We start from the raw sequence: 144,179 nt of genomic DNA, 5'->3' as shown, positions 1-144,179 counted from the left end.
ATGATTCTAGCCTTCCTATCATCCCCTAAGAAGACATCACCACCATCATATTTCTCATACTCGCAAAACCACTCTCTATGGGGAGTGAAGTGAAAGGATACACCTAAGTTAATCAACCATGCCTCATGATCTACATGTGTACTTGAAGAAGCCAAGTACACATCCCCACCTTCATCTGAGGTGGTTTTCACCTCTGCAGAAGGAGCATCATCAGATCCATTTCCTTTGTCAGGAGATTTAGATTTACAGTCCCTTTTGTAGTGCCCTTCCTTTCCGCATTTCCAGCACACCACCTTTACAAGTTTTCTTGGAGATTTAGATCTCCCTCTAGATTTAGATCTCCCATTCGATGACTTATTTTTGTTTCTGTTCTAGGAATGTCCTTGTACAGACAAGGCATCACCATTCTAGCTCTCCATATTTTTCCGTCTCATCTCCTCCATCAGCAAGGCTAAGACTATTTCATCAAACTCCAAGGTAGTTGCATTGCTACCTATTGCAATAACCAGACTATCCCACAAATATGGTAGAGAACACAACAAACTGATGCACTTATCTTCATCTGAAATTTTAATATCAACAGATGCTAACTAACTTACCACAGTATTAAATGCGTTTAGATGCTTTGTCACCGAGTCTCCATCTTTCATCCTCAGGTTATACAGCTTTTTCCACAGGAATAGTTTGTTCACCAGAGACTTAGATTGTTACAAAGTCCCTAACTTGTCCCATAAAGCCTTCATCGTAGCTTCCCCTGATACATTCAGCAATACTGAATTTGAGACACACAATCGTATTGTGCTCTTTGCCTTCCAATCAAACTTCTTCCATTCTTCATCGGACACTCCCGTTGGTTTAGTACCCGGATCTACCACAATCCACCGATCTTTATCCACCAACAAATCCTCCATATTGAGTTTGCACAACTCAAAACTCTGACCATTAAATTTCTCGATCTCCATCTTTCCACTGCTCACCATCTTCTTTCACCACCAGAATCGATCTCGCAGATCTCTCACTGAACAGGGTCTACCACAGGCCCAAGTGAAACCCCTCAGCAACAAAGGCATCCCCTTGAAGCCAAAACAGCTCCGATACCAAATGTAGGTTTTAACCCCGTACAGAAATTACTTGCATAAGAATTCTAAAACACAGAAAATAAACAATGCGAGAGCATAACACATAAAACACATATACACAGAGATTTTCCCCTGGATCCCAAAACTAGGACTACTAGCTTGATTTTTCATTATGTTCCTTTCAATGTTATAATACATATTTATACATGCTGAAGCATCCAATACCATGGACCGAAGAACCATCGCATCCAAAACCATGGACCGAAAACCATCGCATCCAAAAACATGTGCGAAAATCATGCACAAAACCATAGGTGGGTCTGCCCAACCTAACATAGGGTCCAAAACCAAAATTTTCCAGGGCGCTGCCCCAGACCCCATAAGGTGGGTTACGAGTACCCCTCAAACCCCTTGTGACCTCCCCCCCTCTAACCCCCAATTAACTACGTGGGCTAGTCGTGGAAAGAATATAACACAACCCAAAAAGTGGGATGTACGGTAATTCCTTGACCATAGTTTTGCACAGAGGAAAGTAAGATGTCCTTGTTGGTAGGAAAGGTGTGACAGCTGTAGTAAGTCAAGGAAGGTGCATGAGAGGTTCTAACACACTGAGGGTGAGGTGAGTGTGCCCCTTAAAAACCATTAATAGTATGTGGCTTGGAAGGGAACACACGAGCGAAGATACATCACAAGCTGGAAAGAAAGTTAGCAAGCAATCCAAAGTGATGATTAAACCAACAACACATTTCAGAAAGATTCATACATACTTATATAGAATAGTCCATACATGTCTGCATAAGAAAACAAATACATATATCATTTAGAGAAAACCAGATAATATATAATACAATACAACATATGCATGAAACGTGTTGGCTCTGTTATATTAAGAACTGTAAGTTCCAATCATATAATACATCCATGTCCAACCACTACTTCTGATAGCGGAACATTATAGCTAAAACCGCCTACTCCTCCAAAGAGATATACTAGCTCTGCACAGTGGAGAAGCCAAGGTACATTACAATACTATCCAAGCTTTCTCTAAGATACTCCTATAGAAGCTTGGTTGAACAAAAGCCTATACAATGAGTTATGAGGTACTATCTATAGAAAAGGGTGGGGTGACCCTTGACATTCCCCTTTGATACAATTCATCTATCCTCATGACCCTTCAACTACTCTATGATTGTTACATTCAAATATTGACACTTGAGCTTGTTGGCTGGATAAATCAATCTTGTGAACAAGACCAATCTCCCTAGTATCAGAAGATAGTCTAGCAACAAAAAGCCAAACAAACCTATATTTGTCTAGACATATGCGATTCATAAGTAAATACTACAAGGGTGTTAAGATCCTACCTTAGATCCATTGCTTGTTCATAGTAGTCATCCTCTGGTCATTCAAAAGAGTTACCTTTGAGGACCTGCAATCACAATCAAGAAAAAATTAAATAGCAACTGCATATCAAATATTATAAATCATGTCTATTATGGTGATTAAGGAATCCATAAAATAAACCATAAATTAACAGCTTATTGACAAAAACAAATATAGTTGTATTAACTTTGAATAGTGGAAGAACCTTACAACCTTTTCAACCTTGATGTTAAACAAGCTCTTCCTGGGGTCTGAAACAGGAATTTCCTTTACTTTGACAAGTCTTGCACTCTTCCAAATGAGATCTTAGAGGTATGTAATCCCTCCTCATAAAAACTCAACTAAAGAGGACTAAGTTCCAGCAGCATTTCACCTCAAAAATACTAAGCTTCTCCTTTTTAAGTAATCAACCCAATGCTTCTTTTTATAGTGTAGAGGAGGAGGTTACAGGTCCATCTATGAAGGGATAGAATCCTCCTTCAAAGAAATAAGCTCCTCACATCAAGGGGTTAGCTCCTTAAGGTATGGGATACATGAACCTTAAAAGAGCGAACTTGCCACCTCAAGATACCTTCCAGAAGATTCTAGAAATAATTGAAAGTGAGTTTTTCAGAGTATACTCGCACCTTTTTAACTTTTACAGGGGTCTGCACCTTTAACACAGAGACAGTGCGGTCAGGTGTGTAGGAGACATGACCATTAGGTGCGGGACCACAGGTAAGACAAAGATAAAGTGCGGAACCAGAGTTTTAAATACTTTTGAGAGCTTTTCTCTTATTTTCTAGACTTCATATGAGGAACTGATGCTTTATACTTGCAGAGGAGGATAGTATGAGTGGTAATGAACTCACACAGATAGCAGAATGTCAAGGTGACAATTTAGTACAACATATTGCCCCCTAAAGTGAGAAGTCTATAATAGATGAAGATAGAGTCAGTCATTTATGAAGAGTGAAGTACTTTATCATTTCAAGGATCATCTTGTGGACACCCCAGTTGGAACCTGTAAAAAAATTCAATGCAAAATATATATATGTAGACATATCATCGCTGAGGTAGGCATTGCCATACTCATATCAAAACTGACTAGAAAACTGACTAAACTGTTCTGATATAGGAATGATTTTGTAATACATCAAGAGTATAGACATGTGTAGACACAATATGGACATAGCCATCTGTTTATGAATAGTCCATTGTATAATGAATAACAAAATTCCTCGTAGTCTGGATGGTAGAAACTAGATCCAGGGTCTTGATTTCTGCCTCCCGAACTAGTACAATTCTATCCATGTGAATGAATGTGTCGAAGTCGAACATGGTAGAAACCACTTGATTACCAGTCAACAATGTGGACTATTAACAAGTGTGAGAGAAACCACCAGTAATGTCAATGGCTGTCAAAGTACTCAGTACAATCCACGAAATGTGAATAAATGAGCTGAAGTCGAACATGTCATAGAATCATTCGATCGAAGGTCAATGATGCAACCTATCATCGAGGGTGAGAAAATTGCCATTAGGGCATGCAATTTTCAAGGTACTGATGATTTCTAGATCAACTTCCTAGATAATGAGCTGAAGTCGATAGAAAACGATCCGTCATAGACAAGCCCACAACACGGATTCATAGATTAAGTTTTGAATAAATATATTGGCAAGTACTAACTCAGGGATGGTCAAAATGGATGACAAATATCTTGTAGATGAATTGTTTGTTTGAACTATTCTCTTGAACACATAACGACACTGCAAATGGCTTGGTGATAATTGACCCAAAGCTAATACCCAGAAACTGGGTGAAGACTTTCAATGTGGTTTGATTAACTGTTAGGCAAAGGATTTTCCCAACCCAGGTGAACAAGATGTGTCGTGCTCAAGAGAGTTTGATGGCTTTTTTAATAAACAAAGTGTAACAAACAGGTTCATTTTTCTCTCTTTTCCCCCACCATTTCTGGCAAGTACATCTTTATTTTTGACAAGCCTCAGGAAGATAACATTTTCTTGTTTATAAGCTCATCCTTCAGATGAGTCCAGCTTAGTTAAAAATTTGAACCCTAACAAGGAGTGGTTCGTTCCTGTTTAAAATTGAACAGGTCCTTTACTATTAAATTTTAATGAGTCCAGTATAGGAAAAACTCAGTGTTTTTAAATTTTAGGGAGTCAGAAGAAAAACTTAAGAAAACTCCATGGGGGTACTTTTTCATAAAATATTCCCTTAGGTCCGAAAAAGGATAAAATAATACAGGAGGGATGACATTTCCAATACTTTAACGGGCTGGAAAAGACAAGTGCTTAACAATCTTTTCATATTTAACGAGTTCGAACAATCAAGTGCTCGACAATCTTTTCAATTTTTGAGAGTTTGAAAAGAGCTTAAAGAGTACTCCAATGTTTTTCTTTTTCATAAAAATTTTAAAGAGTTCAAAAAAGTGATAAAAGTATGCTCTTTGTTGAAAAATGATTAATTTTCCCGAAAAATCCAATATTCTGCACAAAAACTCAAAACATTACACATACTTGTTTAAGATAAATAAAAATGTTTTAAAAATTTACCTTTTTAAAGTGAAAAATAAATAAATTAAAAATTCATTTATTCAAGAAAACTTATAAAAAGGGCTTTTCTAACTTCATTTTTACCATTTGAGTTTAGAGTGAGAAGTGAGAGCTTTTGGGTAAAAAAGTTCCTGTGAAGATTGTAGAAAATCAGTCCGTCAGAATCGAAAACTGTCAGCTCCAGGTAATCCACGCCCTCCTTAACTTGTATTTCATCCATTTACATTTCATTTTTAGGCTTTAATTTGATTTTTAAAGGAAAAATAGGTTTAAAAACTCACTCGCGGGGATCCACAAGTGCAACACGCGGGCCCTGCGGACCCTGACTTTTTTTATAAAGAAAAAGGTCGTGGGTCCACACCTATTGCTCACAACACGTGCGGACCTACGCATTATTTGTAAGCAGCGGGTGCAGACCCCGTGCAACGAATTTTAAAATTTAAATTTCTCCATTTTTGCCCAAAATTTTTCGAACAAGCTTGTTCTAATATGTCTTTTTATGCATTGTAGGACATTCAAAATGCTTATTTGGCAAGAACGCGAGCATGAGGATGTAGATTATGCCGCAATGAATGATATGCCCACATTGCAGGCATTGAGAGCATGCAGATTGTATAAGTTCTGGGCCATACAAGGCATGAGGGCCCAAGTAGACCTCCTAACATGGCTGGTAGATAGATGGAACACACAGGACCAGTGCTTTGTGATTGGTGGCCACTGGCTCGAAATCGAGCTGGAGGACATATATTTTTTTACTAGTTTGTCCAAGAGGGGCAAACAATTATCTCTTTTCGGGACTAGGCCAGGTGGCCAGTCTGTCGCTAGGATCCGATTGGAGTTTTGCAATGATCAAGCAGACTCCAAGGACAAACGGATTGATATTAAAACTATCATTCATCTCGAGCTTAAAGTTATTGCATTCACTATTACCAGACTATGCGGGAGTGCAGCATTGCATGTGGCTACTAGATCCCAGATGTAGATGGCTGTAGACTGTTTTTGAGACACCATATACAACTGGTGCGAGGCTGTGTTGGCAAATGTGAAAGGCCAACTAACCAGAGCAAAGAATGGACAACTAAAAAACTTTGGATATGGATTTATCACAGTCAGCTTTGCTCTAGAGAGTATCCCCGTGTTTGCCCCACAACATATTCCTGTTGATGTTGGTCTTCCTCAAGAGCCTAGAATGGTTTGCTGGGTTGCTTTGATGGCCCGTCACCCTGAGGAGGGCACACAGGTTGTTCTATTTCCACCTGAATATTTTTGTTGGTTGAACAAACAACTTTTTGTGATTCAGGACTTTCCATATGCTGGGATGGATTACCGTGGCGACCCAAACATGATTCTTCCACCAGGAGAGCAATGGGATGATTCAGGTAAAAACCATTTTCAACACTTGCTAAATTTTAATTTTTTTTATTTTAAATAGTCCAAAACTAATAATCAAAAGTTTAAATGTAGATGTGGGTCCACGATGACTAGCTACTCTCCAACCTTACGAGAGGAGACAACCAGCTACAATAGCACCAACCCCACAGGACCAATCAACAGAGATCCTAACTGACTTGGAGCAACATCTAGAGCATTTGACACTAGATATTCTAGAGACTGATATAGATGATATTCCACTTAAGTTACAAAGATATGTGATTGGGGTCCCAGGACCTTTTAGGAGGTCCATATGTAGGGTGGCCTGAGCAGTAGTTTTTTATCATGATCATCACCAGGGATAGGATGATCGATTTTGCAGACTCACGACATTTTTGACTTTTTGTATTATCATTTTTGTCAATCATAAGGTGTTTTTAAACCTATGATCGAAGACAATGTATATTTTGAAACGAACTTCTATGCTATGATGTATCATTATTACCAGCTATCTCGTGTAACATGTTATCAAATGTTATTAAATTTACTATTTTGATTATTGCAAATGTCTATTTATCATACTAGAAGCAACTGCATCTGCTAATGTATTTAAATGTCTTGGAATATGCTGATATTCAATGTAGTCAAATTCACATTCCAAGAGACGAACTCTCAAAAATAACCTTAATAACACTGGATTTCTAATGGCATAAACCCTGTTAAGTTGTAATACAATGAGTTCAGAATCCAACCTAACAATCAAACTCTGAATCCCAAATGAGATGGATTCAGATAATAACTCAATCACTGCACTATACTCTGCAATGTTATTCGTTGTTTGACCGAGGCTTACCCCATGCATAGACACTAACTCATCAGAGGGTGAATAGATAACCCAAGCTGCAGAAGAAATGTTCCGTGTACTATGACAAGCACCATCAGCAAAACCAACGCATGTTTGAAGAGATGTCGACATCTGCAATATCAAGAGTAAAATCAAGATAAGCAGGAATAATGATAAGAGAACTCTCTAAACTAGGCACACTTTTCTAATCTAAAACACACCAGCTGTAAAGAAACTAATCTAACAAAAAATCTCCACACAGAATTTAAGCATAATATCTCTTCAGATAAAGTCCATTTCTGGGTTTACTCAAAGAGACACTGTCAAAATCTATCAATTCATAAGCCCCTTTTGCCAGCTTTCGCTTAACAATGTAAGGACCATGCCACATAGGTACAAATTTTCCATCCCCTAGCTTATCGTTCACATGATCATATACTAAAACTAGGTCTCCCTCTGAAAAATTACGAGGTGTAACACTTCTGTCATACTGAGATTTTATTCGTTTCGCATGAGTCTCATTGCTATTGTAGCAGTGCGTCGATTCTCAGCTAGCTGAGCTAAGTACAAAAAATGTTTCTCTTCTTTAGAAGTAGTTGGGAGTAATTCTATGGCTAATTGTAATGACGGAATTTCGCATTCAATAGGTAACACTACTTCCAAACAATAGACCAGTTGAAAAGGAGTGAAACTATTCGATGTTTTTAGTGAGGTATGGTATGCCCAAAGTGCTGAAAATAGCATGGTATACCAATTTGACTTATAAATGCCAATGATTCATTTGATCATAGTGACTAAAACTTTATTGATAGCTTCAACTAGACCATTAGCCTGTGGATAATACGGAGAAGAACTGTCGTGGCACAGGCCAAGTTGATCTGTGAGTTCAGTCATCATGATATTTCGAAAGTGACTTCCATGATCAGTAATAATAGCTTGAGGAACACCGAATCTAGCAATTATATGATTGAATACGAAAGTTTCAGCAGTCTTGCCATCTGCTGAAAATGTAGGCATTGCGTCGGTCCACTTAGTAAAATAATCTACCACTAGGATAATATACGCATGCCCCCCAGTCGAGTGAGGGTTACATGTAATAAAGTCAATACCCCACTTTGCGAAAGTACCAATAGCAATTATAGGGTGAAGATCAGTCGAAATTTATTCCCCATGGACCACATTCATTGGATCAGGTTTGGTTGAATAGGAATCAGAAAACGACTGTACAGCCTGATATGCAATTTCAAAGGGACTCAAAGGCAACGCGCCATCAAATGAATCCACCTCAAAATCAGAAGGTACGATCCAAGGATCATCAAAAGTAACAGTATTCGATGAACTCATATCAATGTTTGCAATAGAAGTCGATATGTTAGGAGGAGGGAAGGAAAAAGTTCCCAGTAAACAAGAATCTTTAATCAAACCTACACCAACATCCTTGTAAGGGATATTCATTTTACCGATGTGCTGAATACTATCTGTAGAGGCTGGGTCGGATGAGAAATAAGTCAGCTGGTCTATCATAATGATCTTTCCATTATGAGGAAACTTGATAAGCCGAAAAGCCGATGAAACAATAGCAATCATAGCATAAGACCAATTGCGACCTAGGAGAAGGTTGTAATCTAGAGGGGCATCAACCACTTCCACATATAAATTTATGGTTTTGCCTGCGACCCTTATAGGTAAATCCTGCAAAATACCAAAATGATGGAACCCTCGGCCATAAAAAGCCTTTAGAATTGTCAAAGACTGATTGAGTGTGGGAGAACCAAGTGATTTCTAACACTAGATGGACATAATACATGTAGAAGCCCCTTCATCAATCACAGTCTGAAAGCAAGGTCTGTTTTTGGCTAAAATTGGAATTTGGAAAGCCATTTGATGAGGTAGGCGGGGTGTACTATTCTCTAAATTGAAGATTATTAGGTTCGAATCCTGAATATCGACAGCTCCTATAGTAGACATTAGTAATTTACGCTGTGCTGGGCATGATTGCAGCACTTCCAAAGTTGACATTACTGAAGGAGAAATAGCTAAATCTTCAACAATGTTGTAATTCTGAGCAGCTCTCGCATGTGGATTGAAAGCTGATTTACGAAGTACACCTTTAGCAAGTGGTTTGATTACTAAGTCAGGGTTTGGTTTCTCGATCTGTAGTGGATCAGAACTAGGAGGAGGTGTAGTTGATGTGTTTGAATTAGAAGATTCTGCTTCTTTAGCACCAATAGGATTTTTACTACCATAATCTTGCGAGAACGTCGAAATCCTGACATGAGACATCATCATAATGGGTTCTTTTGAGGCATTCGAGGAAGAACCAATCATCTTACTATCTTGAGTAGGAAAAGGATCCCTCAAGATAGCAAGTGTTTGAGAACCTTTAACGAATTTCAAAACCTCTGCTCGATGTGGGAATTCTTTGGTAAAATGATCCTCGTTGCAAATGAAACAAGGATAGAAAGGTTTCCGTTTTTCATCAGTAGATTCATTTTTATCTGTTTTATCTTTTGAATTTTGTTTGTTTTTCTTCTTCCCCTTCTTTTTACTACCGGATTTTGGTTTGGTCGTAGATGATTCTATGGCATGGATGTCGGCAGAAATTTCAGTGGAAGAATCTCCTGTCGGGGAATCAAGTAAAGTTATTATAGGAGAAGAATTCTTTGAAGATTTCTTCTTACTTTTAGTACTAACTGAACCAATCATACCATCAGCGGCATGAGACCTTGAAGGAGCTACAGTTATTTGACCGTGTTTTGGAAGATCAGGGATTTTTTCATGTAAAGTACCTGACTGCGTATAGACAAAGTCAAGGTACTGAGCCTAAGCAATGACTTTCTCTTCAGTGACAACTCCTCCCTTAGCTACATCCTTAGTGATTTTGGGTAACAATGATTTAATGAACCATTCCACCAAAATTTGATCCGGAATGAAAACTTTCACCATTCATGAATATGATCAGAAATATATGTGGACGTGGATTATTTCAGTGAATTTAACAGTTCTGTTCCATTGTCATATCTGACAGGCAGCTGAAAATGAGTTAAGATAGCAGTGGCTAACTGATTGAAATTATTAAAAGAGCCTCGTGGTAACTCAATGTACCATTTGGTGGCAAGACCAATAAGAGTTCGTTGAAAAAGACACAATTGACTTGAATCATCAATGATTGAATTAGATGCACACTAGAGGTGATAAGTCATAATGTGATTTGACAGATCCTCTCCTAACTTATCCTCAAATTTCGGGATATCACTGGCAACTTACTAGGCATTGGCGGCCAATACGAAAGATAGTAAATCAGATCGTTCGTAAGGCACGACAAATCAGGTAAATCCAAAGTTGCAATAAATGGTAACTAATGGTTAGGGTCGCGAAAACCTTGAGTAATGAGACCAATTCTAGGAGGAGGATATCCAGGATAACCCGGAATCAGATTTTCATTAGGAATATTATAACCTCCTGGAAAACCATGATTAGCCGGACCAAACTGGGGTTGTTGAGGTTGTTGATAAGTATAGCTAGGATACGGTTGATACTGATAAACTGGGTTTTTTACAGTAGGACCGAATTGATACTATCCCTGGTACAATTGATAGATGAATTGTTGTTGACTTGTGGCAATCATACTTGTACCAGCTTGTCCTGTAGGCATATGGACCGAACTCTGAACTGTACGACCTAACTGTGGGACAGAGACTTGAAGAATTTGCACTGATGTAGGGATAGTAGAAAGTGGAGCTATAGATACTCCAGAAACAGGTGTTGTAGGTTGAATAGAAGTTGTAGTAGTTGCAGCAGTTTGAGGCGGAGTATGAGGTGTGCTAGGCCCAAGCTACTGAACTAAACTAGGTGTAGGGATTTGAACAGTAGGCTAGACAGGTTGCTGGGTTGAACCAGAAACCAAAACCTGTCCAGGTTGATTAGGTCACTACACATTAGGTTGCATAGTCTATTGAGTTTGAGACGGATCCCACACCATGTTCATTCCGGAGTATGGACCCATAAAAGGCTGTGCATATGAAGGACCATAACCGGGTTGAACGTAGGGCTGATAATTAAGCGGTTCATTTCCAGCTCCTTGTAAAAATGATTGACTAGAAGGCGGTCGGAAACCTTGAGTTGGGTACTGACCTTGAGGTTGATAACCCTGAGGCATGTACTGAATCTAGGGTTGACCTTGGGGTATGTACTGAGTCTGGGGTTGACCTTGGGGTATGTACTGAGTCTGGGGTTGACCTTGGGGTATGTACTCTCCTAAAGGTTGAAAACCTTGAGGCAGCTTTCCAGGCGGTAACTGACTACCTTGGGTTTGCCCCTGAAGCGATAACTGACTACCTTGCGGTTGCCCCCCAGGCGGTAACTGACTACTTTTGGGTTGCCCCCCAGGCGGTAACTAACTACCTTGGGGTTGCCCCCCAGGCGGTAACTGACTAACTTGAGATTGAGGATTTGGAATACTACCAGACATCATAAGGATTTGCTCTGCGTTCAATGTTTCAATTCCATTACTATTAGATGATAACTCTTGTTCAGTTGGTCGAGGAGTTGTTCTTGAAAAAGTACCAGAAAGTGACTGGTACCCCGAAGGAACAGAAGGACTGTCGGATAAAAATGTTTCCGGTGATTGGGAAAACATAGATGACTATCCTGACATGATCGATGGAGGATAATAACTTCTTGGTATAGGATGAAAAGGAATTCGAGGTGGTGAAAAACTAAGACCTGGGTTTCTAAAAAAAATTTCAATGATAAATACCAAGCATCACTCCTAAAAGGACTGTAGAATATTGATTCACGCTCCCTAAGATTTAAAATCTGTTGGTTTTTGAGAAGAGTTACATCTTCATCTAGACTAACAAGTTCTTTAATAGAAATGAGGCCAGATGGAAGATTTTGAGTAATGATATTTCTTACCCTAGGTGAACCAGGATCACTAGAAGTTGGAGTAACAAATCCTGAAGTTGGAGTAACAAATCTTGAAGATGGTTCCAAAATAGCAGGTTCACTGTCAAGCTTAGAAATTTCAGGTTCTTCAGCTAATTCACTGGAAGGAGAAATACTACCAGTAACTTTGGAAAATGAAATTGGCTCTTGAATATACTCTGTTGTTTGTATTTGATAATCAAGATGAACAATTAAATATGACTCTCTAGCTTCTGGTGATCCAACTCTACTGTCACTAGGTGATACGAGAGCTCGTAGCCCTTCAAGTTGGCTTGGTGTATACTCAAGAGGTTTCCCCTGAAGTCTACAAGATTGTCTCGGTAATTTGGCCACGATTAAATATTAATTAATCACATGCAAACAAAGAAAATTTCAATAAAAACACCTAAAGTCTATAAAGAAACAAAAAGTTGAATAAAAAGCCTAAAAAATCTAAGAGTTCAAACCACGCACAAACAATAACTTCTTGTACTAAAAACACTAGTTGGTGATGAAATCCAACTTAGTAGAAGTTTAATACAGAAAGGGTGGTTGGAACAGTTACCCTGACAACCTGCTTAATGAAACAAACTGGCACAAGTTTCTTCACAAAACCATCTCGAGTGAAGAGAACCCCCCAGAGAGTCCAAGTGAGTCTAGTCGACGTCTACTCTAGGTACAGTGAGATCTTTCCTTCACCATCACCTTAGGAAATAATCTTAAGTTTATGGACATTAAGGTTACCAATAATAAAAAATACAATTGGGGGGACAGTCCACGATCCGATCTATGCGCAAGGGCATAGTAACAAAGCTCAATCCCCTTGAGGGCTCCTCGACATGGTCAATCCGAGGTTTACCAACAAGTGACCCCAGGCTCCTCGACAATGGTTAATCCGAGGTTTACCATTTATAATACACGCAAATATTCTATCTTTCCCAATGAAACATAATTGATTGTCTCAAAGGTTTGAACATGATCTCGTGATTGACTCCTTTAAGAGAAGCTTCCCAGAATGTATCAATTACAATTGGATTTATTTCCTACCGCAAGATGTAGAAATTTTGAATAATATGCGACTTATTCAACAGAGATTATCCCGATTATACACTATTGCGGAATACATGCATAATACATAACCTCCTCTACGTTGATCATCAATTTAGCAGCATCAAAAACAATGAAACATCAATCGCATGCACACATTAACACAGTATGTAACCCGGGGAAAGCTTACAGCTGAAAACCCCACACTATCTGTATATTAATGATTGAGAACATGTAACATTACATAGTACAATACTCCTCACAAGTATCCAGCACTATCTCCACCTGTTACACACAATACAGCTCAGATATGATCTCCAAATCTCCCTCGCTACTTTGCCTGCCTCCACTGCACAATCCTGCAAGAGAATGAATGCTGAATGGCTGATCCAAACTCCTATTTACCTTGTGAAAATCACTCACACTGGGAATCACATGAGCACAGGCTATTCTACTGGGCATATGTTGTGCAATTATCATGGGCATACTCAATACATTGCTTGTGCAAGATCTCATGCACAACTATAGTCACAACTGATAGCAATCTCAACCTCTAACACTTGTCTCCACTGAACTGTACATGCACTGAGTTAACTGATGTATTATTCAGTTGCATTATGAGTTAATAATTAGTAAATTAATTAATAAATAATTCACACAACTCATCACTTAGTCTATTGGCCAGTTAGACTAAATACAACTAGTTCAACTAAGTCAAAATGAACGCAACTCCATTAACTCCACATCCAACTCCACAGAACTCAACCACATGAGTTCTAACTGATGTCCTGCATGCAATAGCTCAACTGACCCACAAAGAAAATGTATTTCCTTCTGACAGCTGCATGTGCCACATCTGTAGCTCAAACTGAAGTGCTCCAAGAGGATAAGATAAAGTTTATAGTCTAAATATTATTATGAGACAATAATATTTGACTTTTCTATTTTTGACTAGTAGTCTAAAAATAGACTCTGATCACTCCTGCTGTGATCCAAAAATGGAAGTCCATCTATTTTTCCCAACATGACCAATCATCCATAAACAACAAACTGCAACTCATAGACCGTGATCCATATGTCTAAAATTAGACATAGTCTAAAAATAGACTTTGTGCCATAATTTGCCTGTGGGCCCACTTAGTGAAGGTGACTCCTTTCCACTAAGCTCCATCATCTTGTTGCATTCTCAACAAGCATTTCTTGTTGCACAATTTTCAACACAAGATGTATCTACTTGTTTGTTTTAACTATCTTGGAGAGTTAATTACTCCCTACTCCAAGATACTAGCCTAAGCTATATTGGTGATAAGAGCCCTAGAAATAGAAAAGATTACTAGATCAATTTTAATTAAGCGTTTCTTTTATGGGTTGTTCTTTAAGTCAATAGGTATGGAAATGAAACTTTGATGGTGTGAAGACTTGACTCCAAACACACTAAAAAATGCACCTAAAATGATAAGCAATTCGTTTTTCTTTCAATGAAATTCTAGCTAAAAGAAAGAGTTCAAGAATGCAATTCTTTAAGAAACAATTCTTTCTTTCAACATGGAAATGGAAAGAAAATCTTTTTGTCTTTTTAATAAGAACTCAAAACGAGACAAATAATTAATGCTCACAATAAATCCCTTTCCCTTTTCAAAACTCGAAACTACAAAAAAAACAATTTGCTTCAAAAGAGATCTACAAGTTCTAGAAAAACACTCAAAACTACAAAAACTAATTTTGAGATCTAAAAACTTTAAAAATATAATTGAATAAAAGCTTCAATTCTTTTTGAAGATGTTTTACTTAGTTGTTCAATAAACTAAGTATTCATTTGCACAGAATAACAAACCAATCAAGAACATCTAGCTATGTTTTATTTTTGTAAAAATGAAATTCAGAACTTATAACAAAGTTTGTTCAAAGATTTGCAACGAGAAAACTAAATCTATGTCTCACAAGGGATAGATTTCACAACCAAGTCAAACTCATCAAGAATACAAAAAGACACCAGGGTGATCTAAAGTTTCTCAAGCTTCTGATCTTTGAGTCACTACAGAGACAAAGTGAAAACAAGTCCAAGGATCAAAACTTATAGAAAATCATTCAAAACAAAAATACTATAAAAAATCACTCATAAGAGATTTTTTGACAGGAAAAATACAGATCTGGGTAGACACTAAAAATCCTAAATCAAACCTAAACTTAACTGGAAGAAGATATCTTAAGTTTTTCAAAAAATTTTAACAGGGTCTGTAGGGTCCAGAAGCAACAGGTGCGGTTCCGCACTGGTTACTAAAGGAAAAATGCAGAGATGTCCGCACTGTCTGTAAAGAGAAAGTGTGGTCCCCCGAAAACTTAAAAAAAAAAGCCAAAAAAACTTCCAGATTTTGAAAGCTTCCCAAGCCAATATACATCAATTAAAAACCAGAAAACAAAACAATTTTCTCAAGTCAAAACAAAGGAAAACCAAAAATCAAATACCCTCCCCAGTGGAGTCGCCAATTTGTTGGCTAGATAAATCAATCTTGCGGACAAGACTGATCTCCCTAGTATCAGAATATAGTCTAGCAACAAACGGACAAACAAACCTATCTTTCTCTAAACATATGCGATTCATAAGTAAATACTACAAAGGTGTTAAGATCCTACCTTAGATCCAGTGGTTGTTCATAGTAGTCATCCTCTAGTCGTTCGAAAGAGTTACCTTTGAGGACCTGCAATCACAAACAAGCAAACATTAAATAGCACCTGCATAGCAAATATTATAAATCATGTCTATTATGGTGATCAAGGAATCCATAAAATAAACCATAAATTAAAATCTTATTGAGAAAAACAAATATATTTGTATTAACTTTGAATAGCAAAAGAACCTTACAACCTTTTCAGCCTTGATGTTGAACAAGCTCTTCCTCGGGTCCGAAACACGAATTTCCTTTACTTTGACAAGTCTTGTAGTCTTCCAAATGAGATCTTAGAGGTATGTAATCCCTCCTCATAAAAACTCAACTAAAGAAGACTAAGTTCCAGTAGCATTTCACCTCAAAAATACTAAACTTCGCCTTCTTAAGTAACTAGCTCAATGCTTCTTTTTATAGTGCAGAGGAGGAGGTTACAGGTCCATCTATGAAGGGATAGAATCCTCCGTCAAAGGGATAAGCTCCTCACATCAAGGGGTTAGCTCCTTAAGGTATGGGATACATGAACCTTAAAAGAGCGAACTTGCCACCTCAAGATTCCTTCCAAAAGCTTCTAGAAATAACTAAAAGTGATTTTTTCAAAGTATACTCCCTCCTTTTTTACTTTTACATGGGTCCGCACATTTAACACAGAGACAATGTGGTCAGGTGCGCAGGAGACATGACCATTAGGTGCGGGACTGCAGGTAAGACAAAGATAAAGTGTGGAACCAGAGTTTTAAAGACTTTTGAGAGCTTTTATCTTATTTTCCAAACTTGAGATGAGGAACTGATGCTTTAGACTTACAGAGGAGGATAGTATGAGTGGTAATGAACTTACATAGATAGCAGAATGTCAAGGTGACAATTTTTAGTGCAACAGAGCTTCCACATGAAAAGATGTTGCATTACAATGCACATGTGCCCATGTGAGACAAAATGGCTTGAGAAAGCCATACAAGACATCACTAACACTCAGACCATTGTGGTGATACCAACTCTTTCACATGCTTGTGATGGTCGAAGGTTGTCACTTGATGCCAAGCTTGATTGTCCGTGATGGTGTATGTGCACTCAATGGTGACATCTTGCTGAAGAGAGCTCTTGCCTTCATTGCATCCGAGTGCACTGATATGGCTCCCCTATCCAACTCATCTGATAGCATGCACATGGTCATCCTCGTGCCACTGGACTGGCCACATGTTGATCCATAGTGTCTATGCTGCTCTCCAAGCATGTGTTGTTGGTGGTGTGCATCAAGTTGTTGAAGTAAATGTTTATCTCCAGTTGGAGTTGATTCTTGTCTTTGCCTCAGTGAGTGTGCTAAATGGGCAGGATCACATGCACTTGCACGATGACATGCATGCTACTTAATTCCCTTGCATGCAATCAATAACACCACTCACCATGTCTGCTCCATGTGAGCTGTTGGGATGAATCTATAACTTATACAGGGGCAGTTTCATCTGTCTATGCATGTTGCGCCCATATTGTACCTGTTCCTGCTGGAACTCATTCTCTCATCTATGCAACCCTTGTTCTTCCTTGCGTTATTGGTTCAATACATGCAACTCCTTCTATGTCTGTTTCTCTTCCTTTGCATGATCTTCATGTCACACTGTAAACTGACAACTTGAGTGTCCAAAGTTTCTTTCATGACAAGTTGATCTGCTTGAGCTTGCAACTTTGTTCCGCCTTTGTGTTGTCCACAACCTTCCTCTTGTATTCATTGCATGCAGGTGTGTTGCCCTCTGCTGTTGCTGATGGTGTTGCTAGATGTAATGTTGCTTCCATATTGTCTTGATGTCATTGTCTACGAAGGACTTGATGTCTCAATAGGTAGGCAAGCTCATAGACACTTGCTTGGCTGCAAACCACATTGGGCTCTCAACGGTGTCCTTTGACTCTGCTCTCTTGAAGGCCATTGTACTTGTGTAGCTGAGAGATAGATGAACACTTGTGATGCTTAGAGACATAACAACACTCATGGCAAGCAATCTGTCAATTGAAAACCAAAACAAACTTGAGGAATGACTTACAACAAACATGTGTGATTGATCGTGAAGGTTGCGTAATTTCCACTAGGAGGTGAGGACACTGACTGCCAAAATTGTGCATGGCATAGTCTGGGTTATCACAAGGGTGACTGACTACTAGGACTACATAATGCACAGTCCTGCCTAGCTTGCTAAGGACTAAAACTGCATAATGTGCAATTTCAGTCAGCAGTGACATGCAACCAACAAATTGCATTGCGCAGTTTCTGGGGCTAGCAGGACACTGATTGCAAGAATTGTGCAATGCAAACCTGGAGGTCAGTGTTGGGCCATACTTGCACAATTTATGGAGGGAAGGCAGAGCCTTCGCTTCTGGAAATGCATAATGCTAGCCGGGCAAGGCACAATCCGAGCCAAGGCAGACCAGACTGGCCGATGAGTGAATGAAAACATGAGAAGTCTAAATGCATGGCAAGACGAGTGAAAACAAGAGTGAATGATCATTCATGCAAATAACAAGTGCAGGATTCAGAAAATGGGAAAGCATGTATGTCTATGAAGCGAGTTGTTGCAACGACGATCATCTGTGCAAAAACAGTGTCATGCATGCGACATTAGTGAGATGTGAATGAAAACTGAAATGGTGCTTCTACAAGCTAATATAGATCAAAAAAGTAGAAAGCACTCACTAAAATCAATCAGACAACATTCACATGAAGTGAAACACAAAAAGCGACAGAAATGCAGCACAAGTAATGAAAAGAGGGCTCACCCAAAAGTGCTGAGCTGAATGTGTCGATGACTTCTAGATGCAATGTGGGATGTCAGAGTTGCAAGGTCGATGTGAGGAATGAGATTTGCAGCATTTGGTTGATGAGTTTTTATAGAGTCGAGGTTCTGATGCACATGCCACAAATATAGGAAAAGCGACACTTGGTGGGAGGCTTCTGAAATCAGTTTTTCTTGGTCCTAGAGGGATCCGGTCATCCCAACTGCACATGCAACAATCTACTCAGCTGAGAGAAAAAAATGCACATTTCTAGGAGGGATATGGGCTGGCTGCCCCGAGGGATTGCGTAATTTCTGAGTAGAGCAGCTGACTGCTGCTCAGATTTGCACAATTTTTGGGTTGAGCAGTCCTACTGGGAGGAATTGCACAATTTTTCTAGTGAACAGTGATAGGAAGATTTTCACAATTCTGGATCCCAACAAGCTGCCAGGAAGAATTGCGCAATTTCTGGAATGAAGGCTCGTTTCCCTCTAGAATTGCACAATTTCTTGAGGGAGTTGTTCAGTCTGTAGCAATACCAAGTCCAAAGAAACAACCTGTGAGGGGGATGCAACAAGCTTTGATGGACAGGCTATCATTCTGCAAGAAAATCACTGAAGATTGTGTACTTGATAAGGAATGACATGTTGTTGTGAAAGGTTGGTAGGGAGACTCCAAAATGAAGCTAAGGAAAAATATTGGAGGGTGTTTGTAGCCGCTACAACACTTGGCGACACACTAGTAGAACTCCAGCTCTCTGAATGGACCTTGTTCGTGAAAAGCAAGTCTAATACCTCCAGAAGTGTTTTTTAGTTCTCAGTTTGTCTTGGTTTTCACACTTACATGATTGTAAGATATAGCATATGCCAAGCTCTTGGTTGATTGACACACATTCCAAGATAAGTCAACACAGTTGTTTCATTTGGGGTTGAGGGGCATATTGGTGCACAAGAAATATAGTCATTAGAGTCTTAGTTTCATCTATGGTGTTGCTCAGCTTCCAATAGGGTTAGATAGTACCCCATCAGAGTCACGCAAGAAGAAAAGCATCAATCCATTGCCAGTGAGCCTGGTCAATACCTCGGCGAAGTTACTTCATCATCTCTCTATGCAGAAAGCCTTTCCTTTCTTTTGCCTTATTCATTTTTTATTTTTTTCATTTTTCACTTTTCATTTTTTAATTTTTTCATAACTATGCATAACACTTATTCATTTCATAGGTGGAAGAGGAATCCTGACTTATTGAGAGAAGACAAGGTTGTTCCTTCAAAGAAATAGTTTATTATATATCTCTGACATGTTTGTTAATGTTTTCCCCCTTACCTTACTCTACTCAACTAAGCTGACAAGGGTTAACCCAAAAACAACTGACTAGAGTAGGTGACACTAGTTAGCATGCAAGCATTGTGTTTTCACCAAGGTTCACTTCAAACAGTACGTATTTTCCATTAATGTATCATGGAATTAAAGTAACAAGTTCTTCATGAGAGAGTAGACAATAGATAACCAAATTTTAATAGATATACAAGTCCTCTTTTACTTTACCCACCTTGTTTCAAGAGTCGCACATGGTCCATGTGAAACTAACCTAGGGACAATAACAAGCAAACAAACCAAAAGAAAAGCAGCGAGGAGAAGCAAATGTGAAAGAAAAGCAAGTAATAAAACAAGCAAGCAAGCAAACAAAGACATAAAGAGAGAAGAAAACATGCATGAAAGCAAACAATTCAAAAATAAAACACTACACCTACTCCTAAGCTAACAATGCATGGGCCTAATCACATGAAGTGATACTTACAATGCAGCCACCGATGCATTGGTTGACTGATGTTTGTGAAGGCATGCTTTGTGAACAACATAGTTACATGAACCAGCATACATGAAAGATATAACAATGAACACTGACACACTCCAAGCTTACAAGTTTCCACGAAACAAAAATGAGTGAAAGAGCATGACATGTAGTCTGTGGACATACCATGATGTTGTGTGACACTACGTGCTGATGTTAAGCATACAACCACTCTTGACTGTGACATACAAGCACACATGAGGAATGTTGTTCCAATGCAAGCATTCTTGACATGGGATCGTGTAGTTTGAATTGCGCAAGTGTTCGTGCTGAGTAAGATTCCTCTAATGCATGATCGATGGGATCGTGTAGTTTGAGAGGAGGAAGTGAAATCTCTATGTTAGATTGATCTTCAATGCATATAGATGAGTGGTGAGGAGCTGTGCATGTTTGAACAATTTCCTGATCAGAAGTGAAATCCAACCTGGGGGCCTGATATAACCATCAGCTCGGGTTGGAATGCCTCAATAGTCTCTAGGGTTTCGACTTCATTGATAGATGGATCATCGTAGACCAGTGGCTTAGATGGATTAAAAACGAGTGAATCAACATCAAGATCGGATGATGAGGTAAAGAGATTATGAAAACCAAGATCAGGAAACTTAGGATGTTGGTCGGCATCCTCATGATTTGATGAATCACACAGAGGGGTAGACGAGAAGCAAGAATGTTCATCCTCTGCATTTTCAAAAAGGATAGATGAAAAATCAAGTGGATGTTCAAAGAATGATTGGTCCTCTCCATTGTCAGATGATGGACTGACATTCGGTGTGTCCTACGAATGATAAACAATGGGTGCTTCCAAGGACAAAGATACATGTGAAAAATCTGGGATGGCAGGATCACCAAGGAGGTTAGGAAAAAATGGAGGAGGTAATGATAGCCAGGGATGTTCCTCTACTGCCAGTGGATGTTCAAGCTCCCAGTCATACTCTTCATGAATGATAATGCATTTTTCGTTGTGCAACACCAACTCCATCGATAGATTGATCCTCATTCAAAATAGGTGTAGAGTCCGGAACGAAAGAACACAAGACAATGCAATCCATAGGTTGATCAGAATACGAGGACGAAGTTTGAGGTATGAAATACATGTGATAACCCATGGGATTCCCAATAAATCTTAAGTGAAAAATGGAAGGAGCGATTTCGGGAGGATGTGATGATTGAACAGATGTGTGTTCATGCTCTCCCACATCACTCTGCAATGGTGAAGTTGTTTGGCGAGGGGATGGTGGACAATCACTTTTGACAGTGATTGTATCCATCTGTGATTGCACAACTCCATCATCAAAGTATGTTGAGTGTGGTTTGAGCTTGAACTTGTTCTTGGGATTGACAGATTGGATAAGGCAATATTCAAATCTGTCCATGAGATACTGAAATTAAATCTAACTTTTCGAGGCTTCAAACATGAATAGACGGAAGTGCTCTGAAAACTCCATATGTGATTCTTGTGGGGCCTTCCATTGTTTTAACAATTTTTTATCAAGTAATTCAGGATAAAAATGGTGGAAAATAGATTCAATTAGATCCGTGAACTTCTTGAATGAGTACATGGAGTTATGAGGTAGTGTTCCACACCACTGTGATGGGTGGTCATGAAGTGTGTGTGTGAGTAGTAAACAAACCTTTGTTTCATTAAAAACTTCCATGTCCTTCATGAGAGCATGGAAGTCATCTAAGTGCTCAGGCTAGGCCACTTCGTCATCACCATCATATGTGATTTGTGACAAGTGATCCTAGAACTCCCTCTCGATATGAAAGATATGTTCGTTGGACAGACATTTCAGAGGGAAAATTATAAGAAAACTCCATGATAGATGTGCAAACACTAAAAACAGATGATGAGGACTCAGCTTGTCATCTGGCCCTCCTTCTAGCACCAAAAATGTTTATGGCGCTCTACCCACCAACATGTCAGGGGATCTCCCCGGTAAGAAGTTCCAATTAGACCTCAGATCATTTGGTGTAGGAGTCCTAGTAGTGGGTTGTACGGTAACTCCTTGACCACGGTTTTTCACAAAGGCAAGTAATATGTCCCTATTGGTAGCAAGGGTGTGACAGCTGTAGTAAGTCATGGAAGGTGCATGAGAAGTTTTAACACACTAAGGGTGAGGTGAGTACACCCCTTGGAAATCTATAATAATATGCAGCCTGGAAGGGAACACACGAGTGAAGATGCATCACAAGCTGGAAAACAGGTTAGCGAGAAATCCAAAGTGATGGTCAAACCAGCAACACATTTCAAGAAGATTCATACATACTTATATAGAATAGTCCATACATGCATGCGTAAGAAAACAAATACATATATTATTTAGAGTAAACTAGATAGCATAGAATACAATACAACATATGCATGAAACATGTTGGCTCTATTATATTAAGAAGTGTAACTTCCAGTCATAAAATACATCCATATCCAACCACTAGTTCTGATAGCGAAACGTTACAGCCAAAACCACCTACTCCTCCAAAGAGATATACTAGCTTTATGCAGCGTAGAAGCTAAGGCGTGTGACAATACTATCCAAGCTTTCTCTAAGATACTCCTATTGAAGCTTTGCTGACCAAAAGCCTATACAATGAGTTATGAGGTATTATTTATAGCAAAGGGTGGGGTGACCCTTGACATTCCCCTTTGAGACCGTTCATCTATCCTCATGACCCTTCAAGTACTCTATGACTGTTACATTCAACTATCGACACTTGAACTTCCACTTGACAAGACGTTACATTACAATGCACATGTACCCATGTGAGACAAAATGGCTTGAGGAAGCCATGAAAGACATCATTGACACTCAGACTGTTGTGGTGAGACCAACTCTTTGGCATGCTTATGATGGTCGAAGTTGGCGAGCTGATGCCAAGCTTTTTTTTCCGTGATGGTGTCCATGTGCTCAATGGTGACATCTTGCTGAAGCGAACTCTTGCCTTTGTTGCATCCAGGTGCACTGATATGGCTCCTTTGTCCAACTCTTCTAATAGCATATACATGGTCATCCTGGTGTGACTGGATCGACAACATGTTGATGCATAGTTTCCATGCTGATCTCCAACCATGTGCAGGTGGTCGTGCACATCAACTTGCTGACGTACATGTTCAGCTCCAATTGGACTTGCTTCTTCGTCTTCACCTCGGTGAGTGTTCCAAATGGGTGGGATCACATGTGCGCTCACAATGACATGCATGCTACTAAATTCCCTTGCATGCGATCAACAACACCACTCACCATGTTTGCTCCATGCGAGCGGCTGGGATGAATCTATAACTTGTAGGCATGAATTTTCATCCATCTATGAATGTTGCGCCCTTTGATGTACATGTTCCTGCTGCAACTCCTTCTCTGTTATGTTCTCTGCCTTCATATGATATTCATGTCATGCCATCACCTCATACCCTGAATCTCCAAAGTTTCTTTCATCACAAGTGGATCTGCTTGAGCTTGCAACTTTGTTCCACCTTTGTGTTGTGCACAACCTTCCTCTTGTATTCATTGTGTGTAGGTGTGTTGCCTTCTGTTGCTGATGATGGTGTTGCTAGCTGTAATGCTGTTGCGATATTGTCTTTGTGTACTTGTCTATGAATGACTTGATGTCTTCATAGGTAGGTGAGCTCATAAACACTTGCTTGGCTGCAAACCCCATTGGACTCTCAACGGTGTCCTTTGAATCTGCTCTCATGAAGGCCATTGTATTTGTGCTACTAAGAGACAGACGAACACTTGTGATGCCTAAAGACATAGCAACACTCATGGCATGAGATCTGTTAGTCAAAAACCAAAGAAAACTTGACGATTGACTTGCAACAGACCTATGTGATTGATCGTGAAGGTTGCGCAATTTCCATCGGGAGATCGGGAGACTGATTGCCAAAACTGTGTAAGGAATAGTCAGGGCTATCAAGATGCTGGTTGACTACTGGAACTATGCAATGCATATTCCAGCCTCACCTATTGAGGACTGAAACTATTCAATGCACAATTTTAGTCAGCAGTGACATGTAACTAGCAAACTACATTGCGCAGTTTCTGGGGCCACTAGGACACTTCCTCCAAGAATTGTGCAATGCGAGCCTGGTCAGTGTTGAGCTAGAGTTGTGCAATTTTTGGAGGGAAGGCAAAGCCTTTTCTTCCGGAAATGCGTAGTACTAGCCGGGCAAGGCACGGTCTGGGCCAGGCAGCCCAGACCAGCTGATGGACAACTGAAAACATGAGAAGTCTAAATACATGGTGATACAATTGCAAACAAGAGTGAATGATCATTCATGCAAACAAAAAGTGCATGATTTAGAAAATGAGAAAGCATGCACGTGTGTGAAGCGAGTCACCGCAACGACGACCATCTGTGCAAAAAAAATGTCATGCATGCGACAACAGTGAAATGCTAATAAAAACTGAAATGGTGCTTCTGTAAGCTAATATACATCAAAATGACAACAAGCACTCACTAAAATCAAGTAGATAGCATTCACATGAAGCGAAACACAAAAAGTGATAGAAATGCAGCGCAAGTCATGAAAAGCGGGCTTACCCCAAAACAACTGAGTTGAATGTGCTGATGACTCCTAGATGCAATGTGGGATGTCAAAGCTTCAAGGTCAATGTGAGGAATGAGCTTTGCAGTGTTTGGTTGATGAGTTTCAATAGAGTCGAGGTTGTGATGCGCATGCCACAAATATAGGAAAAGCGACACTTGGCGGGATGCTTCAAAAATGATCCTTGCATGTAACCTCCACCTTCTAAAAATAGATCCCTGAATCAAGGGATGCCTTTAGATGTTGCCTTGGGAGGAGCAGTCCAAGCATGCAAATCATTTTTTCTTGGTCCTGAAGGGAACCGGTCAACCCAACTACACATGCAATAGTTTTCTGAGTTGAGGGGAAAAATGCACACTTATGTGAGGGAGATGGGTTGGCTACCTAGAGGGATTGCACAATTTCTTAGTAGAGCAGTTGAATTCTTCCTAGAATTGCACAATTTTTGGGCTGAGTAGCCTTGCTAGGAGGAATTGCACAAATTTTCCAGTGAAGAGTGATAGGAAAATTTGTGCAATTCTATAGCCTAGCAGGCTGCTAGATAGGATTATGCAATTTCTGAAGGGAATGATAGTTTCCCTCCAGAATTGCGTAAATTATTGAGGGAGTTGTTCAGCCTATAGCTAGACCAAGTCCAAAGAAATAGCGTGTGAGGGGGATGCAACAAGGTTTGATGGATAGGCTGTCATTTTGTAAGAAAATCACTGAAGCTTGTGTACTTGACAAGGCAAGACATGCTGCTGCGAAAGGTTGGTAGGGAGGCTCCAAAATGAAGCTAAGGCAAAATTTTGGAGGGTGGTTGTAGTCGCTACAACAAGTGCTTCTAGCAACAACCGTTCTAGACAACGAAGACAGGTTTATGAGCTATGTAGTTACAACCATTCTTTCTATGAAGCCTGATCTTCCATGGGTTTCCCCTAAAACAGGTATTTATTTCTAGATTTTTTTTTGTTTTCTTAAAAATGAGCTCTTTGAATAAATTATTATCTCCAGTAGGTGAATAAGGAAAAAACAATTGTGGTCTCTCTTTAATTACAACTTTTCCCTGTAGAAAAGATAGGTTGATAGATTTTAGAAACTGTAGGGCACTTCAATCCACAAATTTTCCTATATGTCAGCTTTAGCTTTAGTATCCTCTCCAGTGCCAGTAGTAGAGCCAGTCCTAGACCTAGAAACTACCATTTCACCCTGCCAGTTGTTCCACACCTTGCAGTATTGTATCTTTGGATTCAACACCAAATCTAATATCTTTTGTAGCATAGTTTCTCGTCCAACCGACTCTACTGGAATTTTGTCTGTAGCTTTACCCTTTCAAGGGTTGTCTATATGGTGCATAATTTCTAAAGAAAACACTTCAATGTCCATTCCCAATGGGCTTCTATGAAAAAATATAACTGTTGAGCAACAAGTGTTGTTCCTCTCATTTATATAAGTGGAGCTCTCACTATTAGTGAATTATATTGCTTACCTAAGTCTTCTATGTGACTACTTTCATTTGTTTCATGTTGATTATAATAATGTGTGTTTTTCACTATTTTTGTGGAACACTTTTTGTGATGGGAGGTGACTAAGAAAAAATTTACAATTACATTTGTCCAACTGAGCCTAACAATACTATGCATAAATATGATTTCTGCAAGAATAAGACCATTGGGATTTTACCACTTACCTTCGTCTTGGGAAAAAATTATCGATTGGGAAAGACACTTTTGAAGATCTCGACGAGGTCATTGATAGATATGTGGACACGCCTATGAGAAATCTGAAGGCAATCCTTGCTTACATGAAATTTAAAAGGGGCACAAAAGCAGAGGTTAATGATGTGTTTCCGAAAGAAAAATTTGAAAATCCAACAAGAATACCATATTATTTATCTTTTTAACCTAAACATCCTGGTGCATTTATTCTCCCTTATATGGGGGGCTATATCCTAAGGGTTTCAAATTTGAAAAAAGGATGTTTGACAATCATGAGAAACTTATTGCTCATTTCTAGAAGAACATCAATGGTCTTGTTCAAGATTCTATTCCTCTAATAAGGTTTGTTGCTACAATGGTTCCCCTGAAGACCTCGAGGATCTGCAAGAGGACATGGTTCTGGTGTTTTTGTTGGTAGTGGCTAGGGAGGTTTTGTGACAAATAGTGGTGCGGGAGGGGACGATGGATAGGAGGGCCTCTCAGGTACAGAGTGGGAGAGATCTTCAACACCAAGTTCAAGGATAGGTGGGAATAATTTCAATAATAATAATGCTAGTGGTGGAGCTCCAAGTGGTTTTCCTAGGCCACCACATGGTCATGATAGGGGAGGTGGAGGAAGAGGGGGTGGTGGTCGGTTTGGTGATTGCTATGAAGGAAGAGGAGGTGGTTTTGGTAGGGGCAGCAATGATGGTAGGGTGGAAGTATGAGAGGTAGATGGAGTGATGATGGATGAAATAAAAAGGAATAATTTCATGGAGGAAATAGAATGTATTCTTGTTCTTTCCATCCATGAAACTTTGATAATTTTGGGGAAGAATGATAAGGTCTTTCTACTTGAGTTTAGAAATAGATTGAAGAGGTTTGCACACATTTACTATAATTTTCTGGCTTCATAATATTAGTTATTTTCGTTTGTTGCATCTTATTAACCTCGTTTGAGTTTTGAGTGTGGCAGGCATTGTTCAAGGACATAAGGTAGGGTGGGCACTTAGAGAAGTCAAGCAAGTTTAACAATCAGCCAAAGAATGTTTTTATGGGCTTAGCTTTGGCAAATTAATATCGGTCTGAATATTGCCAAATATGTTCACTTACTAGAACATATATTCACATGTTCGGGTGGAATTAGGAATTTTTATTTATGTCCTATTTCATGTAAATTTCGCATAACTTCTTCAATGTCATATTATTATGATTGCGTCTGCTACTGGACATATATGAAAGGAATCAAAGGAAATGTTTTGAATGTACGTGAAATACACAGTTGATTGTTGCAAAAATTAGGGCTATGATTGAGTAGAGTGTATTTTCTCAACCTGTAATGCATTGAAAAACAGACACATTTTCGAATTGAAGGGGAGATACCCTGCTATAATGGGCTCATGCTTTCAATGATCAAGTTGGCGTTGTTTAGTGAGACCAACAATTGCAGCAGAGGTTGAAGCAGCAGCAACAACTAATGCAGCAGACCATGCTTCAACAACAACAATATTCTCTATCATGTTGCCTTGTTGGCGCCATTGAGCCAATTCCAGGTGGATATCTACCACCCGAGTTTGATTCAAGTGCATGTCGCAGTGTATATGTGGGTAACATAAGCGTACATGTCACAGAACGCCTTCTTATAGAGGTGTTCGCTGGTATTGGCCCACTGGAGGGATGCACGCATATCAAGGAAGAAAATTCATCCTATGGGTTTGTGGACTACTATGACCATAGATTGGCAGCCAAATCCATTTTGACTCTTAATGGAAGACCTTTTTTTAATATCTAAAAAAAGTGGATCACTGCAAATTGCAAATACTTACAGCGCAGGATGGACAAATTCTATGTAAAATTCTTTTCCATTAACAGAAAAATAAGAAAATAGGTAGGGAAAAGGACATGAGATTGTAAGAGAATATTAAAAGGAAATGGCATAAACTATTTTTAAAAAGTTCAGGAGGTAATCAAAATTTCATTAGGAAAAAACTTGTATTTTGAATAAACTCTGGAAATTCCAAAAGAGAAGAATCTGAAACAAAAAATTGTGTTACGTGTCGTGTAAATTTGAAGATTTGTTCTTGTCCAAATCAGACAAAATCGTGCTTGTGAATTTGTAAAAGTGATGTGAATGAAAAATCTAAAATTTAAAAAAATTGTGTGTAATTTCTATTTAAGAAAAAATTGGTGTTTGGAATGGATTTGTAAGTAATATATTCATGCGCATGGATTGAAAAATCTAAATTTCTATTCATTTATTTATTTCAAATAAAGAAATTATTAATTATTTAAAAAATTAAAAGTAGAGTTTTTTCCTTATTTCAAATAAGGAATTTATTAATTAATAAAAAAATTAAAAGTAGAGATTTTGAGAATTTATTAGCTTAAAAATTTAAATAGTAAATATTTTGGTTTTATATTTAATTCCTTTTTGTTGATCCTTATGTTTTCATTTTTTAAATGTCAAGATAATATTGAACATATTGTGTCATTTTATGATCTAATCACCTATTGAATTGGTCTTGTTTCTTAAGGTGTTCACTTCAAGCAAGGAAGTAGCAAGATATTGAGCCTAAAAGGTAGACTACTAGAATATTACCTTCCAAAGCAACACCAATGTCCATACCAATCTTCTTGTCAAACACGTGGCAACCCTTTGCCCATATGTCACCATTATAAAATGGCTTATCAACTTCCACAATAGCCTACCTAGTCAATTGGCTATTATATCCACTATCGACTTCTTAGCAAATACCACATAATTTAGTTTAAAACTTGCTTACTTGGTCTTCACATAACCAAACAATGGGTCATTAATTAACATAGTTAAATTTCCATCATCTACCTTATCCATCTACCAGATCAATGAGCCCCTATCCCATTAGGACACTTAATGCTCTATACCTACTTATTGTGTCGATACTTGACATATAACATATGGATGAGCTTGTCGATTGAAGCCCTAATATCTCAATACCCAATATCTCGAATGGCTAATGGTTGGGCTACCAAGCCATGGGGCCCTTAGGAAGAGGCTAAAGAGTGTCATTGATACTAATTATTTGATATATTAATATCGAAAAGCCCAACATCCATGTCCTCACTATGAGGTTGCCACCTAGCCATCACCTTGGTGCGAAGTCAACCCTCCATTACCATGTTAACATGCCACATCACTTGCCACATTGGTATGCCATGTCAGTTAGAACCACATTGGTGCCACATCATAATGAGGCGTTAGCATGTCAAATCAACTACCACACAATTGACATGAGGCATCCCCGGGTCCACATCAACTCACCACATCATTACTCTATCGATATTGAGGTTTCTTATTGGTGACTAGTGTCCTACATACTCATGTTTACTATCCAATATTATGACATTTTGATAAGTCAATGTTCCAACAAATAATACATTGAATTAGTCTTGGTTGACCTTGAGGTGTCCTTAATATTGTTAGCCCAACATCTGACCTTTCGATGGAATCTAGTCTCCAATCATCAAGTGACAGTCTTTGCACCCTCTATCTCCATGAGCTAATGGATAATGTAGGATCTACTAATATCAAGGACATGTTTGACATGGAATCTAGGTTAGTTGGGGCTTCTTGCATAATTAAGTGATGGGGAGCACTATTTTCCATCATTATAAACCAAATGTGTATAGATGTTGCATGGCTGCCAATGTGAGGATTTGCCCAGTAAGGATGGATTTTGTACCATCCTAGCAACTATAAGTGGTTTTTAACACATAGTAATAATATAGACTATGCACATGGTACAAATCCACCACCTGGTGCCTCTAAGCTGAATAGTTGGTCTAGTCGTGCTCATGGAGACCATCTAAGGGATGGTTCTTAGGGCCTTGAGAAGTTTTCAAGGATGAAAACTAGTCCCTAAGGGCCCAAAAGAGGTGTAACATAATGTTCATGGTCCATGTATGAGTTCCCAGGCCACCTCAATACAATCCCTACAAAGAAAATATTTCCCCACATATTTCGTATGGACAATGTTTAATATTTTCCTTTAGTGGCTAATTCTAATTGACTGCTACTATAGATTTTGAAATATCTAGCATAAAAAAATGTTCGAAAAATTTCATTTTATATGTTCATGCCTATTGCTACACTTTTTATCTTTCAACCTCTATTCTTCTAGAAATATATAGTTGTCTCATATAAAACCTCAAGCTATATGCTTGGTAACACCTTTCAAATAATATTTACTCATTTATTAAATAATTTGTATTTCCACTTTCAACTTCAATCACAAAGAAATAATAAATCTAGTTAACAATGAGTGAAATCAATAGAAAGTGCTACCTAAAGTTGTGGTTATTTTATCTATTAGAGATGATGAAGATATTTAAAAAATTAAAGATAGCAATATGTGACAGAGTAATCATGATAATTTATGGGAATTATTACCTATAACTATTCATCTGATACATAAGTGTGGTTCAATTACAAGAAATATTGAATAATGAAGCCATATTAATTTTACCAATGATATAAAAAATAAGATGAGATCCTAGTTTCTTCTTTAGACATTCTCATTTGAAATAGTCTGAAAAAAAATATTTTATTTCAGCTTTCGTATTATTTAAATTTATATTGTAACTTCTCTCCTATACATATTTAGTTCTTCTAAAACTACATATTTAGTTCTCCTAAAATTGAAAAGAGGATCTTTTGTAATTATTACATAAATCAAATTAATGAAGAGCCATTTTTCCAACATTGATCTGGCACTTTTCAAACATTTTTGTGGGAAATTTTAAAATTTCAAGCAATTCTCTAACAATTTGGTGTTCAAGCATTTTGGGAAACTTTTGAGAAGACATATAATCCATTCTTTGAGGAGCATTAGCCAGTGCACACATTAACTCCACTATGATTAGGGAGTATTGTGGAGCATTAACAGGTGAGGTGCTTCTAGCAATAGCAATTGCAAACTGCCAAGACAGGTTTATGAGCTATGTAGTTACAATCATTCTTTCCGTGAGGCCTGATCTTCCATGGTTTTTCCCTAAAATAGGTATTTGTTTTTGGATTTCTTTCTGTTTTCATAAAAATGAGCTCTTTGAATAAATTATTATCTCCAGTAGGTGAATAAGGAAAAAAAATTGTGGTCTCTCTTTGATTACACTTTTTCCCTATAGAAAGATAGGTTGATAGATTGTAGAAACTGTAGGGCACTTCAATCGACAAATTTTCCTATATGTTACTTTTAGTTTCAACATCCTCTCCAATGCTAGTAGTAAAGCTAGTCCAAGACCTAGAAACTACCATTTCACCTTGCCAGTTGCTCCACGCCTTGCAGCATTGTAGTTCTGCATTCAACACCAAATATGATATCTTTTGCAGCATAGTTTCCCCTCCAACCAACTCTACTAAAAAATTATGTCTGTAGATTTTCCCTTTCAAGGGTTGTCTATATGGTGCATAATTTCTAAAGAAAAAACATCAATGTCCATGCCTGATGGGACTCTAAGCAGAAATATAACTGTTGAGCAACAAGTGTTGTTCTTATCATTTATATAAGTGGAGCTCTGATTATTAGTGAATTATCTTTCTTACCTATGTCTTCTATGTGACTACTTTAATTTGTTTCATGTTGATTATAATAATGTGTGTTTGTAACTATTTTCAGTGATTCCTCTATTGTTTGAAGGTCCTATATCTCTTAGTTTCAGTTTTTGAATTTATTTTAAGTAAAATTATTGGCTCTTTATTGGTTCATTTGACAAGATGCTTCCTTTTATATCTTTGCTGCAATTGTACCTTTCTTCATTCCAATTTTACTATAATAGAATGTGATAAGATCCCCTTGGTTGAGGAACCATGGCTGGGGTATCTATTCTCCCAAATTATGTAGGATTTCACCTGGTTTCATTCACGCAAAACAGCTAGCCTTAGTGGGTTATAAGAAATGTGTCTTCTTTACAAACTAATAAAGTCTGGTCACTAGTAGTTTTTTATTTCCTATTTTTATCGGCTATTCCTGATTCTCTCCAGTCTTTTCATAGGCCTAAAATTATGTCACTCTTATGCCAGTCAAAGTTTGGGTTCTAATTTAAAGCTTAGATATCTAGCATGGCCATAATATTGTGATAAATTAGTTTAAAGTGGTAGTTGGATATGGCTCGTGGTACATGGATGTATCTTGTAACAATTGCATTTTTCACAATATAATATCAATTTTACTACCTCTTGTGAAGAATCTGAAAACAATTATGATGTGATTTGATTTTGCAGCACTATATCTTAGAAGAGAACATGTTGAAGGTTGATTTCCCATGTGTCACTAGCACTTGCATTAGCCCCTATTTTTGTTGCAAGTGTTAGCGATCCAACCAAACTGACCACTATTTAATATTTTTTTGGGCAAGCATTGATCCATGTGAAATACTTCTAAAATCAAATTTTCATTTTTGAGTCTCATGTCAAAAACTGAGTAATTTTAGAGTAGAAAGACATTATTTTCATCTATTGGGCTATTTTAAGATGGTTTCTGCATCATAATTAACTCTTGGTCGGTCACCCTTCCGTTCTGTGGTAAAAGTTAAAACTTTGAATCTTTTACACTTAAAATTCTTTCCATTCTTTCCAGTATTTCATTATGGACAAGGAACTCATAGTCATGGAGGGGATATGGTTCCCATTGTTCCTCTAGATATAAAATATCATGCGACTTAGCCATCCTTATAGTAGCATGAAGAGAACTCTTCAAAAATATTTCACATTGATCAACTCTGCCCATTCTTGTATCTTTTTTAATTATATTAGAGCTAGTCTTGTCCCCCAGAGCATGCAAAAGAGTGGGTATGACTTCATTTTTCATTTGTGTTCCTGGATATTTATACAGAGTGGTCAGGGAAAAATCTACAACTACAACTATCTGTGGGATCATGTCATGTAAGTTTCACTTAAAATTTTTGATAAATATGTTAGTTTCTTGACTGGGTTGTACATGGCTTCTCGCACTAGATTGCACATCAAAATGTTTTCCTTTAGCTATATTTGCATGGTGCTCAATAAGCCTATAGTTGTGAACCACTGGTTGCTTGGTTCCAACATGGTTGATTTAAATATTCAACTTGGCACCAACCCTTTCACTTGTAGCATTGACACCAATGTAATAATAGAGTTTAGTAGATATGTACCCTTTCATTAAGATGTTTCCCTTGGGAAAGCTAGAGACCTTTCTCCTCCTCTAAAGAAATGTGATGATATGGACATAATAGAAGGTAATTTCGTATTGAAATATGAGAAGGAAATTGTTGATGATCCCATGGATCCTATGGACCCCTTGGACTCTCCTCTGAGTGATCCTCCTGCCAATAAAAGACCAATATATTTTCATGATACTTTATAGGATGCTAAGAGATATGTTACTGCGAAAATAACTTTTCTAGAAAGTAAGACCCTTGTAGGTACTAAGGGTACATTGTAGCTATGAGAACTACGATATGGGTTGAGCCTTACACATTCAAAGAAGTAATGAAATAACAAGTCTAGAAGGATGTTATGGCTGAAGAATATGAATCCATTATGAAGAATGTTGCATGGAATTTTCATTTGATACCTAAAGGAAATTCCATTGTAACCTCAAAGTGGATATATAAGATAAAACATATATCTATTAGAAGCATTGAAAAGCACAAGGCAAGGTTCATGGCTAGAGGATTCTCCCAGAAAGAGAGAGAAGATTATGATGACATATTCACATCAGTTTTTTCTACACCACTATTAGATTGATTGTTTCCCTTATTGTTAGTCAAGGATGGACCCTTCATCATGTGGATGTAAAAATGGAATTTCTTCATGGCATGCTATAGGAATAATTATATGTTGAGAAACCTTAGGGATTTGAAGTACAAAATAGGAAGACTTGTGTTTGCAAGTTGAAGAAAGCATTATATGGTTTGAAATAGTCTCCCCAATCCTGGTATGCCCAAATTGATAGTTACCTGGTGAAGCTAGGATTCACAAGAAGCGGTGTTGACTCCAACCTCTACCTTAAGGTGGTTCAAGGTATGCCTATGATTTTGGTTATATATGTTTACAATCTATCCTTAATAGATAGTGAGACTCTAATGATTAAGTATAACAGGGACCTGACCTATGAATTTGAAATGAAAGATCTTGGAATGATGCATTAATTTCTAGGATTAGAAGTTTGGCAGAGACCTGGAGAAATTTTCCTTTCTCAAGGAAAATAAGTGGTCAAGTTATCGAAGAGATTTGGAATGACAAACTGCAAATCCTTGGACACACCAAAGGAGATGAATTTCAAGAAGTTATGTGTAGATGCAGTTCGACCTGATTTGGCTAACCCTTTATAATATCGTAAATTTATTAGAGCATTGATGTTTCTTGTGAAGACCCATCCAGACATATGTTTTCCATTAAACACCTCAAGTCAAATCATGACTGAGCCACTTCATGCACATAGGGTTTCCACTAAGACCATTCTGAGATATTTTCATGGAATGATTAATATTGGTCTAAGATATTCTACATGAGATCTATGATTAAATGGATACACCAATGCTAACTAGGATGGAAACATTATTGATAGGAAGAGCACATCTAAGTGCTTATTTAGCTTGGTATCTCCCATGATATATTGGATGAGGAGGAAACATAAGTCCGTGGTTTTAAGTACGACATAGGTAGAGTACATTTTACATTACTGCTAGCATGGTTGGTTCTGAGGCATTTTGGTTGAGAAAGCTCTTTGAAGAGATGTTTAAGCAGGTCTTGGATATAATAGTGATATATTGCAACAACAAGAGTGTGATCCAATTTTCATAGAATATCATATTTAATTACAAGTCCAACAATATTTAGATGAGATATCATTACATATGTGACATGTTGTAGAGTGGAACCGTGAGACTAAGTTATATTTTCCCGACGAGAATATTGCAAACATACTCACCAAGGATTTACCAAAAAGGGAAGTTCTCAGTCTTCAGAGAGTAGCTTGGATTGATGGATGTCACCATCCCAAGTAACGGTCTCGCTTCGTCAAGGACACTGAGCCATGTTATTCCCCCTATCTAAACTCCTAGGGCAAGGAATTGAGCTGAAGAGCTCCTAAGGTTGAGGAAACTCATGGACAATAGGTGTGTTTGATCATTATCTGACCGTAAGTTTGTATCTATCCTATTTTCATCTTAGGGTGTGCCTGATACTTACCTCATGGTAAGTGTGTATATCCCCCTACTAAGCATACCCTAGTATGAATCCTACCCACAAGTTGGGCTTTTCTGGATTGTTCCTCCCCATCTGGACAATGATTTGAGATGATGAATTAGGCGTGTCTGACCCTTACCTTGTAGGGTAAGTGTGTATCTCCCCCAACTGATCATCCATCTTCTACAATAGAGTTTAGCATGGATGTGAAAGACATAACTCCGAGTGGAATTCCCCCAACTTGATATAAGTTCTCAACCCTGAATCCAAGAATAAATGCTTCTTTGAAATTTCTGTTCCAAAAATGTACCTTTCCATCAATGAATTCCACCTTCAATCCTTTGTCTTCCATCGTTGAGATAGATACCCAGTTCTTCTTTAGATCGGGTACATATAGTACTTCTTGTAGATGAATGGTGCTACCTTGATTCAATTGAAGAGTAACATTCCCAACTCCTTTCATGGGATAGGTGGCATTGTCTCTAAGAATGATTTCCAAAGTTGTATCCTTTTTTATCAGATTTGAAAGAACTTCCTTATACCCAATGAAGTGCCTTGAGGGACCACTATCAATCAACCAATTTCCCAAGGTATCCAAAGGAGAGGCAATAGAGAGGGAATATTGATCTAGGTGGATGTTGGTGGCCACCCACCTATCCCACTTGGACCCCCACAATTGTCTCTTTCAGTTTTTCAATTTCCTAAATTGTAGCACAATTTACTATTTTTAGCAGTTTTTCAGGTCGTGAACTTCTTGGAGCTGTTTTGAGGCCCTAAACAACGTTTTTTTGTAAATCTGGGAGCAACATCGGTCCATAGATGGATGGTGCTCTTCCCAAAGTTGTCGTGCTCAGATAGATCTTTCTAACAAGCTATTGTACACATCAAATAGAGATCGGGTGCCAAAGTTACGACCCTGGGAAGTTGATGTACCAATTTACCCAAATGAGGCCCACAATTTGGCGTTTCATCTTCTAGGGTTAGTTTTTTGGATGTTTAGGGTTTTCCATTATTTCTAAACAATAAATAGGCCTTCGAGCCTCATTGTAACTTAGTTCAGAGGCATGTAGCCGCCACATCTCTTCTCAGAGATAAGCTACCATCGCCCTAGCTGGTTTATTTCCATTTCTGTTTGTAAGTATATTTTAGTATTTTACAGTAATGAAATGAAGTATTATTTCTACTACATCTCTATATGTATGGTTATATCGATAATTTGTTGTGTTCCTATTTAAATTTAGATCAGTGGTATCAAAGCGGTCTACCTTTTCTCTGTTTTTCTTTACATGTCCCCAATGAGGTCAGGATATAAGGAGTTAGGGCTTGATCTGGTCGAACCTTTGCAGGACCAGCCTCGGAAATCCCGATGACCTCCCATGGTAGACGAAAAGAAAGATGAGGGGGTAGGAGATCCTATCAAAATCTTGCTCAGAGAAGCCCTCGAGCAACAAAGGAACGCGATGATGGATAAGTTTGCCCAAATCCTTCAACGGCTACCCAGAGGCAGCGCATTAGCTTCCAACAGTTACTCTGGAAACGCCACACCATTTAAGGTACAAGTTAATTTTGAAATCCCCATATTCATGGGTCAGATAGATGCAAATGTCGTAGATTAATGGTTGAATCTGCTAGAGGGTTATTTTTTTGTTCATGAATTTTCCAGTCGGGAAAAGATTATTTTTTATCTTCTTAAAGTAGCCCCCCACGTCAAGGACTGGTGGGAAACCTACTGCGAGCGAAAGTATGAAAGTATGGGCTCACTATTTTCAGCCGCACCCACTTGGAATTCGTTCCGGGATGCTGAGAAGGGGTAGTACTACCCCGTCAAAAGCTATGAGGACAAATACATAAAGTGGACCACGCTGCGGCAGGGAAGGGACCAAGATGTGCTAGAGTTCACCAACTTTTTTGATACCCTTCGCAAACAGTTTGGTATCAAAGATTATGAGCTACATCTGGTACTCAAATACCGTGACTGCCTACATAGATACATCAAAGAAGAGATGGAGTTCCTGAACATCTCCTCGCTTAGCATAGCATACCAATACGCTGCCAAGATCAAGCAGAAGTTTAAATAGAAGAAGCGAGACTTTGGATCTGCGAATTCAAAGACCAAAGGCCAAAGCCAAGGCAAGGTGATCCAAGACAACCCGTCGAAGCCGCAAGAAAGGAACAACACCACGAAGTCGAAGAAGGACACAGGAAAGTGGTGTGAGTTCCATAAGAGCCCCACTCATAACACAAGTAAGTGTCAGACCAAGCAGTCACTCGTGGCCGAGTTGAAGGCTTAAAAATCAGATGCATGTTTTGACCCTGAGTCAGAACTTGACAAAGGGAATGGTAAAGGGAAGGAGATCATTGATGCAGAGCCCAGCATGACTGTTGCCATTGCCAAGATCCAGAAAAATGAGCCCAAAGATCCAGAGGAGGGGCAACGACTTTTCCACTCACAAATGTGGGTGAAGGGTTTGCTACTACAATTCATTGTTAACAGTGGGAGCCAAAGGAACCTCATTTTAGTAGAGGTCATGAAGTGGTTAGGCCTCCTGACTACACCACACCTGCAGCCGTACAGTATCGGGTGGCTTCACCAAGGACGAGATGTCTGAGTTCGCCAGTAGTGCCGCCTTCCCTACAGCATCAAACCCTTCACAGACGAGGTATTGTGTGATGTTGCACCTCTGGATGTTTGTGATGTATTATTAGGCTAGCCATACTTGTGGAGGTGACATGATGTGTATGAGTCAAGGCCTCGTGTTGTCATTAATTCTTTGTGTAATTCATTATACAAGATACCGGAGGTAGCCCCACCTACTGCCACCTCTTTGATCACTACTAATAAATGTAGCAAACTCATCTCCCATACTAGGAAATTCATTTTCTGTTTGGTTCGCTCCCAAAGTAAGGGGAAGAATGTCGCCACATTCATGACCCCCGTGAAGGGTCCCTCCATGCAGCAGCCGCAACAGAGGGATACGATCATGAAAGAACACAGGAATAGCTTCTCCTCACCCACAGGGGTACAACAAAAGCTTCAGGCGGGCAACAAATTCTGGTTGCATCTACAGAGAGAACACCTTACAAGAGCCCATCAGAAGCTCCTACCACTCCGACATGGTCCTTACACCATTACCAAGGCTGTGGGAAACAATGCTTTGGAGCATAACATCCCCCCATTCCTTCACTTGCACCGAGTCTTCAATGTGGACCATCGTCGACCATGCTTCCCACCATTACTAGACACATCAGAGATTACAGAATAGCTCAGCAAGGACCAAGTTTAGCAGATGGAGGAACTCAACGCAATGGGAACCATTGCTTCCTAAGGGGGGAGGAATGATCCAAGTGGATGTTGGTGGCCACCCACCTATCCCACTTGGACCCCCACAACTGTCTCTTTTAGTTTTTTAGTTTCCTAAATTGTAGCGCAGTTTACTATTTTTAGCAATTTTTCAAGCCCTGAACTTCCAGAGCCGTTTTGAGGCCCTAAACAACATTTTTTGGGAAATCTGGGAGTAACATGGGTCCCTCGGCCTATGTTTCTCTTCCTAAATTTGTAATGCTCAGATAGATCTTTCTAATGAGCTATTGCATGTGTCAAACAAAGATTGAGTGCAAAAGTTACGACCCCAGGAAATTGGTGTACCAATTTACCCAAATGGGGCCCACAGTTTAGCGTTTCATCTTCTAGGGTTAGGTTTTTGGATGTTAATGGTTTTCCATTGTTTCTCAACAATAAATAGACCTTTGAGCCTCATTGTAACTCAGTTCAGAGACATGCATTCACCACATCTCTTCTCAGAGATAAGCTACCATCACCCTAGCTGATTTATTTCCATTTCTATTTGTAATCATATTTCAGTATCTTACAGTAATGAAATGAAGTATTATTTCTGCTGCATCTCTGTATGTATGGTTGTATTTATAATTTGTTTCGTTCCTGTTTAAATTTGGATCACATATATAAGGTAAAATCCTTTTTGTTTGTTATCTACAACATTAGATTCATCATACCTGGAGTTCCTTGATCTTTTGGGAGGTCGACCATTTCCATGTTGAGTAGCAGAAGAAATCCTTTTTCCTTTGTTGTTGAACCTGTCATTCCTTTGGTTGTTGTTGCCCCTAAAATTGTTGTGGTAGTTGTTGTCATCATCCCGAGGTGTATCCCTTATATTCTGACACTTCCTTGCATAGTGGCCAAACTTGTTACAAATGAAGCATCTTCTTTGAACCTATATTGTCTACAAGATCTCCAAATTTTCCCTGCATTCAATTTCAATCATTACATAAAAATGAATCACAACAAAAATATTTCTCGGAGAAAACATGAAGAAGAAATTCTTCATTCAATGTCTCCTCTAGATGACCTACTTCAATCCACATGTTAACATTTCCAAAACGTTTCCCATAATTGTGAACCTCAATCTATTTTTAATGCATACATTTTCTATCTATTAACAATAGGTAAATTTACTCATTATTAATACATAGTTGCAAATATTACATTGTTATTATATTTTTTAACTACTTGATTTTAACATTATTTATCTTCTGAAACAGGATGTATGGACTCATAGATATCACAACTCTATAGCTACTGCAAGGAAATATAGGAATCAATAATTACATTACAAAATATAGAAACAAGATTTCTACCAGTGCCAAATCCAAATATACTGCTATAATGCCTTTGGCCAACTATACAATTACTACTAAAAATAGAATCTACTCTAAAACGTATAGTCCATATACATGAATGCGAGAAAATACAAAAAATATGAATGAAACAAAAATTAAGAAATATGCATCTTCAATTATGCATAAACCTTCAATGGTGTCCAATATGCCATCATTCCCCTTGAATTTTCGACTAGAAGTATTGAAATCCCCATGACAAAGGTAAGTTCAATTTTGTTCACTCTTGTTTCATTATAACACAATTCACATGCAAACTCATTATAGTTAATTCTAATAGTTAATTTCCATATTTAAAATAATAATAATTCTTCCATATATTTTGAATCAAATATTAATTTTGTAGGTTGCTTATTTCTTCTTTGACTCTCTTATGTCTTCAACAAGTTGTTATGCAAATTTAAACGTGGAACGATAACCATCTTGTTTCTCATGATTTAATTTTTTTTTTTTTTCAAGAGGCAATGTATGTTAGAAACATTACACATTCTGTAAATTTCACATAATATAAATGATTTACCTTCATATTCTACCTTCGCTTGGAATCTTGTTTACTAAATCTTAGCTTCAATAATAATTTACATGTCAACATTCTTCTTCAATTTGTGCCTTACGACGTTTCCTTTGCAACATCTAGTGAAATTGATAGTGGAATCAAATGAGAGAGGTACTTCTAGTTGTCATTCAATTTTATAACTATAATGTGATCAATGCTTGTTCGATTTGAGTCCAAATTGTAAATTTAATGTGTGTTGTAACTCACTTATTGAAGCCCTATAGGGAAATAATAAGAATTTTGTTCAGGGGCATAAAATCCAAACTGAGCAACATAATTGTTTTGTAGGTTGCTGCAAGTTTGTTTGGCCAAGGACCACATGAGCATGATACCCACAATTTCTAAAATTATTGTCTTATAAAATAGAACGTTTGACAAAAATTACATTGTCTCTCATTGAACAAAACCCTAGTTCTTCATATTATCAAAGAAAACATTTTTTATCTAGTGGAATCAAATAAGAGAGGTTTTCCCTAGCTGTAATGAGATTATATTTTTATCAATGAATTTATCCATGGAAGCCTTTAGGAATTTATTTCTTGGACAATGTTAGGGAACCTTTTATATAGATATAGGCCTTAGGATTAGGACATCTATAAATGATTATTATGACGAGACTTTGGGGCTTCCTCATCAAGAACAAGGATATCATATAGTTGGGGTTTCATTAGGGAAAGAATTTAAGGGAATCATAAGAATCTTCAACAAGGCTAGAATATCATATTGTGATTATTATGCATTCATGTGCTTATGAGGGTTTCTACGGCTTCGATATTCATTATTAGGTTATGCATCATGTTCATGCTTAGGGTTAGGGCATCATCTTTAGGACATGTACAACAAGAATATTTTCCATCAAAAACAATGCCATATTGACATCAATGACAACCTTGACCAACAAAGTCATGTTTGCAATGATAGACGTGACTTTCTATATTTAGAATGTTACTCTAGAATAGTGAGAAATGAAATTTTATTCAAGGAAATTCATCCCTTAGCTGTCAATTTTCAACACAACTTCTCATACACTCACTACATTAGGTGAATTGGCTAGGGTATTAAGTTATTCAACATGACACATCTACCATGAGCATTAGCCATTACTCATAATCACTAATTTCTCATTTGTTGCATCAAGGGAATTGGATAGAATATTAGATCATTTAGCAAGACCCATCTTCCATGTGCATTAGTCATAATGGTCAATTTCTCGTACACTCTCATCTCTAATCAACATTAATCATAAGAACAAATTTCTCATTTATTCATTGTATTAGGTCGCAATGAGCTTGCAAGAGTATTAAGTCATTCAGAACGACCCACCTCCCATGAGTATTAGTCATAATGAACAATTTTTCATGCACTCATTGAATCAAGGGAATTTTCTAGAATATAAATCTATTCAAAGTGACTCATCTCACATCAGCATTGATCATAATGACCAATTCCTCATGTTCCCATTCCATGAGCTGATAGGATGAAGAAGTGGCATTGAATACAGTGAAATGAAATCACATTGCATCAATTGTCACTTATGGGACTTATACCTAGTAACAAGGACTCCACAGGAAGTTCACATCACCATTTTAAGGCTTCTTTGCTCAAAGGAAACTGAACCATGAATTTTTTCACCATAATCAAGAATATTTAGCTTTCTATCCTAGCCTATTCAAAGCTCCCTTCTCTTTAAATTAATGTTTTTTTATTGCTAAGAATCAACGGGTGGCAATAATAGTAGTATCCAGTAGGCACTAACAAGTGCACTTAGTTTCAAGTGTTTAGAAGTCAGATAATTTGGGGAATCATTATTTTCCAAATCATATCTTCCTCTAAACATCGGAAAAGAATGCTCGTTCAGAACATGTCCATCAAGTTATCAACACCCTCTTATTCATGTATGCAGCAAAGTCAGCCAATCATACTACTTCTTAAGTAACAAGAGTCATCAGACATCATATTATAACTTCACATCTCCCTCTCAATGTTTGAAAGGTAATCTTACTTGAAACATAAGCATTGTGCTATATGCAACCTACTTTTAATCCTATGGTCCATGTACTGGAATTATCCAATCACAATCATGCAACTTATATCAAATTCAGTTATCAAGTCATGCCTTTCATCAAGAATCATTGGAAAAGAACAGTCATCGAATATTTTATGGCTCCCTCTTAAGCCTTTCTTTAAGTCAGATGAGGCAACAACTTTAGAAAAGGTCCGAGTCACCATAGTCCTAGTTGTCTCATCCTTCATTGTGTCAAATTACCAAATTCATGATGGTAAGAAGGCTTTCTCATCAGGAATTCATATTTGTAGAACCATTCTTCATGAAATCCTGATAAAATGCAATCAAGATATTAAGTTATTTTGTTTATTGTGCTTGTATACTTGCTTCTGGTTTTCACAAGGATTGATAGAGAACTGGTGAGGGTGTTATGCAATTATTCTAGATTATCTTTAGGATTGAATGCTTTAGGTGAAGTGTACTTATGATCAAAGGTGATGCAATTTCCTTTATCGATAGATCCTTTAGAGGTTATATTTTAGCCTACAATTGTTGTTCCTTTCTTGTTTCTTTTTTCCACTTGTAGCTACAAGCTCATAGTAATTAACAATTTGTAGTCTTCACTAGGATGTCATGTTGATCATGCTTCTTTCTACAATATTAATGTCAGGCGAATCAATGTAGGATCACAACCAAGTTCAATCATAGGTCATAATTTCAGAAGGCCACTTCCTTTATTACAAAAATTTTCACTGTCTCATTTGTTCAAAGAATCATTTTACTAAAGGTCTTTGATTTACTGACACAATGTGCTTTAAACAAAATCATTGTCTTTAGATGATTGCAAGAACTGTTAATTGTTTCCTTTTGATAATGGGAGTTGTAAAGATCCATACGATATTTATTATAGCTCAGGGTAGGCAAAATAACTATGCTACTTAGATAAGATGCTAATGATTTTGATGATCTCAAGGGCCAAAATTGAACATAAATTAAGAATTTCTATGATATAGTGAATATGAGCTTGAAACTAAAGGTGAATCAAATGAGATTGAAACATAGCTTAATCATTGTAGTGTTGAAAACATAGTTAAATCAATGTGGGTGGAGGGTCGAGCCTTCTCTTTTAATATTGATGCATCACCATGAATTTTGAACTGTCTTAGAGGGTTGAAATGTTACAAATGGAGTATAACCCTTGACTACTTTAGAGTCCAAAATTTACAACATATGGAGAACCACTTGGAAATGAGCTCAACCCTTAAAATAATAAAATAAGCTATCAACCCATAAGCCCTTTCAAAGTTTGTTTTCTTACAAAATCGTTTAAATTTCCTTAAGGCCATACTTGATTTCAGAGAGAACAATGAATTCTTATTTTGGTGTTGACTATTAATGCCAATATTGATCAGTCTACTAAAGATATATATGCTAAGAAAAATTGTAATGAGAGAAGGATCTGTAAAGAACAGAGCTTAACTTCAATTGGTCCTTCTTGCACCCTATCCTTGCTCTTCTTCAATTAGTTCTCATCAAAAGTTAATCAGTAAAAGATACATAGATACAAAATCTCATGAATCAAGTTATCCAATATCTAAATCAGGCTTGTTCACAACTTCATTTGTGAACAAACGAGATGTAAGATAACTATCATCACTAGTTCAAGAATTTAACTATATATATTTGACAATTATCCAAACTTATCTATACATAATTACAAGTGCGGTGAGACTATATGCAATTCTAACTAATCAAATACTAAACCTAACAGTGATGACACCTTCAACAAGGTGTCTGAGTTTCCATGCCATCGTGATAATTGATTCAATGGGATGCTAATGTGGTGAAGTATGAATATCAATACTATAGTTTGCGATTACAATGATGGAATTGTCCTGAATAGAAAGCCACAAAAACATATATAGTGACAAAAATATTCTGAAGAAACAAGAAAGTGGATATGGAGAATCCATACATTAGATAATGTAGGGATGACAAATCATAGTATCGAAATCACTATCATAAAGTAGAGAATACTTGAAATGCATGGTAGAGAGACATTGCAATTATAGATCCTCAGGGTAGGAAAAATAAGTAGTAGATGAAAATCTGGTCCATAAAGAGTTAGTCTATCATATGCAATGATAATGATCCCAACGAATCTCTTCGAACTCGATAGAATATCCAATGCAATGTTTTTGATCTAGAATACCAATAATACCGACAAAATGTTGTTTCTCATTTAAAAATTGATCGCACCGTGATGGGAATTAGAAATATGGAATGTGATTGTTTTATAGTGCTCCACTATAAGTAATGTCTTAGAATTTGTTTATGAAATAAAGCCCAGAAATTGATACACAGACACAACACTTCATAACAATGCTTGTATCGCCATCAAACCCTAAACCCCATAAGTTGAGTGGTCAGAGCAACCAAATCTTGTTTATGACCACATGGAGAAAATGTACTCATATTCATTTCAAGATAATTTTGACCTATATCATTGATCATTCTAGATTCCACCTTTTGTAGGCCCCAAAACTGTCCCTCAGCGTTGACTTCATGTGGATTTGTCAGAGGTTCGTTGTCTACATTTCCTTTTAAAAATGTAGTGCATGAATGATTGTCCACATGTTCATGGAGAAGAGAAAATATTTGGATTTGATGTGGTTCAAAAAGAAAATTTTTATTTTCTCAAGCATGTATTCTTCATCAATGATTTTCGTGGCAACATTTTTATTCTCAACACTGTAGTTGTATATTGCATCTAGGGTTTCATTACAGGTTTCATCAATCTTTTGGGTTTATCCAACTTTGTTATTGCGAACAATAGAACCTTTTAGAGGTGGAAATGGATCTGTATGACTGAAAGATTCAATAATTGTGTGTTTATAGCATACCCTTTATTTGTCTACCAAGGAATATCCATCACATATGTCAATAAATTTGTCTTCTAGATGAGTTTTGGCAGTAAAAGGAAGAGACTTCCCTATCCCATCAGACTTGAGGAATAAATTTAGATCGTAGGCATAAAAAATAGTAGGACTTTCAAATTCCATGATATAGGATGTTTGAGGATTCAACTATAAATTTAATTGTTTCTTCACTCAGATAATCATAATGGTCACACTATTACTTTTCTGGATTTGAAAAACCTTTTGAGTTTATTGACCTCAAAGTGTAAGAAACCATGATTACTTCAATTTATTTCTTACACAATCATGATTAACATCAAACACCAACATGGGGGTTACATTACTCCTACTCAAACTCACGATGAAATATTGAGGTGCCAAGTATATTACCATGAAAGTCTATATGTCCCTTACTTTCAGTGTCTGTGGAAATAGGATTAGTGTGATTGAACTATATCATTGTGACCTCAAAAGTGTTTTCAAGATTTAAATTATCAACAAAGGAAGCATTATCTTCATCATATTTTCATATGGTTGATCTTTTGGGGTAGAAACATGGTTTCTACCTTCCTAGCATTGCATATGGGTTGTATCATTGGTGGAAATATTAAAAAATTCTTCACTCCCTTTGTTTATCACTTTATCATGTAGGAAATCATGACTCACAGCCTCACAATGGTGAAAATTATTATCATGCTCCTTGTTTGCTTGTAACTCTTTCATAGAATCTAGGACATATCCATCAACCCATAGTTATTCTTTAATGAGGATGGGGTTTAATGTGGGGCCACGTTGGTCATAAACTAGCTTGTCCATGAAGAACTAATCTTGTGAATTTAGAGTGTCCTTTTCAGTGATACTTTTATCATCTTCAAGAGGGACAGGAGCTTCTTATTCTTTTGTGTCTACCACAAGGTGTTTAAAGATGTTTTCATATCATTGAAAACTAGGGCCCCAATGCGCAAGAAATCCCTCAATTAGACTAGCAATAAAATATATTGCCTATGGACTTCCAGATCTAGCCCAAGACTTTTATTTCTCCTCAAGATAATATAGAATTAACTTGATGCATAATGTTGATATTTTTGGTGTGTTTTAAGAAATTTACAGTGTTCCATAGGGACACATCCTATAGGTTAGATGTGTGCTCCCCATGTTTCCCATGCACCTAGGATGAGTGTGTTAGCACTCATAATGAACCTCAAGGCTGAGAAGAGGCAATTATGAGGTAACCACAGACCAAGCTTTTGATCTGGCATCTAGCCCTGCCAGACCAGAGAGGGCTCTCTCTTTGCCAACTAAGGGTGGTTGAAATAAATGAATCTTAGGCTAGCTATGAAGAATGAGGATTTGGTTGAAAATTGTGGGTCGAAAACAACAAGAGAAGGGACCATTGGGCTATGGAATCGAGGCTAGTTTCTGCCGGCAAACTTGGGGCAAAGTAAGCACAATGTTCAGCCAGATTAAAGATATAATGAGAGAAGAAAAGAGGAAAAAGACTGCTACCCTGCAGGCATCAATGAGGGGATGGATCTATAGTGGCAACTTTAGAAGAAAGAGAAGCACAAGGTTACTCAATAGAGCATCTAACAGAGGATGGATTCCAAAAAGATAACCACTACATTAAACAACATAATCATTGTGAAAGGAGCATTGTGCGTGGATGGATTCCTAACACTTTCCTTAGAGAATGTTGTAATGATATTAGTAGGAAAAAAAAGCATGGAAATAAATTTACATGAAAAACATGTTGCACATTAAACACCGCGATGGATCCCAAATCTAAAGGGCAAAAAATGCTCCATTAAAAATAATATTCAGAAACGTTTAAGCTTTACACTGTCCAATAACAACTTTCCTCTGCTAAAAAATTCGAACCCTTTCCACTCTAAAATTCATAAAATATATACAATTAGCTCATCCATGTACTAAGGGAGTTGAGCTCCACCATCTCCCTAAAGATAGAAACAATTACATTAAATTTGGATCGAATTTCTGAAAATAGGGGTTAAAGATGAACTCTTATCTCTTGAACCATAACACCTGTTACAAAACGGAAATAGGTTTTTGTAGATAAGGTCATATTTAAGAAAAAAATCTCTCAAATTTTGGAAATTCATTTTCAGTTGCTCGGAATCTGTGCCACAAAATAATCTCTAAACATGAAATCATTAAATATTTAAATCTGTAAAAATAAGTTGTAAAGATCTCATTAAATATTCCAATTAACGACACCTGTGAATAAACTGAAAGAGGATTTTGTTATATGGCTCGTTTTTTGACAAAAACCTCCTTGGGTTTCTCAAAATTACTTTCCATCTGTTGCAAAATGGTGTTGCACTACAATACCTAAAACAGTCAAACAAACGCAAAATTTGTTTTGTTTTAAAGTAGGCTTCAAATATCACTGCATATCTCCCACATAGTAACACCTGTGCTTAAACTGAAGGAGGTTTTTGTTATTTGGTATATGACTGACAAAAAATTCTTTCACATTTGTAAAAGTCATGTCCATTACTTTAGAAACTAATTTTGTAGTAAACTTGTCCCTGTGTGCAGCAAATGACCTCAAAACATGCATAACCAAGAACCAATCATTCATTTCGATCATATATTCTGATCCAAGAACCGGTTTTGGAAATGCAATATACCGTTGGAAAGCTCTTTTTGACTTGCTTCTGATGGACATACCTAGGATATGATTTGAATTGAAACTCGTGTGCAAAGCATCTCTGAAAACAAGACAAAGTAAGAGCCCATTTTGATCCCTGGTGACAAGCTTTGAAGACTGGAACTAACATAGTGGATGCCTGGGGAAACATTTCTCGAGGTCCCCCTTTTAGGGGAATGTGGGGAAACAAATAGGAAATGTTTTCAATGTACTTGTGAAAGTGTACTACTGATTTGGTTATGTACATTGCCTTTATTCTCTTCAAGCCCTTCCCTTCCTCCTCTCCCCCTTCCAGTCACTCTTCCCTAATAATAATAAAAATAATAAATAATAAATAATATAATATAATATTAAAATATAAGAAAACAAATGATAAACAATAAAGAAAATATAATAATAGTAAATAAATAATAAATAATGAAGAAAATATAATAATAAATAAATAAAATAATAAATAACAATACTAGAGTTCTAAATAAATATAAATAAAAATAAATTGTAAAAATAAGTAAAGCTAACAAAAAGTAAAATAAAATAAGAAAGAGATAAATTAAGAGAACTATAAAAATAGTAAAAATAAGTAAAGTTATAAAAAAAGTAAAAAGGAATAAAATAAGAAAGAATTATATTAAGAGAATTACTAAATTAAGGTCAACTTAAAATAAAGAAATAAAAGTTGCCTGTTGACACATGGGCTGTGTGCATGTGGTTCCCCTTCTAATGGTTTCTCTATTTAATAGACACTGACGAAGATGAGAGATCATTCCATGATTCCATCGTCCATTCTCTTGGGAGAAAAGTGTTGTGAGACAAAGGATTCCCTCGCAGTAGTATGTTGATTGAGGGCTCGGGGGTGGCCAGTTGTAGCAAGATTTTGGGCAACTGAGCCTATGGTTGGGTGGAGAGTCACCCCCAAAACATTGTTGTAGCAAGATTCAAATAGCGTTCAACTCCAAAATCACAAGTAAAAATATCATCGCCACAGGTAAGTTGTCTATGTTCATATTCCCAAAATTCGATGTTAAATAGTTGATAAATTGTGTGTTGATTATAAATCACATAACTAATCTAATTAGTTGCATGTTTTGATTTTGCGGTTGTTACATATGGTATCAGAGCTCAGATACAACCCTTGAGGCCTATAAGCCCTATCATGCATATGTAATTTTATTAAAGTCTATTATATAAATTAGATTGTTAAATTTTATTCTATAAATCCTTTAAACTTTAAATTTTTCAATATTCTTTAATAGATTTGGACTGAAACACATAGAAACACACGGACCCACCGACTTTAACTTACATAAATAAACATCACCTTGTCCAAGTTCATGCATGGGCGTTGCATTTGATAATACATCCAAGCCATTTTTTTCACATAATCTCTGATAGTGTCGTTTGATACGAAAACACTACTTTATTTGTGTTAGGTATATGTGTTTTGTGTGAATTGGCTTTGGTTGTCATATGCCCAAATAATGAAGGAAACACACTTTTGCATGCTCCTTTTATATTGCATGGTAAACTTTTTTATCAAAACAATAACTTTCTAAGTAATATAGATTAGTTCAAATTCAACACATGTAATTTACTTAAAATAATACTGCAGTAATTCGAATGGAGTGGTAATAAGAGATAAACGACATTTTCTGATAGTGGAGTGGCTTTTTAAGAAGTAAAAAAAAATCTATTGTATTTAATAGAAAATTATATAATAAATTGATTGATTGTGAAGTAAGTGGTAATAATAATTAATAGTTATGTAAAGTAATGTGAATTTTAACTGAATATTATTTTTTTTATAATAAATTCTTTATTAAAAATAAAATAAAATTATTACATAATATAAAATTGCATGTATGTAGATATTATTAATTGTTATCTTAAACTTATATAAAAAAAATGTTTTGATATATCTAATATGTGTTTAAAATATGATATATATAATATGTGTTTAAAATATAGGTGTAGTTGACAAATTATATTTAAAATTGCGAACCTATGAATTTTATAAATTTCATAGTTGATAATAATTTGAGTGACATTTTGAATATAATTAATAACAATATTTTGAATATTGATAGAATTTAATTTTGAATGTATATTAAAGAAAAAAAAAGAGTATTTTATTTACTTTGTGGAAAAATATATTAAACAAATTATATAGAAACAAATTGCAATTATTTTTAAAAACATTTTGAGGCATTAACACTGTTTAACTTTCTTGATTATTGGTTGGTTACCTAATATATACTTGTCTATTAATTTAGGATGTCAATTTTATTTATTGTTGGCTTTCCTTTGATATAGCTATTAAGGTGGTGGATACTAATAGATTAAAGTTACATTTGACCTAGGGAGAATTCTCTCAACCTTGTTGGCATTACTTTTAGAAATAATATGGTGTCCCTTATTAAATTATGTGAGTTTTGATGTTGTGTCAATTATCACTTGATATCATCAATTTATTATAGAGGTACCAATTTTTCTCATGATGCTCATCGACAATAAGTCATCTAAAATATAATTTGTTGATTATTTCGATAATGCTACCTTTAGTTATTTATGGGTTGGTAGCAATAATGTGATCATGTGCCTATGTTGTATCTTATTTACTAGCATTTTATCTTTTAATAGAATGAATGTAAGAGTTGACCTTGCAAGGGTGTAGATTTGTGTGATTTTGGGTTTCATTTACAGTTGGGAGTATCATTTATATAATGATATAGATGCAATTTGTATGATTGCAAATATATGTTATTGAATTATCATAGTCATTTGGGCATATCAAAAGTTTAATTGGTTAACATTGCTCTGAGGATGTCACCCCTTGAAATTTAACAATGATGACTATACCCCCTAGGTAAATAGTTAACTTCCTAATAGAAAGAACAAGAAATGATTATTGAAAAGTAATTGGTACCTTGATGAAAACATGACAATAATAGTACTCATGAGATAACATAGATCTTAGAGGGATGTTGAATAATCTTAATTCATAGTTAGTATTCATTTTTTATATAAGTAAATGAAATCAATTCATGATAATAATGCTTAAAGTGTATTTTTGTTCTACATTTGATAAGTATTGAGATGATTATCATATTAATTATGTTTCATAATGAGATGGTATGTGGTAAACATATATAGTTCGGATGAGAGGGTAATGATTTATATGTGGTTCTTATTTATTTAGTGTTATGATAATGATGTTGTATACTCATGATGAATATGATATGCATAGGGATTATGATGTTATCAAATGAGGTATATTGACATGTGTTTTATTTATTATGAGATGATATGTATTTGATGTTGATATGTTATGATGTGAAGCATGTGGTAATTGCATGTAAATTTTATGACATGCATGAGCATGTAGTTATTTATGATACATAACGTGGTGATTAACCATGATGTTATGGTATCATGATGACATGCAAGAGTTGGCAGGTGGATTATTTTCTATGATACTATGATGTTATAACTAATGCATGGTTGCATGTTGAGATGTGGTGACTAACAGGAACTCCACAAATGGGCCGAGAGGGCCAGTTTATTTGATGATCTCGTGGGAGCCCATAATTGCGAGGGAGAATATGTAACACCATATGGGCTGGGGACATACTCAATCAATACTACATATGCCAGTGGTTCCTTTGTCTTGTATAGCTCTTGATGGATAGCTCTTGAGGGGCTAAGGGACCATCTTGAGGAGGCCAAGTGCCTAATATTGTAGGCTAGGTGCCTAGTATTGGATTGGAATGTCGAAGTCTAGTGGGGGTGTAAGGACTTCGATGCTTGTGGTTGTCTTCCTTAATAGTTGTGGAGGGAGTGGGCCAACCTTGCGAGATGCCTTGAGTCATTGAGTACTGTACTGGATGCCTGCATTGGGGAAGATGAGGTCTAAGTCAGGCGCGAGCCTTGGGGCCAGCCTTGGACTAGGATACAGACCGGGGAGGCTTACGCCTGGTTTCGAAAGTGGGAAAAAGGACAAATATTCCTTGAGATTTCCTGGGTGTTGTGAAAACATTCGATGCCTACTGGTTATACTGGTTCAGCAAAGGGTGTAGGGCAAACATGAAGTAATAAATAACTAAATAAATAAAATGTTAAATAATTAAACTTAACTTTAGGACGAAGTTCCTTAAAGAGGGGGAGTATGTAATATCCCCTAATAATAATAAAAATGATAAATAATAAATAATATAATATAATATTAAAATATAAGAAAATAAATGATAAACAATAAAGAAAAGATAATAATAGTAAATAAATAATAAATAATGAAGAAAATATAATAATAAATAACAATACTAGAGTTCTAAATAAATATAAATATAAATAAACTGTAAAAATAGTGAAAATAACTAAAGTTATCAAAAAAGTAAAAAGGAATAAAATAAGAAATAATTATATTAAGAGAATTACTAAATTAAGTTAAATTTAAAAAAAAGAAATAAAAGTTGAGTGTTGACACATGGAGTGTGTGCATGCGGTTCGCCTTCCAATGTTTGCTCTATTTAATAGACGGTGAGGAAGATGAGAGATCATTCCATGATTCCATCGTCCATTCTCTTGGGAGAAAAGTGTTGTGAGACAAAGGATTCCCTGGCAGTAATACATTGATTGAGGGCTCGAGGCTGGCCTGTTGTAGCAAGATTTTGTGCAACTGAGCCTACGGTTGGGTGGAGAGTCGTCCCCAAAACTTTGTTGCGCTTAGCGGGATTCAAATAGCATTCAACTCCGAAATCACAAGTAAAGAATATCACCGCCACAAGTAAGTTGTCTCTTTTCATATTCCCAAAATTCGATGTTAAATAGTTGATAAATTGTGTGTTGATTATAAATCACATAATTAATCTAATTAGTTGCATGTTTTGATTTCCGAGTTGTTACAATGTTTCCTTTATTCTCTTCAAGCCCTCCCCTTCCTCCTCTCCCCCTTCTAGTCACTCTTCCTTGAGATCCTATGGAAAGACACCTATCACAATCCATTTTGACCTTGGGTACATGAATGCCTATGCCACATGCCTTTCTAATTTTATTCTTAAATTTTTTAATTTTCCTTTGTCACAACTACCTCAAGTGACTATGATTCTTTATTGCATATCCTTTGGGAGGTTGCCCTTGATTTCACCCTTACATTGTCCACCATGGAAAAGTTTTCCATTTCCTGAATAATTGTCTTATGAATCAATGGTATGATGAGGAATGTAAAGTTATGTATATGTAACTTGATTTGTTCTTGTCCATGACCAACTTACGATTATGAGTGAACATACAGAGCCACCATCTCCTTTGGCACAAGAGGCATGACTTTCTTGCTTAGAGAAGATGTTAGCTACTTTCAGTGCTCCGTTATTCCACTATGACTTTTGATATACTCTTTTTCCTAGGAAATCCCCTCCCCACTTTGATATTGATTTCCAATATTGGGTCTCTCAGACTACCTCCCTTTATGATGTGTTGATTCAATTTCTCTATGCTTGTTTCCTCTCCTTTCTTGTCACTGATTGATGTTTGGAGATATTAAAAGAGTTATTTGCATTTAGAATTTTATAAAGATAAGTGATGGTGAAGGGTTTCTAGCTTAATATATAAATTATGAAATTGACTCTTCTGCTCTCCAAATTGCTGATCTCTTTCACATAGTTTGCTCAAGTTTTTTTCTATTATGGTCACACATATTATTCACTCAATCTTGGAATAAGGTGATAATTATGAAAGAAATTATATGGTCATTAGGATTGGGCATACTTTGCCAATATTTATGCCACAATTTTGAACATGCAGATTTTCATGTATTTGGAGAGAAGTAAACTTAAGCCAAAGTCTAAGTAAGGATTTAAAGGGACTACTAGATTATTGATCACATTTTCACACCTCGAGCTATTGTTGAAAAGGATAGGGAACAATTCTCAAAAGCATTTCATTGTTTTATGAGTTTCATGAAAGCCTTTAATTTTGTTCCATGGCACTCATTGTTCTAGAGATTGCATGATATTGAAATCTTTGATCCTGTTGTTTTTGCAACTTTCTATTATGAGAGGAACTCTGAGATTGTTGTAGGTTGCTTTTGTAGAACTCACATACTTTGAATTTGTTAAGAGAACCATTGAGATTAAGTAGTGATGCTCCTTCTTGTTGACTTTATTTTGGATCTCCGTTGATAAGGTTGAGGAGTACATTAGGGGGAACAGAAAGTTTCATACTGAAATTTGACAACCTCCATTATTGTTAACAAGTTTTATAATGGACGTTTGTTGATAGATAAAGCTCCAAAATTTGGGGAAGTTTGCTATAGGGTGAATTACAATTGTAGGATGAGATATAACTTATTTTCTTATAGAGTACTAGGATCCAATATTATTATAGTTTTTGTGTTTTTATAAAAAAAATTATCCAAGTGCACAACGGTAGTAAGGTACATTCTACAACTTGTGTGGCAATGGCAGTGGTGGTGTCCGTGTAATACTGCATTAAATCTAGATGGTGAAATAGTACATTTAATATGAGAAGGAGCCCAAACCTATTCAAACCTAAGTACATTATGCACCTAGAGGTTACAAAGCTCAAGGATGCATATCTTTAGTTCATATAAATGGATATTAGATATTGGAACTTGAATTATGCAACCTCAATATTTTGAACCTCATGCTCCATATGGGACAAAGGTTTAGATGGGTCTTGGCTAGTTATTTCATCATATGAATGAAAAATAGAGTACAAGAATATGTGTTTTATCGACGCCTTCAACTATATAGTTCTTGGGGCTTAATTGAAACTTCAAGACTTAGATGGTTTTGAGAGTAGTACACAGTGTGCCAATCCATGTCTTAACTTACAATATTTTGAGAGGGATCTATAGATTCTTCTCAGTGAAATGCAGATATTGTTTGTAAACTTCTTTATTATCTAATCATCTAAGGAAAATAAAATCACAAGAATATGGGCTTCAATGCCTCACGAGTCACAAGTATAGTGTTGTTGTGGCCCAACTTACAACATTGAGCTATCATAACATTTGGAGAATAGTATAGGGATTCTTCTCAATGCATGACCTTTCATTGTAAGACCTTGATAGGGGTATATAGATTCTTGTCAATAGACTGCATATTTGTCTATATAATTGTTTATTATCTAATAATATAAAGAAAAAAAGAGTACAAGAATATGGGTTAGACTGCCTCGTAACTTTATAGTTTTTGAGGCTTAATTGTGATCACGTGATCTTGGAATATTTTGAGAGTATATAAGCTCTTTTCAATGTATGTCCTTTCCTTGCAAGACTTGGAGAGGAGGATATAGAGTCTTCTCATTAGAATGTAGATGTTGTTTGACTCTATATAGTTTCTTATTATCTAATCATCTGAATAAAACCAAAGTTACAAGAATACAAGTTTAAATGTGTCACAAATGTACAGTTGTTGAGGCTCAGTTGTAACTCTAAGAACATGGAATTTTTTGTGTGGAATATATAAACTTTTCCCAATCGATGACCTTTCATTACAAGAAATTGATAGGGGTATACATATTTTCTCAATATGACACATATGTTTGTATAGTTATTTATTATCTAATAATATGACAAAAACCAGAGTACAAGAATATGGGTTTCAATGCTTTGAAACTATATAGTTATTGAGGCTCGGTTGCAACTTTGATAACTAGGAATATTTTTTAGAAGAGTATATATATTCTTTTCAATCCATGTCCTTGACGTGAAGGACCTTGAGAGGGGTACATAGATTATTCTCAATGGAAAATAATTGTTGTTTGTATGGTTGTTTATGATCTAATCATTTGTAGAACATCAGAGTGCAAGGATTTTTAGGGACCTATATTCAAAAGATGGCTTGAAGAGAATCTCCACTATCAAATAAATCAAGGGTAGGCATACTTAATAGATGAAATTGAAAAACATTTTACTTCTTAATTATCCCTACAAAATAATTTTCAATTGTAAAGATCAACCACAAATAATATTTTGTGACTAGTCTTTGACCTTGGGTAAGCTAGCTGCTACCCTCTCAGACATGATCAATGATGATGGTAAGTCTTTGGATTAGAAAATTTCCATTGTGAATTATATAATTCTACCTAGTAATTTGTCAATCCAAACATTTCTTAGAGGTTATCAAAGAATCCCTAACAAGAGAAATCATCGAGAACCAACTTATATGAAGGTATTATAAAGTTTATACCTAAGCCCGATGATTCCAAAGTGACTTTGAGCTGGAAGTCTATCACTTTGTTGAATGTCACATGTAATAGTCTTACCAAAGCTCAATGCTCATAATCAAGCATATTCTCATGATTATTATCAAAACTGGGCAGACTTGTTTCATCGAAGGGTGATTCATGATTGCCAATATTATTGTAGTCTTTGAAAGCATGGAATGGCCTAGTCATTATAGCCATACAATCCTTATCATCAAAACCAAATTTGAAAAAACTTACGTGATCTCAGGCTATCCCTTTATTCTACCTCTTGCATTTGAGCCAATTTTTGTAAAGGATTATAATATATTATTCACCAAGACCTAACCTTGCCTCTCTCTTAAAGAGTGTAAACCAGAGTTAATCTTTTTCCAATCAAGTTTCCAAATAGAGGCTTATGTATGTATGATAGCTCATAAGGTCAAGAAAGGTGTCATTAAAGTATATTCATCTACGTAAACAATATCCAAATCATATTTTGAATGGGCTAAAACTCATTGTTCTAGATTGGAGTTAATTCATAATGTGTTATAGATTACTTAGGAATTTTGTGCAAGGCCCTTATCTCTAGACATTCGATGAGTGAAAACCTATTACTAAAGGTAGAGCTCACATAACATGCCTGATTGACTTGGTAGAGCTAACAGAAGATGCTAGATCGACTTAAAACATAAAGGTGAGTTTGGGTCAATTCAAGCCAGATTTTAAATTCTTAGGAATTCCTTTTCTTTTCAAGAAACACGGGACAAAAAATGGGACATGCTTATCCAAATGTGGGAAAATAATTTTGGTAAATGGATTTATAAGCCTGAGACCTTAGCAACATCATTTTGTATCCATGATAAGTGTTTGCTCTTATGCATGTTATTACTTATTGTGGGTTCCCTTAGTTACTTTCTTGTACCAATTTTGATTGGGAGTGGTTTTCAACTTTTCATCGATTTAGGAACATTTAATGTAGATGGAAGGAATGGAGTCGCTTGGGTATTCTCAGAACATCTGTAGAACTATGGTTGTGTGTACCTTTAATGTAATTGATGACCACTATAAATTTTTGAAAGAAAGAAATCCAGTTGAAGTGATGTCTTTGCTGCACCTTGGAGCAGATTTGAAGGAATTATAAAGGCTTATGATATAAAAGGCTCATTGTCTCTTGTCCCAATAGTTTATGTTATAGATGCTATGCATAGCAATTGTTTTCATATTAGCCCCAAGGGTTAGCTTAGTTGGTTGAGTTCCCATTGCTATGTACCTTGCCAGTTGGGAGGTCACGGGGTCAAATCTCCTTGACAGCCTTGGGGTTAGGCCCTAGTTGTTTGGCCAGTGGGTAGATCCCTTTTGGTTGATCTCCCTAGATTTATATGTAAAAAAATTGGGGAAAAAACAAATGTTGTTATATTTGATATTCTGCCAACATGCCATGCATATTTTATTTCTCTGTGTGTATTCATGTATTAATTCAACTGTTTACAAACTATTTTATGTGATCAATGATATGCAGAGGCACTTTTATGGGTGCTTCAAATCCTAAAAGGATGAACTTACATACACAAGAGTCTTTATATAAAAGTGAATATATGACACAAAATAAATTTTATCATGCTCTAATAACGAACTAGGGTTTTGGTGAACAACCTTTAGAAAATATTGTCTAATGGTTCTTATGTGAATTTGTATTCCTGTAGCAGGATAGTTCCAACAGGATTTGTGTTATGAAACTAGCTCACAAAAAGATAGAAAAGATAGATCAACGCCTTAGAATTCAACCTCTTCGAGGGGTCAACCTCCTTTACATTACACAAATGAACAATTCTTGGATGATACAAATGACAAGACCTCCTTTCTATATATATGAGTCTAAGGGGTCATAATATAATCAGAGCCGACATAACAATAATAATGTAAGGGCACAATAATAACAATAGTGGGCTTCTATGGGGCACAATAGTAACAATATGGGGACTACATGGGTACAAAAATATAATAAGGGGGTTGTACTAATAACAATAAGGGGTTACACTAGTAGTATAGGGGCCTAACATGCACCTCTCCTTCAAAAAGTGTTGTCCTCAATGCTTGAGTAGTTCTTGATGCTTCTATATAAAATTCTTGTCCTCCCATGTGGAATCTTCAGCAGGTAAGTTCTTCCACTTGATGAGATACTCTAAAATTGATTGATTTCATAGCTGTCAGGTTCTTGTTTCTATGACTGCTCTAGGTGCCAATATGATTTTTCCTTCCTCTTCAAGTTTTGGCCACATTGTTTGAATTGGGATCTTCTGCAACTTTTGAATGAGTGGCCATACTTCTTCGTCCTTCTTCCATTCATCTCTTGCTTTGTTTATCAAATTTGGTTTGATAATTATACCAACCTCTACCATTTCTGCAACCATATGTTCAATTTCACTGTTTTGGGCATATGGATATATATAAGGCTTGACGTTTGGAGGAACACCTCCTAGAATAAAATGAATAGCATGATCATGATCACAAATACGTGAGAGACCTTTGTGAGTCTCAAATACCTTGGAATGATTTTCCAAGACTTTTTCGAGATCTGGAGAAATACATGAGTTCAATGTGGGAACCATTAGCGAATATAATTGTGCAATTACACCTCGTTGTTCTTTCTTTAGAATCTTTATCATTCCATTAGAGCTGATTATCTTTCCTGGTTTCCCTGTGATACCCCTTAATTCAAATTCCTTTCCTTCCGAAGAAAATTTCATAAGAAGTTCTTGAAAATTAAAAGATATTGTACCCAAGGATTGTAGCCATTAGACTCCTAGTACAACATCAGTACCACCCATTGGAACGAAAAGCATTGGGCTATTAAATACATATTCTCCCATGGATAGCTTGATATTATGGCACTTTCTAGGGCAATTTATGGTTCCTCCACTTACAACCATCACTTGACACTCTGGTGTTAGATATAGGAAGCAATTCAATTCCTTGGCTATCTTACAATTAATAAAATTATGCGTACTACCCGAATCAATCAACGCTATTACCTTTTTCTTCTTGATATGTCCTTCTATCTTTAAAGTTTGAGTAGTGGTAATTCCGACGAATGCATTACAAGATATGGTCAGCTTCATTTCTTCTTTCTCTGGGGTTGGTTCCTAGTGAGTATCCTTTTCCTTTGATGTTTCTTGATACTTTTCTTCCTGATATTTCAACCTTCTTCTTCTTGATATGTTCTTCTATATTGAGAGTTTGAGGAGTGGTAATTTCTTCCAATTCTTTACAAGATATGGTCGGATTCAATTCTTGATGCTTGATGTGATCTTTCACTTCTTGAACATTTTTCTTCTTGATATGTCCTTCTATCTTGAGAGTTTAAGGAGTGGTAATTCTTACCAATGCTTTACAAGATATCGTCGGATTCATATCTTCTTTCTCTAGGATTGGTTCTTGGTGTATATACTCTTCTTTTGACGTTTCTTGATCCTTTTCTTCCTCCTCTCCACAATCAATGTAAAATAATTTCTTCTCAGCACACTTATGACCTTTAATGTATTTTATCACAGTTGTAACAAAGCCCTTTTTCTCTTTTTTCTTCCAATTGTTGTGGTGTAACCCTTGTAGGTTGTGGAAAGCTAGGAGAAACAACGCTTCCATCTTTATAGTTGTGAGGGGTAGAATTCCGTGTTTCCATAATTTTTCTTTCCACTTTGTAACAAAGCCCTTTTTCTCTTTTTTCTTCCAATTGTTGTGTTGTTGCTCTAAAGAAGGTGTTGCTCTTTGTATTCTCATAATGTGCTATAATTTCCTCCATGAAAATTGACCATGTAACAAGTTATTTATGAGAACAAAACCCTTTATACCATAGAAATTGATCTTGTTCTAAATATGAAGATGCAATACATACCTTTTGTAATAGTGGTACACCATGTAGGTCAAAATATTTCTCCATCTATAGTATCCAATTTATCAAATCCTTGCCATCAAACTTCCTCATCTTGCTTTTTCTTTATTTTAGGAGCTCAATCTTGAAACGATTGTAACTCTGTACTTTCAGATCTTTAAGTTCTAAAATTGTGACCTGTAGTAGCCCTCTGCATCCTCTTTCCAATGCCACTAGTCTGATCAAATTTAGATTCTCAAAGAAAGAGTTGTGCACAATATCCCAAGATGACCTGATTATATTCCTTTTCAGAAATGCGAACTTTTATGAAGTGCCATGTGTCACTGTTTTGACCTTCAGATCTAAAAAATATACACAGGAAACTACAGTCCATCCTCTTTCTCTAACTTCTTACAAAATTTCAATCTAATGCTCAGAACAAAAGTTATGACTATTTTCCCCAGGTCACCTGTTTGGAATGTAATTCGAGAGTCTACAAAAAGGCCTACTTGCTCAGATCATATCTCCGTAAATATAGCATGAAAAACTCTGAAATTTGGACCCAAGCTTCAGAATGATTTCAAAGCAAATGGTTTTTTCTTTAGCATTTGAAATGACGCAGAAAAAAAGTTATAGAGAAAATTCCATGATGACCTATTTGGAGCAGTGAAACCCTAGAATCCAAAGCTATGATACCAAATGTTATGAAACCAGCTCACAAATAGATATAAAATATAGATCAACCCTTAAAATTCATCCTCTTCAAGGGGGCAACCTCCTTTACATTACACAAATGAACAATTCTTGGATGATACAAATGACAAGACGTCCTTTCTATATATAGGAGTCTAAGGGGTCATAATATAATCAGAGATGACATAACAATAATAATGTAAGGGCATAATAATAACAATAGTGGGCTTCTATGGGGCACAATAGTAACAATATGGGGGCTACATGGGTACAACAATATAATAAGGGGGTTGTACTAATAATAATAAGGGGTTACACTAGTAGCATAGGGGCCTAACAATTTTATTTAGACAACTTCCTAGAAAGAGATTAAGGTAATTTTTACATGTACTAGATACAACTACAAACTGTTTTAGCACACTTTGTCTTGATGTTCTTCGTTTGTCACTAAGGATTAATTAGGATCACTGTTTCATTGATAGCTTTGTGCAAAAACATTAATGATGAAATAAGATATTTTAATGATAGCACAGTTGTGTATATTTGTTGTGATGACCCTTTTGTTCCCAAAATTGGTTAGATCTCACCAAATTCCCCCTACACCTTATTCATCTTTACACTTTGTTTTCCCTGACAAACAATTCCCTACCTAATTTATAAGGTGTTAGGAAACCAACTCACAAAAGGATAGAAAAGATAGATCAACACCTTAGAATTCAGCCTCTTCGAGGGGACAACCTCATTTACAATACACAAATGAACAATTCTTGGATGATACAAATGACTAAACCTCCCTTCTATATATAGGAGTCTAAGGGGTCACAATATATCAAGCCAACCTAACAGTAATAACGTAAGGGCACAACAATAACAATAGTGGGTTTCTATGGGGCACACTAATAGCAATATGAGAACAATAGGGGCACAATAATAACAATAAGGGATACACTGACAATAGTAATGGGGGAATCACTAGTATTATAGGGACCTAACATGCCCCTCTCCTTCTGAAAGGTGTTGTCCTCAACGCTTGAGTAGTTCTGGATGCTTTTGTATAAAATTCTCATCCTCCCATGTGGAATCTTTAGTGGATAAGTTCCTCCACTTGATGAGATACTCCGAAATTGATCGATTTCATAGCTATCAAGTTCATGTTTCTATGACTTCTTCTAGTTCCAATATAATTTTTCCTTCCTCGTTAGGTTCTGGAAATATTGTTTGAACTAGGAGCTTGTCACCTATAACCTTCTTTAAACATCAAGCATGTAAAACTGGGTGCACTTGGGAAGCTACACGAAGCTCTAATTTGTATGCCATAGTACCAATCTTTTGCAACACCTTGTATGAACCATAATACTTTGGTGATAATTGATTATCCTTATTAGCTTGCTTAAGGAACATTTGTTTATATGGTTGTAGCTATAGGAATACCCAGTCACCTACATCAAAACTTATTTCACTGCAATGTTGATCTTCCTGTTGTTTCATTCTATGCTGCGCCAACATGAGTTTATCCTTTGAGAGTTGGAGAACTTGTTGTTGATGCTCGATGTGATGTTCCACTGCTTGAACACTAGAATTTTCTCTTAAATATGATGTGATGGATGGTGGATGATATCCATAAAGTGCCATAAATGGGGTCATTTTTGCTACAGTATGGAAGGAAGTGTTATACCACCATTTAGCCAGAGGCAATCATTTGACCCATTGTGTCTGTTTATCAGATACAAAGCAATGAAGATATCCTTCCAAACATTTGTTTGCTATCTCAGTTTTCCCATTAGATTGAGTATGATAGGATGAGCTATGAGCCAACTGAGTATTGGGACAAGAGAATAATTCTGTCCAAAAATTTCCAGTGAAAATGGGATCTCTGTCGCTTACAATAATCTTTGGCTTTCCATGTAGCTTTTCAATTGTTTCCATAAATGCAGTGGAAACTGCACTGGATTTAAATGGATGTGATAATGCACAAATGTGTGCATACTTGGTAAGTCTGTCAACTACCACCATGATGACACTCTTTCCTTCGCACTTGGGTAAACATGTGATAAAATCCATTGAAACCTCCTCCCAACGTTGGCTTGGAATGGATAAAGGTTGTAATAGACCTGGGGTCTTAATTGTTTCAACTTTATTTTGTTGGAAAACCAAACATTCCGCCACAAACTTTTGAATATCCAATATAAGGCCATCCCAAAAAAGTTTCTTCTTAACCCTATGGTATGTTTTTAAAAATCCTAAGTGCCCTCCTAAGGGAGAAGTGTGCAATTCCATAAGAATCTTTTGTTTGAGTTGGGAATTCTTACATAGGTATAAGTGATCGTTGTACCATAATGAAGCATTTTTCTAGCTAAATGTATCAGATGTACTGGGATCTTGTTGTAACTTTTGAATGACTGCCCACATTTCTTCATCATTCTTCCATTCATCCCTTGCTTCGTTTATCCAATATGGTTGGATAATAGAAATGTCGCACAACAATCCTTCCACAACCTCATCCTTTCTTGAGAGTGCATATGCCACAACATCTTGCTTGCCTTTTTTGTAGATGATTTCAAAGTCATAACCCAACATCTTTGTGACCCATTTTTATTGCTCTTCAGAGGATAATCTTTGTTCTAAGAAGTATTTAAGACTATCATGATCCATTTTTACCTCGAAGTGTCTTCCCATTAGGTAGGGTCACCATTTCTTAAGTGCATGTAATATTGCCAACATTTCCTTCTCATAAATGGCTTTGTGTAAATACTTTCCTTTGATTGGACAACTTTCGAAAGCAATGGGTCTTTCATCTTGCATTTAAACAACACAAATTCCATTTCTTGAAGCATCACATTCCACAAAAAAGGCTTTTGTGAAGTCCGACATAGCTAAGTCCGATTCTTAACACGTTTCCTCTTGAAGATGTTTGAAGGCCTTTGTTGCTTATGGAGTCCATGAAAATGCATCTTTCTTCAATAATGTTGCTAGAGGTGCTACTATCCTCGCACAATTCTTAACAAACTTGCGATAATACCCTGTCAAACCAAGAAATCCCTATAGATGCTTTAAGGATGTGGGGATTTTCCATTCCTTAATGGCTTTAATTTTGCTAGGGTCTACCTTAACAACTTCATGAGATACAATATGACCCAGATTTTCCACCTCTTGTACTCCAAAGAAAAATTTGGAGCTTTTTTCATAAAATTGTTTCTCCTTCAATAGTTTGAGCACCCTGTCAACATGTTCAACATGATCCTTCCAAGACATGTTGTAGATTAGTATATCATGAAAAAATATTAACACAAATTTTCTAAGGGTTCAAAAATGGAATTCATCAAACCTTGAAATGTAGAAGGTGCATTGGTAAGGCAAAAAGGCATGAACAAAAATTCATAATGAACCTCATGAGTTCTAAATAATTTTTTCAGAATGTCTTTAGTCTTCATTCTGATTTGATGATATCTTGAATAAAGAAACAATTTGGGGAAGTAAATTGATCCATGCAATTCATCCAATAATTCATCAATGATAGGAATGGGAAATTTATCTTTAATACTGAGATTGTTGAGCTCCCTATAATCTGGACACATGCACCATGATCTATCCTTCTTCTGCACCAATACTACTAGAGCAAAGAAAGAACTTGGACTAGGTTGAATTATACCAGCCTCTAGCATTTCTGCCACCATACGTTCAATTTCACTCTTTTGGACATAGGGATATATGTATGGCCTGATGTTTGGAGGAACACTTCCTAGAATCAAATGAATAGCATGATTATGATCATAAATAGGTGGGAGGCCTTTGGGAGTCCCAAATACCTTGGAATGATTGTCCAAGACTTTTTGGAGATCTAGAGACCTAGATGATTTCAATGTGGGAACCTCTAGCAAACATAATTGTGTAATTACGCCTCATCATTCCTTCTTTAGAAGCTTTTTCATACTATTAGAGCTGATTATCTTTCCCAGTTTCCCTACAATACCCTTTAATTCAACTTCCTTTCCTTTTGCATAAAATTTCATGAAAAGTTCTTGAAAACTAAAAGCTATTGTACCCAAGGATTGTAGCCATTGGACTCCTAGTACAACATGAGCACCACCCATTGGAATGGAAAGCATTGGGCTATTCAATACATATTCTCCCATGGATGGCTTGATATTATGGAACTTTCTAGAGAAATTTATGGTTCCTCCAATTCCAACCACTGCTTGACACTCTTGTGTTGGATATAGGAAGCAATTCAATTCCTTGGATATCTTACAATGAGCAAAATTATGGGTACTTCCCAAATCAATCAACACTATTACCTTTTTCTTCTTGGTATGTCCTTCTATCTTGATAGTTTAAGGAGTGGTAATTTCGGCCAATGCATTACAGGATATGGTCGGATTCATTTCTTCTTTATCTAGGGTTTGTTCCTGGAGCATATCCTCTTCTTTTAACATTTCTTATTCATTTTCTTCCTCCTCTTCACAATCTATGTAGAATAATTTCTTCTCAGCACACTTATGACCTTTAGTGTATTTGATATCACAACTGTAACAAAGCCCTTCTTCTCTTTTTTCTTCCAATTGTTGGGGTGTCAACCATGTAGGTTGTGGAAGGTTAGGGGCAACAACATTTCCATCTTTATAGTTGTGAGTGGTAGGCTTCCTGGTTTCCATAATTTTGCTTTCTATTTTTCTTGCTAACTTGAATGCCTTCTCCAATGAATCAGGTTCCCAAAGTCAAACATCATGTTGGATATTATCCTTTAAAGTCCCTATGAACTCATAAATTCTATTCTCCTCTGGAATATATTTTACCCTTATGTTCAATTTTTGGAAGTCCTCAATGTGCTCCATCATTGAACCCTTTTGTTTGAGATTTATCAATTGGCTAAAAAAGGTGTTGCTTTTTGTATCCTCATAATGTGCTATCATTTCCTCTGTAAAAATTGCCCAAGTGACAATTTGTTTATGAGAGCAAATCCATTGATACCATACAAACTGATTTGGTTTCAAATATAAAGTTGTAATACATACCTTTTGTGTGTTTTGCACATTATGGAGATCGAAAAATTAATCCATATGTAGTATCCATGTTCCCAGATCCTTGCCATCAAACTTCCTCATATCGATTTTTGGAGCATGGTGGGTCTTCAATCCAACATTAGAGTCTATGAAATCATGATTAGCATTTCTTTTCTTCTCACCATGAATTTCCTTTACTACCCTGTCACCATTAGTAACCATTTTTTGTAGCAACTTATTCAAATTTATCTTCAATTCTTGCATCTTAGTGTCCATGCCATTCATTTTAACGTCCATGCCATCCATCTTAACTTACATGCCATTCATATTAGCTTCCACGCCATTCATCTTGTATTCAGTTACCTTTTGTGAGAGTGAAATTTGTTGTACTTGGTCTTGTAATTTTTATATATCATGTTGCATTTCTTCCTCTTCTTCACGAGTCATGCTAGAGCTTTCCAGTTTCTTACTAGGCATTTCCATTTTCTTTCTTCGAGGAATCAACTATTGCTAATAATTCTTCACTATTCACTTTGAATTCATTCAAACTAATTTTTCAAACCAATCTTATGCAAAATTAAAAAAAAAAAAAAAATACACACCTTTTTTTCACTTTATAAGAGCTTGATATTGAATCTATTGTATCTCTATAATGGCATATCTTGAATATCTAAAATTGTGTACTTCAGTATCCCTTTGAGTCCTCTTTCTAACCCTACAAGTCTTATCAATATTGGATTCTCCAAGGAAGAGTTATGCCAAATATCCCACGGTGACCTAATTATAGACTACCTCTGTAGAGCAAACTTGTACGAAGTTCCATGTGTCACTGTTTCGACCTTAGTACCAAAAACTAATATACAGAAAACTACAGGCTATCCTCTTTTTGAAACTTCTCACAAAATTTCAGTCTGATGCTCAGAACAAAAGTTATGATAATTCTCTTGAGGTCACTTGTTTGGAATGTAATTCAGGAGTCTACAAAAACCCTAACTTCCTTAGATCATATCTCTGCAAATATAGCAAGAAAATCTCTTAAATTCGGACCCAAAATTCATAACGATTTCATATCAAATGGGTTTTTTTAGCTTCTAAAACGTCACATAAAACAAGTTATAGTGAAAATTCCATGATGAACTATTTGGAGCAACGAAACCCCAAAATCCAAACCTCTCATACCAAATGTTAGGAAACCAACTCATAAAAAGATAGAAAAGATTGATCAACGCCTTAGAATTTAGCCTATTTGAGGGGGAAACCTCCTTTACATTACAAAAATAAATAATTCTTGGATGATACAAATGACTAAACTTCCCTTCTATATAGGAGTTTAAGGGGTCACAATATAATCAAGCCGACCTAATAACAATAACATAAGGGCACAACAATAACAATAGTGGGTTTCTATGGGGCACACTAATAACAATATGGGGACAATAAAGGCACAATAATAATAATAAGGGATACACTGACAATAATAATGGGGTAATCACTAGTATTATAGGGACCTAACATAAGGTTTATTGTGGGCCACACCATCTTTAATGACATGAATTTGTGTCACACATTACGACAAGGATGTTTCTTGCATCACTTCAGTACATGTGACATATCTATCAAAGGTTGACCCCAACTAGGAAAAGCCATTTTGGGATCTTGTGATTTGATGTGAGCTATTATAGGAAAGGTCCTGAAAGGCTTGCTTTGGTTCTCTTGTTAAAATGTTAGGTCATTAAAGTGATGGTCAAATTTTGAAATTAATGTACATGAAACAATTGTTTGTGGTGTAATTTCAGGGTCTGTAAAATTTCAAGTCAATAAGAGGACAAATTGGGCTATTTATATGGTGAGAGAGAGATTATAGGAAGTGAAATGTTATTCGGAAAATAAAGAGTCATATTAATTGGAATGTTTAGTGCTAAAATATCTATTATATGTTCACCTGCTTCCAAATCCATTTTCTTTTTCTCTGTCTTTGTAATAAAATTGTCAGTGTCTCATTTCATAGTATTTTTGTCTTATTGAATGATCTATGTGATCCAATTCCAGTGATAACATGATGTTTATGTGCTTCATTTTCGACATGGCGTAAGATCTGAAGCATGTGTTTTTGGAAAGCAGAAGATGGATAGATTTGAAATATCTAAATTTAGAGAAACACAAATCACGAGTTAATTCATAGTGACATTTCTGGTCCTCTGAAAACAAAATCACATTGACGAGAAACATACATAAGCATCTCTCCCATGTGAGCCCTGGAACTCTTATTCCTAGGAAAAAGAAAACAACAAACAATAGCAGTTTCTGGGAATCTATTCAAATCTCGAAGGCTTCAACTACATTAATTATGTCATAGAAGTGGGAAGAACTAGAGATGTCATGGATTTGTAACTGTTAACAATTTGAAGATGATAGAATACACGTATTTCAAGGTTCATTACTTATCATAGTGGAAACAACAAATTTTACCACTAATATAGTTCATCGGGAATGGATATCAATCAAGCCTAGTTAGCCTTACTTTATGGGTAAGGAGATGAGGCTTCACGTTTTCCACGTTATTTTCCCCAAAGAAAGTTATTATACCCAGAAAAATTATTCATTACCTTCCCCTTTCATAAGCAAACACATAGAAAGAAAAGGATTTCACACCTAGGAGTGTTTTGTAGAATAAAGGGAAAGGTGAGTGGGTATCCTGGGAGTAGCTGCATTGGTCTTATCAACATTATGTCACTTTTCACATGGGTCTTCACAACATAGGATCACCATTACACTTTTTTGATTTATAAGCAATGATTTGGCTAAGCAACTTGGTGAAAAGTCACTATGATATGTGCCATTTATAGGTCATGAAATGAAAAAATATTTTCCTTGTATGGATCATACTAGAATAATTGAAGTGTTTCATAAATATGGGAATAACGACCTTATATTGTTTGACCTATCCGAGATAGCAGACCAATGTTAATCAAAGAAATTACACATTATATTTCATAAGTGGGAGCACCGACGATAATCTTTACTTCAATCTTATCTAGGTGAATTCCAGGGCCCTTCTCTCATAATTTCTTTTGAAGAGACTGTGCTAAGTATGGAGGAAATATGCATTCTCCATCTTAATCCTTCATGAAAACTTTGAGGTCAAACCCTTAGCTATGGCTCAGGCTTACTCAGTTGTTACTGGCATTGTGACCTTCCATTGATAGTTTCGGATGGATTTCTTTATTTATTTTGATCCCTTGGGTTTGTTCCTTAATACGTCTTTGAACCCTGGTGATTTTACACCTTCAAGATCTGCAAGTGAAAAAATGTATTATTTACGAGGTACAGATTTATCTGGGAGGTTCCAAGGTCAATTTCTTCCACTTTCTATTAGAAAAATCTTTCTTGGGGCTCATATGATTCTACAATTATTCGTATGCCGTAGAAGTCTAACTCTACAAAATAAAATGTTTAAAGTGGTGATAAGATAATGAAATTATTATTTAAAAAATTTCAAGATCATGGTTTTGCTATACTATTGTTTTTTAACTCAGTTGAACAGGTGTTCTTGTCAACTCGGGAAACAGGATTATCATTTCCATTCCAGAAATATGTCGTCTCTGTGGGTCCCACATTTTCCATTGTAGGAAGCTTATTTCCTGAAAAAAAGTGGAGAAAATTTCAAATATCAAATCTATTCAGTAGTTCAAGTGTTGCGAAAAAAATGCATACTATAGATGTATGCGTCGTTGAATATCAGAGCGAAATTATTGACAAATGGCTTGTTTCCATTATACGTGGCTCCAAACAGGCAAGACATATGGCATTGGACATGAGGTATACGTCTTACAACTTCGCTCAAGTTGTTGGTGTTTCTACAAATGTGTCTTGGAACAGAAATGATACGTGGGTTTTTTCATATAATTACATCTTATCCCCCCTTCCATTGAATTTCTCAGTCATCATGCTAGTGGCGGTCATTGGATTTTTTCTTATATGCCATAATGTGGGGTGATATCTATTTGAAAATGAAACCTTTGTAACTTCCTTAGAAAATAAAATTGACACACACAATCAACTTATTGCCTCTTCGAATAAGGAATTGATGGCTTATGTTTGTGATTCCTATGTGGAATTAATTGTGGAATTCCAGAGACTTGGAAAATATCCTATAACTTCGTGTGTGGACTTATCTATAGCTCAAGTTGTGAGTGGGATCTTGTAGATCTCTATTGATAAATTTTATTCATTTTGTCCAAAGACGAAGCCTAAAAGACTATCTCCTAATCAACTTCCATCTACTGAAATTTTTATGAGTACTTTGACAATTCGAGATGTTGAGTGGAAATTTCTAGTAGAGAGAGTTATATGGCATTTTTACTCACATCTTGTTGAAATACTTGTTTGGAAAATATGGTGTTACTGTAGTCAAAGCTTCTGAAGGTATGTTTCTTGCTACTCCTAGTACATATTGTTGGTGTCCAAGTATGAACAAATTATTCAATCTTGTTTCCTACATCAATTCATCAATCCGGGTGCATACACATTTCAAGGTAACACGAAAGGTATATGCAGGAGCAAGGTTACAATCTTAAATTGAAAAAGGATTTGTGTCTAAGAAATTAAAGCATCGTTGTAACAGTAATAGAAATTAAATTGGAGAAAAAAAAAGAATTCACAACAATCTATGGAAATCTGTAACAACAATAAAGAAAATACCAGAAGTAAAACAATATACATAAAAAGGACACACGCACAACACCTGATTAGAAGAGTGGGACCAACTCCCTGGTCAGGGCTGTGCTTAACTCACATATTTGAGAAAAATATCAGAAGGCTGGAAATTTCATTAACAAGAGTTCCACTGTTACAAGACTCAATTCCTACATCAGCTAGCTCCCCTCTCTCTCTGAATTATGTCTTTTAAATATACAAAAATCCAAAGCAAACTTGCAACAAACTAATCTCAATATTCAAGATGAGATATGAGAGATCTTTCCATCATTATTCAGCTAGAACAAGTTGAATTTGCTTATTACAATTTGGGCAATTTTGGAAAACGGCCTCATGAGCAAATCTACAAATATGTCCTTTGAAGAACCTTGATTTTCTCTCAATACAAACCGAATTTCTCAAAATTACTCTTTGGGAAACTGATTTGGTCCATTCTAAACAAAACCTATGTCTCGGATTTTCCAGATTTGCTTTTGTTTTCCCAAAACATCCAACGCAAAATTGTCACTTCTTATGCCAGTGAATTCCTGAGTTGGAATATCTAATTATCTGTTAAAGACTAAATCTGCAATCTGGAAGAGCTCTTGGAGGCTAAAATCATGAGTGAGGTTATAACAAATGAATAAACCAAAATCATGCATAATAATCACTAATTATTAAACATAAATGAGATCAGATATTATTTATCCACGAGAGCATAAGTGATTATGAAATGGAATTATATAATAAATTATGGTAAATAATGTGATAAAAGAATAGTGGAAATAGATGAAATGAATGTTAAGAAGTGGTAATAATAATGACAAATTAACAGCCCAAAATTCCCCCAAACTGAATATATTGCATGCCTACATGCAACCCAATGCCTTTGTATAAAGTAGGGGAAATAATGGTTTAAAAAATATGAGTGAATAATGCTCAGTGGTTTTTTTTTTTAACAACATTCTCCTAAACTTTTAATAAATCAAACACTCATGTTATTTCACCTCAATTCTTACTTTCAAAAAAATAGCATGGAATGACATCTATGTATTAACATTTGTTGAAGCTAATGTAGGTTGAGCTTGTGTAAGTGATGCGGAAGGTGGAAGCCATGCAAGCTCAAAGGAAGTAATCAAAAAGTGTAGTAGGATTTCCTTCCCCCAAACTGTTAGTTTCCCTGTCATCAAGATTCCTATAGAACATCTCATGAGTATCCTAAATCAGTAATTCATCAGGATTCAAAATCAGAATTAGACCTCTTCATCCTTCCCAAAAATAATAGTAGTGTTGTTAAGCTAGGATTAAATAGAGATTGATTGGGTAAAGCAACTATCTTTGGTTAAAGATACGAAACTTGTAGAATAAAGGAATGATAGATTAGATGATACAAAATGTCAAATATAAAATATCCTAAAAGTTTCATCCCTAACATGTAAAGTAGATATTTATAACTCAATAATCGATATAAACCATAACCACCATTATCTAAGAACTGATTAAATATTACCCCATGAACCATGAGTTCTAACAAACCTTATAGATTCAATAGTGGCTTTATCGGCAGTTAGTTTTGAGAAAACAAGGTAACCAAGTAAATCATAGTATTGAATTAACTTCTATACAATAGCCATGGCCACTGCTGTCAGCAGGCATCCATAGCCTCGATGGGGATGCCTTTTTAACCCATTGAGATGCCAGTGTCCCATCTATTAGAAATAAGTACATAGTTACAAAAGCATTTCAATTTACTTAGATGTCTACTGAAGATCATTGTTCTGGCTTGGTAACCAGTTAATAACAATGTCACTCATGGGAACTAACAAAAAGGAACAAGTCAGCTCATGATGAGACCTCTTGTCCTTTAGCTTTATGACTGAAGGCCATTACCCTGACTTGGTGACTAGTAGTGGTAATATCACTCTATTAGGACCTATGATCATGGTAGGTCGGCTTGTGATGAGACCTCTTATCCTCCAGTTGACTATTTATGTTTAAAATTTAATTATGGTTATTGTTAATCAACAAAAGATCACTTAATAGATGGGGTAGCAAGCCAGCTCCTTAAGAGCTAGGGATGGCGTAAAACGTTTTGTAGTAACTATCTTCAACTCGGGTAATTATGCTTCTCAAATACTAATAACCTTCAAATGACTATTGATAAATATATTTTGCTTCGTTAAGATTGGGGTTGAAGAATAGTTCATTAGATAGTGATGAAAAGATTTAAGTACAATTTTGTGGTCATCATCATAAATTTTACAAGATTATGGAATCAACAAATTAGGAAAGTTGAAAGTTTCCATGAAAAAATCATCTTTCCATAATTATTCCTTAAAAAATAAAATTATGTTTATAGATAAACAAACATAAATTGACTACCCAGTGATTATGTCAAAGAGGACCTAGACAATTAAATGTATTTCTGCATTCACCAAGTTAATGTCGTAGTGCATGATTCAAATTCCAATGTGTGTCGATAAGTGGGGCTTACAGATTGTTATGGATTATGGTGGTAATAATCATGAGATGTATGAGTTGACATGAAATTTTAATAACAATGATGACATGACATCATTTATATTAAATATAATACATTTCCTATCAAATGCAACACCTAACCCCAACTAAGATATGACCGTCCTCGGTCATAATTGAAACATCAATCAAATACATGGAGTTGATTAGGGGCATTACTGAAGACTTATCTTGGCAGATTATCAACATGTGTAGTGTAATAGCACTGGATACTTCGAAGAAATTCACCACAGAGTAGCAGCACCAAAGGAGTAACATCACTGAAAGAGTAACAACACCGAAGGAATAACAACACCGAGTACTCATAAAAATTCTGAGAGTAACAACAGTGGTAGAGTAACAACAGTGTTGGAGTAACAGTAGCGGTGGAGTAACAACATTGGCTTAGTAATAGCACCAGCGGAGTAACAACACTGGCTTAGTAACAACAGTGGAAAAGTAACAACAGTGACAGAGTAACAGCATCGACAGAGTAACAGCACTGGCAGTGTGACAGCACTGGCGGAGTAACAGCACCATCAGAGTAACATCACTGGCAGAGTAACAGCACCGATGGAGTAACAACAGTGATGAAGTAACAGCACCGATGAAGTAGCAGCAATGGCGGAGTAACAACAGTGACGGAGTAACAACATCGACGGAGTAATAGCACTGGAAGAGTAACAGCACCAACAGAGTAATGGCACTAGAGGAGTAACAGCACCCGCGGAGTAACAATAGTGATGGAGTAACAACACCGATGGAGTAACAGGACTGGCGGAGTAACAGCGGCAGTGGAGTAATAGCACTAGCAGAGTAATAGCACTGACGGAGTAACAGCAGTGAGGGAGTAACAACACAAATGGAGTAACAACACAAATGGAGTAACAACACTGATGGAGTAACAACATCAATGGAGTAACAACACTGGTGAAGTAACAACATCGGTGGAGTAACAACACTAGCGGAGTAATAGGACTGGCAGAGTAATAGCACCGGTGGAGTAACAACACCAGTGGAGTAATAGCACTGGCGGAGTAATAGCACTGACTGAGTAACAACATGCAAGGAGTAACAACATTCGACACTTTGAAAATTTTCGAGACTAACAGCAACAACAGAGTAACACCACCCAAGGAGTAACAACATCCAACACTTAGAAAATTTTCGGGAGTAATAGCAGTGGTAGAATAACAGCACCCAATGGATCTGAGGAAACCATATACTGATAAGACTCAGGAACAAATGGATAAATATGGAGCAACATCATGAAACTTGAGGACTTCCTTTTATTTATTTTGAGAACAAAAACAACATCATAAAATAAATCATAAAAGAAACAAAATTTTTATTGAAAAACAGTAAATAAATAAATAGCTCAAGTTGCAATGACTATGATTTTAATTGCAACAATGTTGTTCCTAAGAGAATATCAATCTGTTTCAAGAAACAACAATCTTTCAATCTGTCAATGGTAAATGAATGGAAAAATATTTTGGCGGAAATGACTTGGATCTTCAAGTGGAAATCAATTCTCCATTTCTCTTGTTATGAATCCATTAGGTAACGAAAAAGTCTTCATGTTGTTGGTGAGAAATAATAGGAATAATTTGTAACAAACTCTTATGATCAATTTCCATGGCACCTCGAAAGAATCAAAATTATATGGTATTAGATTTGTTAATAGATGATGCGATGAAAATCTATTATCTCATTATCATTGCCTTCAATAATCACTCGTTCAGAAACAAATTGACCTCCTTTATTCTCCTAGGACTTGCAAGAAAGTGAGTGTCTACCTACAATAAAACATATAATCATGCAAGAAGAGAGGTGATCAAATTCTATAAATACAATAAATATGAAAAAAATTAACAAGTAGTTACTCTGTAAAGCAAATCCATGGATAACAAATAACAAAGTAGAGTTAATTTATTACATGCGGGACAACGGTGGCCAACCATACTAACCAACCATGTTTTAATCATAACTTCTTTGTTTTTCATTCGATTTGTTTGATTCCAAAGCCAACTGAAAGTGAATTAATATGGATATCTCCAATTGAAACAGGTTTTAAAAATTCCATGATATGATATGTCAAATTTACTTAGAACAACCTGCATAACAGAGTCATTTTTGATTTCCCAACTTAGACCAACAGTTGATATTTTAAGCATAACTTTTCCGTTTGATGACAGATTGAACCAATTCAAATTGGATATTAAATTAGATTCATGTTACTATATCCAATAAAAACAGTTTTTGAATTCATGAAGAATTGATGGGTCGAATATGCGTAGGAACAGTCGGAAAAACAGAGTTTTAAAGGTGCTGATTTACGATAGACAGTCAGTATTTTGGTCATACCTTTTTCATACAATATCACAAGTGGGTGATTCAAATTGCATTGTTAACTAGGTTAGGGTGATAAATCATAGAAACATGTTTCAAAAATCTAGTCATCTAGGCCTCCAAAAACAGACTGTCCCAACTCTATTCCTGAGCTGCCTACTCGACATACTATCAATGTTTTGGTCATAACGTTTTCATTTCAAATCCAAATTGAGTGATTCAAATTGCAATAGAAATTAGAAATAAAGAGCTACTTATCATAGAAACATGTTTTGAAAATATGCCCATTTTGTTCCTCAAAACATGATTGTACGGACTGTGATTTCAGTGGTTTTATCAAGCCCACACGCCCTAAGATATGATACTTTTATTTTTCTTTCAAAATGATGATGAGTGTTTGTAGAAATCTATTTTTAAATATAATACATCTACATACACAATTAAATTCAAATATTTACCATTGATATTGATATACTTAGGAAGTTGCAACAAAGACACCTCGTTCTACCTATAACAAAAATTATTTAGATACTTATTTATTCTATTTTCTACACTAACCTATTCTACCTTGAAAAATAAAGCATACTTACGTATAAGAGTACTTCCAATGGAGTCATTTTAGAAATAAGGCCTCAAGTGTATACACACCCAAATTAGAGAAATGTCTATCAATAAATACTAGGGTATGAGAGACCAACTTCCGTTGAAAATATGATGTCAAAAATTGTTGAAGTATGGAGTGACGCTATGAATAACTGATGGAGTGGAACCAATCTTCAATATATCCTTTACTTTCTTGATTTCCCATAGTTGTCATATCATGAAGTTCTTGAGTTTCTAAAACAACTTGTTGATGCAGACTAGAAGAAACCTCCTTTTCTTCCATAACTTTTACAATTTTTGGATTTGGAACATTTCCAATCTCGATATAAGTTTTCTGCAATTGTGTATGTGAGATAGATTGGGTGGGAAGGGTAGGTAAATTTTGCAATTCAACACTGTAAGCATGTTGTACTAGTTTATTATGGTGAGGGTGTGGAATGAGTTGAGCAAGATATTGTGTAGGGCATGGAGGATTTTGATGATGTAGTTGATTGGGATGTGTGGATGATTTTGATACGCAAGCAAGGTGTTCTTGAAAAGATGGAAAAGAATATGGATGATATTTTTGTGCTACAAGATGAGGGAGAGTAGTCATGTAATCATAGGATGAACCATGCCAAACTTGTGGACAAGATTGATGGGGGTTATATTGAGATTGGCATGGCTGCCCTAACACATGAGTATTCCATAATAGATTATGCAAGTAAGACAATGAAGAGGAAGTGTTTTGAGACATACATATAGGCCAAGGTTTCAATGGTTGTGAAATTATTGTAGCTTCTCCATCTCTTGGAAATGTTGTTTTCATCCCAAGTAAGAAAGAGAAACTATCCATGGTATGCTCCTTTTGGCATTGAGGAAAAATCACTTCTTCAAATTCTTCTTGACTTTTCTTAACCTACAAAACATGCAATTGTGAATTTAGAGAGCTAATAAAATCAACTTTAAAATGTTCAAATAAATCATTGATTTCATCTCTTATATCTCCTATTCTTGTAGCAGATTTGGAAAGGAAAGAAGAAAATTCTCTAGAATTCTTACTAGCCTTGGATATTCCTCTTGAATACCTTATGCATAAATCACAAACACCATCATATGGTAGCTGAAAAACGTTACATTTTCCTATCAGATTTAAGATTTCTAAGATTTCATCTTTGATTCCTTTAAGAATGAGTATTTTTAAGATGTCATTTTCCAAATGCTTATGCTTTGATTTTTGAAGGTTGTATTTAAATCGCTCCAAATAGTCCTCCAAGCTTTTATCTTCCCCTTGTATCATACTGGAAATATCTTCATTTGCCTTGAAATAGTCTTGGTACTTCTCCAAGAATACATTCTTCATGTCCTCCCATGTTTTGATGCAATTCCCACCAAGGCTCATGAATCATCAGAGAGCTGCTCCTTTTAGAGTAAGAGGAAACACTTTCAACCTTTGATCATTAGTGCAATAATCATATCCTCTACAAAGTACTTCAAACTTAAATAAGAATGTATCTAGTTCCTCATTATCCAAACCATGAAAATTTGGTAGAGAAGATGGAGGAATTATGTGCATTTGTGTCACTCCTCCTAGATTACTGATAAAGAATTCAAAAGTAATAATGTGAGCCATTTCTTACCATAATAGAAGATGTTCTTCATGTTCTGCTTTAAAGTTTCTCCTTTAGATATTCCTGTCAATTTTTTAGTGGAATGGGTGGTGCTTACATCACCACTTTGAGTGAAATGATAAGATTTCTTCAAATTTCTACCTTTTTCTTCCTAGTCATTCAAAAGAACAATTTGAAAGGAAATCTAAAGCTCAAGACCTAGAGCAGGGTGTTAAAGGACCATTCCCTCCCTAGGATGAGAGATTTGTTTTTCCAAAATCAAAACAAACAAAAATGCAGGAAAAATTTAAGCTCAGGACTTGGAGCATGGCATCAAAAGACCATTCCCTCCCCAGGACAAGAGAGTGGATCCTATAAAATAAAAACAAGCACAAATGTAGGAAAAATAACTACACTCAGGACCTAGAGTAGAGCGAGAAAACTCCTTCTCTCCCCAGGACTATATATTGACCCTCTGGTTGATATAGATCATGTCTTGCACCTTGTTAGCCTTCCCAGCAACGACACCAAAATGTTGGTGTCTGAGTATGAAAACATTATTCAATCATGTTTCCTACATTAATTCATCAATCCGGGTGCGTACACTTTTCAAGGCAACACGAAAGGTATATGCAGGAGCAAGGTTACAATTTTAATGGAAATTAAATTGCAGAAATAAAAGCATTCACAAAAGTCTATGGAAATCTGTAATAGCAATAAAGAAAATACAACAAGTAAAACAATATACATAAAAAGGACACACGCATAGCACCTGATCAGAAGAGTGGGCCCAACACCCTGGTCAGGGCTGTGCTTAACTCACATATTTGAGAAAAATATTAGAAGGCTAGAAATTTCATTAACAAGAGTTCCACTGTTACAAGACTCAATTCTTCCATCAACTAGCTCCCTTCTCTCTCTGAATTGTGTCTTTTAAATATATAAAAATCCAAAGGAAACTTGCAACAAACTGATCTCAATATTCAAGATAAAATATGAGATATTTTTCCATCATGATTCAGCCGGAATAAGTCGAATTTGGTTATTACAATTTGGGCAATTCTGGAAAACGGTCGCAAGAGAAAATCTGCAAATATTTCCTTTGAAGAACCTTGATTTTCTCTCAATACAAACCGAATTTCTGAAAACGAAATTGAATTGGTCCGTTCTGAACAAAACCCATGTCTCAGATTTTCCAGATTCACCTTCATTTTCCCAAAACTTCCAATGCAAAACCGTCACTTCTTATGCCAGTGAATTCCTAAGTTGGAATATCTAATCATCTGTTGAAGACTAAATCTACAATCTAGAAGATATCATGGAGGCTAAAATCATGAGTGAGGTTATAACAAATGAATAAACCAAAATCATGCATAATAATCATTAATTATTAAAAATAAATGAGATCATGTATTATTTATCAACAAGAGCATAAATGATTATGAAATGGAATTATATAATAAATTATGGTAAATATTGTGATAAAAGAATAGTGGAAATAGATGAAATGAATGTTAAGAAGTTGTAATAATAATGACAAATTAAGAGCCCAACATATATGTTGTTGGTCACTCACCACGAGTAACTATTTGTAGCTTCATCAAGGAACACTATCCAATGGTTGCAGGGCTTGGTGAATTTGTCATCACTTTTCCTTGATCTTACCATGCAGGTTTTAGTCATGGATTTAATTTTTGGAGAGGCTGTGAACTTTTCTATAATTAATTGGTTTCCATTTGGTGAGGCAATGTGTAAACATTACAAATTTCTTAATAGAATGGAATTTTTACCTGATGAGGGACTATTGTGTAAAGAAATGATGAATCTTTCCATGACTAGGTTTTTTGGAGAGAGTAGGAATTATTCTTTATCAATGGAACCAATAGGGCATCTATGCTTAAAGGTTGCATTTGTTACTCCTATAAGGTTCCAACATCAGGTGATTTGGTCACTAAAATATAGGAGCACAAACAAGTATTTCACAGCTACACACAAGTACCTCTCGTTTCTATCTCTGCAGTTGCTTATGTTATGTGGCATACGTTATTTGTTAACGCAATACCCACCCAATGTGCTTAAATCATGCAAGGGAGATAAGAGAATGTATTTGTGGCAGCATACAAATTGTTTTTGTTAGAGAGAATTTTATGAAGATGGTTTCTGTAGCACAAAAATTTGAATAGGATGAAGGAATTCGAACATGGAGTTTGTTTGCTACAGGAACTCTTAAAGGAAAATTTTCAAAATCTTTTTTTGTTCCATTAATGTTGAAGGCCCAACTTTGAAATCTACAAAAGTAGATGGTGGAAACTGAGAGAAAAGAGATTTTGACATCATGAAAAAGACTGCGAGTGTGAATGCTCATAATATCTCAGATGGTAAAAAAAATGTTAATTTATCGTAAGTATCCTTAATAAAACCTTCCTTAGAAATCGATATGAGAACTATGTGCAATGACCGATATGTTACGAGAAAGCCTTAAGAAGTAAAATCTCTAGGTGATAGGAAAATGAAGAATGTCAACCAGACCTATATGGAAAAAAATTCCTCATCTGCTGGAAACCAGCAATGCAAATTCATGATTTAGATCATACTCGTTGACAGGGATGTTCCACATTCATACGCATGGGGTGGATTCTTGTGAGATATATCTACCAATGTTTGTTCCAATCCCCTTCGGCCAAACACCATATTTCACTATATTGCCACACCAACATGAAATAAGAAGGAACTTTTATTACGGGGGGTGCTGAAAGGAAGCAAAAGGAAGAAACGATGATGAGTTGAGGGAAAAAGAGAACTTGAATTTATGGGTTAGAAATGAAAATGTTGAATCCCAAGACACAGACATTGAAGCTTCAACGGATTGATCAAGATCTAATGTTACCTAAGGGCACATGGATCAAAGGATCTTAATGGTTTATGTGGTGCCGTAACGCAATTTTCTCAAACCACCCATCTAAAAATCTAGGGCTATTAATTATTATGGAAACACCATCCTCATCTCTAGAAACCACTACAGGTGGTTCCAAGGTAGGAAACAATTTCTTCAAAAACCTCTAATGTACAACAGTCAAAACCACATGCCATTCATGTCCATCTTCAGTGTTGTTAGAGCCTAGATTTTCCTCAGGTTGAAAAGACAAGGTTCTAGGTCCACATCAAACCACGCTCAGCCTCGTAGCTAGCCCTACAAGCACAGGAGAGGGCTCTCTCAGGGTCAATCTCAGCGAAATATAATCAAAGGGGCTGGAGATGTCTAATTTAGCAATTGAATTTAGGCTAGGTATTAAGTGCAAAGAATTTGATTTGAGTTTTTGAGGGTTTTGTGTTGGAAACAGGGAAAGGCAAATTGGGCTCGGGGATGAGGCACAGTTTCTACAGAGTTCTGATTGTGGCAAGGAAGGCAATCATTTTGATGCTTTAAATTGAGTGAATGGATAGATCAGAATGGTGAGGAGCTAAGGAGAGAAAGAGAGTCTCAAGAATTCTCCTTAAACAAATGAAAAAAAGGAAATTTAAACAAATTCAAAGGCAGAGCATAACAGTTAATGGATTCCACCTTAATCACTCATTTGTTCAAATTCAGAAGAAAAGACAGAAAAATGATACACATAACACTAATGAACTTAAAATTATGTAGAGAAGCACACCATCAAAAACATAAAGCCACATGGAACCCAAACAGTGCTGCAAAACCTTGGTCTTTCCTTAGCCAAAAATGCAGAGATAGAATGTACGATGATATGCCAAAGCAATCCGAAGTGTCCAACCCTGAAAATGACTTAGGAATTACATGATATAGACTAGCCCAACCCATTCCCTTGCCTCTAGTGGTTGAGCTCATCATTCTAGGAGTTGTTTGAACCAATTCTAAACAAGGAACTGAAAACTAGGTAGTCAAACAACTTAGCCCTATATGCTAGGAAACTGATTCATTCACTCACGTTTCACCTTTTGGTGAATGAATCTTCTAGAACAAGTAAAAATGTGCCAATATTACATCATGGTTGTCAAATTACATCATGAAAATTCAAGAATAACTTCAAGAAGCAAAACTGGTCAAAATTGGGCGAATTGCTGAGCTGAACAGTGAAAAACAAGCCAAAATTCTCTATGCGCTGCGCCAAAATCTGTATGCATCGTGCCACTTTGGATCTGATTTTGAGGCACTTCCTGAAGTCCAAATTGAGCCCAAGTGTGCTTGTTGGAAAGCCCTACCTGTCTACCTTCCAACCCAAGTGGCATTTCTGAATTTGGTGCCCATTTTCCTCTCAAAAACTTCAATCTCCCAAGATTTCTTCCTGTGTGTCAAAATAGGGGCAGTGAGGTCATTTTTTGAGTGTTTTTGACCTCCTGGGGACTCAAAACTTGCCCAAATTTATTGGCCATGCACTAGAGGTCATGATTTTTCATGAAAAATCCAAAAATATAAACTTTTTGTAGTTTGGAGCTCCCTACCAAAAGAGCGTGCCACATGGCGCAGTGCACAGGGAGAAAAACCCTGTTTTTTGTACCAAAAAATTTCCAAAATGCAAAAATTGCTCCAAATTTCTTGATATTCGCATTGAAGGTGCCTCATCAAGCATCATGCTTAGACAAAGAGGCTTCAGCCATGATTCAGAGTCAATCCTCCCTTTTATGGCGTTTTAGTGCCCTCCTGGTGCATGCAGTTTCAGTTGTAAAGTCATTGTCTTGGTCATATAATGTATCCGTGCTCACCTCCATGGTGTTAAAAGTCTATGCCAAGTGTATGTTTGGTTTGTTGAGAATGAGAAATGAGAATTTGGTGTCTTATTTCAATGTCAAATGTGTGCCGAAGGGAAATGAGGGACTGTGGCAAAAATGGGACAGTGGGAACAATGAAGTCTTGCCAAGTGGTAGTTTGCCCTTTGACGATTTGACAAACTTTGGAGGAGGGGAAAACCACTGAATGTTGGAGTAACTTGGGATTTTACAAATGATATGGGGAAATAGGAATGATAGGGAATGATGTGACTTAGGGATAGGAAAAAGGGGCTTAGGAGTGAATGAGGGAGCTTTAGGGATAACAGCTAGGGTTTGGGATAATGGGAGTTAGGAATATAGGGTTAGTGAATTTAGGGATATGGGAATTAGGGATATGGGGATGAAACTAGAAAATGAATGTGGGAAACAAAGAGTGTGGAAGTGAGGGAATGGAATTTGGCAAAAAAACACCAACTACAAACCCTAAGCACTTGTTTGTGAACACAAATTGCTAGGTATTAGGGTTTGAATTTTCTTTTACACAACCACCATAAATTGCATGAAAAACTCCTTCACTAGCAAGGAAGAGGGATTAAATTACTCGCACACTAGAAGAGTTGAGTGATTTTGGAAATTTGAGGGATTTTTTGAGAGAAATCAGGCTTTTGAGCCCAATGCGCCGCGCCTTCCCAGTGCGCCACGCTAGTGTAAATTTACATTGGAAATTACTGCCCACTGCGCCGCGCCTTTTTCCAGGCAACTTTTGGAGGCCTTCCTGGTGTCCAAATTGGGTTTAGGATAGCTCATTGGAAATTCCGTTGAGCATAATTTCCAACCCAACTGGAATTTTGCAATTTCGAGTTCATTTTCCCTGTCAAAAATCAAATCTCCCAAGACTGGTCAAAATGTGCCAAATGAGGCTGCCTCAAGGCAGAGTGCTGTTGCGGTCAACTTTTGAATGCCTTCATCAACTCCAAATTGAGCTCATGATAGCTCATTGTAAAGCTCTTTATGTATAGTTATCATTTGACTCATCAAATAAGTCATTTGGCCAACCAAGCTAGGAGAAAACTTGATTTTCCCAAGGTCACTCCAGAGGTGCATAATTTCTCCCAAGGCAATTGTATTTTTAACATTTCTCTTAAACCATGACACCTGTGTAAAAGGTGAAGGAGGTTTTTCTTCCTTGGCCTATTGTGGACAAAAACCTCTCTCAGTTTTCCCAAATTCATCCTTTCTTGCCCAAAAAGATCATTTGATTAAAACCTACCCCAATGTGTGGAACAGGGGATTTGTCGAAATGAAGCGAAATGAAGGGGATAGGGAGCTTCTAAATTCTTGAGGAAATTTTGGGAAGGGGGGAGGGATGTTAGGAAGTAGGGGAAAGTGGAATCTCAGAAATTGAGTAAGGGGAAGGGGTCCAAAAAGGCAAAACACAGGCCTAGCCTAGAAAATTGCCAAGTTGGAGCAGGAAACTAGGGTTTGTGCGAAAATGAGGAATTTGAGGGATATTAGTGTTGGGAACTGTTTAATAGGGTACATTAAGGATAGGGGAAGGTGTATGAATATCAAAATACAAGTTTTGCTGATGATTTGACCATCCAAGAGAAATTGCCTTCAAAACCCTAGGAGAGGGAAATGAACCTTACCTAGGCACAACTGAAGCATGAACAAGGTGTAATATGACCTAGTGGAACTTGACATGATGATGACAACCCTCTGAATGATGGTACACTTAGCTGAACAGCGGCATGGACCAACATTTGCACAACTTTGATAGGAGTAAAAGCAAACCCTAGACCTAATGCCTAGTGACCAAATTTTGCTTGAAGACTCACTGAAATGACAAAATTTGACCTTGAAACCTTAAAATCACTTTGTAAGAGCATATTTGATCACTGGAGGAAGGCTGCAAAGACTGACATTAACATTGGCTCCAATGGGGATGGTAGCTCCTTGGAGGTGCCAAGAACTACAGATCTTTGGAAGAGCAGACAAGTGCCTTCATCCATTGGGCAATGGAGTCAAAAACTCAAGTTGAAATGCATGACTAAAAAGTAATGACTTGACGACACGCACTGACTCTCACTCAACTAAAAACTGACTCGATACTTAAACATAATCGACAAACTGGAAATGATGCTCAAAAGAAGGCTTATTCATCAAAACCTACTCGAATTGTTCTTTTCATCACCCGATCAAGTGAAATGAAACAGCCAATGCAACCATGTAAGCATCCTGGCTGCTATTTGAATTCTCCGCAAGTGCTCGCTTAAGAACAACAAGAGAAAACTACTGAATGACAACTCCCATGGAAAATTGGAACCAAGTTGACTGCTGATAAACTTACAAAGCATGAATTGACTGGATGACTTCAAGAATACTGCAAAAGGATCTTCATAAGCATAGCTATTGATTTCCATTAACACATTATTGCTCTGGTCCAAGTAATCTTCATAGCTGGATTTTAAAATTTTCCTCACATCTGCGTTGTCTTTCTTTGGTGATTGCAGCAAGTTGCCAAAAGGATCCTGAATTTCGTGAATAACCAAACTCTGTTGCTGATCCCAAACAGAACAAAAATATCCTTTATCAATCTCCTCATATGACTGCAAACTTTGATATGGGCTATGCAATGAACAATCTGTTAAACAAGACAATGAAGGTGACCTTTGAATCGGATTATTATCAACATTCTCTTCTGTCACATGGTTAGCTAATGGAGAAGAAATTTTATAGCAAACATCATCCAACACATGAGCAATAGGATCATCAAAAATTTGAGAAGACTGTTGCGATGTATCCATTAAAACTGTATGACATCCTCTAGTTGTTCATTTTTTTCTTTAGAGATATTATGAAGATTCTGCCTTATAAACTGAAATGCTTCGAAACAAAAGGGCACAGAATCCTCTTGCATCATTAAATCATGTATTTCGGCTGCCACACCTTCATCTGTAATCTGACCTTCATCCTCAACATTAAAGCTGAGAGATTGTTGATTTCCTACACACTGCCCATTAGAAGATTTACTATGCAATTTACTCTTCAAAAACTGAAATGATTCAAAATAGAAAGGTAGGGAATCTTCTTGCATCATTTGATCACATGTGCCAACTTCCATGTCTTCATCTGCAACTTGACAATCAATGGCATTTGAGGGCTGGAAATCTGAATATGAGAAGTCTTGAACAAGGTTTGTATCGCCCTCAAGATGGTCCAGATCAAAACTTGTTGACAGCTGATTTCTAATTGCATGGAAATTGTCTCTGATGAACTGAAATGAATCGAAACAAAAAGTCAAAGATCCTCCACTTACTTCAAAATTTGCTGCACTTTTCTCGCCACTACCATAGCTGATATGCATCGGTTGATCATTATACTCGAGATGCTGAAAATGAACTTCCTCCTCCCACAAACTAGCTGCTAATTTGTCTACAAGAGTAGCTTCTGTTTGGAGAACATAATCATCATCACCATATTGATCAAACTGAGGCAAATCATCAGTATAAAACACATCATCAAGCATACATGTCATATCAACAGATCTCTCTTCTGCAAGATGATCTATAAGACAATCATTATCAAATCTATGACAACTCGGATAAGAAAGAAAATGTTTTGGATCAGCAACTTGTTCTTCTTCAATCAGCGAGCCATGGGCTTGAACATTATTCTCATCCCTTGTGGTGATCCTCTGCATCATCTCTTCTACTACACTTACCAAAATGTCAAGCTTTACCTCTAGAGATGTTGATTCCTCCGGATTTATGTTTTTCGTCTCTTCTTCTTTCAACCTTGCCCTTTGGATCAGGAGATGAGCCTCTACATTTACTGCACTGTTTTGCATCTCTTCAAGTGTTGCGACATTCCTTTCTCTCAGCTGAAACTCCATTTCCGGATCAAAGGCACTCGGATAGTGCAAGAGAGTAGATCTAGGAGGAGGCCTTATATCAATTGGCATCGAATAATAAACTTGGTTAAATCTGGCAAAAAACTATTGTACTGTCTCCCTTGGCAGTCTTTTCAGCTGGTTATACTCTTCTATAATAAAAAAATATTTTGTCTCATCACCCACCTGTTGAGGAAAGCTTTGACGAACTGCTGGAAATCTGAGATGCTTGCATCAGGCAGGGCTTTGAACCAACTCTTCACCTTGCCATGCAAAGAAAGAGCAAAAAGCCTTATACTAACATCTTCTTCATCAACCTCAAAAAGGTTTAGAAAAGACTCAAAATTCTGCACATGTTGCTTAGCGTTGACATTCTTACTTTCACCATCAAACCTCGGCAAGTATAGATCATAGTTTTTGGGGAAAGCATGGAATATAGGAGGTAAAATCAGAGGCTTGTATCGATATGGAATTTTACAAGGTGTAGGGGTATGTACAGAAGGAGTAGAATCAGTCTTGGTCTCATTAGGATCATCAGTTTGAAGATGGTCATCACAAGATTCAGAAAAAGGGTCTTGATCAAGCTCAAAGGCATGAAAATCTTTGGTATTCACAATCTTCAAAGGGAAGGAATCAAATGCAGGCCGAGGATTTCTTCTCAAACATAGTATACTTTGCAAAGCCTTCTTGACATTCTCAGGAAAAGAGAAGAAATAATTTAGAACAAAGAACAAAATTTCTTGGATGAAATTCCAACTTGAATATCTGATCTTTCCATATTGTCCTTTCATGTTTCTGTTGGCCGGGTGCATCCTCCAATGGAGTCCTTGGATCGGATCAAAACTGATTTGGAATCACCAAGTGAATGATTTCAACCTTCTTATGTCTGATCATTGTCCACCATCAACAATCAGATCTGAACTTGATACATGTACTGGGGCAATTAACAAGTTAGATGTCACATTTACAAGCTAGACTGGAGATTGACTGAAGCAGCGTTTATCTATATGCGCTAATGCAAAGAAAAAGCGTTTCGAAGGCTACCTGGCATAACTTCAGGCTCCGTCTGTAGCTTATAAAACAAATGACATCGACAAGCAAACCATTTTCTTCCATAGTATGGTCGCCACTATGTTAGAGCCTAGATTTTCCTCAGGCTGAAAAGACAAGGTTCTAGGTCCAAATCAAACCACGCTCAGCCTCGTAGCTAGCCCTACGAGGACAGGAGAGGGCTCTCTCCGGTCAATCTCAGCGAAAGATAATCAATGGGGTTGGAGATGACTGATTTAGCAACTGATTTTAGGCTAGGTATTAAGTGTAAAGAATTTGATTTTAGTTTTTGAGGGTTTTGTGTTGGAAACAGGGAAAGGCAAATTGGGCTCGGGGATGAGGCACAGTTTCTGCAGAGTTATGATTGGGGCAAGGAAGGCAATCGTTTTGATGCTTTAAATTGAGTGAATGGATAGATCAAACTGGTGAGGAGCTAAGGAGAGCAAGAAAGTCTCAAGAATTCTCCTTAAACAGATGAAAACATGGAAATTTAAACAAATTCAATGGCAGAGCATAACAGTTAATGGATTCCACCTTAATCACTCATTTGTTCAAATTCAGAAGAAAAGACAGGAAAATGATACACATAAAACTAATGAACTTACAATTACTTAGAGAAGCACACCATCAAAAACATAAAGCCACATGGATCCCAAACAGTGCTGCAAAACCCTGGTCTTTCCTTAGCCAAAAATTGAGAGATAGAATGTACAATGATATGCCAAAGCAATCCCAAGTGTCCAACCATGAAAATGACTTAGGAATTACATGATATACACTAGCCAAACCCATTCCCTTACCTCTATGGGTCGAGCTCATCATTCTAGGATTTGTTTGAACCAATTCTAAACAAGGAACTGAAAACTAGGTAGTCAAACAACTTACCCCCATATGCTAGGAAACTGATTCATTCACTCACATTTCACCTTTTGATGAATGAATCTTCTAGAACAAGTAAAAATGTGCCAATATTGCATCATGGTTGTCAAATTACATCATGAAAAGTCAATAATAACTTCAAGAAGAAAAACTGGTCAAAACTGGGCGAATTGCTGAGCTGAACAGTGAAAAACAAGCCAAAATTCTCTATGCGCCCCGCCAAAATCTGTGTGCATTGCGCCACTTTGGAGCTGATTTTGAGGCACTTCCTGAAGTCCAAATTGAACCCACGTGTGCTTGTTGAAAATCCTTGCCTGTCTACTTTCCAACCCAAGAATAATTTCTGAATTTGGTGCCCATTTTCCCCTCCAAAACTTCAATCTCCCAAGACTGCTTCTTGTGTGTCAGAATAGTGGCAGTGAGGTCTTTTTTTGAGTGTTTTTGACCTCCTGGGGACTCAAAACTTGCCCAAATTTCTTGTCCATGCACCAGTAGTCATGATTTTTCATGCCAAATCCAAAAATATAAACTTTTTGTAGTTTGGAGCTCCCTACCAAAAGCACGCGCCACGTGGCGCGACGCACAGGGAGAAAAACCCTGTTTTTTGTACCAAAAAATTTCCAAAATGTAAAAATTGCTCCAAATTTCTTGAAATTTGGACTGAAGGTGCCTCATCAAGCATCATGCTCATCCAAAGAGGTTTCAGCTGAGATTCGGAGTCTATCCTCCCTTTTATGGCGTTTTAGTGCCCTCCTGGTGCATGCAATTTTAGTTGTAAAGTCACTATCTTGGTCATATAATGTATCGGTGCCCACCTCCATGGTGTTGAAATTCTATGCCAAGTGTATGTTTGGTTTCTTGAGAATGAGAAATGAGAACTTGGTGTCTTGTTTCAATGCCAAATGTGTGCCAAAGGGAAATGAGGGATTGTGGCAAAAATGGGACAATGGGAACAATGAAGTCTTGCCAAGTGGTAGTTTGCCCTTTGACGATTTGACAAACTTTGGTGGAGGGGACAACCACTGAATGTTGGAGTAACTTGGGATTTTACAAATGAGATGGGGAAATAGGAATGATAGGGAATGATGTGACTTAGGGATAGGAAAAAGGGGCTTAGGAGTGAATGAGGGAGCTTTAGGGATAACAGCTAGGGTTTGGGATAGTGGGAGTTAGGAATATAGGGTTAGTGAATTTAGGGATATGGGAATTAGGGATATGGTGATGAAACTAGAAAATGAATGTGGGAAACAAAGAGTGTGGAAGTGAGGGAATGGAATTTGGCAACAAAACACCAACTGCAAACCCTAAGCACTTGTTTAAGAGCACAAATTGCTAGGTATTAGGGTTTGAATTTTCTTTTACACAACCACCATAAATTGCATGAAATACTCCTTCACTAGCAAGGAAGAGGGCTTAAATTACTTGCACACTAGAAGAGTTGAGTGATTTTGGAAATTTGAGGGAGTTTTTGATAGAAATCAGGCTTTTGATCCCAGTGCGCCGCGCCTTCCCAATGCGCCGCACCAGTGTAAATTTACACTGGAAATTACTGCCCAGTGTGTCGCACCTTCCTAGTGCGTCGTGCCTTTTCCAGGTGACTTTTGGAGGCCTTCCTGGTGTTCAAATTGGGTACATGATAGCTTGTTAAAAAGTTCATTGAGTCTACTTTCCAACCCAGCTAGATTTTTCCAATTTGGAGCTCATTTGCCCTGTCAAAAATCAAATCTCCCAAGACTGGTCAAAATGTGCCAAATGAGGTTGCCTCAAGGCAGAGTGCTGTTGCAGTCAACTTTTGGATGCCTTCCTCAACTCCAAATTAAGCTCATGATAGCTCATTGAAAATATATTTATGTATAATTATCATTTGACTCATCAATCAAGTCATTGGGCCAACCAAGATAGGAGCAAAATTGATTTTCACAAGGTCACTTCAGAGGTGCATCAATTCTCCCGAGGCAATTGTATTTTTGACATTTCTCTAAAACCATGACACCTGTGTAAAATGTGAAGGAGTTTTTTCTTCCTTGGCCTATTGTGGACAAAAACCTCTCTCCGTTTTCCTAAATTTGTCCTTTATTTCTCAAAAAGATCATTTGAGTAAAACCTACCCCAATGTGTGGAAAATGGGATTTGTCGAAATGAAGCGAAATGAAGGGGATAGGGAGCTTCTAAATTCTTGAGGAAATTTTGGGAAGTAGGGAGGGATATTAGGAAGTAGGGGAAAGTGGAATCTCAGAAATTGAGTGAGGGGAAGGGGTCCAAAAAGGCAAAACACAGGCCTAGCCTAGAAAATTGTCAAGTTGGAGCAAGAAACTAGGGTTGTGCAAAAATGAGGAATTTGAGGGATATCAGTGATGGGAATTGTTTAATATGGTACATTAAGGATAGGGGAAGGTGTATGAATATCAGAATACAAGTTTTCCTGATGATTTGACCATCCAAGAGAAATTGCCTTCAAAACCCTAGGAGAGGGAAATGAACCTTACCTAAGCACAACTGAAGCATGAAAAAGGTGTAATATGACACAGTGGAACTTGACATGATGATGACAACCCTCTGAATGATGGTACACTCAGCTGAATGGTGGCATGGACCAACATTTGGACAACTTTGACAGGAGTAAAAGCAAACCCTAGACCTAATGCCTAGTGACCATGTTTTGCTTGAAGACTCACTGAAATGACAAAATTTGACCTTGACACCTTAAAATCACTTTGTAAGAGCATATTTGATCACTGGAGGAAGGCTGCAAAGACTGACATTAACAGGTCCTACCCCTTTGTTATGCAATTAATTTTATTTAATGTGACAAGCATTATAAAGGAAGTAGATATAATAATGTTATATATTATTTATATAATATATATACTATTTAAACTTATCATTGTAACTTTTTATTGTTTTTAGAATCTTTTCAAGAAGTAGTTTGGAAACTATTTGAGAATCAATTTTCAAACTGATTATAAGAGTTACACAGTTAGGGCTAGCATCAAGAATAAAGTACTAGAATTCTACTCATTGGAGGGGTTCAGATGGCATGGTCACCCATGACTCGCATTGTAAATAAAAATTCTCTTTGAAATATGAATATATATTGTAGTTTTATTCTAGCAGTGGGAATTTGTAGTGATTATTTTTCCCTTGTGTTCCAACATTCATATATTTATTTTCCTCTCTTGGGCAGTGTAAGATGTAGTTGGTGCTTTAGTTTAGTTTTTAATGAATTTGTTGAACTCTACTCATGAAAATTAACCTCGAATCCCTTAATGAAGCGCTCCACATCCAAGAATCCCATTCACATTTTCTTAATGTTGCATTATTCTTTCTGCAATTGTTTAAATTTTGATTCTTGAGTGTCTAATTTTTACTCTACTTTATATTCTTCTTCAAGCCATTCCTTTAGTCCAATGCTCTACAACTCTCATAGTTTCTCTCGCCAAAATATTACTTTGGAAGGCAATGGTTTCAGAACTAGAAGCTTTTCTTGGAAGCCCTCATGGCTTGTTCTTCCATCCTTTGATTTTAGTTATTTTTAATTAATCTCAATATGTCTCAAGCACTAGTTCCCCACAGCCAGGAACTGTCTCCTCAGAGTTACAACAAAATGTAATGTCAATAATTCTGAGGTCGAGTGGATCCAATAGCACCAATGCATCTAGAAGTCTCATTCTTCCTTTTCAGACACACACATTGGGATGGTTGATTCTCCATGATAGTTTCACAATTAAGGATTGGTTACAATACTTTGGTTTTACTTGGAGATCATTTAATTTGTCACAATCCTGAAATGGTTAAGCATGTGATGTGGAATTGTTCAGTTGTCCACACATTTTGGGCTTTTATTGCTATTTGATATAGTTACCAGAATTCTTCTTGTTGCTCTACTTCATTGGAAGGGAGTTTTGCTCATAAATAATTAATAATAGAAGGTCCAACATGCTGTTAAGAACATGTGTTATGTGGTCCCATAAATACACTAACTTTTCTTAGATCAAACTTGGTGTCACACAAAACTTCATGAGGCACTATCCCTGTTTATTTTGAGAGAAGTTTCCACATTCCTATAAGATTTGCATCTCTAGGTTTCAATAAGGCTTGACATGTTTAGGAAGGATATAGATTGTCATTTCGAGCCATAGCATAAATGTTTGAGCTCATGCCAAGGATTTTTTGTGCTAATTATTTGTTTATTGGATATGTTGATATTCATGCACATTGTAACACCCTCCTCTCACATCTACCCAAGTAACTGGCCAATTCAGGTAAACATGTGACGAGAGGCTACTGTGATGGTATTGAAGGTTGTGATCAAGGTTCATGTTTTCTTTGGGAGAAAGGCTATGATGAAGCTTGTAAAGTTTGAGTTGACTATAATCCAATTGGATTTTCTGTGAAGTAAAGATTTTCACTAGATCCAATTTGACCATACTTCTTAAACTAGTTTTTGAAGAGTTTTTTTGTAATAGATTATTTGGAGTGCCTTTAAAGAAATCCTTTGAAACATTCTTGAATAGACTTAAAGTCAGATCAAAAACATAAGTAAATCAATCCTTGTAGAATGATGAACATTCTTTAAAGCACACATGAAGAGCCTAGGAGACACCTTTATCAAATGATAAAATGACAGCATACTTAAGGAATATTTTGAGTCAACAGTAGAGTGCATTCATGATGACATTAATTGAGCATTCTTCAAGCCTTTGTTGAAACAAAAGTCACTCTTGAAGCATAGTTGAAGAAAAACACTTGAAGACTTCTTTTGTTGAAGCAGTCATCCTTGGAGCATAGTTGAAGACCAATAATTAAAGAATTGTTTTGTTGGAGTAGTCATCCTTGGAGCATAGTTGAAGATCAACACTTGAAGACATGTTTTGTTGGTGCAACCATAAAAGTTTTGCTGAAGCAGACCTGAAGTTTTTGTAGAGGTAGATTTAAGAGAACTTTGTAGACCTATCTTGGATAAAAAATTTAGAAGTATTTGAAGTTTTTTATGGAGGTGTGAAGCAGTATTGAAGTCACCTTAAGGGATTGAAGCAAACTAAGAGGGTTGGATCCTTAGATGATCAAAGTCATCATACAAGGTTGGAGCCTTATCAGAAAGTAGGTTGGAGCCTGAATTAATATGTGAGGATTGGAGTCCTCATACAAAGTTGGACCCTTGTGAGAGACTAGGTTGGAGCCTTGTTTTGTAGTTTAATATTAGAGTCCTCATTTAGGGTTGGAGCCTTGAAGGAGTTAACGAATTTGTTCTACAAGCTAGAGCTTGGGTTTTTAGAGTCCTCATCTTTTGCATTAATAAAATTAATTTCTTGTTGTAAATCTTGTGTTTTGGTTTAACTCATCATTTTAACTGGCGTAATATAACATTTGTAAAGAAATATTGATTCAACCCTCCTCTCAATATTTCCAAGACTAGCACACCTTACATTTTTTTCAGCTTGCAATATTTTTATTGACATGCTAAAACGAACTTTCACAATCTAATGTTATTATTGGTAATATGATTGCTTATGGTAGAAGTAAATATAACATGTGTTAGATTTCCTTCACCTTGGAATGTTCTTATTAGCAATGTTCTTGTGCTTGTGTTAAAAACAAGCATATCTCGAAATAGATTTGTTTTGGCATGTAATGTTGGTGTCATTAGTATGCTTGTATTTGTGCCACATGTAAAGCTAAAATGTGTTATATTTCTTTCACCTTGCAATGTTTTTATTAGAAATGTGCTTTTGTTTGGGCTAGAAACTATGCTAGATTTCTTTTTCTCTGCAATAGTGTTGTTGACATTTTGGTTTCTTATGAGAGAAGGAAATATAGAAAGTGTTAGATTTACTTCACCTTGGAAATGTTATTGGAAATGTGCTTGTGCTTCAGCTAGAAGTTGTGTTAGATTTATTTTTCTATGCAATATTGTTGTTATCAATTTTGTTGTTTATTATAGAAGGAAATCTAACGTGTTAGATTTCCTTCACCTTGGCAATGTGCTTGTGTTTTTGTTAGAAGGAAATATAACATGCACTAGATTTCTTTGAGCATGAAATTTTTTGTTCGTAATATGTTGTATTTATGCTACATGTAAATCTAGCATGCGTTAAATTTATTTTACCTTTTGCATGTTGTTATTGGAAATGTGATTGTGTTTGTGATATAATTTGTTCTAGATTTGTTTTTCCATTCAATGTTGTTGTTGGCGATATGCTTTTGTTTATGCTGGAAGCAAATCTAAGACACTAGATTTCTTTCACCCTAAAATGTTGTTGTGTGCTTGTGTTTGTGCTATGTGTAAATATAACACATGTTAGATTTTACTCACCTTGCAATGTTGTTATTGTAAACATTCTTCTATTTTGGTTCGAAGAAATCTAGCATGCACTACAGTTCTTTTTCAATACAATTTGGTTGTTGGAAATATGCTTTTGTTTGTGCTACAAGTAAATATGTTAAGAAACCATCTCACGAAAAGACAGAAAAGAAAAATCAATGATTTAGAAATCAGCCTCTTCAAGGGGGAAACCTTCTTTACATTACACAAATGAAAAATTCTTGGATGATACAAATGACAAGACCTCCTTTCTATATATAGAAGTCTAAGGGGTCATAATATAATTAGAGTGGGCATAACAATAATAATGTAAGGGCACAAAAATAAGAATAGTGGGCTTCTATGGGGCACAATAATAATAATATGGGTACTACATGGGGACAATAATATAATAAGGGGGTTGCACTAATAACAATAAGGGGTTACAATAGTAGTATAGGGACCCAACATGCCCCTCTACTTCAAAAAGTGTTGTCCTCAACGCTTGAGTAGTTCTAGATGCTTTTGTATAAAATTATCATCCTTCCATGTGGAATCTTCAGCAGGTAAGTTCTTCCACTTGATGAGATACTCTGAAATTGATCGATTTCGTTGTTGTTGATTTCTCGGTTCTGTGACTACTTCAGGTTCCAATATGATTTTTCCTTCCTCGTTAGGTTCTCGCAATATTGTTGAACTGGGATCTTCTGCAACTTTTGAATGAGTTCCCACACTGTTTTGTCATTCTTCAATTCATCCCTTGCTTCATTTACCGAATTTGGTTGGATAATTATACCAACCTCTAGCATTTCGGCAACCACACATTCAATTTCACTCCTTTGGGCATATGGATATCTATAAGGCCTGATGTTTGGAGGACACTTCCTAGAATCAAATGAATAGCATGATCATGATCATGAATAGGTGGGAGGCCTTTGGGAGTCTCAAATACCTTGGAATGATTTTCTAAGACCTTTTGGATGTCTAGAGACATAGATTATTTCGATGTGGGAACCTCTTGCGAACGTAATTGTGCAATTACGCTTCTTTGTTCTTTGTTTAGAAGCTTTGTCATTCCATTAGAGATGATTATATTTCCCGGTTTCCCTATGATACCCCTTAATTTAACTTCCTTTTCTTTCAAAGAAAATTTCATGAGAAGTTGTTGAAAATTAAGAGCTATTGTACCCAAGGATTGTAGCCATTGGACTCGTAGTACAACATTAACACCACCCATTGGAATGGAAAGCATTGGGCTATTCAATACATATTCTCCCATGGATAGCTTGATATTATGGAACTTTTAAGAGAAATTTATGGTTCCTCCACTTGCAACCATCACTTGACACTTTGGTGCTGGATGTAGGAAGAAATTCAATTCCTTGGCTATCTTACAATGAATAAAATTATGGGTACTGCTTGAATCAATCAACACTATTACCTTTTCATTATTGATATGTTCTTCTATATTGATAGTTTGAGGAGTGCTAATTCCGGCCAATTGTTATGAAACTAGCTCACAAAAAGATAGAAAAGATAGATCAACGCCTTAGAATTCAACCTCTTCGATGGGGAAACCTCCTTTACATTACACAAATGAACAATTCTTGGATGATACAAATGACAAGACCTCCTTTCTATATCTAGGAGTCCAAGGGGTCATAATATAATCAGAGCCGACATAACAATAATAATGTAAGGGCATAATAATAACAATAGTGGGCTTCTATGGGGCACAATAGTAACAATATGGGGACTCCATGGGTACAACAATATAATAAGGGGGTTGTACTAATAACAATAATGGGTTACACTAGTAGTATAGGGGCCTAAGATGCCCCTCTCCTTCAAAAAGTGTTGTCCTCAATGCTTGAGTAGTTCTTGATGCTTCTGTTTAAAATTCTTGTCCTCCCATGTGGAAAATTTAGCAGGTAAGTTCTTCCACTTCATGAGATACTGTAAAATTGATCGATTTCATAGTTGTCGGGTTCTTGTTCTTGTGACTGCTCCAGGTTCCAATATGATTTTTCCTTCCTCTTCAAGTTCTGACCATATTGTTTGAATTGGGATTTTTCGCAAATTTTGAATGAGTAGCCACACTTCTTCATCCTTCTTCCATTCATCCCTTCGTTTATCCAATCTGGTTGGATAATAGAAATAACACAAAACAATGCTTCCACATCCCCATCCTTTCTTGAGAGTGCATCTAAAACAAAATTTTGCTTCCCTTTTCTATCGATGATGTCAAAGTCATAATCCAACATATTTGTTACCCATTTTTTCTATTCTTCTAAAGCTAATATTTGTTCTAAAAAGTATTTAAGACTATCATGATCCATTTTTACCTTGAAATGTCTTACCATTTGGTAAGGTCACCATTTCTTTCTTAAGTGCACATAGTATTGCCAACATTTCCTTATCATAAATAGCTTGCTTGAGATGTAGAAGTAAAAATACCCAATCACCTACATCAAAACATTTTTCACTGTGATGTTGATCTACCTATTTTTTCATTCGATTATGCACTGAAGTGGCATTATCCTTTAAAAGTTGGAGAACTTGTTGTTGATGCTCGATGTCATCTTTCACTACTTGAACCTTTTTCTTCTTGATATGTCCTTCTATATTTAGAGTTTGAAGAGTGGTAATTTCTTCCAATGCTTTACAAGATATGGTCGGATCCATTTCTTGATGGTCGATGTGATATTTCACTTCTTGAGCATTTTTCTTCTTGATATGTCCTTCTATCTTGATAGTTTGAGGAGTGGTAATTCTGGCCAATGCATTGCAAGATATGGTTGGATTCATTTCTTCTTTCTCGATGTGATCTTTCACTTCTTGAACCTTTTTCTTCTTGGTATGTCCTTCTATCTTGAGAGTTTGAGGAGTGGTAATTCTTGCCAATGCTTTACAAGATATGGTAGGATTCATTTCTTCTTTCTCTGGGGTTGGTTCCTCGTGTATATCCTCTTCTTTTGATGTTTCCTGATCCTTTTCTTCCTCCTCTTCATAATCTATGTAAGATAATTTCTTCTCAACACACTTATGACCTTAAGTGCATTTGCTATCACAATTGTAACAAAGCCCTTTTTCTCTTTTTATTCCAATTGTCATGTTGTCACCCTTGTAGGTTGTGGAAGGCTAGGAGAAACAACACATCCATGTTTATAGTTGTGAGGGGTAGAATTCATTGTTTCCATAATTTTGCTTTCCACTTTTCTTGCCAACTTGAATGCCTTCTGCAATGAATCAGGTTACCAAAGATGAACCTCATGTTGAATGTTATCCTTTAAATTCCCTCTAGAGACATCAATCCTCTTCTTCTCTAGAACATCATTTTCCCTTATATTCAATTTTTGAATGTCCTCAATGTGCTCTTCCATTGAACACTTTTGTTTGAGATTTATTAATTGGCTAAAGAAGGTGTTTCTTTTTGTATCCTCATAATGTGTTATCAGTTCCTCCGTGAAAATTGACCACGTCACAAGTGGTTTATGAGAACAAAGCCCTTTATACCATAAAAATTGATTTGGTTCTAAATAATTAGATGCAATACATACCCTTCTTAACAGTGGTACACCATGTAGATCAAAATATTTCTCCATCTGTAGTATCCAATCTACTGGATCCTTGCCATCAAACTTCTTCATCTCACTTTTTCTTGATTTTAGGAGCTGGATATTGAAACAATTGTAACTCTATAATTTCAGATCTTCCAGTTCTGAAATTGTGACCTGTAGTAGCCCTCTACGTCCTCTTTCCAATACCCCTAGTCTGATCCAAATTGGATTCTCCAAGGAAGATTTATAACAAATCTCCCACGGTGACCTCGTTATAGACTAGTTCAGTAGAGTGAAATTGTATGACGCGCCATGTGTCACTGTTTTGACCTTTGGGTCTGAAAAATGTATACAAGAAACTACAGTCTGTCCTCGTTCTATAATTTCTTATGAAATTTAAATTTGATGCTCAAAACAAAAGTTATGACTATTTTCCCCAGGTCACCTATTTGTATTGTAATTTGGTAGTCTATAAAAAGGCCAACTTCCTCAGAGCATATCTCCATAAATATAGCACAAAAAGCTATAAAATTTAGATCCGAGGTTTAGAACGATTTCAACCCAAATGGGTTTTTTTTTTAGTGTCTGAAACATTGCAAAACAAAATTTATAGTGCAAATGCCATAATGACCTGTTTGGAGCAGCGAAACCCTAGAATCCAAAGCTATGATACCAAATGTTATGAAACCAGCTCACAAAAAGATAGAAAAGAGGGATAAACACCTTAGAATTCAGCCTCTTTGAGGGGGCAACCTCCTTTACATTACACAAATGAACAATTCATAGATGATACAAATGACAAGACCTCCTTTCTATATATAGGAGTCTAAGGGATCATAATATAATCAGAGCTGACATAACAATAATAATGTAAGGGCACAATAATAACAATAGTGGGCTTCTATGGGGCACAGTAGTAACAATATGGGGACTACATGGGTACAACAATATAATAATGGGGTTGTACTAATAACAATAAGGGGTTACACTAGTAGTATAGGGGCCTAACACCAATGCATTACAAGATATTTCCAGATTGATTTCTTGATGCTCGATGTGATCTTTCGTTTCTTGAACCTTTTTATTCTTTATATGTCCTTCTATCTTGAGAGTTTGAGGAGTGGTAATTCTTACAAATTCTTTACAAGATATGGTCAGATTCATTTCTTCTTTCTCTGGGGTTGGTTCCTAGTGTATATCCTATTCTTTTGACATTTCTTGATCCTTTTCTTCCTCCTCTTCACAATCTATGTAAAATATTTTCTTCTTAGCGCACTTATGAACTTTAATGTATTTGCTATCACAAATGTAAGAAAACCCTTTTTTCTCTTTTTTCTTCCAATTGTTGTCATGTAAATCTTGTAGGTTTTGGAAGGGTAGGAGAAAAAACACTTCCATATTAATAGTTGTGAGTGGTGGGATTCCTTGTTTCCATAATTTCACTTTCTATTTTTCTTGCCAACCTGAGTGCCTTGTCCAATGAATCAGGTTCCCAAAGATGAACCTCATGTTGAATTTTATCCTTTAAACTCCCTATGAAGACATCAATCCTTTTCTTCATTGGAATCTCATTTATCCTTATATTTAATTTTTGGAAGTCATCAATGTGCTCTGCCATTGAACCCTTTTGTTTGAGATTTATTAATTGGCTAAAGAAGGTGTTTCTCTTTGTATCCTCATAATGTGCTATCATTTCTTCTGTGAAAATTGACCAAGTGACAAGTGATTTATAAGAAAAAAGTCCTTTATACCATAAAATTGATTCTGTTATAAATATAATGATGAAATATGTACATTTTGTAACAATTTTACACCATGTAGATGAAAATATTGCCCCATCTGTAGTATCCAATTTATTGGATCTTTGCCATCAAACTTCCTCATATTGTTTTTTCTTGATTTTAGGAGCTCGATCTTGAATCTTATGTATCTCTGTAATTTCGAATCTCCGGGGTCTGAAATTATGTCCTGTGGTAGCCCTTTGAGTCCTTTTGCTAACCCCACAGGTCTGATCAAGATTTGATTCTCCAAGGAAGAGTTATGTCAAATCTCCCACGATTGTCAGATTATAGACTGGTTTAGTAGAGCGAAGTTGTACGAAGTACCATGTGTCACTGTTACAACCTTAGGACCTAAACCTGATACACAAAAAGATAATTTCTATCTTCATTCTATAAATTCTTACGAAATTTCAATCTGATACTTAGAGAGAAAGTTATGACGATGTTCCCAAGGTCACCTGTTTGGGATGTAATTCAGGAGCCTGTAGAAACCATAAATGTCTTGGATTGTATCTCTGAAAATATAGTGAAACAAGATCTTAACTTCTGGCCGGATATTCAGAAAGTTTTCGGCTCATATGCGTTTTAATTCTAGACTGTGAAACTTCTTAAAAAAAGAATTATAGCAAAAATTCCACGATGACCTGTTTGAGATGGAATTCTGGAGCTCACCAAAACCCTAACTTCTTGAGATCAGATATCCAAAACATAGTGAGACAATATTTGAAATTCGGACCCAAGGTTCAGCGAGATGTCATCTCAAATGGGTCTTTTTTTAGTGTCTAAAACGTCACAGAAAACAAGTTATAGCAAACATGCCATGATGACCTATTTGGAGCAGTGAAACCCTATAATCCAAAGCTCTAATACCAAATGTTAAGAAACTAGCTCACAAGAAGATAGAAAAGAAAGATCAATGCCCTAGAAATCAGCCTCTTCGAGGGGGAAACCTCCTTTATGTTACACAAATGAACAATTGTTGGATGATACAAATGACAACACCTCCTCTCTATATATAGGAGTCTAAGGGGTCATAATATAATCAAAAATGACATAATAATAATAATGAAAGGGCACAACAATAACAATAGTGGCCTTCTATGGGGAAAAATAATAAAAATATGGGTACTACATGGGCACAACAATATAATAAGGGGGTTTCACTAATAACAATAAGGGGTTACAATACTAGTATAGGGACCTAACAAAATATTACCATGTGCTATATTTATTTTATCCAGAAATGTTATAATGTGTTTGTGTTTGTGCTAGAAGGAAATCTAGCATACATTAGATTTCATTCACCCTTCTATGAGTTTATTGACAATGTCATTGTATATGCATTAGAAGGAAATCTAGTGTGCACTAGACCTTTTTTTCATTGCAATGTTGTTGTTGGAAATTCAATTGTTTGTGCTAGAAGGAAATGTAGTATGCGTAATATTTCCTTGACCTTACATGACCTTACAATGATGTTATTGACAATGTGCTTGTGATTGTGCTAAAAGGAAATCTATTATGTGCTAGATTTATTTTGGCTTAGAATGTTGTTGGTAATATATTTGTGTTCATGCTATAACAAAATCTAGCATTGTGCTAGATTCTTTAGCCCTACAATGTTATGTGTTTGTGTTTGTGTATGTGCTAGAAGGAAATCTACCACACACTGGATTTATTTTGTCTTACAATGGTTTTTTTGGAAATATGCTTGCTTGTGATAGAAGTAAATCTAATATGAGGTATGTTTCTTTCACCCTACAATATTGTTATGTTCTTGTGTTTGCAAGAGAAGGAAATCTAGCATGTGTTAGATTTGATTCACCTTGCCATGTTCTTATTGCTGACATGTTTGTGTTTGAGATATAAGTACAAATAGCATGTTAGCTATAATTCTCCTCGCAATATTGTTATTGGAAATATGCTTATGTTTGTGATAGAAGAAAATCTAGCACGAGATAAATTTCTTTTACCCTGTAATATTGATGTTGGAAATATGTTTGTGTATGGTGGAAGGAATTCTAACATGCACTAAATTTATTTTGCAATGCAGTATTGGTGTTAGGAACATTCTTGTTTTTGTACTAGAATAAAATATAGTATGAAATAGATTTCTTTCGCAATGCAATATTGTTGCTGGCAACGTGCTTGAATTTGTGCTAGAATGAAATATAACCTACATTGGATTTCATTGTCTTTGCAATATTGTTGGAAATGTACTTGTGTTTGTGCTAGAAGGAATTATATCACGCATTGGATTTCATTTTCCATACAATGTTATCGTTGGCAATGTACTTGTGTTTGTGCTAGAAGTAAACCAAGTGTATGCTAGATATATTCCACCCTCCATTGTTGTTTTTGGCAATGTGATTTTGTTTGTGATAGAAGTAATTCTAGAATGTGTAAGATTTCTTTTACTTTGCAATGTTGTTGTGAGTAATATGCTTCTATTTAGGTTAGAAGGAAATTTAGCATGTGTTGGATTTCCTATGGTGGATTTCGTTCACCTTAGAATATTTTTAATGGAAATGTGTTTCTATTTGTGATAGAAGGAAGTCTAGCATGTTCTAGATTTATTTGACCATGTAATGTTTCTTTTAGCAATATGCTTATGTTTTCAGTAGAAGGAATGACATTAATTGTTATCTTTCATTTGAGATGCAATGTTGTTGTTTGAAATGGGTTTCTACTTGTGATAGAAGTAAAGCTAGCACATATTATCTTTCCTTCATAATGCAATGTTGTTATCCGAAATATGTTTGTTATTATGCTAGAATGAAGGTTAGGATGTGTTAAATTTACTTCATCTTGCAATGTTATTGTTGAAAATTTGTTTGTGTTTTTGACAAAAGTAAATCTTGCATCCGTTAAACTTTTTTCGCAATGCAACATTATTGTTGGAAATGTTCTTGTATTTGTGCTAGAAGGAATTATAGAATGCACTATATTTCTTTGTTCTTGAGCCAAAAGGAAAACTATCAATATTTCGCCCTCACCAAGGTTAGTGCTCTGATATTGTTCTTGTCAACGCATTTGTGATTATGCAAGAAGGATACCTAGTGATTACCAACTCTCTTCTAGACAACATTACACTTATGCAACCAATGCGCTAGGAGTGACATTGTCTCAATAATCACAATGATTATATTTATAGATTTTGATGTTCCCTTTTATTGAATTTGGAACAATTTATGAAGATCAATCATAGTGCAAAAGAAGTGTATATAAATATATGTTATTGTTGGCACAAACACAATAATCCAATCACAATTATTTGATCCATGGAGAATAATGTGATATTTGTATAATTTTGAAATTTATGAATAAATGTATTATTGAGGTATACTATATTTTTCTTCCAATGCAATTTCCTTTCTTTTAGAATAAGAATGAGAATTATCTAGTATTTATAGTACCAAGACTTTTATTTGGAAGAGAACCTCTACTTTGGCTTTCTATTATCCATTTCAAACATCAAACATCCTCACTAAGGGAAATATAAATATAATTTATCCTTCTCATGGAGATTTTAGACATCTTATCTAGCATCAATCTTGGAATTTCTTATATTTTCCAAAGGACCATGTTTTGGTTCTTCAACTTCTACAATTTTCTTATTATCATTATTCATACACATGCATCAACACTACAAGTGTCATTTCTAAAGTTAAATAGGAACTTGATTGTTTGATATGAGTTAATATTTGTCAATATATGATACTATCTACATCTCTAATTTCCTGGTCTTCATATATATTTTTTGTGTAATTGTATGGAAAGTAATTTCTGGTAGTAGGCACTAGATGGTGGGAAACAATGTTTCATTACATAAAATATGACTACCATACTATTTAAATTATTTCATCTACATTACTTTTTTCTAAGTTGTGTGTTTTTTCGAAAGTATAAAGTCACATTTTACAAGGTTCAACCTTTTAATTACAAGTTATGATTTAATTGTTGTTATAGAACTGATATAAGCTACAATGGAAAAAATAATTTTGGATAAAGGGGACTATGTTGATCTCCTTATTAATTATCAAGTCATTGGGTTAGGAAGGGTTGAATCTGCAGAGACTAGAACTTATTATGTTGGAGAAAGGGTTAATGCAGGTTATGTTACACTTTCGATAATTGATGTCACTCAACCACATTTGATTGATGAGGATATTAATGAAGGGGACATACATCCATGGAAGATCATGGATTTGAGACACAACATAGGTAAATCAAAATATTGAAGCATGTGTTAAATATTATGCATAGTATAATAAATGTCCTTTTGAGTAAATACTAACCTTATTTACATCCCTTTATAGGTGCAAATGTTTCTTCTACATTTTCTATTGGAGACAAGGTAGATATTCTACAACATGGAGTGAAGGTGGGTGAGGGCTCCATATTCAGTATAGAGATTGGGCACAAAGTGCATGGAAACATGGTAAAGAAAGGATGAATAGTGGTTAAAATTGAGAAGGTGTTAAAACATGATTCTCCTCTACCACATCCAACATGATTTGAGCAAACACTAAGGGGTGCCTTGGAATCTTATGAGATTTTGTCAAAATCAGATTTGGAGCCTCACTCTCATGATCATGCCATAAATATTCCCCAAGACAAGGCTAGATTCATATGTACAAAGGTTTCTCTTACACATGAATGCATGGGAACAAGCATGTGCATTGCCAAAGGAATGCTAGTTAATGTCCGCGAGGATGACATTGTTGAGGGTGGAACACTATGTGAAATGGAATTTAGTGTTATTTTGGAAGAGATAGATGGAAATTGTGAGATATGAATAATTAGGGATAAGTGTATACATTGTTTGGTTACATGGCCAATAAAAAAGTTGGTCGACAACAAAGGTGTGATATTAAGGGTCGAGGAAAAGTTTAAGGAGACACCTAATGAAATGGTGATATGGGATGTTATAGAGGACACAAATCCCTTAAAAAAATGGGATGGGTATATTTGTAATGAAAAATATAGAAACTCAATTGGTATTCATGTAACAAGGCCATATAAAAGGATTAAATGAGTTATGGCTATGAAAAAAATTACAAATTGTCAAACAAAAATAGATGAAGAGAAAGAAATTCAACTTTTGGAAACAAATGTATGTTGTAGAAAAGACTGTCTTTAACATGTGGATAGGAAGGCCATTGAAGGTGTTAGAATGGGTATGAGACAAATAAATAAAAATGGTATTAGGGAATTTGTCTTGAATTCACTCATGTCAAACATATACATGTCAAAGATTCATAGCCATGGCCTACCACCTATTGCTATAAACATAAAGGACATGAGATTTAATGTGAATATTATTTGTAATAAAGCATGCTATAAGATACATAAGATTCCTAAAAGAACATTCTATGACTACCAGCATTATTTTCAACATGGATAGAACAAATATATTCATGGTAACACCAACGCATGCAAATTGCGAGCTCACACAGTGGCAGCCATAGAAATATCGCACAAAATTGTAATGGATAATTCGGATTTTTCACCAAACCAAACACGTCAAGTTGAAGAATATGGAACATTTTTTGCTTTAATATTGCTTCCTTTGACTTACACACAAAATTCTTTGTTAAAATAGATCAATGATGTTGTTCAAAAGCTAAATTACCAATCAATATCACAGTAAACAATGAGCAAGATTTGGAATACTATGTTTCGAGATGTGGCATTTTCAAACAACACCAACTTAGGTAAATAAATTAAATGTATTATGTTGAAAGCATAAATGAAGTGAGCAGCTAAAAAAATTATAATAAACATAACATAACAAGATTGTTATGTCAGAGCAGTTTCCAAAGGAGTAATTGAGAATTATCCATGATAAAATCAACAAAACAAAGACTTCAATCCCAAGGCTACGTGTCAAATCAAAATCTATTGTAGGAACAAATTTAGGTTTTTCATTGACAGCTATGCTTACACATGGGCATAAATCTAGAGGTTTTGCTCATTTATCCCTAACATTTGTACATATGGGATCAGAATTTATTATTACATCCCTGGAAAAGTGTTTAAGGGAACTTAAAGACCCACAAATGGATATGTATGGTGATCTATTTTATGAAAGTGGGAGTTCAAGGAACCCACTTACAAATGCATTACTTGACACCTATATTTACTCAAAATGTCAAGTGTAAAAGTATGATTTTATATCTCATGAAAGATCAAAAAGTAAAAATATTGAGTTTAAACCTCTTCCTCGACATTTGTTGTTACATTTAGACAATGCAACAAGTGATAATAAGAATAGCTATCTTTACATGTTTCTATCACTTTTAACTACACTTGGTGTCTTCATCGCTATTGAGGTTGGGTTATTTCTTGTGGGGCACACCCATGAAGATATAGATGGAACCTACAAAATAACTTCTTCCAAACTAAAAATTAAAGATATTTATTACTTACATGAAATGATGGATACATATCTCATAATTGAAGAAAAACGAGTGTTTCCACCTACAATTATTGACAAGGTCTATGACTTCAAAAGTTTCCTTAATGGATACATCAAGGAGGGAAAAAATGCACTAGTTGGACATCTTCATGTCCAATACTTCCAATTTCTTGTACTCAATGATGTTCTAGTACTAAGGTACAAAGAATCAATTAGAGATATTGAGTGGTCATAACCAGTTGAGTTATGGAATATAGATGATGAAGGTAAACCTATAATTCCCATAGGGAAGCCATCTTTCTTAGCTTCCAAATAGAATGATGTATATTTAAAAGAACTAAAGGAAGGGATAACATCATACATAAAAATGTGGAAAGACACTATCAAGAATGAGGATTCACCAATTTCTACATAGGAATGGAAAAATAAAGTAGTGTATTGGGAAAGGGTTCTTGATACATTAGATGCAATCTATAATGATCATATATTAATAGGTGGAAGTGATTCATCATATGAGGATCCCTAGCCCAAGACAAGGCAAATTGTTGATGTTGATTGTAATGCACTCCATGTAATCTCAAGTATTATGGATGGATATTTTGATAATGTGATATATGAAGCAATATATGTTGGACCGAAATGCAACAAGCCAAATCTAACATTCAATCCAATGATTGATGTTGAGAAAGGAAATATGTTTCTAGTTAGATGAATAAATGAGGATGTAGGAGAGATGATTTGGATTGCAAAATCTAGCTCAGATATCTTTAGGGATAATGAAAGTTAGAATCTTCATGTAAAGGTTGACTAGTGGAAGCTTATGTCAAGGAAATACAATGGAAATTCTTTAGAGAAATATTGGGTACCAAATTCTGATTACATGGAACTTGGCTCTATTCCAATTAATAACATAGCGTGGGCATGGATGCCAAAGAAATAACATTGTAAGAAGACCAAGATAAACAAATATGGTGTAGAAGTCATTCTTGGTCAACTTGAGTGAATATCTTAAGATTAGGTTTATACAGCTCACGAATGTAATTTTTTTTTAAAGGATCTATTAATATACATTTAGGCATACTTTTCAATATTTGTTATATATCAAATATTCTCTTCATATTATTTCTGGAGGAGTTTTATGTTATTTAGTATTTCAATGTAATCATGTGTTGATACAAATTACATGAGAGTGCCATATAATATTTAAATTTTCATAAAATATTTAAGTTTTCAAAGCTTTATTTGACCAACATGACTTATCACCATATCAAATATGCATAATCAAATTCAATAATGCATTTAAAAACATCTTCTAAACTTGGTCTATTAAAACAATAGTGGAGTACCTAATTAGTATTATATTTAATATAAGTGATTTAAACACTTAAAGAATAAATGTTAGACACTTGTAATAATGTTTAAAGTGAGTTTTCCTTAATATTTCTTATTATAATTGATATAAATCAAATTTTCTATTTTGTTGCACTGTAATTTATAAATAAAAAAATTTGCTCATTGAACACACAACTAGACTTACAAAACATTTCCTCTTATATATTTTGAAGTGGTGCCAACAATGTACTAGTATAATAAATTTTTACTCAATGTAGGAAAAATAGTTATTGTCAATTTAAAATGGTCAATAATAGTAAGAAAAACAATATTAATATATTGTTAAATAACATTATCGGTAAGAATTGTTTTACAAAATCTATTATTCATGAGTCAAATTTAATACATAAATATAAATATTAATGATTACATAAATAATGTAAGGAATCTAAGTTTTAGATGAATGTTAATACATTCTTTTCCATATAATATCCTTAAATGCTACACAAAATCAAAACTGAACATTTGTAATAAATAGTTTAGTCAATTTTCTCTCTCTCCTCTTATATTTGAAAATAATAAAATTGTACTACTTTGTTACTATTCTAGTTCATGATTGATTTTTATCATTAAAATGATTAGTAATTGAGTCGAGAGGCTCATTCCACAGCCCAGTATGAGTAGATGTGTAAGTTTGTTTTTCCATTTGTGCCCCTTTAAAATAAAAATTATGTTCTAAATAGAAAAACAAAAAAATGAATATGTTGTAAAGTAATTAAAAGTAAAAACCATGTGTGAATTGGATGTTTAAACCTTATACTTTCATAAATATTTGATCTAGAGATTCAAATAAACTATTTCAAGATCTATGTTAACTAATTTAAGTCAATATCAACTGTATATATATCTATATATATATATACAATAATAACAATAAAAAAATATGGTTAAAATTTTTATTTGGTCTTATATATACTCTATTTAGCATTCAAAAATACAATTTCAACAATGAAAAATAACACATTGTATTTTTCACTCTAAAAACGTTTGCACATGAAGAAATTTGATCCCTACATTTGTACTTAAGATGGATCTATGCTGGTATATATTGGACACATTACTATGATCATTTGTCATTAAATAACTTTATACTTAATATATATCTTGCATATTAATCTATTATTCATTAAGTAAGCCTTAATCAACTTAGTTTTTAACACAAAAAAACAAATAATAAATAATAAATAAATTATGCTACTACTCACATTCAACAGTTAATTTGATCCTATAAAATATTTTCTCCTCAACTCCAAAATGGTGCAAACTTCCTACAATAGTATGTAATGATGATGGTGATAATGATGATTATCATCCACTAAGACCAAATATGGTATATAAGAAGGAAAAAAGATATTACTCAAAATTATTTTGAATTTTATTGTTATGCTCAAAAAGAATTAAAAGAAGTGTTTCAAGATCATCATAATTTTGTTTGGTTAAAAGATCAAGAAGGTTGGTAGCCTCACAAATATTTTGAAATTTAAGTTTAATATGACTATAAACGGGATGATCTATGACATTTTTTTAATCTTCAACCATATTACTAGTGTTTCAAAGGTGGTAGACTTTTAAATTGTGCCAACATTGTCTTAGTAATAATCATCATAATTTTGTTTAGTTAAAAGATCAAGAAGGTTGGTAGCGTCACAAATATTTTGAAATTTAAGTCCAATACGAGTATAAATGGGATGATCTATGACATTCTTTTAATCTTCAACAATATTACTAGTGTTTCAAAGGTGGTAGACTTTTAAATTGTGCCAACGTTGTCTTAGTAACAATCGTAACTTAACACATACATGATATTTACTATATTGGATTATAATTAATTGGGTTAATAATAGTAACATGCGCATCATTGTTTTCATAAAATAACATTAACAAACTTATCTTTTAATACAAAGCGTAGAGAATATTAAAATAGAAAATGTAAGGAATCTAGATTAAGATGTGAATGATTTTATTTTGCAATTTTATATAAATTTGTTTTATAAAGTTTATCATGATAATTTTTCCACAAAAAATGGTGAATATATACATTAAAATTAGTGAACTATGTGGCTTTCTAATTCCTCATTTTGAAAAAAATTAATCCAGTTAAAGTTCTAAATTCTGGATCCACTCACTACTTCCGAATTTAATGAAATATGTGTTGTTTCTTTTGCTGGTATTTTATGAATAATTCTATTGGATTATATGTGGAGTTTATAGTTGTTGTATCCTAATTATTTATGTTGTTTATATGTTGGTTATGAATATATTTTATGATAATCAAAATGTATGGTTCTCATATGCTTTCGATTTGTAAATGATTGAGAAATGAATATATGACCTAATAGATGATAATGCAGCTAATGTGAGAAGGTGTCAATGCTTCTTAACGATTCTCAGATAAGTATGAGACCCTTATGCTCAGATATATTGTTATGACCTATAGATTACATGTGCAAAATGCGTGCGACAGAATGTTTGTCATGGTTAGGATTTGTTAGGTCAAGTCCTTGATCATGTTTTATGTTAGAGGCTTTGTCTTGGTGTCATTTGTTTTCTTAGAAAGTCTCATCAAGTTCCAGGTAGTGCTTTAGAGACTAGTCGTGAAAACGTGGCTTAAATTTGGTAGACTCTAACACAAACCTGGCTAAAAAAGACTGCAGTCACTCTCTTGTAGGCTTTGTGGGAGTGAGTAGAGGGTCTAAGTCACATGCATTCCCATGTCATGGGAGCGACAGAGGGCTTAGTTCATTGAAAGGATAGGTTAACTCAGGGGTTGGGCACCTGCAGTGGTAGATTAGCTCCTAGGGTTCCTGTAGCACCTGAGGGAGGTTTGTAAGGTGTTGGCTGGTTGGTTCCACTTCCTTAACTACACTTATGGAGTTGAATTATATCATAGTAACTTTTTGTCACATGTTTAGCCCAGTGGATCGGTTAGCTTAAGTAAATGTGGGAGGAGGATGTTATAGAGTGGTATTAGAGCATAGTTCAACACTTGGACCGGATGGTCAAAATGTGTTTGTCATGCATTCATGAAGGCTCTATATATGCTTGTTATGTATGCCTTGTAGTTGTTATTATTATAGTTTTGTCACCATATGCAATTTTATGGTGTTGTTGTTGGATGTTATCATCCTCAATGCATGTCAGCTGTATATACATTTTTTATGCATGGAAATATCTATATGTTGTTATGCATGCATTATCATGGTTATGGTTATGGTTATGGTTATGCATGTATAGTAGGTCTTCATGATGCTATTGGTATGTTATGATGCTAATGTCTTGGTAGGATATGCAGGTCATCAAAGCGAGGTTGAAACACTAGAATTTGAGGTAAGAGAACATCGTCATATAGGTTTGTATGTTGGGCATGCAGGTATGTGGTTAATGGTTGTTATAAGAATTAGGGTTAATTATATACTTGTCATTATATTGTTTTTGTGGTTACATGCATGGTAGATGCTAGTTGATTAGTGTAGTCATATGCACATGTTCTGGATAATCATGAATGGTAGTAACTTGTTGTTGTTTTATGTTATTTAACTTGATGATTATGTTATATGTTGTTGATGAGTATGCTATATGTTAAATTATTGTTGTTATATGTTAGTTAACTTGATGATTGGGGTTATTCCACTTAAAATCTTGATCTTATATACATTGTGTTAACCTGGACTAGCCTATGCAGATGGTTATAGTTGCAATATTCATGTATGAGATGACATATTTGTGGTATGGTGTTGCACAAATCTAGATTGACTGTGAATTTGTGATTTTTATGCATGAATGACAATTGTTTATGAGATTATGAGGTCAACATCTTAGCTGGTTAATGTTATGGATATCATGACCTTGGTTATGTTTGAGTTGGTGTGTTACGAAACTATATTGTGCTAATCTAGATTCATCCTGCAGACAAGATAGCCACCCCTAAGATATATTAAGTTATGAGTTTTCTTATTTCTCCTACTTATTATTTGAATGCTTGATTGTGTCATCTATATCATGTTTGAGTGTTTTGTGTTTATTATTTCATCTATTTGTTGTTTGAATGTTTGGTTAATTACATGATATGAATAAGTGTCTATAAGATTTCCTGAAGGAATGATCATGTTTCAAAACGGTTGTACTAATACATATGTGTTGAGACAACTGATATGTACTTTAATATGTACTTGAGTGTAAGTAGGTGAGAGTTGTAGCATTATGTATTATGAATAATGAATGTGAGTTGATTGTTGATTATGACATGGCCGTTACACTGGGTAAAGGTTGAGTTCAAATTAATAGATATGATGTCTTGATATTTAGAACATGTGATTGGCATATGTGAGCAGTTGCAAGGAAACTTGCCTGGTATTAGCATGACAAGGTAATATTTGATTTTCTCATATAACTAAAAGATAGATGATGTGATAGTTCATAATAAAGACTTGTTTGTAACAAGGTAAAAAGGAAGAGGAATGGAATTGGGTGAGGATTCATTTGGCTATGTTTGGAAAGTGTAATTCGAAATGAATGACTGATTTGAATGCAAGAAGTCTTCTTAACCTATATTTTTTCTGGCATTATGTGGATATATGTTATATGCCTAAACATGTATTTGATAGACATATCAACTAGTTTCTATTTATAGGTAGATCCGTCGAGGGAATTGGAGTCCCTTGAGAGATGAAACAGATGTGTTCATCTACAAGGCAACATGTTTGGCATAACAAAGCAAGATAACTAGTATATTGTTATATTTCTTTATGCATTGACAATTATGTTTTATGGCAGCATGATATAGGGAATTTCATGGAGAAGAGACTGCCATAAAATCTTGAAGAAGGCTGAGGTTGAGCTGTCCATTGGAAGCTTTGGGAACCATGTGATTGAATCATGGTGTTTGTTGCTAGTTTTGTTCTTTCGGTGTTTTCTAATTTTCTTGTGCTTAATTTGTAGTTTTTTTTGTTTCTTGTGCATGGCCATGCGACTTTGTTTGTGATGCCATATTGCTATTGGTCTTAACGGTTTTCTTCTTGTTGGGTTTCTTGTTGTTCCTTTTTATGTTTTGAGTGTCTTGGTTATTGGTTGGAGAAAGAGGAAAGTTGATCAAGCTGAACGAAACTCAACAAGTAATGACAGACCTGGGTGAACCCTGGTGGATGTGTAAGGGAAGTTGAAGGAAAGAATATGATAGTGGTAAATGGATGGTGAAGGGAAGTTGAAGGAAAGTTGAAGGAAAGAATATGATTGTGGTAAATGGATGGTGGAAGTACATACATGATAAAAGTAATCACGAAAGGTAAAGTAAATGGATTTGAGGTGTAAGATGCCTTGGCTATGTTGGGAATGGTTGTTCTCAATGTTGTGCATGGTGTGCATAGATAAAGGAAGTTCTCTTAACCTTGACCTTATGACATCTTGTAATTTTGTTGTGACTATGATTATGTTGATGTTTATATGTGTTCATATGTATATATGTATGTATGTATGTCATTGTTTCACAAGGTCATTAGGGATCATTCTTGTGGAGGAGTGCTTGCTTATGCAGGTGAATGGCATGAAGGGATTCCTGGTCTTAAGAGGAATCAATTGGGAAGAGTAGCCCTGACAAATCTATGAGGGCAGTATCATGTGGATATGAATCGATATTATGTGCTTATATTATGTCTATGTTATAGCAGTTAATGCTAAGGGGTAAAACAATGGAATGAAATTAGTGTGATCTATGGCATACTGGGATAATCATGGGCGGTGGAAAGACACTTGAAACATGGTTTCCTAATAGAGACAATGTGGTCTTTGGATGTGTAGTACTATTGTTGTGCATAGGATGTATATGTTGTACATAACGCACCTATGATGTGGTGTGCATGTGGTGTTGCGTATATATAGTGTGTGTACATGTTTTTTATGCAATGTCATGTATATTGTGGCATAGGTAGCGTTGTGTACATATTGCATATGCAGTGCTGGGTATAGATGGTGTTATGTACATGTTGGATATGCAGTGTTGTGTACATATTGTACTGTGCACATGATGGATGTGCAATATTGTGTGCATATGGTCTTGTGCACATGTTGGATACACGGTATTGTCTACATATGCTGATATGTACATGTTTTATATGTAGTGTTATGTACATGTGGTGTTGTGTGCATGTTGTGCATGTGGTGCTATCTATATATCGTGTTGTGTGCATGATTGTAGATGTGGTGATGTGGGCATGTGGAGTTGTGTACATGTTGTACATGTGGTGTTATGTACACATTATGCATCTGGTGCCATGTACATGTGATGTTGTGCACACATTTTGCAGATGGTGTTGTGTATAAGTTTTATTGTGTACATGTTGTACATATTGTACTAGGGTACATGTGGTATTTTGTTGATGTTGTAGATGTTATGTTTCAGGTTATGTATGTGTATTGTGTAGTTGTGGTATCGTGACGTGTATTCGTTATTTTGTACTATGTGTGGTAATAAATATCATGTCATTATAAACATTATTTATGGCAATAAATAAGTTATTTTCAATTTAATGAAGTAGGAGACTATTAAAACCATGTATAATGGGACATATAAGATTCCCTACAAAACATTATTCGTAAATGACATTACTAGCTTGTATTTTATATATCTTTTATGTTAATTTATTTTAATAATTATATTTATTTTCTCCCGATGGTGTGTTAATTAAAGTAATGAGGGGGCTTCAGGGTTTATGTCCACCACCCTCAGATGTGATGTACATTTTTTAGGAGTGGGTGCAGTTAGCCCCTTCCATGCATTCACATGCAAGACCCTAGATGGCCTTGGCACATTATAAACCTATCCAAACAATGTCTTGCAAAGAACTTAGTGGTGGATTGAGAGGAGGAGGCAAGGTTAGTTCCTTAAACTCCTTGTGGGTACTTTGTATTTCATATGGTCTTGAATGGTTCTTTGTGTTCTAGTTTAGGTCTATTGTAGTGACGACAATGATAGAGCTCTTTAGCCTATGAGGGTGTTGGTGGCAGTAGCGAACTATCTTTGTCGTTGTAGTGTTCATTTTAAAGATTAGAACCTTGGTGCATGGCAAGCTAGTGTGAGCTTGAATTTTAACCCCCTATGCTAGAATTCAGGTTGATTCCTTCCCTTATCTCAAAATTTGTTCTTACATAAGTATTGGGGTGGGGTTTGAGGTTGTACGTATGATTCATTTGTGCAGGGGGGTTTGATTTCAATCTGTTTTTATAGGTTGGGATGGTTTGCTAGTCTATTTACGTCTTTCCCTCAAGGGTCTCCTTGCATTTTTAATATCAAGGCCACTTTCTAAAGTTCCTTTAATTTTAGTGAGCATCATCTAATCAATTGTAAGGTTTGGGTAGGAGGGTTTCTTTGGTCTTCGCTTGCTTGGTGTCTGAGAGGTTTACATGACCTAGGTTCACTTTATTATGCATGTTCAAGCATAATATTAATGGTTTTGGGGGACGGGTGATTTTCATATGCTTCTTCAAATTTTGTACAACACCTAGGTGATTCCCTCACGTTCAAGGTCTCTGTCATGAGTTTGAGGGAAATTTTAGTGGGTTGGATTTATGGATCTTTTGTGGATGCACTTGGTCTCATTTATTAATTTTTTTCAAGAAGAGGTTTCTACAGTAATTTCTTTAGGTGTGTCCTCCTAGTTTCAAACATGTCTCCTAGGTAATAATCTATTTTAGGCATAGGGGAGGGGCAAGTGGTGCACACGGTCAAAGAGGAGCGATGATTTTCACTCATAACTCGGTTACCAAATGCATTAATGAATTTCTACCAAAAATAAGGAAAGATATACATAAATTGGAAACTCAAGATTCAATGGAGAGATAATCTCAATCTCATTCAGAAATTTTGGAGGATATCTCTACATGGGGTCCTAACCCTAGGAACACCAAGGGAAGGAAGAAGCAATATTTGAACTTTGTGACCTTACATTCGCAAAAGAAAATATTGTTGGGGTTTTTGTAGAAGGACAAGAAAGTGGATAAATATAATGCATTTTCCATCCTAGAAAATATCAAGAGAATGCTCAGAAATCAATGTTCCTACTTTGAAATAATTGATGCTCATATTGTTAATGTTGAGGGAAATATTCTATGTGAATATGATTATGAGGCTTTGTCAGACCTACCAGGTTTGAGTGCAAGGGATCCTACATTGATTACTTCATATGAAAATGTATTGTTTGTTAGTTTTATTGCTTTATGCCTACTTAATTTTGGTTAAATATAGCCAAGAGGGCATACACTTTTATGATGTATCCCGGTCTTAGTTTTCTATATGTTGTATCTGACGTAGCACTTTTTTTTTGAATTTATGTAATCATGAATATCTGTATAAATGTTGGTCTATTAGTTTCATGGTAGGTGGTTTGAGGAAGAATAAAATCATCAAAAGGAAATATGGAAAATCTATCTAATCCTAGTTTTTTTGTAAGATAAAGTATCAATCAAGCAAAAAAAAGTTGAACTTATTTTCAAACTCATTCTCTACAATTTTAATGTTATTTTATTATTTTGAATCTAAAATATTCCATTATATCAAAAGATTAAATTGGTTAATACATATTTCTAAAATATAATGGCCTCACTCTTACTAAATTCATTATATGGATAGATTACCAAAACATATAGAAAGTTGTCAAAAAAACATTTATAACCATAATAATAAGGACACATGTTACTTGAATACCTTTAGGATCAAGATGCATCAAAAAACTATCACAGATCAAAGGAATTGACCAAGGTAGTATGCTTCGGTCTAGAGCTTGGTGATGGAAGAGAACTGAAATCGTAATGAATCTGCTTCCCCATATGGGCCAATTTCCCTTTTGGATAGTCTGGTTTCTCCTACAAGCACCACTATCCCCTCACATGTTCACCAAATGCTCAAGCATATGCCACTGATATTTTTGTGTCATCATATTGTTCTCTACTGAGCTCCTCCATAAGTCGAGTGATGTGTCTTAACTGATAGTTAGTGTAGCCTTGGGAGGAGAGCATCTCCTTCATACCATATGTTTGGACTGGGTTGGGGTCCATGGCCTAGTTCACCAAATAGATTCTTGCCCCACTGACCCCTCTCTTTAATTCCCCTCCTAGTTTTCACTCATTAGCATGGAATTGCAATTTACGATGCACTTTAATACACACTGCAAGAAGAATGACTATAGTCGCACCATTGTACTTCAATACAACCATAATAGATACCTATAGAACCCAACCATAAGAGCCTCTGACTTAGATAGCGACACGTTTTCGTTGTGACAAAGACCCTACAAAATTTTGTCTACACTTGAATTTTGGATCCTACCATGGACCTTGTGATTTTTCATTCCATAGTTACTTTATGTTTGAGCGACAAGTGTCAGAGGCATAGGCTCACACATGCTCAGTCTACAACAAGCTAATGAGCATGATCTTTTACGCAAGCTTGAATAGTCATGGCACAAGTCCATCAAGATAGTTCTTGTGTGATGTTCAACCTATGTCAACAGTCAGTGTGCACTATCATCAACAGTCTCTCACTTTTAGTTGCGATTGTTCTTGTATTTCAGTGAGTTTTATCAATTGTCTCTCTTGTGCAACTTAACATTCACAAGTGTCTCTTTCATGTTCCAAACTATTGCTTTTACTTGTTTTCAGTTTAATAAGTTTCGATTCCATGTTGTCTTCATTCTATAATGTGTCACTTTCAATGTAATTCACATTTTGTAAGTGTCGTTTGCACTTTCCTCTTACTGTTGCAAATGTCGTCCTTTGGCATGGAAGGCATCACATATCAGTAAAATTTAGTTTTGGTTTGTTTCAATAGGTAACATTGGGTTCTAATGAGTCATTCTTATCATGTAGACAAGTATCACACTCATTCCCAAAGTTTCAAGCATTGTTGTATAAGTGTCGCCACCATTGTCGCAAAGTGTACCTTTAGTATTGGACTTGTGGAAATTTGTCGCAATGTTGTCACATTGGGGGTATTATGTTGTTCATTTTTTCTGAGTGATAAATGTTGTATCATTAACTAGTCTAAGTGTGTGATCGTACTTATTTTTTATCATTGTTCACTTTGGTCTCACTGGTCCCACTCAACCAAATCTAGAAAACTTCCCTTCCAAGAAACTTGGCCTAACTCAACCTTCCTGAACTATGCTCTACATTGTCTTAGTCCTCAAGCTTCAACCTTGCCTCTTGGAACTGCACTATGTGTAGTCCCTAGCTTCCATAATTGCGCACCTCGGAATCTCAGTGCTTAGTCCCGACCTTAGTGCTCCAGAACTACACAATCCCTACCTTTGGTCAATCTCCTATGTTCACTACATAGTCTTAAGCATCAAACCTCAGCCTTGAGCCCTTCAACTACACAAATGTGTAATCCCTTGGCCTCTGTCCCTCCAAAACTACACAGTGGGAAACTGCAGGGCTCAAGCCCCAAGGTTAACCCCTTGAGCCCCGCAACTAGACAAGTATATTTACCTAGCCTTCCTGAACTACACATTGTGTAGTGTCAAGGCTTAGTACTATCCCTTGAACTCTTGAGATGCTCAACTGTATAATTCCTTAGCTTGTATCCTAGCATATCACATAGTTATAGCTCAATCAATAGATTTTATGAAGCATGTTAGACTTGGTGTTTCATCAAACTCATATTATCTTTTCATGAGTGGATTTCAATTACAAGTATTCTATCATGTTATGATAGGATGATGATAAAGGATATGAATCTAGAAGACACCTTTATAGATGAAAAGACAAGTATATCAATCAAGAAAGATAAAGTGACACCAGAGGGCGACAACGACTAGAAATCAAATCACATTGTAGACTCCCTACCTTCAAGACCTTTGGAGGAGGAAGAAGAAGAACATGTTCCATCTTTTAGGAAACACAAAGGTGTTAGTAAAGAATTAAAGAATTACTTGATACTACCACATCATCATGCAATCCATGTCATGAGTGTCCTCATATTGATTTTGTGATGTAGTGTTGATGGTTGGCATTGATGTCAACCTAATATCATGAGTTGTTGGTAACATGTGATGTATTGTTTGTTGGGTTGTGGATTGGTTATAAACCTTAGTTTAGTGGTTGCAGATGATGGTTCAATTATTCTGATAGCATGAGTTGTTGATACCATGTGGTGTAGAGGTACTTGGTTCGTGTGCTAGTTGCAGACCTTAGTTCACTCATTGTGGATGATGGTGCAAGTATTTGGCCTTTTTGTTGATGCGTTGGAAGGATGTTGAGCTACTACACCTAGTTGATAGTGATGGAAACTATAAAATTATATTTATGGTACCTGGTGTGTGTGGATTGTTTTTTTCTTGTATGAGTAGTTACAGGGCCTTGTAAGGCCTATCATTGACGATTTGAAGGTTATACAGGTGATGAAAGTAGTTGGACAAATTTTTGATGATCCTAATTGTTGTAGAGATATCAGTGCCTTACGTTCATGTTCTTGATGTTGCATAGGTGTTGTAGAAGGTTTTCATGATACATCATGGTGTCAAGTTGATATAGGAATGTTTCCACACTGTCCCAAACACTCTCATGAAGATCAACTCCAAGTGGTGGCTTAAATAGGTGCAAAATTTGAATTTTAAGGGATATTCACAATTTTCCTTGATAAGACTCGAATATACACAGGTTTCCTTCAAGAGAGTCACATATACATTTTGGAAGTAAATTTCTCTGCATTCCTCATGCATATTCGGTGTTTTATTTATTTTCTTGGTTGTGTTGATCTATATATTTTTAATTAAGTTGGAAAAGGTTAACCGTCATCTAGAAGGTGGTTAAAGTGGAAAAAGAGCTCTCATATAATGGAGATAGTGGAAGATCAAGTAAAGGAGATGAATCGTTATCATTTTGTGAGTGTATAAATAGAGCTCCATAACAAATTTCTATTTACTGATTTAACCACCTTAAAAAATCACAAATAGAAGAAGGATTTGAGTTCATTTGGTCAGTTCTCTTGTGTGAGAAAATTTCATAGCTTTTTTTGGAGAGCCAGTGGTGAGGAGAGTCAATTTGCTCTAGTATAGTTTGCATGGAGTTATAGCAATTAGAGAGACAAAAATATTCATGGCTAAAGAATATTTCTATGCAGAAGAAAAGTGATGGGGTTGTTATGGAGTTTGGTAATTTGTTTCTCATATATTCTGAAAGATTGGTTGCAGTAGTGACTCATTTTTTATATCACTATTATTGCATCATTGAGTTTTGTGCATCTAGATTATTTGAAGCTAATATATTGAGGTTGTGTGAGTCAAGGATGGTGTGTGTATGTGAGAGAGAGCTATGGGTTGAGTTTGATTTCATTGTTATCACCTAAAAATGATCACCTAGTTATTTCTAACTAGGTGGATCGAAGTACTCCATGTAGGATTAATTTTACCATAGTAAATCACATCACCATAGGAAATAATTTAGTAAACCATTTTTATTAAATTATTTCTGTTTAAAATATAAAAACCCCATGAGATTAATTGAATAAATCATTATTTATTTAATTTTCTCTAGAAATAATTATTGAATAGTTATTTGATAATTGTTTCTTAACAAATTTGACTAAATCACCTAGCAATAGTTAAATAAATCACTATTTATTTTTTATTCCTTAATATTATTGTTGGAATAATTGTTAAACCATTATTTAATAATTATTTCTAATTCACACTTTTCTCAATCCTTGAAAAGTGATTAATAAATAATTTTATTTGTTAATTACTTCAACCATTTTCTAAGTAAAGATATTTGACCAGTTTGAATATCTTTTCCATCTCCAAAAAAATATAATAAAGTATTCCTAAGAGTTAGATCTTGATTTAGTCAATAATATTTTATTATTTTCCAATTTCTAATCTAGCCCAATACTTTTCTATAAATAAGAGGTTTTTCCATTCATTCTTTACCATGATCACTATCATCATCACCATTATCATCTCATACCATTTGCGCTCCCACTTGAGTTCTATCTTGTTTTGGGTTTTTACATATTGAGAGAGAGAAACAGATCATTGAAGCACAAGGAAATCATAGGAAGCATCCCATAGAGAGGGATTTATAGACCCATGTTATAAATATTCTTTAGTAGGTGCTATTAATAAAAACATTATTCATTTAAAGTCTTCTTCTATTGGGTTACTGCATCAGTCATTTCTTCTTGTTCTATGTTTTAAATTTCACATGATCTTTTTGTTGCATGGTTTTCTTCTTTTGTCATTGCAGATATGAAGTGTAAACAACAACATCTTGTATTTAGGGTCACTTTTCACCAGTGAATTAAATGAAGTATTTTTGGTACATCTCTCTGAAATATTTACACTAATATCAGTGATTGATGTTTTAAATTGAGAGTGTTAATAGTGTTTTATGAAGCTATTGTTGTTGTGGTGTTCATGTTGAGGAGCTCAAGGATGCTAGTTTGAAAATACATGAAAGGTGAACCACATAGAGGAGCGGAGTGGGGGATCTAGAAATACAGGTATTGAGGACAAATTTCTTCATAATTACAATAGGATTTGGGCGAGGCTCATTGGTCGTGGAGGCTTCTAGATGATGGTGGTCCATAGAGTTGTGAGATGGAGATTAGAGTTCCTTTCAGATAATTTCCATTTGTATTCTCTATGTAATGATTTGATGGATATAAAATAAAATATATTGATTAGCCCAGTAGCAGCAAGGGTGGTTTTTGATCGGGACGGTATATTCCACTAAATATCTTATGTTCCTATATGATGTGATGATTTTTGTCTCATTGTACATGTTTATTTCATATGCTATGGATCTCATGTGTTGATTCTAATTGAAGTTGCATGTTTAGAGCTATTACTTGTTAGTTAGGCTATGCATGGATTAATATATGGGAGAAATAGATTTAAAGTTATGTAATTCTTATCAGTAGTGATTCACACCCCCCCCCCCTCTTAGTAGTGACCATGGTTCGAACACAATGTCATATCATGTTCTGTCACAAGTCTTTATTTGCCACATAATTTGTGGATTATAAATTCAATATTGGATAAATGTAACATAAATTTGATGTCCAAGAGACATGTATAGAATGCTAAAATCCATGTAGGATTCGAAAGGTCATAGAGAATTCAAGCAGTCATGAGGGTAGTCCAAGTGTCACAAGGGAGGTGAATGATCATCCCATTTGTTATATATACACCCTCATCTCTCATGTAAAGGAATTTTCACCTTGGCTCCTCCTACTAGGCATAAGAGGGAAAGATATTTCTTTTGGAGGAGCAAGTGGTTTCTCTAATGCTCCACTAATAGAGCTAGTGGTGTTATATGTATTGATGTACCTTGGAACATTTTCTTAATTATGAAGCTCATTGAGTCAACACACTTTCATGTGTATGCCATAAATATTGTAAGACTATTCTTTTAATGTTTACAATGTATGTTGTTTTCATCTATACTAAGGAAATCGAAATATTTTCATAGATTTGGTACTTATATTGTTGAAGGTGTGTTGTATTTGTTTTAACAATTGTTGCTTCTGTGTGAACTATTTTGTTGGTTAATCAAAGATTCATTCCTATGTATATGCTTGTGTGACTTTATTAGATCAGCACTATTACTCCTCTTTCAAAGGCTCACTTTTCCTCTCCCTTTCAGTAGAAGAACCTTGATACATTATGTAGCTAAACATTCCACAAGGAATTCCCACTTTTTCACCTAAAAGTACATGTGCATTAGTATTTTATGCTAAACATTGTAGCCAAGGGATATCTGTAAGGATATATGGCAGCCGAGCCTTATTTCTGGAAGGGCTAGCACACCAAATGGTGTAAGGTCTGATTGGGAATTTTCATCAGGGAGACCCCCTTGGTTGATGAAATTTCAACACCATTAAAAAATGGCAATAGAGGGAGGGAACATGAAAAGCTATACCCATTGAGTTTGTTTTGAACCTCTTATCTTTAACGGCTCTTCCTAAAATCATAAGCCAAAAATATTTCTCTAACCTATCCCCTAGTAAACTTCTCATCTCTACGGAACAACTTGATGACTTGTGTCAATTTAAGTTTGATAGTGAGGGTGATACATTCATTACTAAGCATAGATCTATTTTTCTTAAGTTTTATGAATGCTATAAAATTGACCGCTAAGATGTGGCTTGTATGTTTTTCTACCTCACACATGAAGGTCGAGTTTATCGATGGTGTCATACCCTACCACACACGTCCTTTCATTATTTTGAACACCTCATCAAGGAGGTTCATTTAACATTTGATAGGTATGATTACCGGGATTTTCTTTAAAAAGTTAATCAAATAAGAATCAAACATAATGAATCAATTGAGGAATTTTCAGATTGATTCCTTCAACTCTGTTAAGAATTTCCTGAAGAAGACATGAATTGGGATTTCTTTAAGCAAAAGTTTAAGAGATTGGTTCATATCTCTTTTCATGGTGAATCTGAACCTTATGTTTCTTCTTCCCTAAATCTTGTAAATCATGAGACACCTCTAATTTCGAAGGAGGAACCTATTATTCCTTTTGTTCCTTGTCCTCTTCCTTTTCCAGTTCTAATGTAGGTTCCTCCTTGTGATGATGCCAAAGTTTCGAAATCTAAAAGTAAAATGGTTGATCAATGTCTCCAACCTTCATCCATTTCTCATGATCCAAATGTAATGGAGGAATCCTTGGAATGGTTCGTGGAGCCTAGGGTGAATACTAATCCTTCCATTCCTCAAGATGGTACTATTATTCTTAGCCTCAATATTGAATCTTGTTGCACTGAAAGTAGTACTTCATCAAGGAGCATTTGTCATCCTCTATCATCTATATGACATGAATATTTATAACATGACCCCCTTGATCAATCTACTCCACCGATGTTTTCTTCATTCTCTCTTAATTTTCAAGTTGTTGGTTCATATTGTCATCATGTACAAGGAACTCACACTACATAGGTAGAGGAGCAAGAAAGTGAAGAGACTTTTGATCTCTCTTCCCTTTTTCAAATTCCTCAATGTTAAGGTGATGCTTTTCCATTCTTGGATGATTTTTAATGTTTTAATCTTGATAGTGAATCAAATGATATCAATTTGTTTAAATCCATATTCTTGGGAAATAAACATTATGATGATGATGACTCACTTGACGTATAAGATAATGAATGCGCCAGTGCACTGGTGCATATTTCGCTTTCTCTAGAATATCTTGATTTGAAAGAATTAGATTTGGAATCTCATACAACCAAAGAAGGTGTTCTTATTGAAAATTCTTGTTCATATCACTATCCCTTGTTCTCTACCATTTGTGATGCATATACTTGCAATGAAGATACTCCATGCACTTCAATTTCTTCATCTGATGAGTTAACTTATCATATGACACAAGGTAGTGAGGTTAGCTGCAAGGAATAATGTTACAATCAAATCATTGAGTATCCACTTGACTCCTTATCATTTTTCAGTTTTGCATGAGGAAAACTCTTCAAATCAACTTTCTCATGAAATTTCTCTGATTCATACATCTCTAGATTTGTGATTAGAAGAATTTTTAGACTTCAGTAATCTGGTTGTTGAAGTTGTAAAATCCAGTCAAGTCAATGACAGAGATGACTGCTTCCAATTAGTAGAGGTCTTATTAAAATTAGTGGCAGTAGTTATCCACATACCATGCATGATTTGGTTCAATCTTTGAAATGTGATATTACAAACCTTGAAAGTTTTAGGACTTGTTAGGAATCCAAGACGCTTAAACTTTCATTGATGGTTATGTCAAGATCTCGTGACCCTGTAAGAACCCCAAACTAGGTCAAATCTAGCTATTCTCACAAAATTATTTTCTTCGCATGGTTTCACTGGATGTAAATTACCTCTTGAAAGAAGTTTGGTATTTCAGATTAAGCCTTTTTAACTTTGAAGATTTGGTTTCTGATCGGATTTAGGATTCTATTTCAGTTGATTCATCTCCATGCAAGGCTCTTGTTCTTAACTCAAGCTTGGAGTATGTATCACTCATAGAAGCATGGGATTGAAAAGTTGATAATTTCAAAATAGTCAACTCCTAGTTTTCCTTGTTGTTGAGGGACAAAGTCCCCTAGGGTTTTGGGTCAACACCCTAGTAGAGCAGGACTTATCTACAGTAAAAAACAAGCATTCCACACAACCATGATACTTAAATAAGCAAACTATGTGAAGAGAGGTGCACCTGGGGGTCCTTCGTTCGGGTAGATCTAGCCAGGGTCCAAACCCTCTTGGAGTTCCTTTCGATCCTTAGACCTACAAAACAACCAATTCAAAGAAGTATAGCAATATATGGACCAAGTATCATATAGAAATCAACTTCATAACATATTGAAAGGTAGTTAGTTATACAATTGAAACAATTATTCATACGTAAACCATAACATTAACATCATATGCATGAAGAAGATTGATTTTGGGAACAAGACAAATGTTTCTTTATTGTAGATAACTAAAACAAAGCAAGGAATGATATCACCTAAATCTTCCTCTCGTTGGCTCCAAGCAGAATTGTCCTCCGGATCCGTCCAATCCCAAGTCTTCAAAAGGCTCCTTCCATGACTCATACAAAGATATCTCAACTAGTAAAATAACATCATAGCTTCGGGAAACAAGGGTTTCCTGTAATGGGGAGAGTGCTGGAAGCACAAGGATCTTCAGACCCGATCAGGGATAATCTCAGCAGAGTAATTTTCTCTCTATTTTCTCCTCTCCCTTAGGCCTTCCCATTGAAGCCATTTATACTTCTCCCAAATTAGTTTTTTGGTTGGGAATTCATTGGGAACAGTTGGGCCACGGGCACTAATAGGTAATCAACAGGTAAAACCCATGATCTCCACCCGAAATTAAGAGGAAATAATTTTTTAAGTGTTTTAAGACATATATGCAGGTTGGCTATACACAGACCCATGTACACACGCATTTAGCTCAGGGAAATGTTGCGTATAGGGAGTAAAACACTGTTTTTTAAGTATTTGGACTGGGTCTAGAAGGAGGGGTTGCCCTAGGCCATAAATGCAACATCACGAATATCATGGGTGAGATTTGGAGCTATAACACTTGTCAATGTTATATGGCTAATGTTTTTCTTCATTTCACCCGAAATCATCTTGAGTGATAGTGAACGCATGATTTATTTGGTGAGTCAAATGCTTCTTTGCTCATTGTGTGGTGACTAGTTTCATGTGTTTCCTATACTAACATTCCTTTTAACTTCTTTCGACCATTACGATGGTAGTGTAGTGTGTCACAAGTTACAAGAAAATGGTTATTTACATTCATCGTGTGAAGAAGATGATTCTATTATTCATACCATATGAAAACTCGTTCAGACTAATATATCTCTATTGTCTACATATGGAGGATATTATGTTGTAATTGGTCGATATGATCATCATGCTTGCTTTAGTAACTATCATTCAACTTATGATTTTCTCACCAGCATATCTGACAAAAGTTTTTTTACATCAATTAATATTTATGGTCTATCACACTATTCAGATACTTGTTAAGAATTTGAGGCACTACAACCTTCACTAATGGTTATGTCAGGGCCTCACTATCTTGACGAGATTTTTGAATATAATCAGATTCATTTTCCCTCACAAGATTCTCATCCTGGTCCCATACATTTCATTGAAATTCATCTACTCAAGGATCTCAAGGTTATCAAGAGGATTGTTTCGAATTTCACAATCCAATCGTTGAATAGTTGGAGCAATCTTATCTAGTAAGATTCATCACAAATAACAAGTTTTGATATTTTCTTGTGCTTTCTAAGTAGTATAGCGTAGATGAAGATACATTTGCAAGAAGCTTATAGGGTTTGCTTGATTATGGTTTTCACCAGAAAGGTAAGAGTATGAGTTGGTTAAAAGTAGTGGCTATAATATATCTTTCTGCTGACAAGAAATACCTTCAATTTTTTCTGCAAGTTATTCAAGTGATTATATTTTCTATTTCACATTGTTTTATATTTGTTTTAATCGCTTAGATCTTTGTGTATATAGGTCAAGAGTAGTTATGATGGTTACATTGGAAATTTCATTACACTTGATCTTGACCTTCTAGCTAGTTAGGTTAGGAGTAGGTTTAGCTGCATATTAGTCTTCCCTTGCACACACATCTTGCACTCGCTCTATGTACTCTTTCTTGTGTTTTCTTATTCTAGTCTCGCATCTTGTTTTTGGTTAGCATCCATTGCCTTTGTCCTTTTTATTTTGTTTTATTCTTGCGTCTCTTCTCTTCTTTCATTTTGTTTGATAAGACTCTACATGAAGGATTTTCCCTTCGGCTCGAAAGACAATGTGGAAAAATAGAATAGGTTCTTGTGACACTGTAACATTTGGCTAACCTTTAGTCCTTCTTCTATTATTTGCATTCATACCTTTTGGTTAATGATGTTTTGATTGAAAATATGATCCTTGAGTAAGGAGAGATTTGTGTGAAGCCATGACACCCACATCCATTTTAGGAGCCTCATTTCTATGCTCAATGTTTTATGTTTTAATTTTTTCCACACCGATCTAATCAAGTAGATAAGGACAAGGGGAAACTATAAACAATAAAACCAATATCAGAGGTTTTATATATGCTTCTCTGAAGGAAAAATCTATTTTTCTCTCAATCAGTTGGGATCCCTCTTCCATCACATGAAATGAATAAATGTTAATGGATAGTCCTATATAAAATAAATAAATAAATAAAGGGTGAAAGAAGAGAAATGCTTCTTGCACAATGAGGTGAAGAAAGAAAATGTGTTGTAGTACTATCCAGGCCTGTTGGTAGTAGACAAACACTGGAGATGACAAACTATACTCTAAAAATCCTAACATCGCAAATAGCATCACCCTTCTCCTTATTTGAAGCATTGTGCTATGGTTGGTTTTATGCTTTTGTTCAATCGAGAAAGAGATGAAGGGAACTATATCCATAATTGGGTTAAGTGGGGGAGCCATATTAATTTGTATGATAAATCAATACTTCCTAAAAAAATAGGCATTACACAAAAGATTAGACCAAGGCAGAGAAGCTGGAGTTTTACTAGTGTGTGTTAAGAGATGAATTCGCCTAGGGTCTTGGGTTGATACCCTAGTAGATCAGAGGTTATCTATACAGAGAAACACACATTCCATACAGCCATAATGCTAATGTAAGCAAACTATACGATAAGGGGCATACCTAGCGGACCTTCATTTAGGAAGATCTTACCAAGGTCCAAACCCTCTTAGAGTTTCTTTTGCTCCTTCAACCTACAAAACAATCAATTCAAGAAAGTACAGTAGTATATGGACTAAACATCATAACGAAATAATCTTCATAATATATTGAAAGGTAGTTAGTTATGCAAATAAATAACCATTCATATATGAATCATAACACAGATATCACAAACATGAAGAAGATTTATATCAGAAACCAAGACAAGTGTTTCTTTTATTATAGACAAATAAAGTACAGAAAGGAATAATTTCACCTGATTCATCCTTTCATAGGCTCCAAGCAGAACCGTCCTTTGGATTCGTTTAGTCTCAAGCCTTTAACAAACTCCTTCCATGACTTACTCCATGATATCTCAAGTAGTAGATAGACATCATCACACAAGGAAACAAGGGTTTCCTGTAAATTGGGGAAGTGCAGGAGGCACTAGGATCTTCAAACCTGGTCAAGGAAATCTCAGTATAGTAACCTTTCTCTCTCCTCTCTCCTCTATCTTCCCTTAGGCCTTCCCATTGAAGCCTTTTTATACTTCTCCCAAAGTAGTTTTTTAGTTGGGAATTCGTTGGGAACAGTTGGGCCACGGGAACTAATAGGTAATCAGCAAGTAAAACCCGCAATCTCCACCCAAAATTAAGGAGATTTATTTTTTTTAAGTGTTTTAAGACATATACACGGGTTGGGTATACACAGACCCACATACACACGTGTTTAGCTCAGGGCAATGTCGTGTATAGGGAATAAAACATTGTTTTTTAAATTTTGGACCAGGTTTGGAAGGAGGGGTTGCCCTAGGCCATGAGTGCAGCATCACAAACCTCAAGAGTGATATTTGGAGCTATAACAGATGCCCCGTAATATATGAGGTCAGAAGGGGTACATGATGGCTGAAATGTATTAAGCAAGTACATGGAAATGAAATCTGCCAAAAACTGAGAAGGACTTCACCAGAGTTCAACCTGCCAAGCCACAAAAGGAGATCAGAAAGAAACACTGTCTGAGGCAGGCATACCCATGCTCAGAAAAAGTAAAGCATGTCCGCATATCAAGTACAAGCGGATCCACTAAGTATAAAAGTATACAGAACTGGATAATACGTAATGGATCATCTGATCACGATCGAACAAGTACATGTCTGAATATCACATATAAGAATGTCAATGATGCTGAAGAATGAACTGAATCACTGACATCAAAGACTGATCACAAAAGGTACCAACTGAACATGATGGAATAGGATGGTACTACACTATAAACTCAGGTGCCAGCATATAAAATGTCGCCATGAATGACTGCAACATATAAGGTGCGGTGGTATCAACAGGAGAAACTATCAAGTGAACCAATGAATGATGATGCAACCTGAGGTCTTCGCCAACCACCGTGGTACATTTCTACACTATGGGAATAAATGATCTGGAGTTGACCATGTGAGAAATCGTTTGATTACTAGTCATTGATATATACCATTAACAAACGCGAGACTACTCCGATAATGATAATGAACGTCAAGGTACCCAGTACAATCTAACAAGTGTGAATGGATGAGCTGGAGTCAAACACCTGTAAGAATCTATCAATCAGGAGACAATGATGGTTTCCCACTTTCGATAGCGAAGGATCTGCCACTAATGACTGCAAACCCCAAGGTACTACCAAATGGACTCTAGACCTTTGCCCCGGAACAATGAGTCGAAGTCGATGGGGAAAGATCCGCTAGAAGGAAGGAATTAAGGCATCCTTCATCAATCTAGTGCGAGTGTAACCCATAGGCCAATAATGTGGAAGGAATCAGATGAAAAAGATGTAGTAACCTGATCGAAGTACGTTTCTGGCGTACACAAGATGTGGCTAGCACACGACAGAAACCCTCTGAACCAACCAATAATGAAAGCTGACACAGAGGCGAGATATCCACCAATAGGGTCAAATGGAAACCAAGGTACTGCATGAATCCCAATGTGTGATAATGTAAGTTGATGTCGAACACAAGGGAAACCACTCAGTCAAAGACCCATGATACTGATCGATGCTGAGCACAAGGTGACCTATAAATAATGAAAATAGGGCCAGGGTGCAACTCTAGGCCTGTCCTCAGAGCAAGATGTCGTCATCGATAAGGACAAGACCCACCAGCAAGAAGTCAATGGGGACCTTCTCAAACCGGCACGAGTAAAGGACCAATATAGCTGATGTGATGATAGACATGATACCAACAACCAGGGATAGCCAACTGAAAAATGAGTCAAGAGACACCGCAAAGAGGCCAACTCAGGCTAACTTCCCTTGAACATAAGCATGACTCAATGTGACTATGTGGTAGCATATGATGACTCTGTATAAGTTCGTCATGCAGGAGGCACGAACGAACCCTCCATATGATTGGAAGAGATAACCAATCGAGGGAGAACTGACTCAATAGCAAGGTTAAGGTGTACCTAAGTCAAACTAAATCCCGCCCAAATGGAGAAGACTTTGTTTTTGAGTGCTTTGTTCAAGGGCAACACGACTGACTCTAGCTGCCAACAATAAATGGAAATATTGTCCCGTTCCTGCTCTTTTTTTGGAATATATGATTTTTTTTGTCTTTTTCTGTTAAGCTAGAAAAAGAATAAAAGAATGCTATAGTACAGTGGAAAGAATGAGTGTCGGTGAAGCAGATGATCTAGTTCCTAGGATTGGAACATTCCTATGCTCAATGCAGGGAGGCGAAAACTAGTCAATGACACTCAAAGGTGTGTTCCTTCCACGGGTCAAGGTGTGTCAAGTTGCAGAAGTCAAAGGTATGCAAGTTTGATTTTGCAGTCATCATGGTCAAAAGTTGGCTTAAACATGAGTCCAAGTGAAGCCGGCTAAAGGCCAAAAGGTGCAAATGGTCAAAATGCAATGCAATAGTACAACTCAACACAAAGGAGCCTCTAGGGTATAAGGCCAGAACGAAGCGAAGAAGCAAGGAAGAATGAGTCTTCATCGCATAAGTCATCGCGGGACTATAGAGGACTCCCAAGCCTACTCAGATCGTAGGTTCAATTGTGTGTTCGGCCGTGGGTTTATTCTATATCATCATACTTATACGGGGGTACTGCAACGAGAAAAAGTGGGCGAACGTACTGAATTCCCCGCACGGTGACGGACCTGAGATCCACCTCCACGATCGACTGAGGTCATGAGAACCGGTTTGGTAGCGCGGGAGGCTTAGCGTATATGCTCCTGAGGTGCTTGGGAAACAGAGCCAACGCTTCCTTCGGTGGGGAGTCAAGGTGCTGGGCAACAGTAGGTAAGGTAAGAGTGTGGCTCAACCTAGGCGTTATATAGGTAGCGTCATGCGCAACAAATGTTAGTGAGGTGCTAACCACGATGCCCATGTAAAGGATGGCTTCTACCATCGTGTCATGATTTAAAGAATCGGCAAGTGAAGATGGTTTACGAACCATAAAACGATGGGATCGACCCTATGGCAAATGTATCGACAAATGGAGGCTAGTATGCATAATGCAACGAAAAAATGGCTTCCCTAACCTATATGTTAGTGAGAAAACGATACCTACCATGACGGGTCAACAGTTGTGGAACCGTCTCGAAATCGTTGAAAAAACATCCAAAATGTCCTGAAAGTCAAACCATTCTCGACATTCCAAGCTCCCAAGTTAAAAGTTACATGAGACCAAACAAAATTAAGTTTTGAAAAAAATTTGCATTTTCAAAGCCTATAAAAGAGTTTTTGGACTCACCATTTTCATCATTTGAGTTTGAGAGCAGAGAGGTGGAGTAAAAGGAGCAAACTTTTTCATACGTCAAATTCAACTATTTAGATTCTTCCAAAATCCATAGGTAACTCTTATACTTGTCTTACAATCAATTGTGTCTAGTTTTTGAATTTTGAATTTATGTTTTACCGTTGAATTTTTTGTCAAAAATTTCACCGCGGCGTATACACGGGTTGGAGATATGAAACCCACGTACACGTGGGCCCTACACACGACTGTGTGTAAATGGACCCACGTATATGCCGCGAACATTTCAAACAACAAAAACTAACAGTCTAAAATCATTTTTTCTTCAGGATGCCAGTCACTTGGCGAGAAAGAGAGCATACTGTAGTGGATGATGAGGTCATGAATGATCCCAATGCTTTGGATGACTTACGGGGATGTGGTCAACCAAGTGTTGTTGCTATGAAAAAAACCCTCCAAAATTTGGTCTACACTTGAATTTTGGAGCATACCATGGATCTTGTGATCATTTGTTCCACAGTTACTTTTTGTTAGAATGACAGGTGTCAAAGGCACCTACTAACACATGCTTAATCTGCAACAAATTCATGAGCACACTCTTTTATGAAAGCTTAAACAGACATGGCACAAGTCCATGAAGGTAGTACCTATGTGATGTTCAACTTGCGTCGATACTCAGTTTTCACTTTCATCGATGGTATCTCATTTTTAGTTACGATTGTTCTTCTATTTCGGTGAGTTTTCCGAATTGTTGCTCTTTTGCACCTTCTCTTTCGCAAGTGTCTCTTTCATGTTTACAATTGTTTCTTTTACTTTTATTCATTACAATAAGTGTCAATTTCATTTTTTCTTCATTCTCGGATGTGTAACGTTCATTCTTGTTCGCATTTTGTAAGTGTTGTTTGCACTTTCCCCTTACTATTGCAAATGTCATCTTTTGGCATGGCAAGCATCACACATCACACAAATGTAGTTTTGTTTTGGTTAAATATGTAACGTAGGCATTACTAAGTCATTATTATCAAGTATACATGTATTTCACTTATTCCCAATGTTTCAAGCATTGTCACACAAATGTCCTCATTGTTGTCGTAAAGTGTACCTTTAGTGTCACACTTGGGGAAAGTTATCGCAATGTCATCACATTATGGGTATTATGTTTCTCATGTGTTCTGAGTGATTAATGTTGTGTCATCAATTGTTCTATGTGTGTGACCATACATAATTTTTATCATTATTCACTTTGGTCTCACCAATCCCACACTTAGCCAAATCTGGAAAAGTTCCCACCCGAGAAACTTGGCCTCACTTAGCCTTCCTGAAATTCATTATGCATAGTCTCAATCCTCCAGGTTCAACCTTTCCTCTTAGCATTACACAATTTTCATTCCCTACCTTCCAAAACTATGCACTACGGAATCTCAATTCTCAGTCTTGACCCTTGAGCTCTAGAACTGTGCAATCTCTGCGTTCATTCAATATTCTCTATGCATTGTGCAGTCTCAAACATCAAGCTTCACCCTTGAACCCTTGAACTCTACAACTACATAATCTCATGGCCTTTGTCCCTCCAAAACTGCATATTGGGAAACCTCAAGGCTTAAGGCTCAAGCATGACACCTTGAGCCCCTCAACTATGCAATTATGTTTCCCTGGCCTACGTAAACTGCACATTACATGGTATCAAGGCTCAGTCCTAGCCATTGACCTCTTTAGTTATGCAATTATGCAATCCCTTGGACTTTTTCCCTCTGAAACTAAGCATTGGGCAACCTCAAGCCTCAAGCCCTTAACTTGACACCTTGAGCCCCTCAACTACGTAGATGACTAGCCCTATCCTTCTTGAAATACACATTGCAGAGCCTTAAGGCTCAGTCCCAGCCCTTGACCTCCTAAGCTACTCAACTACACAATTCCTAATCCTGTCTCCCAACCTATCACCTAGTGGTTATCGTGAACCATGTTAGACTAGGGGTTTTATTAGACTAATATCATCTTCTCATGAATGGATTTCAATTATAGGTATTCTATCATGTTATGATAGGATGGTAATGAAGGAGATGAAGAAGGAGATCCTACTAGAAGAAAGCTTTATAACTATAAAGACAAGTGGATCAATCAAGAAATATAAAGGGACACTAGATTACAATAGCAGTTGGAAATCAAGATCACATTGAGGACTCCCTACCTTCAAGGCCTATAGAAGAGGAAGAAGAAGAACATGTTCCATATTTCAAGAGACACAAAGAAAGAAACAACAAAGAATGACTTGATATTTTCACATCAGCATGCAGTCCATGTCATCCGTGTCATGTCATGTCCTGTCATGAGTTATCATTTTCCACATCATTTGTGGATTATGTAAATTTGATATTGGACAAATGTAATCTAAATTGGAAGTCCATACACTTGTATAGAATATGAAAAGTCATGTAGGAGTCGAAAGGTCATAGAGAAGTAAAAAAGTCATGAGGTTAGTCTAAGAGTCACAAGGGAGGTGAATGATTACCCCAGTTTTTATATATACACCCTCATCACTCATGTAAAGGAATTTTCACCTTGGTTCCTCCTAATAGGCATAAGAGAGAGAGATATTTCTTTTACAATAGAAAGTGGTTGCTCTAATACTCCACTATTGGAGCTAGTGGTGTTCTCTATATTGACGTATCTTGAAACTTTTTCTTAATTACGAAGTTGGTTCAGCTAGCACACTTTCATGTGTATGTCGTAAAATTTTTAAGACTATTATTTGAATATTCGTGATGTATGTTGTTTTTATTTGTACTAAGGAAATTAAACTATTTTGGTGACTTTGGTACTTATCTTGTTGAAGGTGTGTTGTATTTGTTTTAACAATCATTGCTTCTGTGTGAACTATTTTGTTGGTTGATCAACGAGTCATTTTTATGTATATGTTCATGTGTCTTTATTAGTTCAGTACTATTACATCTTTTAAAGGTTCACTTTTCCCCTCCCTTTTGGTATAAGAACCTTGATACATTCTGGAGCTAAACATTGCACAAGGCATTCCCACTTGTTCACCCAAAAGCACATGTGCATTACTATTTTGTGCTAAACAATGTATCAAAGGCGTATCTTTAAGGATATATGGTAGTTAGGAATTATTTTCGGAAGGGCTCCCACACAAAATAGTGTGAAGTTTTATTAGGAAATTTCACTGGGGAGACACCTATGGTTGAGGGAATTCTATCCCCTTTAACATGAACCAAGGAAAATTATAGCAAACTAAGAGGTTGGGTGTTCCCGTGCTACCACCATAGACAACACAATCTTCCGACAAGCAGTATAACCTCAGAGGAAACACCAGTTCAACGATAACCTAACACATCCAGAATTTTCTATATTTCCAAGGCCAACCACAACCAATATTGATTCCAACCATTGAAGATAAACACAGGACTAACCCAAAAAAAAATAAACTTCCAATATAAATCCCATTTGGAAAATGAAAGAACCTACATCTGTGCTCTTTTTAACACAAGGCCAAGGCTAAAGAACTGTGATTGTTCCCTGTCTCCATACAAAATAACTAATAGAAATGGTACCCAAATAATGAGTTTAGCATGGCGAGTGGTAAAGAAACCACATACCTCTCCAACCAAACTCTCCAAACCTCAGACAAAAGATCAAAACCCTACTCCCCCACTCCAGACTCAAAGTGATGAAACCACAAAAATTTAGATAAGGAGCCACAAAAACTAAAATACACATATTAAAACTAGAAACCACAAAGATTACATGGTAATAGAAAGGAGAGAAACAATTTTACATACCTTCCTCTAACTTTGAGGACCCAGTAACACTGTAACATCCCTAATGAAAATTCCATGTAATAAATGTTAAAAAAAATAACCACAGATGACTGGGACACTTATTCCAAGCTAAATGTTGGGTAGGACATCCTTGGGGGTGTTCATTTGGTATTTTATGTCTAACGAAATTGGCAAACGAAATGGCTAAGCCATTAAAAGGAAAAATGGAATTTTCGGCACATTTATTTATGAAAATAATGGAAATTAGGAGAAAAAGGAGGTGAAACATGACATGTTGTATGTGAGAAGGAAAATGAAGGAAAATAATGGAAAATGAATAAAATAGAGGCCCTATTCATCAAAAGCCTTCTCAAGATTAGTTGGTAACCTTTTGTCACTTCAGTTTTGGAGCTCTCTCATTACTCTCTCTCTCTCTCATACTCTTGGATACTTACAGTTTTCTTGGAGCACTCTTGGAGGGTGTAGCATACTTGGATTCTTGGAGCAAGAAGGCAAAGGAAGAGTAAGAAAGTACAAGAAAGCATTGGCATCATCAGCCACATCAGATTTTCTTGCAGGTACTGAGTTGCATGTGTGATTTCTTCACTAGTTTTGGGCATGCATGGCATATGCATGTGGTTTCTTGCTTATGATCTATCATTGGCATGGAGGATGCCTGGGATTGATAGTGGAGTGCCTAGTGTTGCGATTTATTAGATAGCCATGGTGATTGTGGGTTTACTTTCATTGCTTTTTTTTGGTTTCTTCTCATGTTTCCATAGCTTGGGTTGAGTTATTATTCCTAGAAGCCTTGGTCAAACAAATGCTCTGGAAGCCTTGTAATAGCTTGGGTTGAGTTACTTTTCCTAGAAGCCCTGGTTGGAAAAACACTTTGGAATCCCTTGGTGGGTTGAGTTACTAGTCCTGGAATCCTTGGCTAGAAAAATGCTCTGGATGCCTTATATAAGCTGTGGGTTGAGTTGCTAGTTCTGGAAGCCTTGGTTGGACACACTCTAGAAGCCCTGGAAGGCTTCGATGGAGATGAACCTAATGATGGTTTTTGGTGATGTCCAACCATGAGGTGGAATCAATGTTTGATGGGTTGAGGTGGATGGCCTTTGGAAGCCCTGAATGAGTTTTGATTGATGTGTTCTATGAGATCCCACATTCATGCTTGGTATATGAAATGGGGGTGAATGACTGAACAGAGATTTGGATTAGCCATTCTACGGTCAGGTGGAACATGCTAGTCTGACCTTTGGTTGGTTCATTGCATTCATTAATGAGAAACCATTTCGTTGATTTTCATGTGTAAAGGTACTGATGCATTTATGGATTTGATGGCTAATATGTTTACTGTATTTATGTTCCTATTATGTTGGTTATATGCACATTTTATGACTGAACAGCTATGTATGGGTCTCAACCTGTTTTTACTTATATATGAATGGATAATGTCTCTATGACTTAATGGAGGATAATGCAGCAAATTGCATGATGGAACAATGGTTCATAGAAATTATGAAATAAGTTTGAGATCCCTACACTTAATTTTGTTATTTACACTTGTAGGCTACATGTTGACGATATGTTTGAGTAAAATTTTTTTCATGGCTAGTAGGGGTATGATTATGATCTTGTTATCTTATTTCTTTTTCATCCTTGTTTCCTTGCATCCTTACCAATTCTAAGTGATCATTCCATTCTAGGAAGTGTCCCAAGCTCTTAGTCAAAAAATGTGGGCCAAATCCTGGAATGCTAGCAAGACAGAGCATTAGTTTAGAGACTAACCTCTCAGCGTAGTGTCTAGGAAGCATTATAAAATTCCTTGCAAGTTTCTATGGAGCATTAGTCTAGAGACTGACTTGCTTGGGAAGTGTTTAGGGAGCACTACCCTACCCTAAGTTTCTCAAACAGCAGTAGGGCCCAAGGACAGGCAGTCTGAGTGGATGACTTGTCTCCTGAAGGTTATGTGGATGATGTTGGATGACTTTGTGGGATGTTTCGTCGATTCCATTTCCTTAAAGTCACCATGGAGGTTGAATCTTATCATAGTGGCCTCTCGTCGCATGTTTACCCCCATTGGCCGGTTGCTTGGGTAGATGTGGGAGGAGGGTGTTACAAAGTGGTATCAGAGCATGTTTCAACTCTAAGACTAAATTGAATGAATGTGTGTTGGTCATGCATGCATGTCAATTGCATGTGTGTCTCTTACACTTATATACTAGTTGAATTTTCTTGAAGATGGATTTGGGTTGTAGTATGGTTATCATGGAGAATTTGATATTGATTTCATGAAGTATATTTGAAATAGGTATGTGACTGACTGTGTATGGATTATATGTTGCTTAAATAGTTATTTCATGATACCTACTTAAATCCTTGTATGTTAGGTTACATTTTTGAATATTTTTATTACATATATCAGTCTTGTAGGTTGATTATAAGAACTGATCGATTATGTTCTACTACATGCAGTTATGCGTATTAATAGTTGGTTTTGCATTCCTTAAGCATATTGTTGGTTGCATATGGAAATGTGTATGATGGAGCAATGGTGTTGTCATGCATGAGGTCATATCACACATTGTAGATATGGCCTTGCATTGGTGACTAGACCCAAGTTAGGAGTGATGTTTATGAGTTGATACATTTACTTGCATATGTCGATATTGTTGTTATGATTATGTTATACATGTATCACACTGATTTGGTAATATTGTAGACAAGTATCCTCCCCGAGCTATACTAAGGTACATTGGTTTATTGTGATTTGGTTTATCTGACATATTATGCCTTGCAGGAAGAAATATCAAATGGCTAGCAAGATGGTTGACTATAGAGACTCTCCCTATGAATCTGAAGAGAAGTATGGTGTTGGGAACCCCTCTAACTTGGTAGTTACATTGAGAAGTTTAAAGGAGGAGATAAGGATTTGTAAGGAAGATAATGACAAAATCATACAGTCACAGGAAAAGTTAGCAGATGTGAATGCAATAATACTTCAATGCTTGTTGGATTTTCAGCGACAAGGACCACTATGGATCAGTCATGAGTAGGAAGATAAAACTAATGGGGCATATGGTAGAAAATTGCATGGCAGTCGCCGATCAGATAAAGAGGACACAATCCGGGATGGAAGATTATTGGAAACTCTAGAGAGGAGAAGGGATAGACATAGGTATGATTCTAGTTCTGATTCAGATAGGCACTACAATCATCATCAGTATCATCCTTACAGGAGGAGTGAGGGGGGGTATTTTTCGGAGAAATTTAAGAAAGAAAAGCTACCTAATTTTGATGGAGAGATAAAGAGATCACAGGATGCAGAGGCATGGTTTCTTGGAATGAGGAAATTATTCAAGTTGCATGATTACTTAGAAAACATGAAAGCTAGAGTAGCTACTTTCAGTCTTAAAGGTAAAGAAGACATATGGTGGGAACATGTGAAGAATGTCAGAGACATAGATGAGTAAGATATGACTTGGAGTGAATTCAAGTGACTATTCAAGAAGAAGTATTCATCTGAGAGGTACTTTGATGACAGAGCAAAGAAATTTTACCAACTAAAGATGAGATCCATGACATATGACGAGTACACCAGTAATTTCTTGGAACTATTGAGGTATGTGCCTTACCTCAAGGAGAAGAAAGCTAAGATTCAAAGATTTTCTAGTGGCTTACCAGTTTTCTTTCAAATATAGGATTGAATTCAATGATTTTGGGTTGTGTTATATTCTTTCCATGACTAGCCCACGTAGTTAACCGGGTGGTTAGAAGGGGGGTCATAGGGGGTTTGAGGGGTACCCGTAACCCCACTCTCTGAGGTCCAGGGCAGTGCCCTAGAAAATTTTGGTTTTGGAACCTATGTTAGGTTGGGCGGACCCACCTATGGTTTTGTGCATGATTTTCACACATGTTTTTGGAAACGATGGTTTTCGGTCCATGGTTTTGGACGCAATGGTTTTCGGTCCATGGTATTGGATGCTTCGGCATGTATAAATATGTATGATAACATTGAAAGGAACATAATGAAAAATCAAGCTGGTAGTCCCGGTTTTGGGATTCAGGGGAAAATCTTTGTGTATATGTGTTTTATGTGTTATGCTCTCGCATTGTTTATTTAATGTGTTTTAGAATTCGTATGCAGGTAATTTCTGTATAGGGTTAAAACCTACATTTGGTATCAAAGTAGTTCTGGCTTCAAGGGGACGCCTTTGTTACTGAGGGGTTTCACTTAGGCCTGTGGTAGACCCTGTTCAGTGGGAGATTTGCAAGATCGATTCTAGTGGTGAAAGAAGATGCCGAGCAACGGAAAGATAGAGATTGAGAAATTTAATGGTCAGATTTTTGAGTTGTGGAAACTCAAGATGGAGGATCTGTTGGTGGATAAATATCAGTGGATCATGGTAGATCTAGGTACTAAACCACCGGGAGTGTCTGATGAAGAATGGAAGATGTTGGATCGAAAGGAAAAGAGCACAATACGATTGTGTGTCTCAAATTCAATATTGCTGAATGTATTAGGGGAAGCTACGGCAAGGGCTTTGTGGGACAAGTTAGGGACTTTGTACCAATCTAAGTCTCTGGTGAATAAACTTTTCCTACGGAAAAAACTATATAACCTGAGGATGAAAGATGGAGACTTGGTGACAGAGCATCTAAATGCATTTAATATTGTGGTAAGTCAATTATCATCTGTTGATATTAAAATTTTAGATGAAGATAAGTGCATCGGTTTGTTGTGTTCTCTACCAGATTCGTGGGATAGTCTGGTTATTGCAATAGGTAGCAATGCAACTTCCTTGCAGTTTGATGAAATAGTCTCATCCTTGCTGATGGAGGAGATGAGACAGAAAAATATGGAGAGCCAGAATGGTGATGCCTTGTCTGTACAAGGATGGTCCTAGAATAGAAACAAAAATAATTCATCGAGTGGGATATCTAAATCTAGAGGGAGATCTAAGTCTCCAAGAAAACCTGTAAAGTTGGTGTGCTGGAAATGCAGAAAGGAAGGGCACTACAAAAGGGATTGTAAATTTAAAGCTCCTGATAAAGGAAAACAATCTGATGATGCTCCTTCTACAGAGGTGAAACCACCTCAGATGAAGGTGGGGATGTGTAGTTGACTTCTTCAAGCACACATGTAGATCACGAGGCATGCTTGATTGACTCATGTGCATCCTTTCACTTCACTCCCCATAGAGAGTGGTTCTGCAAGTATGAGAAATATGATGGTGGTGATGTCTTCTTAGGGGATGGCAGGAAGGCTAGAATCATTGGTCGTGGAAAAGTAAAGTTGAAGCTACAAGGTGGAAGGGTTAGAACACTTCCGGGTGTTGTGACTATTCCTGCATTAGCCAGAAATCTGATTTCTGTTAGCAAGTTGGATGATGCAGATGTAAAACCAGTGTTCGAGAAGGATACCTGGAAGATGGTTCTAGGAGCACTGGTATTGATGCGGGGAGTTCAGATTGGAATTCTGTATAAGCTGTAAGGTAGCACAGTTGTTGATGGGTGCAACAGTTTTGTGGTTCCTGAAAGTGGAGCAGAAAATCTAGTGGTCTGTGGAGAGGACCATGTTGTGGCATCAAAGGCTTGGACATATTGGAGAGAAGGGCTTTCGAATACTTCATGGTAAAGGTGTGGTAGAAGGTATGAGTAATAGATCTCTGGATTTTGATTTCTGTGAAAATTGTGTATATGGGAAGCAGAATCGGGTGAGTTTCCCCTCTGGTAGTAAGAGGGCGAAATAGATATTAGAGCTTGTGCATAGTGATGTGTTTGGACCTGTGAAGGTTCCATCACTAGGTAAGTCTTTGTACTATGTATCATTTATAGATGACTTCTCAAGGAATATGTGGATATATTTCCTTAAGAAGAAATCTGAAGTCTTTGACAGGTTTAAAGAATTTAAGGCTTTGGTGGAAAACCAGATAGAGAAGAGGATAAAGGTGCTGAGGACAGATAATGGTGGAGAGTTTTGCAGTAAGGAATTTGAAGAATTATGTAAGAAGTGTGGTATAGCACGGCAGAAGACTACTCCATATACACCTCAGCAAAATGGAGTTGCAGAAATAATGAACAAGACGTTGATGGAAAGGGCAAGAAGCATGCTCAGTGGTGCCGAGTTAGGACAGGAATTCTGGGCAGAGGCAGTGGATACTACATGTTACCTGGTCAATAGGTCACCTTCATCAGCATTAGAGGATAAGACTCCACAAGAGGTATGGACTAGTATGAAACCCTCTCTTTCACATCTGAGGGTATTTGGATGTGATGCATATGTACATGTTCCAAAGGATAAAAGAACCACGTTTGATAGTAAATCTGAAAAGTGCATCTTTATTGGGTATAAGGATGGTTTAAATGGTTATAAGCTTTGGAACCCAGTAACAAGGAAGGTTGTGTACAGTCGAGTTGTGGTGTTCAGAGAGGTTAAAGATGTTATTAAACAAGAAGTCCAACCAAAGGAACCTGAGAAGATATAGTTTGAGCCAAAAGGAGGAAGAATCTGACTCTACAGTAGAGGAGGAATCAGAAGATGAAGAGCCACAAACTCTGGGTGTGAGAAGATTAGTTCGAGAAAGAAGGCAACCAGAAAGGTATAGTCCATCTACTTTCTATTCAAATTTTTCTTTGTCTGTTACTGATGATGATCCCAAAACTGTGAAGGAAGTAGTGGATTCAAAGGATGGAAAACTCTGGAAAGAGGCCATGGTCGATGAAATGGCATCTTTGCACAAAAGTGAGGCTTGGGATCTAGTGGGGTTGCCAATAGGAAGGAAACCCATTGGTAGCAAATGGGTGTTTAAGAAGAAGACAAATGTAGAAGGAAAGGTGGAGAAATAAAAAGCTCGGTTGGTAGCAAAAGGTTATTCCCAAGTGCCGGAAATTGATTTTTGTGATATTTTTTCTCCTGTTGCCAAGGTAACTTCTATTCGATTACTTTTATCTGTTGCTACTGCTTTTGATTTTGAGGTAGAATAGATGGATGTGAAGATAGCATTTCTTCATGGGGATCTGGAAGAGGAAATCTACATGAAGCAACCTAAAGGCTTTGCAGTGAAGGGTAAGAAAGAACTAGTATGCAAGTTAAGGAAGTCTCTGTATGGGTTAAAACAGTCTCCAAGGATGTGGTATCAGAAATTTGATACATTTATACGGGGACTTGGCTTCACCAGAAGCAAAGCAAATCAATGTGTGTATTTTAAATTAATTGGTGACCATGTTATTTATTTGGTCTTGTATGTGGATGATATGTTTCTAGTTGGAAATGACAAAGAAATTATCCAGTATTTGAAGACCCAATTGTCCTCCAAATTCGACACGAAAGATCTTGGTGCTGCAAACTATATTTTGGGCATGGAAATTAAAAGAGATCGGACAAAGAGGAAGCTCTGGTTAAACCAAAGGAAGTATGTTGAGATAATATTGCAGAGGTTTAATATGCAAGATAGTAAACCAGTGAAGGTTCCTATTCCTGTAGGTGTGAGGTTATTTGCTGAACAGTCTCCCAAGACACAAGAAGAGGAAGAGGACATGTCTCGTGTTCCATATGCAAGTGCAGTCGGTAACCTGATGTATGCAATGGTCTGTACTAGACCAAACATTTCACATGTAGTGGGAGTATTGAGTAGGTTTATGTAAAAACCAAGGAAGAAGCATTTGTGTGGCACTAGTGATTATGGTTTGTGCTACCAAGGAAGACCAAGATTGGACAGAGTGTTAGATATTCGTGGCTTTTCTGATGCAGAATGGGTTGGAGATCTGGATCAGAGAAGATCTACAAGAGGGTATGTGTTTAACATATCTGGAGGTGCAGTCAGTTGGATGAGTAAGAAACAATATGTAGTGGCACTATGAACTACAGAGGTAGAATACATGGTAGCCACTCATGCAAGCAAGGAAGTAGTTTGGTTGCAGAGATTGTGTTCAAGTATGGGGTTAGTACAGGAAGCTATAAGGATAGACTGTGATAGCCAAAGTGCAATTTTCTTGGCAAAGAACCCTGCATATCATTCAAAGACAAAGCACATTGATGTTCAGTATCACTTTGTGAGGGATATGATAGAAGACAAAAAGGTGTTGCTGGTAAAGGTGGACACTTTGAAGAATAATGCAAATGCATTGACAAAATCTGTGAGCTCTGAGAAGTTCTCTTGGTGTAGAGAAACAATGGG

This window comes from Pinus tabuliformis, chromosome 9, assembly GCF_031772625.1.
Source record: "Pinus tabuliformis cultivar Carrire ecotype Pingquan chromosome 9, CPIR1, whole genome shotgun sequence".
Taxonomy (NCBI): Eukaryota; Viridiplantae; Streptophyta; class Pinopsida; order Pinales; family Pinaceae; genus Pinus; species Pinus tabuliformis.
The sequence above is the reverse complement of the archived record's forward strand: the minus strand, read 5'-3'. Positions refer to the sequence as shown.